Source organism: Eublepharis macularius, chromosome 9 (assembly GCF_028583425.1).
Source record: "Eublepharis macularius isolate TG4126 chromosome 9, MPM_Emac_v1.0, whole genome shotgun sequence".
NCBI lineage: Eukaryota > Metazoa > Chordata > Lepidosauria > Squamata > Eublepharidae > Eublepharis > Eublepharis macularius.
In genome coordinates, this window is record NC_072798.1 from 31,647,657 (window position 1) to 31,769,909 (window position 122,253).

Here is a 122,253-nt window from a genome sequence, read left to right on the forward strand (position 1 = left end):
TGTTTTGGTCATTATGAATTTGTTTATATTATTACAGTACAGTACTTTGAATGTCTGTAAGGCCAAGAGGTAGCATATAACATTTAGAAATAAAAAAGTGAATGAAATAAAAACGATTTTAGGGCCGTTTCATAAATTACTGTAGTCGTGTGGAGTAGAGGTCAGTAAGAAACATTTCTATGCGCTAATTCTGTCCAGGGTCCTTACACGTGAAAGACTATTTCTTTGCTTGTACTAGTGTGGAGACCCTTCACATAACTTGGCTGTCAAAAATGTGATTATAAATATCCTTTTCCTTATTTGTGTTTCCAAGACCTGGGGCATACAGAATGGCTGCTGTCATGTGGAGATCACTTAAAAGTCCTCCCTCCAGTGGCTGTGTATGATTCAACATATGAGAATTGGAGCCAGGAGATCTATTTTGATGAGTCCAATGTTCAGATATGTGAAATTGCATGGAAAATACTTCTACTCCGCACAAGGTATCTGTGAACAGGGGCCTATGTTTGAAGTAATTATACAAGAGTGTACCTAGAATCCCTTCAACATACACACACTTCTAAATGCAATCAGACTCTTCTTGATTATGCATATAAAACCTTACTGTTGGAGACTGAACATTATTAGGAATAATTTATGTAGTACTTTTTTATATGCAAACCATTTTACAATCTTTTCTGTCTTTACAACAACCCCATGAGGGGGTAGAATCGGCAAAGGGTGCAGTAACACTGAGTAAGTGGCTACACTGGGACTTGAACACAACTCTTCTTGGTGCAAAGTGATATACTGGTTGATTTGAAGCCAACTCTGTCCAAAGGTCTGTTTAATTGCAACATTAAAATCAAAATTCCACAAACTCATTAAACTGCTAAAATATAATACCCAAAATCAAAATTATTCCATATCTGTTCAGCTCCTGCCCCTAAAAGCCAGGCTATATAACAACACCCCTCCCCTTTTTGACTTTGTCCCTTTGTTCTTTTGTTTTCTCTCAAACTGGATCCTTAGGGGTAGGGAGCTGTCTATTTTACTTCTGTGAGGCATCGAGTATGTCATCATCATCATTATAATTATTATGATGTGATGTTATCACAGTCTACCAGATGTTTGGCCTGGGATTTTTTGATCTTTCACTGACTTGGATTTTATACAAGAATCTAGGAGTTCTAACCCAACCCCAGCCATGAACTCACCAGCTGGCTTTAAGCAAGCCATATGTTTCAGCTCAGCTCTCTGTCTGTAACTGGGAGATAATAATACTGACCAGTTGCAAGGACTACCAAGATACTATATGGGCAAAGCACTCCGTCAAGCATGTCCATCAGATCTACTTTATCTTATCCACCTGTCAAGTAGGTCTGGTTCACACATGCACAAGGATGAGGTGGTAGTGAGGTGACAGCATCCTAGGGTAGCAAAATTGAGTTATGGGGTGGTCTTTGGGTGGTGGAATGAGTGAATACTTCCCATTTTGTTTATATTTTTTCATAGTTTCTGTTCCCTGCTTAGTTTTGTGGATTTGTTTGTATTATTGGACAGGCTTTATAGACAACATGTATGGTACCTATGCATGCAGCATATATTTGTTTGCTTGCTTGCTTGCTTGTGTATTTATTTTCTTCCTGGAGGGACTCAAAGCAGCTTACAACAGAATATGTACATATATTCCATCCAGTAGCAACTGACACGGTAACCCCAGGAAGGGGCTTTCAATGCAAGTAAGAAACAGAGGTGGTTTGCCTGTGCCTTTCTCTGCAGAGTCTTCCTTGGGGGTCCCCATTCCAAATACTGATGTGTGAGAGGGAGATACGGAGGGAGTAGACTCTCAGTTGGCAGCCCACTGGGGCTGGGGATACCCCCCTCAGACACACCCTGATGCCAGAAGTGAGAAGCAGCTGGGCTGGTTGTTGTCCCACTAGCTCTGATGCCATAGGCAATTGCCTAGGGCTGCTTAGTGGACAGGCTGACCCTTAATTTCAGGGGTCATTTTGGGCACCATGACAGGTGGAAAAGGGTAAATCCATGGGCAGAAACCCTTGCACCTGTGAAAGCATTAAGTCTGGATCCAAGTCACTGGCTGGTTTGGTTGAAGACAGTCAGCAAGCCATGGGCTAAGAGCCTCTTGGCTTGCATTCAAGGGCTCATGCCTTGGCTATGCTAAAACTTTATCGGCTACTTGAAAGAGGAAGGAAATGCAAAGATGATAACATTTTGTAAGATGTTCCTCATCCTCTTTCTTTCCCTGCTAAGATATGTATAATAATAGTTTCTACTCTCTCTCTCTGCTTGCTGTTCTCTTATTTACAGGATGTGTTTAACATTCTAAAATGTGATCCTCCCCCTGCAGTCTGAAGTGGTGTAGTCCATTCTGTCTTCTCAGATGTCTGCCACCTCATGCTGTTGCCAGTAATGCCCTGTGCTCCAGCCACTACTTCTGGTTCTTTGAGAATAGAAGCCACATGGAACATTAAAGAGTTCTTTTCACCTTGATCTCTAGCATAGTCATTTTCCTCCCTGTGATATTAGATATGCTCCTTCTCCTCCTCTTCCCTCTCTCCCTCTTTCTCTTGTGTTGAACTACCTTATTCCTCATTGGAATTTATTATCCAGACCTCATCCCTTCCAAGCTCTTCTCATTTTAATTTCCCTCCTTAACCTCACTCTCAGACTTTGATCTACACCTTTTGGGACTTTTCTCCCCCATATAGAAGCAGCTGTGGTAGCTTAAAATTACAGCAAAATTCTAAAAAGCGTGTTGCAATTTTGCTCTGCACCTTTCTAGATATCTCTGAGGATTTTCATATGCTATGTAAGGTAGTGGGGGGGGGCAGGAATGGGAGTCTAGTTAGCTTGTGTTTTTCTGTCTTCTGGAGAAAATAAGGCAAGAGTGGAGGCAGGGAGAGAGGGAGGCTGTGTGTGTGAGAGCGCGCGCGCAGGGGAGAAGTTTTTTTAAAGCACGTTGGCTCTGTCCATGGTCAAAGTAATTCAGCCGTAATCCTCCTTTCTCTTCCTCTCCTGGAGTTCTATTCATATTCTAATCACAGCTTTTCCTTCTCTAAACCAGCCACTTTATCACAGCCCCAGCTTTGCTCCCTACTTCCCCTTCCAGCGCACAGAGCTGCCTTCAGAAGAAACATACAACTTTCTCCCATATTTTTTTCTCCCTTGTTTTGCCTCTCCCAAGCCTGCAAGGAACCCTACATAAAAGTTACCTTGCAAACCTACAGGTAACTTCACAACTTTCTTCTTTTCTTCATACTTAAATCTTCACTCAAACTTCGAAATTTTTTCAAGGATGGATCAGACATCTTCAAACTTCTCATTTTAAAACTTCCATGTTACCTCTCTTTCTCTCCCCCCCCCATCCTTTGTATCTTTTTGTAAAGAAAGGAGGAAAGAAAAAGACCTATAAAAGAAATGGGGCAGCAGAGGACTCAAAGAACAGCGTGTGTATGTTTTTGCTTGCAGCTTAGTTTCACATGTTACGCAGCAGCAAACTCAGATTTCACATCAAGACACAGTCACAGCCACAGCATGCCTGTGTGAGATATGCCTCGTGAACATGTTTGTCCCATTCATGCTTTACAATTTAGGAATATAGTTAAAAAGCTCAGGTGGACTCCTAGAAATCTAATGTGTGAAAAGTAGAGTCTGGTGAAAAGGGGAGGGGGGGAGAAGGGGGCATGTACCAGTTTCCTTCAAGAGGCACCTTCAGCTCTATGAATGATTCCCCAAGGGGGGGGGGAGAGGAGGAGGAGGTCTAACATGGTCTTTACATGCACCAAATAGTGCCCTAGAGAACTAGATCTAAGCCAATTTTGATCTCAGGCTGTAATGAGCCAAAAGCTGGGTGGGTGGATGGTGGGGGAAGGAGGAGGGACTGAAGGGGGGGGGATTCTGTGGAACTCAGTTAGACAAACGTTCCCTAATGGCAAGTGGGGAGGGGGAGCCGAAGTGTTGGGCTTGCGTAGATCTGAAGCCCCCCTTCCTGGACGAGAGCTTTTCTTATTCAAAATAGTGGCACAATGGGGTTCACATTGAGCCTTGCCACATCCCCATCTGACTAGCAGCCATTCATCAGGCTGGCCGGCCTATCAATGACATTTCTCCCATCAGGGCTCCTATAAAATGACGCTTTTTCCCATGAAACATCCGCAAACATTTTGACGGCTCTGGCGTTGCCCTGCTGGATTTACTGAGGATCTCTCCCTCTCTCTCTTCTCCTCCCCCCTTCCTCTTCTCTTTCTCTATCTCTCCCCCCTTTTCCCCTCTAACCTTCCCCCCAACCTCTTACACACACACAACACACGCTTCCCTTCTCTCCCCCCCCCTTTCTTCAGTCTGCATCTCTGAGCAAGGGGGAACTCTCAAACCTCAGGACTTTTGGGGGCTTCTGCACTGTCCATGGGAACAGCATGCATTGTGGGTTGCTGGAGGAACCTGACATGGATTCCACAGGTCAGTCCAAAGCTTTTTCAGGACAGCAAGAACAGTCAAAGATTTGGGCCAACTCAGAAGGGATCCGAACAAGCCCCCGGGAGGGGGGGGAAGTGTAATTCTCCCATGGTGTGCGGGGATCCCGAGTTCAACTTGTGGAGTGTTTCCTATCTAAGACTCTGGGACTGTGCTGCTGAGAAGGGTTGGCTTATCAGTCCAGCCACTGAAAGCCAGGCAACACGCAGCCCAATCCTATGCATGTCACTCCTGTTGAGCTCAGTGGAAAGTTTAAAAAGTAAGGGTCATGGAGGGGGGGGCAGAGCTGGAGTGTTCTCAAAGTTCAGAAAGTTTTCTCGTGATGACCTTTAGGATGCTGGCGTTCCCCTCGAGGTGTAAACGGGGTGGGGGTCGAGGTGGAAAGAGGTGTGAAGGTCTCTTTGTTGGCACGAGTTTAGGTGTGTGTGTTGCAAGTCAAAGAGTTTATGGTAGGAGAGTGAACAACTTGTGGCTGGGCCGGGCTAGCGGCTTCGAAAGCATGAAAGGTTTGCTTGGGAGTCTTGACTTCTGTCTTACGCCAGTTCCCGTAGGTCAGGGGTGGCTTTTTGGCTTGGCATTTAGCTGCCCCTGGGGAAGAAGTTATTTCACTTTATATATCATTTGGCAACACATAATTCTGGGGTTAGGTCTCCCCTCCGAAACCTCCCAAGTTTCAAGGATGCTACTAGCGGCAGTCAATCAAGCGTTCTTCGCACCCCAGCACCAAACACGCTTACTTGGAAGTCAGGCCCATTCATTTCTATTGGCCTTACTTCGAAGTAAGCATGTTTAGCCCCTCGGCCTTCCTCCCCCCCCCCCCCCCCGCCACGTTATTATCTTGTACTCTTCCCATTCTCTCAGCTCCTTCCCTACCACTGCTTGGATCTCTTTTCACGCCCCAAACAAAACCAGCCCGTGTGAAACTCATCACGTCTGCCCAGTGGCTAATCCGGTGGGCGACGCTCGCACCCGGGCTCCGGGCTCCAATGCTCCGCCGAGCATCCCTCGGGAGCACCTGGGGGGGGGCGTTGAACGAGGGCAGCTGAAGCCTTCGCTGCGCTCAACCTCCGAGGCAGGGCGAGGCGCGAAGTCCCGCAACTGGAAGGCCGAGCGGCTCTTCAGGCTCCGCAGGTGCAGCTTCGCAAAGGAGGAGGGCCGGAGATCGCCCCTCGGCTTAAACCTGGAAGCGCCGCGCGGGGAGGGGGAACTCTGTCCCTCGTTGTCATTTCCTTTAAAATCAAAGGCGTCTCGGGGCTCTTGGCTTGCTTACGCTGGAGCCATCCCACGGAAGTCAACCTCTCCGGGACGCATTCGGAGGCCCTGCGGCTTTTCAAGCAGCAAGGCGGCCTTCAAGCCGGGCCCAGCTTAAATTTTGCAAAAGGAACAGAAAGTTGCCCAACTTTTCTGGCCACGAACCGGCTGCGTCGGCGGCTGGGGCCAAGGGAAGCTTCCTCAGCGCACCGGACAGTGCAGGATCGGGGCCCGAATGACGGTCAGGAAGTCTTAACAAGGCAAAGGCGGCAGCCCGGAGGCTCCCGGGGACTTTGGCCGGGCAAGGCTTGCTTGAATTGGGGGCGACCTTCCGACGTAACCGAGGAAAGGCCCCTCCGGAGCAAGGCGAACGGCCGCGCTCGCCATCGGCGCAGCCGCTCGGAAACGAGTTTTGGGGCTGAAGCGGCTTCTAGAACAAGGGGCAGCCCTTCTCGGTCTAGGCCCGCGACTCGCGTCCGTGCGGCCTTTGTGAGGGTGCCGAGGGGCAGCAGGGGCAGAAGAAGGGCATGTGAGGGAGAAGGAGGCGGGCAGACACTCGTTTGCGGAGTGGATGCAAAACGCGTCCTACCAAGCTCGACAGACAGACGGCCAGGCGCTGAGGCAAACGGACGCCTTTTCTCCCTTCTCGCCGGAGCTTTATAAGAAGCTGGCTGCGACCCCCGTTGCGCTGAGCAACAAACGCCAAGAGACGACGCTGAAACCCGTCCGCTCTTGTGGGGAAGGGGAGCAGGGGGGCTCGCAAAGGCCCTTGAGTGGTTTTGTTATCAATGCACTTTGGGGACAGCGCGCCGATGAGTCTTCTGAGCCCCGCGGCAGCTCTTCCCCGGCACTCGCTGAGAGGGCTCCCCTCGGCGAAGGGCCGCTCCGCTAAGCCGCCTGGCTGCAGCTGCGGCCGGCGGCGGCTGCGATTCAGCCGGGCGCTCCCTTGATCTGAGGATTCCTCCGTCCCAAACCGTGTCAAGCGGCTCCACTTCAAGGGCGACGGGCTAAAAACCCCGCCCGGTTATGATAGACGGCAGCGGGACTGATTAAGATAATATTAATCAGAAACCACTTTCGCCCTGCCAAACAGATGGCAGGGAAAGTGGAGCTTTTGCCTTGCTCCCATTCAGACACCTTCGCCTCCTTTTCAAAGGACTTAATCCAATTAGGCTTTCTTCTGAGTTTCAGTTGTTATGTAAAGACTCCTTTTGCATGTGGAGAGAAATATAGCTTCATCGGGAGGGAAGAAAATGCAGGCTCGTTTTAAGTTTTTCCTTCCCAGGCGCATATATATATTAAACTCCCTTAATGATTAAATCAGCCGGAACGATCATCATAGCATCCTTAATTTAGATCCACTTTGTATAAAATGACGGGAACTGACAAAACAGTTGCAAAGTTCATGTTTTTTTAAACAAAAAAAAAAATCTGAACTTTTTGGGGAGGATTCTTTAATCAAGTTTACCCCAGCCCTCTTAAATAAAGTCTCCCACAAAGTAGTGAGGTATTTTAACAGTTTTTTTTAAAAAAAACTTGAATTTAGTTGAAGCAATGCAACAGGTCCAGCCTTGGAAAGTAGGAAAGTTACAAATCCAGGTAGATCATTGGTTTCTTCTTTAAAAAAAAAAGCCAATATATTCTTTTATCTGGTTTAGATTTTTAATTTAGGAGTAGCTAAGGTTGTTTTTTTTAAGGGTTGCAAATTTAAAACAGGAAAATCATACCTAAAGAGTCTCCCAAGTTAAATATTTGCGGGGGGGGGGATGTGTCAACTAGAAGGGAGGGTCATTTTCTCCTGAGCAGTGGGGAGCTAGGTGTTGAAAAGTGATTGCAATTGGGAAATGGTTGGACTGAGTCTGCCATCCAAACAAAGTGGTCTGGGCCTGCAGTGTTTCTGAAGCCTGTCCAAAAAAGACAGGAAAGTACTCCTGGTAATGTCCTTTGAACGAAATAGATTTGACAACAGGCCTCACAAATACATCCCCCCCCCACACACACACTTATTTTGAATGCTGTTTTCAGCTCTAGAATATGTGAAGTAAAATCAAAGGAAATACTTGTGTTTATGCAGAGGGTGAACATCGCCCCCCCCCCGGGCCAAGTAACTATACCCAGCCCTCCAAATGTGTGAGGACAGAACTTCTAGGGAAACCAGCTTACACGCCAGCACCTGTCTTTTCAAACATTAATCATTGCTATCATTGTAATGGAGACAATGATAAGTGGGGGTGTGGGGGGGGTAACATCTTTATTAGTAGTGGTTGATGGTGGCGATGATCACATGCTGACTTTCTAACTAGGGTAAGATGAAGGCTAAGATGAAGGCGGCTGTGTCCCTTTCAGAAAGCACATCCTTTCAACACCCTTTGTTTTAATTGTATAATGAAAGAAATGGGAAGGAGGTGTGGGGAGGAGGAGGGTTGTTTATGGCTCTAATTAGTGAGCTGGTCCCCCTTTTGGAAAAGAGAGTCATGCTCATTAAAAACAATCTCAGCTGGCTCGGTGGGGACAGGCAGGTACCCTTTCTTTCATCCTGCATCCTCTCAAACCTGGCATAAATTTCACCCAGTCCATTGCCTAACCTTTAACCTGCCAAACGAATGAGGAGCCCAACATTTGTTTATCACCACAGATATTGACCTGTCCTTCCCTGAGGGGATGTATTTTCTTTCACTTAGTGCACACTGAGAAAGATTATATACCTACCATGCTCTATAGAGGTCTTTCTACAATGACTGTAAGAAAGGGCTATGGCAAATGTCCCAGGGACAGAAGTCAGGGATCCCAGCACGATCAGTACTGGCTGTTTAACAGCCCCAGGCATGGCAAAAGCAGCAGGTGACTGGAAGCCATGTACATTTCTTGTAACAGAAGAAGATATTTCTAATAATTTTTATGTGTGTGTTACTTACTTTCTTACTGTAGTTACTTTTCCTACAGTAATTAAGCTCTCCCTTTCTTTTCCTTCCTCATATAAGACTGGCATAGCATTTATTTTGCTTGTCCATAATATATATAGGAGGAAAAATCTGAAATTGCTAAATAGGCAAACATTTGAATTAATAGACAATCATATCATCAACGGAGTTATTCCAATATCCATTTGCCTTCCAAACTCCAGGTTATTAGTTGTAGGAAATACAGTTAGCAGGTCATGTTCACAAACAGTTACATATTAGAGGCATAAATGTTGCATTCTTTGTGTGTGTGCACTTTCTGGTTCCAGATCAGCATGGAATAGATGCAAGTCAGTTTTTCTTTCATGTGAATTAAAACTCATGATGAGGGAAAGCTTGTTGTTAAAGGAGTTGTATCTTGGCACTGATAATAGAACCATGAAGGCTGACGATTGTATCATTAATGGTCCAGGTTCCATCTTGCCACTTTAGGAATTTCATTTCTATCATATAGATTGCATTTTGGTATCGTAGGGTTCATGCATACAGATTTCGAGAAATGGACAAGAACACTTCTATAAAACTGGAGAAAGTTGTTTTGTATGTTCTTGAGTTCAGTCCATTGCTTTTTCACCAGTATGACTGAGAAACGGGGTCATCACCTGTTGTGGGCCTTCTTAAATGGTCTGAATGTTTCCCATTCATTTTGCTGTCTGCAGTGGCGCCAGTAGGACTCCAGACTATGTGCATGGAAGGAAAGAGGGCAGATGCAAACTCTTGGACACTCTCAAATAGGAGGGTATTCTCAAATAGCACTGGTGTGCGGGGGGTATGGTAGTGGGTCTTTAACCTTATTCCATCTATTTTTTCTGCTTCTTTGACAATGTATAGTGCATGCACGTAGAGGAAGAAACAAATAAGATGTAACAAAAGGATCTGGCTTTTTAAGTCATAGGCACCTGTTGCCACTTTTCATACAGTTTCTACACAGAACAGGCAATAATCATTCTGTCCCATGGACAGCTAGAAACAGAGACAGGACATGTGGCCTGATTATATCAGAGACAACTGCCCCATACAGACCCCCCCTCCCATCACTGATGGGGTTTTGAGCCATTCTGTCACACAGAAATAGGTGGTCCACTGTGGTGGTACCCTTCTGGGATGCAGTTCAAGTTGCAGAGGGAATGTCATTTTTTAAAAAAAGCATCCATGCATAAAAAGCTTTCAGCAAGTGGTAAAATCAGCAAATCACGGTGAGAAGTTCAGTACAGAAATTGCACTCATATGAAATTTTGCTATATACCAGATATTTTAAAATCGACGAGCATTAAAATATGACCCTTCCGACCTACAATTGGAAGGGATACCATCCAGATTTCTACCACTTCATCAGTAAAGTACAAATAATTCGCCTTGAGTCTCGGTGGAAAAAACATATTATGAAATGAAGGAAAATATAAAAATAAATAGATCCTTCTAATAGTAACGTGCCTCCCCCATGATCGTGAAAGAAGCAAAACCAGCCACCCACAGAAAAGACAGGGGTAAGGGATTACCAAATATACAGACAAATACTTTGTAAATTAACCAAAAGAGAAAAAAATGTCGTATAAGAACTGAATGTGTTCCAGGAGGCAGAGAATGGTGAAAGCCAGTTAAGGAGGGGATATGTGGTGGGGTGGGGGGAGGAGTTGACATGCACAGACTCCCAAGACCTTAGAGAATCCTGGAAGGAAGGTTGTGGGGATGAGGAATTCCCAAATTGTTGCCTGCTTCAGCAGTTCTTTGCAGGCCCCAGACATGTTACCTGAAACAGCTTTTTAAAAATTTGCTTCCTATGTAATGTACAAAATGGGAGTGTTTATCTCCCTACTGACAAAGCTGGAAAATGGATATATGTTATTCAACTCCACGATAAGGCAGATGCAAAATACATGGCAAAAATAAAAGCGGATGTCACTTGCACATCCTCAGTCATCGCTGGCTTATAATATGTAAAATGGTCCTCTGCAGAGAAGGAATCCATAAAACAGGATCCACGTCTGATCCCTGGTTCAAATTAAGCTCTGCCAGTAGATTTCAGCCAAGACCAGTTCATGTGACTGCCTTCTTTCCTTCAGTTCACTTGACTGCTTTTCATGAGTTACAGAAAGATGATCCACATTTATATGAATATTCTGACATTTTGGAATCTGGGGATGAAGTTTATCAAATTTATACTCCTGATGAATTCATAATCTCGATGTTGGGAAGGTACTTTGAAAAGCTGGAGGATACAGAGCATGTCTAAGTATTTGGTCCAAATCTGGGAGTTTGCCAAGCATATCACTCATGCAGCATGGGAGCAATAAATAATAATGACAACAACAACAACAACAACAACTACTACTACTACTAATAATAATAATAAATAACAACAACAACAACTGTGCTTATATACCATTCTTCTAGACAGATTAGTGCCTCACCCAGATTGGTGAACAAGTTGGTGTTAGCAAAGCTGTATCCCTCCCATACATATTTGCCCAATGACTGAAATATACAACAGAGGCCCTTCTCCATGTACAGTCCCCCACCTTGGAAATTAAGATAGGTGGCTATAATGGAGAAGACATTTTCTGTGGTGGTGCCTTGTCTAGAACTCTCTCCCTGTGGGGATTCATTCAGCACATAAACTCATCCAGCTAGTTTTAGTTGCCAGGCAAACACTTTTTTCTTTTTATACAAGTGTATTCTTTGGTTGATTTTCTTCTTTCATCCAATTAAATCATTAAATAGTGGCTGCTCAGTTTAGACTTTTCAGAGCTGGCTGGCTAACATTGTGAGGTTTTGCTTATTCTGTGGGTGTTTAAAAGAATTGTTTGGTTGCTTCTTGAATGGGATTGATGTTTGTTGCATTTTGTTTCTGTAGTTTTTTAAATGCTTAGTTTATTAAGGAAAAAAGTTACAGGATGATGTATTTTTTTAATGTTTATGTTTTGTAGCTTTGTTATGATTGTTAGAATCCGTCTTGTGACCCTGTATGAGTTAAGAGTTTGTGGAATAGAAACATATTCAATAATACTCTGTTGAGTTTACTTTTTGAATCTTGGATTCTGCATACTCCTCTTCTTGCCTCTCCTGCCTCCCTGAAGTGCTGTTACCATTGCCAGGTGGTTGCAAAGGGCAGTGCTGCTCAACAATCTGTGTTTGAGTTTCGATGTGATGCCAAAGCACAATCAGTAGTAGTTTAGAAAATGGATGACTATCACAGAAGCTTATAAAATTATGCATGAGGTGGAGAAAGTGCAAAGAGAGAAGTTTTCTCCATCTTCCACAGTACTAGAACGCAAAGACACCTGAAGAAGTTAATGAGCAATAGATTCAGGATGGACAAAAGGAGGCACGTCTTTACTCAGTGAGTAATTCATTTGTAGGATTCACCACGAGTGGATGTAGTGATAGCCACAAGCATGGGTGGCTGTAAAAGCAGATTAGACAGTTTCACGGAGGCCAAAAGGCAGCCAGGTATTGACACATGTTGACAGAGGGCCACCTTCCTTTGTTTTTATTTTGGACTGAAGGCAGCAAACTATGTATAAACTACATTGCAAAGGCACAAGTTAATAAAATTAGATTAAAACACACAATGTACCACTTTAAAAACATTTAGATAATACACCCAAGAGTTAAATCAGCAAACTCACAGCCAGATCCCTTGGAAAGGTTCACCCTTCACCAAATGCTCTCTGGAAGAGGATTGCCTTACATGCCTTCCTAAATGGCTTCCTACTTTACATGCCTTTCCCTTCTTGCTACACTATATTTCAATATCCATGGAAAGAGGAGGTCCTCTTTGATCAATAAGAAAGTAAAAGGAATAGGTAAATGGAAAGGCACAGGCCAATGAAATGTTTCCCTCAGAACTGTGTAGATTTCTGCACCCAGCACTTTTAGGGTTGTGTGCAAAGCTAACTATGGGGTAAAATACTACTTATTCTCATCCTTGGTTATTTGTGCAAAGTGCTCTTTCTGTTGAGTTCCCATCACCAAATGCTCCCTCCCTCTATGTTCTAAGTGTGCATGAAGTGAGGGCAGAGAGATGTAGCCTCAGCCGCATGTTCTGCCATTTGAGATATAGGTGTCCTGGCTGGGGTATATTTAGGGCTTAAGTACACTGTGACCAGCTGCAGTCTTAGTCAGTATCCTAAGCTGTTCTGCGGCTGGTGTGTGTGTGTGTGTGTGTGTTTTCCCCATCTATCAAATTCATGGATTTTTATTCCACACTCAGGGAGGATGGCTTGAAAGAGGTGTAAAATTGTACTCTTTAGAAGGACATTTGTATGGATAAAATTGCAAAATTGTGATGTATATTAGGATGGTTTTAATTTGTTTAGTATTTTTACAGCCCCTTGGGTTCCAAGAGAAAGAAAAACAGTTTGATTTGTTTTTAAATAAATAAGATTTATACTTAGCATTTTTGCTGGTGTAAGATGATGTCAGCATGGGGGGATAGTGGTGGTGATGGTAGTGGTCTAAGGAAGCTCTAAGCCTTACTCTTCCCCGATCATAATTCACTTCTGCCCATTTCTGGCCTTTACAGCAATGCAGCTACACCTGATTTATATCTTCAGGGGATCAATGAGGCACTTCACTGATTATCTCCAGATACATATATTCTAGATGTATCTGCATTATACCAATGTGGGCCATATTTACTACTATAATCAGTATATAGACTGGCTTTAGGAGAGCACCCGTAGATACTTAGATATCTAAGGGGGCAGCTTACTCCTCCACTTGGTATATTTTTATTGTTGCTTGAATGACACTAAATATACACTAAACTTTTGCTATGTGCTGCTTTAAAAATATATATATTTATATGTAATAGATGTAGATGAGATGATTGTGTTTTTTAAGGTGTTTTTAATGACGTATATACTTGTATTCTGTAATCCACCCTGAGCCTGCGAAAGCGGGGAGGGCGGAATATAAATACAATAAATTACATTAAATTAAAAATTAACACATTGAAATTTCAAAAGTAAAACAATAAAACAATTAAAATTTAACATGCAAAGTTGTATGTGATACATTTCAGTTTCTTGCAGTAGTAAAGTGTACATTTGGTAAGAAAGTGGCAATGCAATCCTAAACACAGCTACACCCTTCTAAGCCCATGAGTTTAACTGTAACTCTGTTTGCAGTTCCACTGTAAATAATGCATGTAAGCCCCCTTTCCTCTCAGCTGAAAACCTACTTCTGGAAAATCAAAAGACAACTTGTTCACCAGAAGCAACAAGTCAGCGCAGTTGACCTGCTAAAGGGCCAATTTGCACATACACCTGTTAACCTGTACTGTTATTTTCGAATGTGCATGTAGTGAGTGTTGCCTGAGCAAGTGTGTTTTTAAAAAGTCTAACAGTACACATGGAGTTCATGAACCCAATGGATTGTCTTGGAACCCTCCTACACCAGGATTTAAGTGAATCCCAAAATACTGATGATTGAGGAGACAGAGAATAATTTCCCCCTGAGTCTTGTGCATGTCCAGTAGTCAGAATGCTCAGTGCTACTGCACATTCCCTTAGAGACTGAAAAGTTTGCAAGAAAGAGTAGGTCCTAACAGGTTTCCATAGTCACAGCCCTGCTTCTGCAAGTGACATCTCCATGGTGATTGCAGAGAGCTCTGGCGTGTGTGTGTGTGTGTGGAGGGTGTTGTTGGGCAAACAGCTGCTTGTAATTGTGGGAGGGGAGAAAGCAAAATATTATGAGTTTGCAGTTGTGCTTTAAACAGGCCTTGGAAGCAGGGGGCACCAAGAGAGCGTCTGTGAGCTCATAACAAAGGGGCAAAGGAAGGATTGGAAAGAGCCAAATATCCAATGAGGCATGCCTGTTCTCCCCCCTCAGACAATACAGGAGCCCCTGCCGCTAACTGTGAAATAAAACCATCCAGAAGAGAAGAGAAGAAACCCTGCTGAACAGCCCCCAACAAATCATTCTTAATCACTCATTAACAATCCTGTCCAAACAAACTTAGGAGGGACAAGCAACCAGAGCCATCATTGCTCTGGCCACCTCAGAGAGCAATATTCAGTTCAGGCCACGTTATTACTGGTGTCACTCATTCACACCCATGACTTACGTTTTATGGTCCGGTGGTGCTTCTGTTGCAGCATGTATCTCTAAAGGCGTGATGGGTATATTTATCCAGTGTAAAGCTACTGGGAAAAGGCAGCTTTGGTAGGGAGCAAAATAGATAAGCAGTTGTGCTTTAAATTAAGTCATGTTTGTCACCAAAGAGTTGTTGACTCGAATGGCTCCAGTAACTAAACGTGTCTTGGGCTGACTTAAAGATGACCCATTGATTTCAGAGGTGGCATTTCAGATGTTGGTGAGGAACAGGCAAGAGTCACAGAAAAATTTGGAGTTTGTTTCTAGCAAGAAAGATAAACAGCGAGAAATTTGAAACACACACCAAAAAATCCATTATATTGGCTTTACCCATCCCTTTTCCCATCTTTCTCCTTGTTTTATCCCCTCCCTTTCTTGAAGCACTTTTGTAATTAACCCCCAAGATTTTCCTCTCCAGAAAGAAAAATCCAGGAGATGAATACAATAGCAGAATATTCTACAATCACCCCCTAAGTAAGCATAGCTGAAAATCTCTTCCTGAGGACAGGAGGACTACAGAAACTGTAAAGAAATGAACTTCCAAATACAAAGAAGGGAATAAACTATAGTTATGATACCACACACTTCTTTAAAATACCAAAATAACCTGCAAAAAATTTCATTCGCAAATTCAAACCTTTTAGGCAATCTCTTCTTTTGCTCTATCTCATTATCAGAGAGGCACAAGAAAAGCTGAGTGGTAGAGGAATCTGGACCATTGAATTGCCCTTTTTTGAGAATGGCAAGACTTCTTCTGCTGTCTGTTATTTGCAAAGGATGTGAATATTTGGAAAGCCCTTTCTTTACTCTATCCAGTAGTTGTATACGTTTAATTAAATTATACCAGTAACTACTTTGTACACTAATACCCTTTTTTCTATTAGTATCTTATTCATTTATATTCCACCTTTCTCCCCAATGGGGACCCTCTATTTTATCATCACAACAACCCTGTGAGGTAGATTAGGCTGATCGTGTGTGACTGGCCCAGAGTCAACCAGCAAGCTTCCATGGCAGAGTAGGGATTCAAACCTGGGTCTTCCAGATCCTTGTCTAACACGTAACCACCACTACAGCATGCTGGCTTTCACTGGATCTCTCTTGTCTATTTTAACATGTTAATATAATAAGGAAGGCTGCATTCTTCTGGATAGGTACTTGCGGTCTAAACAAGTCTACTCAGAATCCTCTTCAGGTCTATCTAATGGGGCTTACTCCCAAGCGACCGTTCTTAGGTTTGCACTGTCCGTCCTGCATTGCCTTTCATTTTCGTAATAGTTCAAAAGGTGGCTACTCTTGTCACAGAGTGATAAACAGTGCTGTAAGTTAAAGTGTTTTTCATAAAGCTTTCCCCCATGATCTCACTTGCTTACTGGTGAGTTGTAGACTCTTTTACCAATCTATTCATTCTCTTAGCTAGCCCACTATTTCTTGGGTCTTCAAAAATAGCTTTATGCTTAATACCGTTAGTGTGAATAGAGCACAGCATTTCAAGAGAGGTTAGCTGCTTCCCCTTGTCCATGAGAATTTTTTAGGCAACCCTTGGCAAAAACTAAGGAAATTAATTTAATCGCTGTTTCTGTACAGCAAATGAAGTTTCAGCCACCATTACTATAGTAAATTTTTGTCCTGCTAGCTGACATCAAATGGACCTATTATGGACTAGCTTCTCCCATGGACAGAAGGCATAAGGAACTGGTATTAAGGATAACGAAAGGAGATGAATTTGGTTAGACACATTTATTTGTTTAAGTTATTTATAGCCCACCTTTCTCACTGAGAAGGGTAACCTTCACCGGATAAGTGAACAAAACATTCCTGCATGCTTATTGAAACAACAAGGTGATCCTTTCCCAGAGTTCATAAATCATCCATGGTCAGGTCCATGTTTGATTGATTCAAAAAACAGACAACATCATACATACGTCACATACATTTGTAGGGACATTTCCTTTTTTTCAGAATCAAAGGGTTTAGAGCTTGGCTTCTGGAAATTGTATGCTCAATCTCGTTCAAGCTTTTCCGGCTTTCCTGCAACCCAATCAAATTTCACATCTTTCTAGCAGACGGTGCAAGAAGCTAGTAAGTGGCAAATTGAACAAACTTTGAGAAGTATTCACATACTTCTATGAAGGATCAAAGACTGGCTTTGTTTACTGGTGTTAGTGCTTCTTATTTGGTCTAAGTGTAGCAATATGGCTCTAGGTATGTCCTAGGTATGTCACAATCTGAACATTTTTCCTTGTCAATAGCAGTCCATTTTGCCAAACTTTTCCTAGATTTCTTTCTAGAACAGCATCACTTATGCTCATCCTTGCCATACATCAATTTTATTTTGAAAGTATGTAATGCATCTTGTTTCTCCAAATATTGTGTGCACCATTCTCTGGAACACAGATGCTTCAGAAGCCAAACCAAATGGCTTGGGTTTAAGCTGGAATAAAATTTTTGGATAAAAAAAGCAGTGATAAAAGCAGTGTACTTCTGGGATTCTTTTAGTAAAGGAATTTGATCTTTAGCTGAGAATAAATCAAGCTCTCTAACAATCCTTGTTTCTTTAAAGGTGAGTAACATTTCATTGATATTGGGCAAAGAATGCCAGTCCACAGCAATGTTTGAGTAAAAGTCTCTCGTCCATTTATATCTGAATTATTCTGGTTGACTTCTCTTCCTAGACAATGAAAAAAACTCATTCCAAGGAGTCAACAGGTTCAGCTTTGCATAATTTGAGTCCCTCTTCCTTAAGTGGTTGTTTCAGAGCAATAGGTACATTTCCAATTTTATACTGTGTTGCTACGACATTTTTGGTACCCAGACCTTATATCGGAACTCCCTGCTGATCTGTAGAATTCCAGTAAAAACATCTGAAAAATCAGCAACAATTCTGCTTCCATACTTTGCAGAACTAAATGTGTGATATTCAAACAGAGAATCACTGAATCTCAGTTTGAACATGTCATATATAGAACCACCTTTTTGGACAACATATACTTTTCCTTTGAATGTTTTTATGGTTGTGTTGAAAACTTCCAGTAAACTAACCTTTGAAAGCTATGAGACACACAACTTACTCTCTCAGGCAAACTTCTGAAGGATGAAGTGATAGTCATGTAGCATGTGTATAGAGGATGATCAAGTCTTTTTTACAGTGAGCCTGAATCTGTTATCATTATCTTGTGGCTATTAATGCATACCAGGTAGCATGGAGAAGGATATCTAGTGACATAATTTTTAAAGAAACTTTAGAAGTACCTACCCCATAAAGAACTTATTTTAAATGTTCTAGCAGAGGCCAAATTCTTCTGGCATTTCACTAGAAATCCACAATACCATAGCTTTCTACTCAGTATGCTTGAATGTGGAACCATGGATGAAATCAAGCATCGGATACATCAGGTAGAGGGACAAGCAAAGCCAGAGGTTTATCATGTTGTTTGAAGCTTGTTTCTGGTCCCCAGGTCTTCTCAATGGCACATCGTGTTACAGGAATGTACTTAACTTGCAAATACAAAAGTACAAGTTGCGATCAAATCATATAGGCTTGGATCTCAAGGAAAATTTCAGCTAAGAGTGGCAATTGTTGCCATATCCTTCCTCCCTCTACAGACCTCCAGCCCTCCCTCATGCTGGCCCTAGTCAGTCCTTGTCCCTTGTATTTTGTGGGTCATTTTGGGCTGCCGTGAAAGGGGAGAGATGAAGACTTAAAGTGCCATCCAAGCCACAGATCTGCTATGTACTGGTCAACAGACAACTGAGAACAGAAACTGATCTGTTCGGATTAAGTGAAAAACTAAATCATCTAAAGTATGGACAGAAGCATCACATTGAGTTATGTCTTGCAGTACATTAGTGGAGAGACCTGTTGTCCTTCAGGGCTAAGGCAATGCAGAACATATTACTCTTTCTGGAGTAATATGAATAAATTCCTATAGTCAGCACATAGTTACTGAAATGTTACTTCTGTCAACATATTCCAAGTGGAGACGTACTTGGATAAACAAAACTACTTTTAACTATAGAAGATTGGTTTCGTTTCGTGATTTTGTTTGGAGGGAGACCACTGGGCATCTCTTTGATTTCATTCTAAATAATTCCATTTTGCTACTTTTAAACACAGAACACAATTTGGGATTCTATCCTATAAGTCTTTCTTGAAATTAAGGTTCTGATAAAAGCAAAAAAAAAGCTGCCAGTTATTTCTTGGCTATTGTTGCCCCATTACCTGCATATGGTGATTACTGCATGTGATCAGAATATGTGAAACTATTATTAGCACCCATCACTAAAATTTTTTACCTCTTATGTGTCTTGAAACAGTATCTTTAAATGGAAACTAAGCTGGTAAGTTACTAAGGAACAGTCATCCATGGTCACTAATTATATAATGACTAATGATAGCAGTTTGACTGTGTGAGCAGAACTTCCCTTAATTAGCAGTACAGTCTTAAGCAGAATTACATTAGTTCTAAGTCTAAGTCCATTTAATTTAGCTCTCTTACAACTTTGTTTAGGATTGTAACAAGTAACTAACCATGAACATTTTGTCATTAACCTAAGAAAAGCCCTGCTGGATCAGGCCAGTGGTCCATCTAATCCAGCATCCTGTCTCACACAGTGTCAATCAGTTACTCTGGAGGGCCAACAAGAGAGCATAAAGACCAAGGCCTTCCCTCAGTGTTGCATCCTAGTACTAGCATTCAGAGGTTTTCTGCCTCTGAATGTGGAAGTTCCCTTTTGCCACTATGGCTTGTAGCCACTGATGGACCTAACATCCATTAATCTGTCTAATCCCCTTTTAAAACCTTCTGTGTTTGTGGCCATCAGTACATCCTCTAGCAGTAAATTCCATATTTTGATTGCTCATTGAATAAAGAAATATTTCCTTTTGTCCATCTTAAATCTAATGTTCGTCAACTTCATTGGATGCCTCAAAATTCTAGTATTTTGGAAGATGGAAAAAAGTTCTTTATTCTGTGCTTAATTTTATAAACTTCTACCATGCCCCCCGCCACAGTTGTCTTTTTTCTAAACTGAAAAGATTCAAACTCTTCAGCAACCAAAACTGCATATAGTATTTCAACTGAGGCCATACCATAGCTCTACACTGAAGCACTGTAACACCAGCTTTTAAAATGTTCAGTCTCTTTCCTAATAATCCTGCCTTTTCCAATACTGCCACATGCTGAGCTATCCACTATGACCCAAGGGTCCCTTTCCCTCTTAGTTTCAGCAAATTCAGACCCCATCTGTATATAATTTAAGTTGAGGGAGGGTTTCAATGTGGGTCACCTTAATCTTACCTATACTGAACTTCATTTGCTGCACTGGTTCCCATTCACCCAGTCTGAACTGGTCGCCCTGGAATTCTTCTCAGTTGGCCTTGTGTTTCACCATCCTGGATAATTTTGTGTTATCTGTAAACTTTGCCAGTGGCCACTATTGCTCACCACCAATTCCAGATCATTAATGAATAGTACTAACCTCCAAAGCAATCCTTGTGGGACCCCACTGCTGACTTTCCTCCACTGAGAAAACTCATTTTTTCCACTACTTTCTGCTTCTTGTCTTCTAACCAATTTTAATCCATAAAAGGATTTGGAAGAGGAGGTACTTAATGTGCCTATAGGTTAATCTTTGAATTACGTTTGAAATCAGAGTGGTGTAGAACAAAACTTCTGGTTGGAAACATACAACAGTTTTTGAGAGCGCTAAAAGCAATTTATGTGGTCATTTTCCTGGTTTTTTGTCCATGTGTATTATGGCAATTTTACAACACTTTACTACTGTGAGTCAGTGAAGCAGATTGCTTTCAGTTACAGCCAGTTTGTTGTTTTCATATCACAACTTGGGCAGTTTCCCTGGAGAGGTGACATAAAAATTCTCCATATAAATAAATAAAGGGACACAGATGGAGACAGGCTTGAAAAGGATAAACTATCTGTTTTCCATTTTTCAATCTCACTATTCCTCTAAGTAATAATAACAACAACAGGTAGGTTTCAGAGTCTGTTGCTGGGGGACTGCTGCTCCACCCCCTTGGCTTTTTCTATATTCTCTTTCATGCTTTTCAACATCTATGTAAAGCCACTGGGAGAGATCATCTGGAGATCTGCAGCCAATATACATTGCATTTCTAGCCGATCCCAGGGAGGCTGTGGAATCTGTGAACAGGTGCCTGGAGATGGTTTTAGGATGGATGAAAGCTAACAAGCTGAAACTTAATCCTGACAAAATGGAGGTGCTACTAGTGAGGGAAAGTTTGACTCGTGGAAGCTCCTGTTCTGAATGGGGTTGCGCTCCCCCTAAAAGAGCAGGTTTATAGCTTAAGGATGCTGCTAGACCCAGAACTACTGTAAGATAAACAGGTGGCAGCAGCGGTTGGAGTCCTTTCTACCGGCTTCAGCTGGTGAGCCAGCTAAGCCCCTTCCTGGGCAAGAAAGATCTTGCCACTGTGGTGCATGACCTGGTAACATCTAGTTTAGGTTACTGCTATACACTCGTGGGGCTTCCCTTGAAGAGTGTCTGGAAGCTACAGTTGGTACAGAATGCTGTGGCCAGAATGTTGACTTGAGTGGGTCATACAGGCCATATCACTCAAGTCTTGTTCCATCTACAGTGGTTCCCAATTTGCTTCAGGGCTCAATTCAAGGTGCTGGTATTGACCTTTAACCCCTATACATCTTGAGGCCAGCATACCCAAAGGATTGCCTTCTCCCATATGAACCTATCCATCAAGTCTGCTTTGGATGCTGTTGTCATGTGAAGCTGGGTGGCAACCCAAGAAATACTTTTCTCAGTTGTGGTGCCAAAACTTTGGAATTCCTTCCCCAGGGAGATTCACCTGTCTCCCTTTCTCATTGTCTTCTGCCAGTGGGTGAAAATTTTTTTGTTTGGTATACCCCCAGTAACCCTTATGGGCCCTCCTACCTGGTTGCTTTGTTTTATGTGTTTGTATGTCCATATATTTGTATTGAATTGTTTAAATGATGGATAGATGGATAGATAGAAACATTGAGCTGGAACCAACCCTAAGGTCATCTAGTCCACCCCCTGCACAATGCAGGAAATTCACAGCTATCTCCCCCTTCCCAACCTCCACCAGTGACTACTGCTCTATGCCCAGAGGAAGGCAAAAAATCTCCAGGATCCCTGGCCAATCTGACCTTGAGGAAAATGTCTTCCTGACCCCAAAGTAGTGATCAGCATTACCCAGGGCAGGCAAGAATGAGCCCCAATAGTCTAAAACCTGCTCATCCCTTCATGCACTCCCTCTGGTGATCTGTGTACATTCATATTAAATCAGAGAATCGTCATAGCTGTCAGGTGACCATCTAGCCTCTTCTTAAATACCTACAAGGAAGGAGAGCCCACCACCTCCCAAGGAATTCTGTTCTACTGAGGAACTGCTCTGTAAAGAAGTTTTTTAAAAGTTTAGCTAGAATCTATTTTGCTTTAATTTTAACCCATTGTTTTTGGTCCAACACACTGGGGCAACTGAAAACAACTCCGCTCCATTCTCTATGTGACAGCCCAAGAGCAGAGTAAAGCAATTTCATCACTTCACATGATCTGGACACTATACTTTTGTTGATACAGCCTAAAACTACATTTGCCTTTTTAACTACAGCAACACACTGCTGACTCCTGTTCAGAGTATGATCTATTAAGACTCCTAGATCCTTTTCACAACTACTGCCAAGATACATCTCCCCTATCCTATAAGGATGCCTTTGATTTTTCCTACCTAAATGCAGAACTTTACATTTAACTATGTTGAAATTCATTTTCTTAGTTTTAGCCCGGTTTTCCAGCCTGTCATGATCACCTTGAATCTTGCTTCTGTCTTCTACTGTGTTTGCAATCTTGTTTTAAATATTTTAATCTTTTGATGCTTGCTGCCTTGGAAGACCCTGTTTGGCACAGAAATGTTTTAAATGAATAAATACACAATCACAAGCATGGAGATGTTTTCCAGCAGATTATAGTTACATTTTACAATATTGTTGATTCATTGTTAGAAGCTCATAACTGGAATATTTTCACATTTAGGTTTTATAACAACAACATTTGATTTATATACCATCCTTCAGGAGAACTTAATGCCCACTCAGAGTGATTTACAAAGTATGCTATTATTATCTTCACAACAATCACCCTATGAGGTGGGTGGGGCTGAGAGAGCTTCTAGAAGCTGTGATTGACCCAAGGTCATCCAGCTGGCTTCAAGCGGAGGAGTGGGGAATCAAACCCTATTCTCCAGATTAGAGTCCTGCTGCTCTTAACCACTACACGAAACTGCCTCTCAAAAGATCAAAGGCTACTATAGGAATGTTCTTAGGGAACATGCTCTGGCCAGTTGTCCAGCTACAGGTGGAGTAAATAGATCAGGGATTTTTTTCTTCCTCATCTATAATGCCAGAACTCAGGGTTTCCTTATGAATCTGGCAGGCAGCAGTTTGAGATACAGAAAAAAAGAACTTCACAGATGGTGGAACCTGTGGAACTCATTGTAACTTGATATGGTGATGGCCACCAGTGTAGACTGTCTCTCAAAAGGGGTTGAGGGGGTTGGGGCAGATGCATGGAGAATAGGTCTGTTTCTAACCATGACAGTCAAATTGGATTTCCTGGTCTCGATGTGGAATGCCTCTAAGTTGCAAGATGCCAGGGAATAGGGGAAGGCTGTTATCTGTGAGCCCTGCTTGTGGAGTTCACTGTGGCATCTAACTGGCCACTCTTGACCATGGGATGCTGGAGTAGATGGACACTGGTCTGGCATAAAATGGCTCCTCTCACATTCTCATGGTGCTGGGAATTTACATGCGCCCACAGAAAAAGATGCCCCGAAGAGAAAAAAAGGGCGAAAGGCACTTTTCTTTCATCAAGCTTGCAGACACAAGCGGAGTGGGGGATGCAAGGCAAGGTCTACTTAACAGATAAACTGTCTTCGCCTAAGAATATATTTTGAAGCAGAACACCAGAAGGGCCTTGCTGGATCAGACCAGTGGTCCAGTTTGTCCAGCATCCCAATCCAAGGGATTGTTACAGTGAATGTCTAAAATGCTGGTATTTTTATGTGAATGTTGACAATCACATTTAGATTACTTTCAGCATTTTCTAGAATATCTGAATTTTATGCAGTCACATTTATCTGGGACTGTCTCCATTCTCATTTGTTGAATGTCAGCATTCACCAAATTACAGACATTTGCTGGGCCAGTTTGGCTGAAAAAATGGACCTGTGTTTGGTGAGAAGTGAGGACCGAACATACCTCATCTTACTGTGCAACCCCTCCCCACAGCCAATAGACATCCACTGGTGGTATAACATCCAATTTACCCCAACTGAGTCTGTATATACTCCATTCACAAGGTTGAGATCCTAGACTGTAGTATTTCAAACCTTTCAAACAAGACTAGAGTTGCCAGGTCCCCTTATCTTCCTGGTGGGAAGGGGGGAGTCCTGGCACTCACTTTAATCTTCTTTGCATGTATGCTTTTCACTTGGCCAATTTGGGCCCCCAATAGTCTCAATTTGGCCTCTTTGGGCCCCTGTGCAAAGCATGTAAGTGCGCCCAGGGCAGCGTGATGACATCACTCCTGAGAGTGATGTCATTGCACTATCCTGGGAGCATGCCCCAGATGCCTGTTTCCCCACCCAGGGCCAGTGCGTCCATTGAGGCAGAGCTGGCAGCTGCCTTGAGTGCAGCTCTCTGAAAGAGACACTGTGGCCCATGCTGGCTCCCGACAACCCCCGGCCCAACTTGGCACCAGCACTGTGGGCCGCGCAGCACAGAGACAAACAGGCCTGTTGCTTCATGCGCTTGTGCCCCCGGTCCAACCCAGCGGCAGTGCCACAGGACACACAGCACAGAAGCAACCAGGCTGTGCTTGTTGCTTTGTGCGCTTGCGCCCCCCCCCCCCAGCCCAACCTGGTGGCAGCACTGCAGAACGCACAGCATAGAAGCAACCAGGCTATGCCTGTTGCTTTGTGTGCTTGTGCCCCCCTAGTCCGAGCCTGACCCGGCACCAGCACAGTAGCACTGCGGGCTGGGTGGCATGGAAGAAACCAGGCTGTGCCTGTGGCTTCATGTGCTTGCCCCCCCCACCAGGCCCAACCTGGCACCAGTGCAGGAGTACCACAGGATGCGCAATGCAGAAGTAACCAGGCTGTGCCTGTTGCTTCGTGCACTTGTGCCATCTTGCGCTGCCTTGCAGTTCCCTGCCTTGCAGTTCTTCGCCCAGGATTGAAATATTGTGGTGCGTGCTGCTCACCCAACTAATACATTTTGGAGTCTAGTGTGAAATGTGGTTGCACAAGTCAGTGGCAGGTATTAGCTAATGCCCATGGCATTACTCAAGACTCAAGAGTGATTCTCCTCACTACACCATTCTGTTGACTTTTGGAAAAGTATGTTTTTAACAATAATGTTGTCACTTTAGGTGGTGTGGTGGGGTCTGGGGAATGCTACCTTCAATCCCATGAGATATCCTTCAATTTCATAAACCATTCTTGGTTTTTGTAGTCCTCATTATGTTCAGCCCTGGCTAGTAAAACAGTCTGATTTTTAAAACTACCATGGTGGTCTCCCATTCAAGTACTTGCCGGGGTTGGCCCTGCTTAGCTTCTGAGATCAAGCTAGCCTGGACTATCCAGGTCAGAGTGCATTCTATGTTGTTTGTTGGCATCCAGGGCAACTCATTAATCATTATGTACAAGGCAATGCTGGACTAGATGCACCAGTGGTCAGATCAAGCAGGGCTGGATTAAATTAAAAGTGTAAGAAGTTTCAAGTTTTGTGATTTTCATTTTCCCTACATTTCTTCATTTTTTAAAATTGGTTAGCTGGTGCGGGGGGGGGGGGGGGGGCGCAAGTAAGTATCTCGCCTCAAGCGCCAGAAACCCTGGCACTAGCCCTGCCCCCACCGCCTCCCTCAGGTGAATGGTGGCAGCAGGTGTAGAGGGTGGGGGCGGGGGAAACAGCAACCCAGACCCTATGAATGTTGCATTTAGTCCCATTTGCATGTGATGTCACAGTGAGGATGCCATAGAAGCAGGAATGGAATGTTGGGTTAACAGGACGATTAGGCACACTCCTCCCTGCTCACCAGTGCCAATTTCTGAGTTTACCACTATGTTTTCTGGGAGCTGCCCCCTTCTATTTTCAGAATTTGTTTTCATTTTTCAATAAGCATATAATCTCAGACACCAGAACTGTGTCTTTATTATGCTACTACAATTGTCTGTATAGTGGTTTTTCCCCCTTTGCAAAATAAGGGTCGAATCCACATTCACCCATTACCCGCATGTTTATTGGATATCTTCCGTTTGCCTCCAATCCGTGATTTTTTCCTCTTTGTTCACATTCCTGCTTCCAATCCATCTTTCTCGAGCGTCCCTCTGGTCACACGGCCGCTCGAAAACCGCTTTTTTGGGCGGGACCTTTTTTTCCCGCCCATTTTTTAAAATTTTTTGAGCGCACTTTTCCGTTATTTCAATCTTGCCTTATAAAGAAACATCATTGAAGATAATTTCCCCCACTGACAGCACTGATGGCTCTCTCCCGTTTCTTTTTTGGAAATTTGGAAGCATGTGGGAAGCTTTCGTGGGCATTTCCTATGCAGGACAGTTCAGTGCCTGAATTTTACTGAAGTTTCACTTCCTTGGAGTGTCATTATTTCGATATTTCGTAATTTCGATATTACAGTAATATAAAATAAAAAAAATAAAAAACAGTTAAAAAGGAAGTTTCGCGAGTCCGTTCTGAGGATGGTTTCACCCCAAAATGATTTTTCAAACTACCGGATTTGATTCAGAAAAAGCATAATCAATAAATCCAATGCTATGAAGTCAAAAACAGTCTTTTGCAGACTACGGAGCACTTGCAAGTTGAATCAGCCAATAGGAACTCTCGGAACGGCCGGAGAGACAGGAAGGGGGGTGGTTTTTAAAAAAAACGCGTAAATTGCGCATTGGCCCGTTCACAGCCACCGTGAAACTCCTGTTGAAAACCTGTGACCACATATTCGGGAGAAATGCGAATGAAATGCATCTGTTTAATGAGGTAATGTGACCGGCACTCGGGATTGCGTTGGGAATGCGGGGAACATGTGACTTAGAATGAGTAATGTGGATTTGACCAAGTTGTCATTTGGCCTAAAGTGCACCTGCACACATTTTTGTGCTACATTTCACAAAAGGGCACGTGTGTCTTCCTTTAACCAAATTTGCTCCCTTAACAACATGTCTATGCATGAATGGCATACTTAGGGAATGCCCTTACAGCGCAATCCTATGAAGAGTTACTCCAGTCTAAGCCCATTGACTTCAATGGGCTTAGACTGGAGTAACTCTTCATAGGATTGCATTGTTAATCTCTGTCCTGCATCACAATCCATAAACTATGTTTTTAAAAGAGGGGAACAGGAGTTCCATAAATGTTTTGGCTGACAGTGTATGCCCCAGCTTTGCAAACTCTGTCTCAGCATTTCAATCCTCAGAACTAATGCAGACAATACATTCTCATAATCTTTTCTCATAATCTTTTTTTTAAATGGTGTTGGTTAAAGGCAGCAAAGTGCTTTTAGTGCTGGGTGGCATCTGGGAAGCTGCATTTTAATCACATGGGTGGCACAGCCCACTCACCTCTTTCTCTCTGTGTGTGTCTTTGTTGGATCATTTCCACTTTGAGCTCAGTAAACAGACTGTCTATTGAACAACCAGTATTCAGCAGCAAGCAGTATTCAATACTAGATTCTTGTTTCGTTGAGTCTAAAGGAAACAGAGTAAGAAGACTCCTTTCTTTTTATGTTTTCTAAGCTGTCTTTCCATTTTCCTCCGAGGGATCTGAGCACATTTTGAGAGACACTAGCACAAGCCTTTTCAAAGGAGGGGATGAGGGGGAAAAGAGATTTTACAACAGGAGTTGCATCAATTAAAAAAAAACACCTTAACATTCAGATGACCAAACAGAATCCAAGTTTTTCCTCACAAAAAGATGTGTTGGAGCAAGAGAGTGCAAATGTAAGAACATCATCCTAACTGAATCAGAAGGATTTAAGCACTTTTCATGTACTTAGTTGTATCCCACCCCCCATAAGACTTTTAGAAATGGCGTCCATGAGTCATTCATGTGTAAGCAGCTCACTATGCAGGGAGGGGCCATGGCTTAATGACAGATGCACCTGCTTTACATGCACAAGTCTCCAGTTCAATCCCTGGCATCTCCAGTTAAAAGGCTTCCTGAAATCCTGGAATCAGAGTAAATAAGACAGTCAGAGTGAATAAGACTGAACTTGATAGATTAATGACCTGGCACAGCTTTGTGTGGATGGGCTACAACAGCAGTTTTCCTCACGTCTGAAAATTCTGACTGGAATGTTTTGTTGGTTGCATTGTACGAACAAAAATTCATGGTGAGAGGATGTGTCAAGGTGCTACAAGCAAGCTACTTGCTGTGTGGATACAATTTCAAGCAGCCTAAACAGCATTGCTTTTCCAGTGGACATTTGGCAGACCCACCTTTCTCTGGCTTGCCTCACATGTCTGTGCTCTGGATATCACAGACCTGAACTCTGGATCTACTTCTCTACAAGTATTCTTTTTGACTATTTACTATAGAGACATATGTGATTTTTTTTCCAGCAAAAGTACTGAGAATAAGGTTGTATGCTATACTGCCCTGTTAAAACCCATAGCCTCTCAAAATCTTTTACCCCATCTAGCTAAAAACCTGATTACTTCCTTCCAAAATGTATTAAAATACATGCTCATATTCTCTCTTGCATCTGTCTCTCTGGTCCAAATCTAAAGTATTTGACAAGATGACATTTTGAGGACATTCCAGTTTTATTTTCATGTTGCGCATGGGTTGCGTGAATTCCTCAGTTACAGAGTAGAAATGCAGCTGTTAATACCACAAGAAGAATTCAACATCCCGAGAAACTCAGCAAGTTTCCAGATTTCAGGCTCCGTTAAAAATTCAGCAATCAGAGATAAGACAACAGGATTTTCTCTAGTGGCCACATAGCTCTTTGCCTCCACAGCTACAAGTAGCAAATTATGCAAATAGGCAAACACTATTTTTAAAATGGCTATGCCACCTATATCAGGACATGACATTCAAGGCAATTTAAAAGTTCATTAAAAACCAAGTGAGCATTAAAGTGCAACATTTTTTAAAAAAAAAATTCCAGTAGGCCGAATCCAAAATTCCACCTATGGTGCCTAGTACCCAACAGCAGCAGATCAGGAAAAACCCAATGTGGTATATTGGTTAGACTATCAGCCCACAGAAACCATGGTACAATCCACTAGGTGACACTGGGCCTATCTCAGCGTAACTTTCCTTACGTGGCTGTTGTGAGGATAAAATGGGGGAGAATCATGTATGCTACCCTGAGCTTCTTGGAAGACGGGTGGAATAAAATGGTAATAGATAAGTTTACCATATCAGCCCAGAACAAAGGAAGAGAAAAATGTGTTTTATTATTCAGGCTATGAAATTCCAGCAGAATGTTGCTTCAGAATTTTAATTTCTTATTGTGCAGAGCTTACATAGCGCTGACTTCAGCCTATTCTGGCTTGTTTGAATGATGCCTCATAGTACTGAGGGACCCATTGACTTTGTTGTCAGAATCAAGAATTCATGTGTTTAGATTAAGGAAACTCCCCAGGAACCTCTCGTGATGCGCTTTGCCTTGTTTACTGATTAATTTATCCAGCTCAGTCATCTGAGCATTTAGGACTGTTCCTCTTCCCTTAACAGAGTTGATATCTTTCGTCCTGTGCCTTTAACAATTTTGATGGGATGCCTCATGATGTAATGCTGCAGTGTACAGGAGGAGGCAGCAGGTGGCCATTAAACCTGTAACCTAGGCAACTATGGTTATAATTAGCGGGTGTAGGGGGAGTGGAGACTGAGTGTGCTGGCTGAGGGACAGGCAAGAATTGGCCTAAGAGCTGGGAAGAATGTTTGCTTCCTAAATGAAACAGAGACTTCCCATGTGAAGTTGCCACCCAATGGAAAGCATTTCTCTAAAGCCTCTGCACGGATGTTGTAATATACAAAGCAGGCCTCTTCCAAAGAGTTGCTGAAAGCTGCAGGTGCTACGATGCTGTGACTTGGAGAAACTGTATTTTTCAGGTTTCCTTTTTGACTAAATCTTTATGGTTGTACAGGAACCTTGTCCTGCTCTGGATACAACAGCATGTAATATCCTGATGGGGACAGGTATTAGGGAAACCTACTCACTAAACTATGTGATGAGGGGGGAAAGTTGTGTAATCTTGAATCAGCCTATGAAGTGGCAAAGATCAAACTCTTTTCAAAATCTAGATGAACATTTGATGGTCCATGATGACTTCTGAGGAGAATCTCATTTTCTCATTCCTTCTCTCCCTTTTGCTTTTCCTCTTTGGCTCCCCCTGGCAGTGCCTGCAGACTTTTCTCTTTGGGATAACAACACTGACTTTGTTCAATGCTCTGGGTAGGGCACTAATCTGTCTAAAAGAACAGTATAAAAGCACAATTATTATTATTAAGGTATTACTGGACCCAAGTCATGCTTAAATATACACTCCAGGCTTTCCCTCTTGGATTACCAGGAAATGATTCTTGTCTCAGCTTCTCTTTGATCTCTGGACCAGGAACTATTCTTACACTTCCCACCTCCACTTCAACATTCCCTTCTTCCTGTCTCCCTCCCTTCCCATACTGACACTAAGTTCACTAAGATCTGCCAGGCATATGGTTGAGGCCGGTCCAATAATCATCTAGAAGCCTCCCGACCAGCCTCCGAGGGGGGGGGGCATGTGATCATCTGGCCCCCCATATGAGTTACAGCTTAACTGAAAGGCCTGTTCCCCCTCTTTTTTGCCCATCCCTTTGTGTGTTATTGGCAGGGATGGCGTGTAAGGTTGTTTTCTGGGGGCGGTGTTAACAGGAATTCTGTGGTTTTATTGAAGTTTTAATGTAAATTATGTTTTACTGTTGTAACCCGCCCTAAGTCTGCTTCCAGGGAGGTTAGGATAGAAGATTAATGAATAAATAATAAATCTCTCAGTGTATTCTGTTGAGATTTTGGTGCTGTTTTTCTCCTAAAGAAAAGATTACTTTTATGGTTTTATGGTGTTTTAAGCTTACATTTTTTTTAACATTTCATATTTTCCTGCAAATTCTGGGTATCCCAAAGGCTTGAAGAAAAACACATCCTATCTGTGTAGATGGGCCATTGTTTAGAATTAGGTATAATGATAGAGAGGTAAATCTGTGTAGCTTTCTGAAGAGGCGCAGTCCAGAATAGGTTTGGCAACTGCAAGTTGGAGGTTTGAGGGTGGACCCTGGGGAGAGTTTGGGGAAGGGTTAGGGTATAGAGTCCATAGAGGTATGCCATAGAGTCCACCTTAATCCAGAACCAGGTTTACCCTTCATCCACTGCTGTTTGTGTGAACTAGGTCAGACAGCTGGTGAAAAAGCAATAGTATTTTGAAGATCTGAGCTTCATTTCTACAGCACAAAAGAAGTGAATTCTCTTTCATTGTCTCTCTTCCATTCAGAGAAGTCTTCTTTGCAAGATACAAGAAATTCTTTGTGCTGCTTTTAATGTGTAAAGGAGGGGAATGCAAACAATAAGCTGCTGAACTCATGCAAGATGTCTAGCATTGGCAGCACAAGGCTGGCAAGTGGCAGGAGACTCACTATGGTGGGGGGGAAACCTTGCTGGTGATGTAATGACTTTGCTAGTGACACGCTATCATCACTTCTGTTTGTGTTGGAAGTGACATCAGCACACTGGGATGATGCTGATCCCCCCCCTTTCTCCCCCTCTATTTTTTCCCTTCCTAGCATTGCCAGTTCTGGGTTGGGAAGTTCCTGGACAGTTAGGGGTGGAGCCCTGGAGAGGGTTATATCTAGGAAAGGGAGGGACCTCAGCGGGGTATAATACCGTACATGAACTCTCCAAAGCAGTCATTTTCTCCAGGAGAACTAATATCTGTAGTCTGGAGATCAGTTGTGATTCTGGGAGATCTTCAGACTCCACCAGGAGGTTGGCAACCCCACTCCCTCCATGCAACTGTGCTGTGATGAAAAGGGCCTGCTGGAGGTAGGGAATCCCTTGATCTCAATGGGAACTTGGCAAGCCCAATGCTTTCTATTTTGCTGTTTCTTGTCATATCAGTTCAGCATCGTGTCTTCTGTGCAGTCCCACATAGGAACTGCGCATGCACAGGCCAGCAGTGGACGTATCAAAGCTGCAAAAGGCGTGAGATGCTTGCCTGGCCTTTTCGCGTGCTTTTTGAGTGGGCACAGCTATAAAAGGCAGGGTGAGCAGATCCCTCCCTTAGTTCTTCTTTAGCCGCCGCTGAAGAAGGACATGCTTCAAGCTCCTCCTGGAATCGAAGCAAGAAGAAAGAAAGCGAGAAGAAGAAGATGACTTTGAAGGCACTCTTCAAGAAGTGCCTTAAGCATGGATGCAAGATGGCCCAATCTAATGGGCACAAGAAATGCCTCATGTGCCTAGGCTGAAGGAAGAACATTAAATCTGACCAGAGAAAAAGCTCTACGTAAATTGGGAGCCAAGAAAAATAAAAGCGAGATATTGCTGCGGCATTAACTTTGGCTGCATTAAGATCCCAGTAGCATTAGATTGGAAATAGACACCCAGGTATTTAAAGTGCTTAACTTGTTCAAGTCTATTACCATTGACAATCCAGTTATACAGTTTCCGGGAGTTGGGAAGAACCAATACCTTAGATTTTTCATAGTTCAACTCCAGTCTGTTGGTCACACAGTATTCAAGGCAATGGTTCAATAAACGATTCAATCCAACACGGGAAGAAGACAGAAGAACTGCATCATCTGCATATAATAACAAAGGGATAGAAACGGAGCCAAGTCTAGGACTGTGACCATCAACCAGTGACAAAAAAGGGGCAAGATCATTTTTAAAAAGATTAAACAAATGGGGGGGGGCTAAAATGCACCCCTGCTTAACCCCCTTCTTAAGAAAGATCCTGAGTGAGAGTCTCCCAAAGGGAGAACACCTGACCTGGCAAGACATTGATGAATAAAGTCTTTCAATGAGAGATAATAACCTCTTATCTAGTGACATCCCCTTGAGCTTTGCCCAGAGAAGTTCTCTTGAGACAGAGGCCCTTTTCGCACTTACGGTTTAAACCGCCATTTATGAGCATTCGCCCCGATCGCAGTGGCTTTGGCATTGCACCTGTTCATTTCACACTGTCCACTGCAATTTCGATTTGGTGTCTGTGCTTCATTTCAAAACCTCAGTGCAATTTTGGGCTTTTGGGGCCTTGCAATTCACGTCACACTTTTTTTAAAAAAATTGAGCATGCGTAGTAACGTTGCAATGTTGGAACCCTTCCCCCCTTTTTGTTGATTGGGCTGTCCCCTGCCCACCGGAGAGGCAATTGGTGGCAGAGTTCTGGAGGAAAACATATACCACTCTCATTTTTTTAAATCAAGCCAGGAAAGGGTTAAAATGCTGCCGATTAATCTCCTCCCAGGAAGCAGAGGCTTGTTTCCAAAGGGCTGTGCAAAATGCTTGGGTTTTTCCCCCCTCTTTGGCAAAGTCTGAAACATGCCTGGGAGGGAGGGAAAAGCAGCCGTTTAATCCTTTCCTGGCTTTTAAAGCCAGGAAGAAAGTGCAGGAACATTACAACGTTGCAACCCATTCTTGTCTTTAAAAAAAAAAGAATGTGTGTGCATACCCTAAGGGAGGAAGGAGAAAGCAGCTATTTAACACTTTCCTTGATTTTAAAGCTAGCAGGGAATTAGCAGCAAGCTTAGGAATCATTCCTGGCTTTTGAAAAAAAATAAAACAGCATGCATACCAGGAGGAAGGAAACCAACGAAGAAGCAGCCTTATGACCCTCATCTCGCTTTACTAAAAAAAATGGTGGACAAGGAGTTCAGAGAGCTGAGGAGGGTGGGAGTGGTTAATTCTGCACAAACCAATCAGCTCCCAGGGAAAAGGAGAGGGGGGAGAAGAGAAGCAAAAAGGAGGCAAAAGTGTTCACATTAGCAAAATGCGGGCCAGCTGCCAGTCGGCAGTGAACTTAAAAAAACATCGGGGTATGTCCGCAGGGGGAAAAATCGGGGATACAGCGGACAAAAAGCGAGACTGCGTCCCATGACTGCTTTTAAGTGTGAAAACCTTGTAAACATGGGATGTGGAACAGGTACAAACGCGCTCTAAAAAACGAGTGCGAAATGTACCAGAGTCAAAAGCTCTCTTAAGGTCTAGAAAGGCAATGTACTCGTGTATTTATTAATCAAATGAGCGAGGACTAAACAATTATCCAAAGCTGACTTCCCCTGACAAAACCCCACCTGTTCTGGACCTAATATTTTGCTAGATGACATCCAAGTGCTGAGCTTAATTTGCAAGAATTTGGCGTATAGTTTCCCAATAACAGATAGAAGGCTGATTGGTCTGAAGTTAGAGGGGTTAAGATTACAACCCTTTTTATAAATGGGAACAATTATCGCATTGGTCCAGGCATCTGGCCAGTCTTATTTACCATAGTGAAGAGAGACGCAAGCAGAGGGGCCCACCACTCTGGAGCCCACCTGCAGTTCCGAGAACTCTGTCACCAACTCCTAGACACCCATCGGCTTTGGTTCCTGCAGTTTTAGAGAGTGAGATTCCAGACCTCATGGATCTAGGAGTAGCATCCCCACTACCACCTTCTCCAGTGCGACCTGCACAGAAGGAAGTGGCTTCTTTGGTTCCAGCTGACACTGAGAGTTGTCTAGAGGTGGTTAGAAATCACAGATGCCCATGGGTTCCATACTCTTATGAGTCTCCTTACCGTTACTATGCCTACGGCATGGAAGGATCTCCGGGTCTCTATCCTCCGCCTCGTTACTACCTGCACGTAGGGTTGCCATGTCCAGATTGGGAAATTCCTGGAGATTTTTTGGGGGGTGGAGCCTGGAAAGAATGGAGTTTGGAGAGAGGAGGGTCCTCGATGGGGTATAATGCCATAGAATCTACTCTCCAAAGCAGCCATTTTCTCCAGGGGAGCTGATCTCTGTGGCCTGGAGATCACTTGTAATTCTGGGAGATCTCCAGCCACCACCTGGAGGATGGCAACTACCTCCATAATGACTACTATCCTCCGGAGCCTCATCCTTCAGTTGCGAAGACGAAGCCACCCTCGTTTCCTCCAACAGTTCCTGAAGACACCAAGTCTGCGGAGCTAACACTTCATCCACCAACGCATCCCAATTCCAGTTCCAACTCTGGTTCTGTCTTGGCATCCGAGCCATCCCTTCCTGAGTGTATCTGTCAGACTATGGATGACAGGCTATGGCAAATAGACCCCTGTACCATTACAGCAAGAATCCAGGCTCTTGGTTAAAAGGTTTTATTCAGGAATCAGATCATTTTCACAGATATGTCCATAGGATTACTCAGAAGCAAGGTAAGCAACTAAGCAGCAAGAACAGGTTGACAGGAATGGCAACATGTGGAAAAACCATTCCTCTTAAAGAACACAATTACTCCTTTCCCCCCCTCCCATCAGCAAACATAACTTTGGTGCGAACCCGTCCTGAGAACTCCTCACATATTTTAACTATCAAGTCTAGACACTGAGAAAGCGGGAGATTAAAGTTGAAACACAGTAATTCATGGGAGCGAGCAGTGTACAAGGTCAGAAGCACTGAGAGCTCCCAAAGACGTTAGATAAGGCACCTGCAGCTTCAGTAAGCCTGTGAAAGCAAACTAGTTATGGCATTGGCAATATGGCATCAAAGTACAGCATTAAACACTGGTTCAGAATAACAGATCAGCCTCAAACAATGACATGGATGGGGCACAGACATGACAGTATCACAGAGGACTCTGCTGTATCTCCCACTGAAGACTTTTGCCTCTTCTCTGAACAACTAGTCAGAATGGCAAGGTCGTTGGAAATTGAAGTAACTTGTTCAGCTCTGACTTCATCAGATCCAGTCTTCAAGGTTCTCCACTCCGAGGAAACAGGCCCAGTGGCGCGTTCCCGATTATGTAGGGAGTGATAGATGTCACAAAAAAGGTTTGGTCAACTCCGCTGGTGATCTCAAAGAAGTTAGATAACCTATATAAAACAAGCAAGATGGGGCTGGGTTCCTGTTCAATCACCCTCCTGCTAATTCCATCATTACAGAAATCCTACAAATCAAAGGTCTTCCATGGGGTGGAACACTGAATGATCAAGGCTGCAATCCTATGCACTTACCTGGGAGTAAATTCCGTTAATCAATGCGACTTTATTCCAAATACACATGCATACATTTAGATTGTTAGTGCTGCAGACCTGGTTGTACTTATCTGGGGGTAAATCCCATTAACATCAGTGAACAATCATGCATAGGATTGGGCTGTTAGCTTGTGATCTTATGCAAGATGTCTTGAGGGTAAGACTCTTGGAATTCCGAAGGACTTACTTCCTACTGAAATATATACAATCCTAATATAATTTCAGAAGCATTTTACAAGCTTGATGATTTCTATAATGCTTTGGGAATGGAAGCCATCATAGGACTAATTTAAGATGATTTTTCAATTTTAAATAGATTTGCAAGGAGAGTAAAATTTTAATAATAATAATAACAACATTCGATTTATATACCGCCCTTCAGGACAACTTAATGCCCACTCAGAGTGGTTTACAAAGTATGCTATTATTATCCCCACAACAAAACACCCTGTGAGGTGGGTGGGGCTGAGAGAGCTCCAGAAAGAGAGCTCCAGAGAGCCGTGACTAGCCCAAGGTCACCCAGCTGGCTTCAAGTGGAGGAGTGGAGAATCAAACCCGGCTCTCCAGATTAGAGTCCTGCGCTCTTAACCACTACATCAAACATGTTTTATTTCAAGAATCTAGAGGATGACCTCTAGAAGCACTAACAGCTATGCTTATCGAATCCATACTACCACCATACTCCTTTGACAGTGACTGAAAGTCTATAGAACAATGATGATTGGGATTTCTGCCTGTTTTCTTGGCAGTCATCCAGTTTACATTTATATTGTTTGGAAGACAGCATATTTAATGATGGTCGGTATGCCTCACGTAATATATTAATTAATATAGGATATAATGATAGCCTCCCATATGGATAGCATTTTTAAAAGGTTAGACAAATTCATGCAGAATTGTTTGTCAATCGTTTTTAGCCATGATGACTAAATGGAATGCCTATATACAGAGGGAGTATATATCTCTGAGTACTGGATTCTGGTGACAAACAAGGGAACCACATCTCATCAATATCTTCTTGTTACCTCCTGGGGGAAAATGCACGTGTGGCTTTCATACAGTTACCTCCCTGATCTTGGTCTTTGGGATCCTAAGTCTGTGTATACACAAGAATGTACTTGGGCTGGTATTTAGGGAAAATATGAAATATATAAGAACTGGAGGGGGGGGTGTTCTCTTGAGCAGAAAGAGTGCCAAGGGAGGGAGAGTAAGCAAGACAACTGGAAGTGAGGACATGAGGAAACTGGGATGACAGACATAACAGCTGGTGTTATTGTCCTACAAGTACCAGTCCTTAGTTTTGGTGTGGATGTGGGGAGATCCCATGTTGTCACAAGACATGCTGGACTGGATGGACCACTTGTCTGATCCAGCAGGCTCTACTTGTGTTAAGCCCTCGTTAGAACTGGCCATTACATCATGTAAAAGGTGATATATAAATGATTAAATACATACATAATCATAGACACATTATTCTTGCTTATACACTTTGTTCCAAGTCTGATTAATAAATGTGAAGGGGGAAAAGAATTCATGTATCTCAACAGCCTATCCTGTGGGTAGTTTGGTTTGCTTTACACTGGGTTGCTGGCCTGTTATGAGTTATATTTGATCACTAGAGTGTAAAAAGTTCCATTTTCAGATCATAGTTATCAGTGTGTCATGTATCTGATGACTTCAGGCTTTCTGGTTAGTACTGAATATTTTTAACCATGTTGAAATACTCTTTATTATATCTCATTTGAACTGAGAGAAGTACAAATATTCCATGTTTTAGTCTTTTCTAGTAATTATGGTGTCATAGCCTGCATTCATACACCATGATCATTCCATGGTTTGTCCATAACAAGAACAAGACTGGAAGGCTTGAAACTTGCACACTGCTTTTCCCCTTTCCCTCAAATACTCTGTCAAGACTGTATTGAAATTAAATTTGTTTTAACGTCTGAATCAGGTGCCTTAACAAATGGCAGTTTGTTTCTTACCTACAAGCCAGAATTCTTGCCTGGCTTATATGCAAGCAACAAGCCCCAAGTTGTTAAAGCACTAGATTCAGCCGTCATAACAAATAGCAGTTTGTAATGAATGAAGAAGTCTTCAGTCCCTGCTAGGGCATGTGAGGTCAGGAGGGAAGCAGGAGGGAGCATCAAACTTGAGTTTGTCCTGCTGTGTGCTGTGTGTCAGCATTTATGTATCCAAAGAATGTGATACTTCTATGAATGTGTCAATCAGTTCCAAGTGATTTTTTATGTATTCAGTGCTGAAAGGAAACACACACACGCCCAGAAAGTTTTTTCTTTTCTTTTCTCTTCTCTCTCTCTTTTTTTTTTTTGAGAAAAAGCTTGGCTAATATTTATCCAAACCAGAAAACGGAATTTTCACATACACAAACTGGCATAGCAATTCTGTAGGTTTCTGCTGATTCTTACTAACCCATCTTCTTTTCATTGTGATGACCTTCACAACAATGTTGCGATGCTTGTAACTATTACTACTACTTTATGGAGGAGAAACTGAAGCTAAGAACAAGTAACTTTCCCAAGATTATTATTATTAACTTCATTAATACTTCTCTCACTGACACTCAAGATGTATTTAAAAATACACTGTGATGAGCTAGAAGTGTGGGGGCTGTCCTTCTTGACCACTTTAGGAGCAGAGGCAGGACTTGATCCCAGGTTATCTTAACTTTAGATTTGTGATTAACATTATTGCTAAGGTAGAAATATTTCTTAATTTTTTTAAAAAAATCTTTGTTTTTCTATAGAGAGTTGGATTGAAAGATGTCTCAGTGAAAGTGAAAACAAGCGTTATTCCAGTCACACTTCTCTGGGAAACGTTTCTAATGACGAAAGTAAGTATATGCCATTTTCATTTTCAATGGAGATTCATAAACTTTTGTGCTTCTGGAAAGTACTACCTTAGTCCAGCCTAATAAAAGGTATTACACTGCAGTTGTATTTTAATAATAGACTGACATGCTTACTTAAGTTTCCTATTTGTTGCAAAATAAAGTGGCCATTAAAGAATTAAATGTGATAGCATACATTAGAGGCTAGATCCTGGCTCCACCCTTGATTTTCCATTCTTCATAATTTCTTTTTGTGAGATAGTAAAAGAATGCCTTTTCTTTGGAGCAGTATTCACAAGGCAGTGTGCGCTGTTTTGAGACCTATACGTTCGGTGTACAATATAGAGGACAAAGAAGTTTCTTAGTGAGATCATGGTGTTAAGCCCTTGCGTGCAGTTAGGATGACAGTGGAGGAAGTATGTGGTTTTTACTTGTTAAGAAGAGCCACTATCCATGACTGGAAATACACAGGATATCTTTAAGGCTGTTGCATTTTATAATTACTGTAGATAATTATGCTTTAAGTATAGCAGCAAGCTTAGAGGTATTGGAATATAATTGTTTCCCCCACACACAGGACCTACATGAAAGCTCAGTGAAAAACCAAGAAGTTTCAAAAGTATTTACTTTATGGTAACAATAGAATTCAAAGCGGAATGCTTTCTGATCATGATCCAAACCTGCAGACATCCTGGCAATGACTTTAGTGTACTTGTTCAAATTTTATTTTATTTTGATTTATTTATACCCCACTTTTCTCCCCAACCAGGACCTAAGGCAGCTTACATAATACTTCTCTCCTCCATTTTATCCCTACAACAGCCCTGTGAGTAGGTTACGCTGAGAGAGTATGTGACTGGCTCAGGGTCACCCAGGAAGCTTCCATGGCAGAGTGAGGATTCCAACCTGGTTCTCCCAGATCCTAGTCCAACACTCTAACCACTACACAATGCTTGCTGTCTATAATTTAAAATTATTTATCAGCAGTGTGTACTTATATGTAAAATCAACATTCTTTGAAACAGAAGCAACGCCGGTGTCTATGATCAGGGTGTTCTCAGTGGTGGGGCCTTCCTTGTGGAATTTTCTTCCTAGGAAAGCCTGTTTGGCCTATTTTTAGTAAGCATCTTTCTAATCAGCTATTCCTTTAGGACTATGGAAATGATGAAAAGAAGACCTGGCTGGCTTTGTATTCATTTTAGTGTTGATTTAAGATTATCATTATGCTGCTTTATTGTTTGCTTTTACTGTAATTATGAGCAATATGGTTGGATGAAAGATAGGATATAAATGTAAAAACAAACTCTGTGTGATAGTGTGGGCAAGTTTGCCATGATGTTTCGTTGGTCTTTTTGAGGGTGGCAAATCCTTGCTTTTTATGTATCCCCAAGGCTGAGAGGGGCTGCTAGGAGAATCCGCAACATTTTCTTGTGAGTCCCAACTTGCCATTATATCTAAAAGTAAAGTGGGTGGTTCCCATTAGGATTACAAAAGCAGCAAGAACAGTCCATCCAGTAAAAAGCAGGGGCATTTACCTATTCATGGAAATCCCCAGGTATACAGAAAAATATGGTTTTGTAAATGAGCCTCACATAATACTCCCCTACACCAGCCAATAAGGAAAGAAATGTTCCAGAATGGATGGAATATTAAGATCAACTGAGCATCAGGTAAAGATTAAAAGAGAAGACGAGAAACCAGCCTACTTAACAATACAATTTTATTTATTTATTTACTCCCTCCCTCACTCACTTACTTATATATTTTATACCCCACTTTTCTCCACAATGGGGACCCAAATTAACTTACAACATTCTCATCTTCTTCATTTTATCCTCACAACCCTGTGAGGTAGGTTAGGCTGTTTGTGACTGGTCCAAGCACATCCAACAAGCTTACATAGCAGAGTGAGGATTCAAATCCATGATCCTAGTCTGACATTCTCTTTTTTTTTTTTGAATTTTTTTTTATTTTTCAATATCTAAGACAGAAACCTACAGAAAAAAAAAACTACAAAAGTACAAGGGAAGGGGAAAGGGAAAAGAAGAAAGAAAAAGGGAAGGGGGGCTGGGAAAGGGGGGGAGGTAACATACAAACAATAAACACTACACTACAATGTTTTCCCTTCATACTGCCATAGTTAAAAAATTTAAACCTTCATAAAGTAATGATGGAGTGGTTGACCTTACAAAATACAAATTACAGCCCAAATTAAATTTTCTTCCCCCCCTAGGCCTCGGACGCAGTTCTCTCTGAGCAGCTGCAGCCACTGCACTCGTTGCCTCCCCCCTCCCTTCAGGCTTCAGATCTTCTTCTTTTTGCTTGGTGTCTTGCCCAAATTCTTGATTTTTGTCCACAAAATCCCTTAGCTGATCTTCTGAATTTATCTTGTAAGCTTGATCTTTATAATTGAACCAAATTCCTTCCGGAAATAGCCATTTATACTTTATCCCTCGTTCCCTCAGGAGAGCTGCGAGCTTTTTATATTTAAATCTTCTTTTCCGAACTAGAAATGGAACGTCCTTCAGTATCTGGACTTTGTTTCCCAGAAAGTCCAAATCCGCATTATATGAATTAAATAGGATAGTGTCCCGTACCCTCCTAGGTGAAAACTCAATAAAAATCTCGCGAGGCAGCTGCCGCTTCATTGCATATTTTGAAGAAGCCCGACGGACTTCCAAAATGGTGCTTTTTACCTCTTCCTTAGTTGCCCTCGCGGGTGTCGCCAATAATTCCGAGGCAAGCTCCCTTGAATCCTTGTTTTCCTCCTCTTTAACATTCTGGAGACGCAAAATAGTCTGTGTTCGTTCCACTTGCAGCCCGATCAGCTGGTTTTCCACCAGCTTTAGCTCCTTGTTCGTTGCTCTCACGAGTGACGCATTTTCCCGAGCAGACTTCTCTGCCCCCCCCGCTACTTCCTTAATGGCTTTCACATCGCTCTCAATTAAGCCCACCCTTTGATCTGTTTCATTCAGCTTGTCAACAAAGGGTTTTATGGCTTCGATGACCGACCTTTTCACCAAATCCTCGAGCGACTCCCCTTTTCCCTGCAGGGCAGCCGAGATTGACTTGCCCAAAACGGGACTCTGCTTTTTCGCTGCCATTTTGGGGGGGGGGACCGCCAACCTTCTGAAACTCAGCGAGGGGGAAGAAATCCGAGTCTTCTTAACTTCAGATCCCACCACTCCTTCGCATACGCTTGTAATAACAGAAGGGATTCGCTTACTTACAGGCTTCCGCCTAGTCCTGTTCTTTGCCGTTTTCCGTGGCCTGGCAGCACGCAAGGTGCCGCGCACGTCTGCCGGCCTCCATGGGGACAAACGGGCAATTTACCCCCTGCATCGATTTGCCAGAGGGCTCTTCCCACAGCGTCCCGGACCCTGACTCCCTCCCTGGGAGTCCTGGGGGCTAATCTTTGCAGATCAGCCGCCCGGTCAGGCTGCTCGGGCGCTTCCTCTCGGACCTGCAAAGAGGAGCATCCGACATGGCCGAGAAAACGAAACCGAATCCCCTAGTCTGACATTCTCACTAGTATACCACACTAGCTCCCGAGGCTGGTTTGCCCAAAGCTGTGATGACTTGGGCGCCACTGTGTTGGCAGCCTAGCGCCTGATGGGGGTGTCCTGAAGGCGGCTTTTCTCAGCTACAATCGAGACACTGCTGCACTTAGTGTCCTAACGCCTGACACAGGAATCCAGAGAAACTCTAGATTGGCTGCCGGCTTCAGGTCCACGACCGGGGGGGTATATGTCACCCTCGCACCCTCTCGTCCATCTCCACACCCTGCATGCCTCATGCCCTTGCTCCAATTCCCTTCCATACTCTGCATCCTTCTCTTCCTCCTCCACCTCCACTTTCTCTCACTCTTGCTCTCTCGACTATGCACTCTCCTCCTCTCACTCTCCGCTTCTCAACTTCCCATCCCACTTTTCTCTTCTCTTGCCTTTTTATGGGGCCTCTGGGGAGGGACACCCACCCGAGCCTCCCATCCTTCCCCTATCCACGCGGCAACCTGTTCTCTCGGGCTTGACAGGTGGCTGCCTTGGCTCCTGGGCCTCCTCCTGGGTTTGGCTGTTCTCTCTCACCTTGCCTGCACTCCTATCATCCCATTGGAGAGTAGGGCTGGCTGGCTTCCACCTGCCCCTCCTGACCCGCTGCAACTTAGATGTCTCTTCCCTTCCCCTGGCTACTGGGAGGGGTGGGTCTCTGGAGCCAGAGGCTGCTCCTGAGAGGTGTGCCAGCTGCTGGGTGGTCTCTTTGGCAGCAGGCCAGCCATGGCGTTGCCCTCTTCCGCCACCCCTCTACCTTCCACAGTGGCAGCCTCATTCTGTTCCTCCGCCCAGTGAGTCTCCGTGACGCTGTCAGGGGCAGATGAGCAACTGGCTCCCGACCATCTCCTGCCTCCTCTTCCTGGCAATTCTGGGGCTTGAGCCTCGGACCCCAGACAGAAGTGACATCTCATTCCACAGATAAAAATTAGAATATTGGAAGGCTATTTGCACTCTGTTAAAACTCAGAGACTCACCTAAAACCACCCGTACAGGTAGACAACAGGTTACAGTTGAAATTTTTCTAGCTAGTATCTGTGTGGGTGCGGAGAATAGACTTTCATATATGATGGGTCAGCAGTAGTCCAAAGAAGGTTGGCTTCTGGATTTATGAGCAAGGAATTCCTAGAAATGTTCTAGCCAGTGAATTTTCGGGGAGTGGGGGTTGAGTCTGATGGTGCTTAAAGAAGGAAGTATGTTTCTTTGGGAGAGGAGAAAAAAAGAAAGGGAGGATGCATGGTTTTGGAATGGGAAAAGCAATGGGTTAGGGAAAAGAAGATTTATTTATTTGCATATGTTATTTATACACTGCCTTTCTCACTGAAATTCAAGGCAGATTACACAGTGTAAATCAATACGATCAATGGCTGGGACATTCATTAAGCAATATAATAAAGTATGGATTGCAAGAAATTTGAAAACAAGCAGAAATCTTACACAGAGCTGAAACAATGCTGAAACAAAAAATAAGCAATTTAACATGACATATTAGGAATGGCTTGGAAAAGGAGATAAGTGGTTTCATAAATCCTAAGAACACTTTCCTGGGAGTAAGCCTCATTAGACCTACTTAGGATGGTTCTGTAAGTCCCAGGAAGTTTAGAGAATTCTGGAGGGTGAGATTTGTAGCATGGAATGAGATTTCCAAATTGTCCATTCCCCACCCTCGTTTTTGGCAGCAATCCTAAAGATCAGTTCTCATAAGCATGAACATCACAAACAACCCTATATAGTAGAAAAGAACAAGAATCCAGTAGCACCTAAAGACTAACAAAATTTGTGATAGAGTCTGAGCTTTTGTGAGCCACAGCTCACTTGTTCAGATGACATTTCTAGCCAGAAGCCAGTGCTGGAAGAGATGGAGCAGGAGCAATAACACTGGCCCTGCCCCTACTCATAACCAAACACATTCTCCCCTCTCCCCCACCCTGTCCTGATCATGGTGGCAGAGCCTGTGTGTGTAGTTTGTATGATTGTGGGGCCCCATGATGATGTTTAAGCAACTGTTCATAGGTGAGGGCAGAACTCACTCGATGCGCTGGTTGCTGCCTACATCTGTCATCTATCCAGGGCTCACCTGATTTCTTATCAATTAACAATGCATTGCTAAATGTATGTATTGAGATGTATGTATTAAGGAGATACGAAAGTATATGAAAGTTATTTTTTTTGTTGGTTGGTTGGTTGGTGATGGCTCATTCACATGTGGAAGTTGCCACAAGGAACCAAGTGAGGCATATATGAGAATTCTGAAGTAGTGCCAGTGAAGTCTCTCATGTTACTAACCAGAATATCATCTTCCATTGCTTGTTGTGTTTTGTCCTTTTGGTCCCTCTACACATTTTTGCTGTTTATTTAGAGTGGCTTTCAGTTAAGCCATATGAGCATCCTACATCTCAAACGAATGCTGAACTACTTGAGAATCACTGCCCAGGTGTTTTTGGCTTGTTGAGCGGGTGCTACTGCTTGGCCTCTGATATTATTGGTTTAGCTTGCCTACTTTTTAGTTTGTCATCTAGATATCTAAGTGGGTTGCTGAGTTTATATGACATTCAATTTGAACTCTTTTGAATATCTTTGCTTTTTGGTCTTCTACTTTGGTTGTTGTGTAGCCACAAGCAATATATGGCCACTGATTTAGCCATCTGGATTGCTTGGATAATGTCAATGTGTCTGAGGCAGACTGATAAATTTTACCTCATGTTAGTTAAGCTGATGTCAACTCACTATCCTTTGTGAAATCATTGGCTCATCAGTCCTAGGTAGGCTAAGCTAATTTGAAGGCACTGGCCTGTGTGAAGAATTTTAGCTAGATAACTCCAGTTTAATAAAAATTAATGACAAAGCCTCAGGCAACTGAAACTACATGTCTCTCTTCAATGGCAGTGAATTGGTATACTTCAGAAGCAGGTAATATCACCATTGTTGCCCAGTTTTCAAGTCTACTTTTGTTGTGTTGAAGAGGACTGACTTTGCTTTGCAGATCAGATTAGATAATCAGGTTTAATAGCGCTTGCTCTGACATGGAAGCCTAACTTACTTCACCAGGTTGTTGTGAGGATAAGATGGAGGAGAGGAAAATTATGTGTCATTTTGGGTCCCTGTAGGGGAGAATGATGGATATAAATGAAAGAAAGAAATAACCTCTAGAAGAGGAAAGGCTGCATTACTAAAAAAAAAAAGACTTCAGTTTCTGACCCAACCCAATATTAGAGAGGGCGTGCCTCATCCTTAGCCCTTCTGGCAAGGGGTTGAACCCATCTAGGCACATCTGCCTCCTTCTACCTCTCTTCAATCCTGCCAGGTTTCCCCTGTATATTTCTTCTGTAACACCATATCACACATTATTCTCCCAAATAACAAGAAGATACTCCTTTTAAAAACCCAGATCTGGATGATGACTCCATCCACTGAACTCTATTGATGTGTAGGCCTCTCTTTCTTAATGGCTTGCACAACAAACATAGCACCACTGCTCGCTTGGTGATATTGCACAGCCCATGGTTTGTCATTAAATAAATTATATGCTGATTTACAGTTCCTCTGTTTGTACTTTGTATATTCACAGAACTTATCCTGGGAAGTTTGAGAATTTTATTCATCAAATTATTCCTTCATCCCCTTGTCAGTGCCAAGGAGATCTAGCTGCAAGCATTGTCCCTTTATGTTGTTTTTTTTCCTCAACAGATGAAGAAAAAGAGAATAACAGAGCATCCAAGCCACATTCCACTCCAGCTACTCTGCAATGGTAAGATTCCCCTTTTTTTAAAAAAAGAAAACAATGTAATCCTTTAAAATGATCAAGCTACCCATGTGTGGACTGAAAGCAGCAAAAATAACTGAGAAATATGAGAATTGTTTTAGTAGTGCCAGAGTGCTTTGGATCACTGAACTATATTAATGCCCTATAATCAGTTGGTGAGTATAATCTATAAATGAAGGAAAATGCAGAATGTCTGGGAGCACTATTCTGCTTCTGAGACTATGGTTTTGGCTTAGTTTTTAAAACAAATTACTAGTATTTATGGCAATTCCTGCTAAAATCACAGAAACCAAGCTTTGGATGAACATAAGCTCTTGCTTCTTCCCATTACTAGAAAAACCAGTACTAAAAGTGCAGAAATATATTGAATAAAAGAAACTTTGCTGAATAGTGAAATCCTAAGCAGAGTTATACTAGAGTAACTCTGCTTAGGACTTCACTGATAAATGCTGAATAAAAGAAATTCCATGCTGCTAACTCCAAGAGGGGTTCAGAGAGTGAATAAGCTTCAAGCCACCTTCTATTTTACTAAGCTATATTTCATACACATAAATGCAAGAGCCTTTAAATCAGGGCCATACTCACAGAGTGTTTCCATATAATTATTTAATTGTGCAAGGAATATTGCACCAATGTTAAGTTTTTAGGGAATCCACATATCTTTCATCACTTAAAATATTATATTTTCCTAGCTGTCAAATCAGAGTTTGGTTTGGTTGGTTAAACTTGATTTTCCTTTCCAGCTAGTGTGTCCAATTCCCTGTTTCAACGCTGGAGAAGGAGACCTGTTCCATCTTTCTCACATTTGCATGGGCTTGTAGATTGTGAGCCAAAAAGTCACAGCTAATTAGATCACGTATTTGCTCCCAAAAGAAAACAAGCAAATACTGGCAGCAATATTCATTTAAACACTTTTCCAGCATCCTCATTCATAGAGGTTAGTAAATCCCTAAGCCCTTGGGATACTGAGCTCTGTGGGAATGCCAGCATATTTGCCATCATATCTCAGACCTTTGATATATGAAAGAGCCATATATTAGCCAATCCATTTCCCTTGCCAATGCAACTGCTTTCTGATCTTTATTCTGTGTTTCCTGTGTATATATTTGTCACACGTAGCCTCCCCCCCACCTCTGATACAGCTTTTTGCACAAGAATTCGCAGCTTTCATTCGACATTATTGCAGATAATAGCTTTGAGGATAATAGTCAACCATTTTGTTTATCCCTGGCTGCTCCATTCCATTTCATTCCATTCCATTCAGGCAGACATAAAGTGATCTGCTGATCACATATACCATAAAATTATTTTTACTGAAATTAGAAACACTATGAGAACTCCTGTGCTTAAATAGGAACTTCTTTCTTTCTTTCTTTCTTTCTTTCTTTCTTTCTTTCTTTCTTTCTTTCTTTCTTTCTTTCTTTCTTTCTTTCTTTCTTTCTTCCTTCCTTCCTTCCTTCCTTCCTTCCTTCCTTCCTTCCTTCCTTCCTTCCTTCCTTCCTTCCTTCCTTCCTTCCTTCCTTCCTTCCTTCATGTCTGTTTAATGGTCCACCTTTCTCATTGAGTATTTTTTATTTATTTAGAGTCCATTTTTCTCAGTGAGACCCAAGGCAGATTACAAGTCAAGTCAATATAATAACAGTGCAATTACAGTGCAAGTCAATATAACAGCTAGAACATCCAATGAACAAGAATATGATCAACAGCTTGGTTGTTCAATGAACACATACAATAGGTTATGAGTTGCAGAAATCTAAAAACAAGCATAAATCCGAGAACAAAGATGACATTTCTGAAACGAAGCATAAGTAATTAAACATGATATCTTTAATGACGCAGAAACTACCCGTAAGAACATATCTACATCCTCAGGCAGTACCCAGTAGAAAAGTCTATAACCCTGTTTCTTACAGCAAAGCCCTATCATCTTAAGCATTGTCCTGCATGAAGTCAGATTTGGAACTAGATTGATTTTTCTGTCTTCTGATATTTTTGAGGTGTCAGGTATATAAACACATTTTTTTCCATGAACAGGATGTGTTTTGTTTCAACAAATACATTTCAGCTAATATATTCTGAAAGAACATTTGTTGTTCTGATACGATCAATATTCTGATATGATCAGTGTCCGTCTTAAACACTTCTTGCCAACTAAATCATAAAAAAGTTACTAGTGCTATAGTTTCCATTTTATCATATGTAAGTATTCTAATGATTTTAGAATATGCAATACGCATAAGCAGGTCAATGTGAGAGGAATGAAGAAACAATTTTTATTGGACATGTTTCTCTTGTGGCAAACAGATAAAAGCATTGAAGCTTAAACAGACCCTGTTGTTAGTGTCAGGTCATGATTCAACCAATCAGAGGGAGGCAAAAGGGTAGGCAAGGAGCAGAGCCTCCCTCTGATTGGTTGAATCATGGTCATGGCTCCTTCCCGACAAACCCAGTTCTTCTGACCAGTTCTGCAGACTTGAGTCTTGTAAGTAGAATAGGAAGGTAAAGATTTTCCACCAGCACTGGTGCCACTGTGCTGATATTTTTTGTGGCCCTGGGAAGAAGATAGGAATATAGCCTAGTGCTTAAGCAAGGGATTAAAGAGCTTCTTTGTACTGTGTTATCTGCCCAGTCTTATGGGAGAGGACTAAACTTTTATCAGCTTTAGTGGAACCAACAGCTCCCATATGAAGGAACTATGTGCTTCTTGCCCCTGCCATGATGCTTAATCCCCTTTTTGTTTTACTGATTCTTGGAAGACTTGTCAAAATCGGGAAAGAACTGGATTTGGGACACACAGAGAAACCAGATTATACTATATAAATAACATGGTCACTGTGTGCAAGTAGTCTTGCATACCCATCACCTTTTGAAATTGACTGCAACTGAACTGAAGTAGACAATATATGAATCTGCCACATGCAGACATTCTGAAGGGAAAATGTCTTCCTTTTAAATCTAAGGCTTGGTCTAGGCATGCAGCCGACTGAAGTGGTAATGAGATGGCAGAGTGCTGAGGTAGTAGAATGGACAGCACCACTTCAGACTATAGGTGATGGGTTACATTTTTTTCAGGGTTACACGAATAATTTCCTGTAAACTAGCAGAGCAAACAAAAAGCTGAGTCAGAACCTTTCCTTCTGATATGCAAATTTTTATTTTCCTTAAAATAAAGAGCACTATTTTTTTAATTTTCCTCACCTACAATCTGAAGTGGTACAGCCCATTCTGCCATCTCATTCTGTTGCTTATTTAGATTGGGCTGAAGTCTAGGCTGCCTAACTTGTGATCAAGTAAGCCTCTCATCAGCTGTAGTGCATTGTCGCCTACCAAGTGATAATCTTTCTATTATTTCCTTTGCAGTTTTATGTTGGCAACAAATACAGGAGCTTTTCATCAAGGCTCTTGTGGGCCCTCATGCCAGGCTATAGAAGGATGCATTTGATTGGGGGGGGGGTGACACAAGAGATACAGCTCTGACTTTGACAGAGAAATTAGTAGAAAATGAACTGCTATTATTTCCAATGTGTTTAAAAAAATCTTCAATATTGAAAATATTACAAGACATTCAGCAATATTGCAAGTCACATTGAAGATTTTATTGTTATATACTGAAGTTCACATTGCTTTATGAGGGCATTCTTTTAAAACTATCTCCATCTGATAGTGGTGGTAGTCTGAGCTCATTATTTTACACACAGTACGGTAGGCTAGAGCTGAATTCAAAATATGATTTTTTTTAAAAAGGCAAGAAAATGAAAGACATTGTGCAAGATGGGATTTCTGATCATTAAAAAAGTTCAGATATAATGGAATATTGTTCAGAGTCAGACTAATGACTCTGTGTGAAAGAGAAGAAAAGCAGAGAAAAATTCATCAGATATGATGAAGAGATATAATTAACAGCCTTTCTTTCTATCCTGTCTTGTTCAGGGAAACTGACATGCCAATTAGCAGCTATAGCATACAAGCAAAGTCTGGTCTTTGAAAAGAGGTTTTGTTGAGATCCATGAGTTTGAGGAAAGATGCTGCAGTAATATTCCTTTACAAAGAAAGGGAAAATAGATGTTGCCCTAACAAACTGATTCTATTCATCTCATCAAATATCTTATTAAAATACTTTACAGATATAAACAACATCATAAATTGTATAGTAAGGAAAATACCTAACAAGGTGGAAAAAATATATAAACATGGTCCTCCAAGATACCTTCGTGCCTACTGGGTAGGAATAAACAGCAATAAGCAGAATATGTTTTCAGGCATCAGCTCAATAAAGTTATTTTGAGCAACTGTTCTGAGCAAATTTTATATATTATATAAAATATTTGTTAGCTGCCTTTCTATCTTTTATGTTTGCTTACAGCAAACATAAAAATACATAAAAACCTCAATCACTATATAAAATTTTAATAAATAGTAAAATTAATTGAATGCAGCTCTAAATAAAAGTGTCTTCAGCTGCTTCTTAAAGATCAAGAGTGAGAAGGCCAGGAGCACGTCCCTGGAGATATTGATCCATAATTGTGGGGTTGCTATTGAAAAGGCCCTCTCTTGTGTACCCACCAACTGAACACAGGGCCTCTCCCTGTGATCCTAACTCCTATCTAGGAATGTATGGGAGAAGCTGGTCCTTCATATTCTCTGGTCCCAAGCCATGTAGGGGTTTAAAGGTGAGAACCGACACCTTGAATTGGGCTCAGGAGCAGATTGGCAGATCAGAGCCCTTAAATAATGAACCGATAATGTAAGACACGTGAAAATTATACAGGCATGTGATTGCAAGATGGCACATGGAATGTACTATCCTAGCACTGACAGAAACATGTAGATGATGTGTATGAAATATGTACATAGATAATGTGGTTACATTTTAAGAAAAAGATAAAATTGAGACATGATAGGTAGTCATTAATTTTTACAGATCTGGACACTGTATCTAGGACAGCCAACACATATGTAGTTTCCTTTATTTGGTTATCATTTTCAAGGTTGGAGGAGAACTATGAGATTGCAGAAGGAGTTTGCATCCCTCGAAGTGCCCTTTACATGCACTATTTGGACTTCTGTGAGAAAAATGACACACAACCTGTTAATGCTGCCAGCTTTGGAAAGGTGAGTATGAAACCAGTAACGTCTTGCTATGAAACTTCATTCAATTGCATTTGGGGGGATTTGAAAGATAATGACACTGGCAATAGCATCTCCTTCACAAAACATTGGTTGCAATCTGAAGAAGCTACATTTGTGCACTTAGGGAAAAAACTGTGAAGGAAATTCTTTTTGCACTTTTACTGGGAGGCAGTCTCTTGACTGGACAATTACAGGCTTCAGTTTCCGAAAGTATTGGGAGAAGGAAGGGAGGAGACAAAAAACATCTGGATGGATTTGTTTAAGAGTTAGTGATATAATTCAACTTTAATGTCAATGGAGTGCCATAGAGAGGGTAGGTCCTTTATTCCAATAGAAAAGAGCAAGAGTTCAGTAGCACCTATAAGACTAACAAAATTTGTGGTAGAGTACGAGCTTTCATGAGTCATAACTCACAAAAGTTGACAATAAGGAAGTTGAAATTGTTCAAGATTTTCTATTCCTTGGCTCAGGAATATCCAAGGAATAGAAAGGGAGACTGCAATGAAGAAATCAGAAGAAGACTGAGACCTGGAAGAGCAGCTGTGAGGGAGCTAGATAAGATTCTTAAAGATGTCTCTCTGGGAACCAAGATCAAGATAATCCAAACTATGGTATTCCCCCATTACTATGTATGGATGTGAAAGTTGGACAGTGAAGAAAGCTGACAAGAAGAAAACTGATTCCTTTAAAATGTGGTGCTGGAGGAGAGTTTTGCAGATACCAAAATGGCCAAAAAAACCCCCAAATAAGTGGGTACTACATCAAATCAAGTCTGAATTCTCCCTAAAAGCTAAAATGACAAAACTAAGGCTATCGTACTTTGATCACATCATGAGAAGAAAAGATTCTCTGAAAAAGTCAATGATGCTAGGAAAAGTGGAAGGCAGTATGAAAAGATGGAGACCTAAAACGAGATGGCATGCCTCAATAAAAGAAACTACGTCCTCCAGTTTGCAGAATCTGAGCAAGTCTGTTGATGATAGGACCTTTTGGAGGTCTTTTCTTCATAGGATCGCCATAGGTCAGAGGCGACTTGACTGCACATAACACAGTCTACAGTATTTTGTTGTCACTATTTTGTTCTCACAGCATTTATTGTTGCTTCTTTTATCATGTTACCCCCAGTGATGGGTGAGGTATATAAAGAATCAAACAGTATAGTACAATTTTCTCTTTTCCTGAACATAATTGCCATTTATTTATCTCTTATATCCTGCTCTTTCACCAAGAAGCTTATATTAAACTTCCTTTTGAAAATTTATAGGTTTTTCTATAGTTGAGAGGAAGCTTGAAAGGGAAATTTTCTTTAAAATATCAAGGGGTTAATTATAAAAATATAAAGTGCTAAAGGCTTAGTTAAGACCAACCAGCACCCACCAGAAATAGAAATAGAATATAGAAAATAGACAATAGAAAATAGAAGCAGAAAATTGCTTTTGGGTTTCATTTCAGAGAATAATTTGGGTGGAATAATGGGGAAGTAGAACGTTCACTAATCATAGATATATGGGCAGAAATTGGTGCCTCTTATAAAGGGATGAAGAAAGAATAGACAAAAATTGTCTTCATAAGGGAGAGAATACGCGAAAAAACACTGCCTGGATGAATGCTGACTGAAGCAGGGATATGCCGCAGGAAGTGGCAGCTTTACTGTCCGTCCTAGGGTGTCATTCCCTGGCAGTTAGATCCCCAGATCCCTCACAGCAAGCAAGCAGGTGCATTGGTTGAAGAAACTTTATTTAGAGATCTATTCAGTTCAGGTATGCACTCATAGGTAGAAGTTGGCAGAAGTAATTAGTCAAACAATAGGACTACTGAGGGGGACGTTCTCCCACCCCTTTGCATTCAGGCACAAAACCCCAAAAGTTACATGGGAACAAAGTAGTTTAGTCTAGACAAAGTACAGAGTAGAATCATTCCCTCCTGTGAAAAGATACATTTCAGTACACAGCTGCAGCTTTGGCCCAAGGCCACTCAGAAGCGAAAGTGCATATTTCTTAGAGATAATAAAGAGGCCACTTGCTCCTCTAGAAATTAGTATTAGCAATCTAGACACCTTCAGATGACTTATATAAAATGCATAAGATACAGTATCGAACTTTGGCATTATATCAGTATGAGTTTAAGATATAGTGTAAGATGCACAACACGATGGCATGGATGCTTATATCACTCTCAGTATAAAATGCAGAATACCATAATGGCATGGATGCTTGCAGAACACGATAATGGCATATAACACAACAATGGCATGGATACTGGCATACATGACACCTACAGAAAAAGGAAGTTGCGTGGACTGAAAAAAAATGTTGATAATCTGACATCTCTACCAACTGCATATGGTAACTGAATCATCCACACGTGTGGTTTATATCTCTTTGGTTGTAATAAAGGAACAATTCTTACTCCCATATGAACCTACCTGACCAGTTGGATCATCTTTGGAGGCCCTGCTTTGGGTGCCCTGCCATCTGAGGCTACATAGGTGGCAAGAAAGGGCCTTCTTGGTCATTGTGCCAAAACTTTGGAACTCCCTTCCCCAGGGAGATTGTCTCCCTCTGTTGTTGTCTTCTGCCTGTGAGTGAAGACTTTTTTGTTTGGTTTGATGTTGCCTCACTAACTGTTATTGGCCCTCAGCCCTGATTGTTAGGTGTGTTTATGTGTTCTACTAACCTGTTTAAATATTTTATATATGCTCTTATTTTAAATAGTGTTTTCATGTTGAAATGTTTTGATGTTCACCACCTTGGGGACCCTATTGGGGTGGAAAGGCTGCATAGAATTTTTTTAAAAAAATAAAATTTGAACTGATTTACAGAACCAACCATTTCTGAAGCAGTTGCTGCCTGTTTCTGCCAAGGTTCTTGCATTACCAACAAAGGATGGCAGCCCCAGGCACCTCTCCCTGCTGCTCACCTGGCTAGCAGATGGGAAACAGAGGAGAAATGGAGGGAGGCAGTCTAGGATGTAGGTCAGGGACACACCAGAATCTTTTCAGTAAAACTTGGCCACAAAATACTATATTTGGTGCCAAGTTTTAATGAATCACTCCTGGTATGACACATCATTTTCAGGTTATACCAGCAATATTATTGGCTAGAGATGCACGCTTTGTGACCTCACACATGTAAGTACCTTTGCCCTCAGGCCCCCCCCCCACTGTTTTTAGATTGGGAGGACCTGGCAACCCTATTGGAAACAGCTGCATGCCAGGCAGAAATTGAATGGCTGTGGCTTTCTATCACTACACCTATATGCTAGGAAAAGCTCCTCTTGTGGAATTTTTTTCATGCAGCTGTTACTTAAAGGGGAACTTTTCCGCCTGCTCAGCTATCTTCTACAAAATGCATTAAGAGGACTCATAATTATTGTTCTCAACACAGATGAAAGGCTAATTAAGGCTGCAAAATGTACTTACTTTTATGTAAGTTTTATTGAAATTGTTGTTAATTATGTTAGGATAGAAGCACTCACTCATCAAAAATATAGAGATGCTTTTGTTCCAGAAGTTTTATATATGACAGACTGTGCCCCTTCAGAATCTTTGTCACTGCTTTCTCTCTCTCCCAGTGTATTTTCTGTTTCCCAAGGCATTGCTGGGTTATGCTATTAGTTTGGGGCCTTATTATGATTTTGTGTTGTTTATTAGGTCTTCACAGGCAAGAGTGCTACAGGAGAAAAGTCATTATTGTTATGTTCTTCATAAACTAGTCTCAAACACTTTTCTTATTTTTGTCTATGAAGATCTCAACAGCTTTATTACTGTTTACTACATATAATGTATAGTCTTTAGTAGACTTGCCATTTGTTCATTATTCCAAGGCACTGTTCTTTGTTTAGTATCATTAGAAATACTCATGGAAAATAAGCTGTGGACCATAAAGCAACTTTATTACGTTACAATGATGTTACATTCTGACATGTGATTTACCATATGTGAGACCATTTCCATACTACCTTAAAAAAGCGGCAGGCTCCTGAAACGCTAGTGGCTTATTCGCGCGATGTTTTCTTTAAAACAGATGTGGGGCATTTTTTCAGCTCATATCGCCCGAAGAAGCTGCCAGTGTTCCAGGAGCCTGCCGCAATTTTAAGGCAGTGAGGAAACCGCCAGCTCTTTATTTTGGAACTATCCAAGTATCACATTGGCAACCATAGATTTTAAACCTAAATATATTCCTGGCTAACACTTGGAAATATCCACATCGACCAGACCAAAGGTTGTTACAATATAAGGGGGAAACCCTATACCCTTCTCTTCTTTCTCATAGACATTCTGTTTTTAGACATGTTCGTGGCTGCAACTGCAACCTGCTCTGTGCCACACAGGGAGTAAGTCAAAGATGTGAAGGAAAATCCCCTTGCAGTTCTTTTCTGCATGGAACATTTCTGGCTACTATTACAAATCCTTCCTTTTCCAGTTCTACATTGTTTTAAGTGTCTGCAAACTGACCCATGTTTTGCTTGGCTCAGCCCTATACTGGGGTGCTGGCTGTTACTATGGGTTATACTTCTTTATGTCACAGTTTTTATTGTAAATGTCTAGCTTTCAGGCTTTTCTAGTAATCTGTGTCTTGAGCTACAAGTGTACCAAATTTCATTTTTCTAGTTGTGAAGGTTCCCTAACAATTCCAGTACTTCCAAGAGTTAGTCAATTAGGTTCAAGCATTTTAATACAGATGAAGATCCTAAACTGCCATGAGGAAAAAGGGGCACAATTTGAAGCTGAGATCAAATTGAACTGAATTGGCCAGCTGTGGAAGCTAAAGGAGAAAAATGCTTTGCTTGTAAAAAGAGCAAGTGCTCTTGGCAAACCACTGAAGACAAACATGAGACCCCCCATGATGTTATTGTTATATACCTACATTTGAGGCAAAGAATCACCTTCAAATCAGTTTTCCATTGTGTAAAACACAGAGGGAGCTTTTTCTTGTCCAATTGCTCCAGTTTTTAACTGCTAGCAGAAAAAAAAGCCTTTCTGTGTATTTATTTGGAATAATCTACAACTTTAAGAAGGTTACGTTTTTTTAAAAGAGCTAGAAGAACTTTTAGTTTCCAACAAATAGTATATGTCATTTACATATTGTATATATATTTACTTATATATCATATGTAATTTACATATGTAATTCTTCCTTATTCTGTTTTTTTGCAACATATAGTTTGTAAGGCAACAGTTTATGTAATACTAACTAAATGAAGTTCCATTCAAGCCAATTGTGGGTGCCAGACATTCTAAATCAGAATTTTGATCATACATTGCAGGGTGTGCGTGGAATCCCTGTTCCATTTGCTGCTTTGGAGGCTATCATGCAAAAACATCAGCAATAGCTCTAAAAGTCTAACTCTAGAGGCTCCCTGTTTGTGTGTTACTAGTAACGGGTAGAGGTACCTTGTGGACTTTGGGGATTTTTCTGGAACTACTCCTTTGTTGAAGCAGGCCCAGTTTTGTCAAGCCAATTGCAAGGATGTTGCTTTTTTCAAACTATAAAATTTCGTTCTCCAGCTCACAATTTCTTTTTAAAAAATTATTACATAGTATTACAAAATATAGGGTTGGATCCAGCCAACTTGCTTCTTCAATCTTAGCTAATTTCCCCCATCACACAGTGCTTTTGTCCATCTGGGTCCCATGATGCCCAGCATAGACTTCCTTGTGATCAAAGGAGATCTCTTCACCCCATTTCACCAGTATAAAAGGTGTCTGGATCCAATCTATAAATACTAAATACTATATACAGAAAAACAAATATACAAACATACAATACAATAGGTCCTGTTTATTCATTTGCTAGACAGTTCCTTTTCTGGGCAACAAAACAGTGTCCACCAAGTTACATCTAAATACCTTATGTTTTTAGAGAGCTGCAAGTCTGTTAATTCTATTATTTTCATGGTATCCCACGTTTTTTTTAAAAAAATATTTCTTGCTAGGCAGGGACTGAGATTTCCAGTAGTATGAAAATACTATTCTAGCTACAGCCAACAAGTGTAATATCAGTTGGTGATGTAGTACTTGAATCATCATCACTACTTAAGTTAATTAAAAAATCTAGTTTAAGAATATCCTGACTTCCATATCTCCAATATTGTCTGTTTGTTTATAGTCTGTCTTTCTCACTGAGATCCAAGGTGGATTACACAGTGACAGCGCAATGCAATATAATAACAGTGTTTTCTGCACCATTTTCCAAAAGGCTTGTGCTTGACAGCAAGTCCACGAGCACATTTTAATTATGAGCATTATACAGAACATAGACGAGTGAGCAGCATGGACATCCCATTACCAGATAGTGCCAGCATTGTCATTAACGATAAGCAGGGCTTTTTTTCTGGGGAAAGAGGTGGTGGAACTCGGTGGGTTGCCCTCAGAGAAAATGGTCACGTGGCTGGTGGCCCTGCCCCCTGATCTCCGGACAGAGGGGAGTTTAGATTGCCCTCCGCTCCGCTCTGCCTGGAGATCAGGGGGTGGGGCCACCAGCCATGTGACCTTTTTCAAGAGGTTCTGGAACTCTGTTCCCCCTGAAAAAAAGCCCTGACGATAAGTAACATAACTCCCATCTTCTGTCCATAACATTTTTATAGCTTGTTCCTTTATTTAGACAAGTGGTCTCTGGTTGTGCTACAGAAGTTCTTTTTAAAAAAACTAAGTCACAAATTTGAGCACAATATATACTTAACCCAATTAATGTATGAAATTTGTTGCAAGTCAATATGATGTGATGATTCCGCTGGCTTAGATGGCTTTAAAGGCGGATTAGACAGATTCATGGAGGAAAAGTGTATCAGTGACTATTGGCCATACTTGATTTTCCAGGTACAGGTGATGGGTACAACAGATAAGGGTTATTGCCTTCATGCCCTATTTGTGAACATCTTAGAGGTATCTGGCTAGTTTCTTTTGCAGGGATGGTGGTGGAATATGCTGGACTAGATGCATCTGTGGTCTGATCCAGCAAGGCTTTCACTGTTATAATTAAACCTTCACAGCAATGCCCTGCCATTGTGTGAACTTTCTACCTCTTTCTTTGAAAAATGTTTTTTAGTTCTTTAGAATGCTGTTCTCTGGTACACATATGGCTATTTTTCTACAGCAACAGGTTATTTTCCTATTTATTATATGAGAACAGGCTATGCTATTACTGGGGCAGGGTTTTGACTAGCAGAAGTGTAGCATGTTAAAAGGGATCCAAGCCTTTTCATCATCTGGAAAGGCCTTAGCAGTACAGTCCAGGGCACACAGATAGGTTTTACCTATTCCATTGTTTCAAATGGGTCTAAACATCTTTTTAAAAATTGTTCTTTTTCTCATTGTTATGGAAGCAAGTCAGAGTAAACAAGGATGTTTTATTTTGTGATAGAATCTGTAAAAAAAAGACAACCAGAAAAATGCCTTTTTTCCCACAGCCCCCAGGAGCCCCCCATCCCTGTCTGTGCAAGCTAAAAGAGAGGGGTGGAATTAATGTGTAATTAAAGGGAATTTGGAAGACTCACATGTTGCGGAATGTTAGATCAGTAGCTGGAACAGCATGTGGTGTTCTTTAGGTAGGCTTCATTGAGTCAGTACAAAAAAAAGAGGAGAAAGAGGGGCTGCTGGCCTGTCTGCTCATTTATCAAATACCTTGGCTGAACTTTCACAAAAGTGTTTTTTTGTTTGCTGGTTTCTCATTGGTCCAGAAATTAAAGAAGAATGGATTGTGAAATCCAAACTTTAGGTGTTTCAGATAATATAAAAGTTAGTTTCTGCAGAGCAAAAAAAAGGGGGGGAGGGGAGGGGGAAAATATAGCAACATAAAGTGGAAATTGTATGTAGATTGTCATTTTTTGCGTGACACCTCTGTTCTAAATGCAGTGCTTGGGATTGGTGCCATTTATGACAGAAACAAACAGCAGATGCAAAATATGCTTTTAATAAGCTGCACAAAGCTATGAACTGAAGCAATAATTCTTCCAGGGGAAATGGATTTAAGATAGATGTACTTGTACTTGAATTTTAGCTTTTTTCCTGAGAAAAACTGTCCCATTTAAAACATGGTAAGGAATTTATCTTGGCACATTTTCTTAAAATAATCTGTTGCATTCTTTCTCACTGTAGTTTGTGTGACTGTCTTTTCATCTGTAGTCTAGTCATCTATGATACAATTTAAACGGGATTATATTCCTGAAAGTTAATTTTTTTAGTAAATTGTGTACTTTCTTCTAAATTATGTTTCCCCCCTTCTCCCTTATCTTCAGAAAAGTTGGCTTTCATGCAGGTATGGGAAATTTTTAAATGTAGGAAACAGAGTAGTGACATTCTTTTTTTTAAAAAAGGCACCTACTTTGTAACAAGTTTTGTGCAATCCACCCTCTACTTGATCTGCATATCATGGAAATTAAACTGTGGGTGGCTGGTGGATGTTTTGCCCTTCTTTTGCAGTATTTTGGAAAAATCTAAAACATTTGTGCTACTTCTGAAACATCTTGCTATATAATCATGCAAGTCTGAAACAGCTAATTTCCACTTTTTTATTGTAGCAATTTATCATTCTTTCCAACCTTTTTCTGCATCTATTTGGCACTGTGAAATTTTTAAAAATATAGAATTTCAGTTCCTCGAGATTCTGAAGATGCTTTTCAGCCAGGGATGTTTCCTAATGTGGAGCTGCTGGATCCGCATCCCTGTCTCCCACAAGCCCTCAGGGACAGTATGCCGGTCCCTATGCTCTCACTGCTCACTGGGTGCTATAGTGGTTAACTGGATGGGTGGTGAAATAACTATATACTGAGGGCTAAACCAGCTACCACAGGACCTCATCTATGCTTGGGGAGTATCTCTTTTAAGTACTTCCCTTGTAGTACAGCAAGAGCCCTAGAACCTCTGTTGCCACATCCCGCTACCCTCCAGAAAAAACACCAAATCCCATCCCCTCTCAGCAGCACTCAGTGACAGCAGCTAAAGTCCTTCCAGCAAACCACCATGCAAGCTACCTCCACCGTACACAGTGGTTTAAATATGTTTGCACTGTGTAATACTATAACAGAACTGTGATACCTGTTACTTTATTTCCTCCTGTTCCTTAATAATGTTGGCTGGAATTCAAAGGCTCTGAGTTCATGGAAGAATCTTCTACTCACCACCAAGTGTTTTCATTTTTCACTATAATGATACATGGAGCTGTGGATCTGCATGAACTTTCCAAGTGCTTTGTCACTTTTTTTCTAAAGACACCTGATGAACTTCTGGTTTGGTATTAAAGTACCAAAATTCAAAGTGGGACAGGAGCCACAGGTAGCACTGCTGCTTCTCCTTGCACTCCTGTCCTAGCAGTGAGGTAGATGTGCCCACACACATTGTTACCACAATGAAAGCAAGAGGCAGTTGCAGATATATAACTGGAACTGGGGATTTAATGTGCTCCAGTCATGGAGTGTACAATTACGGAATAAGAGCCTAAGATTGCAAATTTACTGATCCATATTTTAAAAAGAATACTTTTCCAAGCTTTGTCCCAAATCATCTATTGTAAATATAAGTTATTATAAGAAAACTTTATCTTTAGCTTGGTGACATGTTTAATGTCATTTTTCAGATAATACGGCAACAGTTTCCACAGTTAACAACAAGAAGACTTGGAACCAGAGGCCAGTCAAAGTAAGCAATAATGTGTGTTTCATAATCGCAAAAAGGCTAAGTATGATACAGAATATTCTTTGAGGGACTTACTGTAAAATGGTTATTTGAAAGTGCCTCGGTGTGCAGAAAAAACCCAAGCAATTTCAAATGTATTGGCTGAATAGAGGGTATAATCTTTCTTGTTACAGGACACTGTTTCTGCATTATAGTGACAGTATAAACCAGATGCCCATGGAGGATTGGCCCCCATACCTTGCATTAAAAAAAGTGTTCATAAAGGATGCACCAAAATTCTTTCTTCTTCACCATGCTCTTTGTTGCACTTGGTTAAAAGAATGTCAGTTCTTCCCTACAATTCTCCAGGAAAAGGTGGCTATTCTTATAACATGGGAGCAGGGTCATGTTGCTATTTACCAACCTGGACAACATACACGTGTCTTTCAGTTGATCTCAGGAGAAGAGGCAGCTGCAGTTTTTTTCTACCTTCCTCCTTCATTGGTCCTCTCCCTCTCCTACCTGCAGTGTGGCATGTGTGGAGCATGCTGGCTGGTAACAGCAGGCAAGGAAAAGGCAACATAGAGAAGGACTAATGGGGCTGGTGGGAAAAGATGCAGCTCCCTCTTCTCTTATTATATTGAATAATTTCAAGCTATGTACACATTCTCCAGATAGGTTTAAATACTGGTACCTTCACACCACTGAAAATTGTTATGTTGATCCAGTCATTAGTTGATATTTACCAAAATATTTTAGGTGGGTAGCCAGGTTGGTCTGCAGTAGAACAGCAGGATTTGAGTCCAGTGGCACCATAGAGATCAACAAGATTTTCAGGGTCTAAGCTTTTGAGAGTCAGAGCTTCTTCTTTTACCCTCTTGTTCTCAAAAGCTTGCACCATGAAATTCTTGTTGGTCTCTAAAGTACCACTGGACTTAAATCCTGTATATCAAATGTGCATGAGTTGTTTTTCCTCTTCCCTTAGTATGATGGGACTTGATGCTTTTTTGCTGCCCCAACCTTCAAACAGGCAGGGAAGCAGGAAAACAGCGTTCTTTCAGTTTATTTTACAGCCTAGAAGAACACTGGTTTGCTTCTTCTCTACTGGTGATTCCTGATAGTATAATGGTTAGAAAGTTGGGCGAGGATTGGGGAAATTCAAGTTCAAATCCCTGCTCAGCAATGAAGTACTGAGTGAATTTTGGCCATTCATTCTAACTGCATCCAGATGGTTGTTTTGCTCTACCTTAAGTTCCAAACCAGAGCAGTGTTTTTCTAGAGGATCCACACAATTCTGTCCATCAGTTGCCTACTTTCAGAGATTTCCCGTTTTACTATGATCTTTCCTGATCCCATCCAATTCCATCCCACCTTCCATGCCACTAAAAGGCTTTTTGTTGGCTTTTAAAGAAATAACTGGCCATTTCTGTACAATTATAGTGTGATAATCCAACAGCAATAGAGAAACGATTGATTCCAACAAGCTATCTAATGGTGCAGAGATGAGGTGGGATGACAGGAATGAAGAAATGACCAAGGAAAGTACAGGGAATAGCCCTGTAATGACACCACTGTGAATATATCTGCATTTGCAGCTGCAGTGACTCCATACTGGAGAATTGTTGCTGTGTGGATGCAGCCTTTCTCTCTCTCAGGGTTGCTGCGAAGATAAAATGATGGAGAGGAGACTCATGAGTGCTCCCTGGGCACAGAGTAAAAGAAGTTGACAGTACACCAGCTTTCCTTTGCTCTGACCTGCTCCTGGGTCTTTAACACATGCATAAATAAAGTGGGTCAGGAAAAGCTTGACCTGCTTAAATGTTGTATGTCAGGGTCATTTTACACAAAGGCAAAGTTGTGTTTACTGTCACATATATACTCAACGGCAAGCTGCAGCCAGTTACAGCACCCTGATGGTGTCCCCAGGGCTTTTTTGTGATGGTACTTACTTGTACCTTTTTTCAGGTCTCTCTGAAGTCCAGAAGGGGAAATTGGTAGAAATGAGCACAACCTTGTATATAATTACTGAGAGTACCTGTATTGCTTATGAGTTTATGGCATCTGCTTCTTGTCCTGACAGTTACAAAGGCTTAAGAGCACTTAAGTTTTCTTAAGAGGGAGCAACACTTTTTATTGATTTGCCTCTTTCTGTTGCAGGCCATTGTAAGCTACCAATACCACTCCCTCCAGTTTTGTTCCTGAGGGTCAGTGGACCCTCAAGAGCAGCAAAGGGGGCAAATTGGGGGGTATGCAGTGGAAGGGAATGAGATTGTTGTCTATTCATTTTGATTGTATTATCTTGCTCTTACTGCATTGTTTTCTACTTCTGTGATTCCATTTTTTGCACTATTTGTCATGTAATGTTTAATACTATGTTCTTGCCTTGTTTCTAATTTTTGTAATCCTACTCCTATTTCCTTGTTTATTGATGTCTCATGCTATTTGATTGCATTGTTGTACACTGTGTAATATGCCTTGAGTCTAAGTGAATGAATGAATGAATGAATGAATGGATGAATGAATGAATGAATGAATGAGGAATCAGCAGAAAGTACTGCCTTAAGAAAATGTAAGTGCCCTTAAGTCTTAGGAATGTGTAGTTGGATACAAGCCTTTACATTTACAAGGGAGGCCCTCAGGCTACTTTTAGAGGTAAAGGAGGTGGTAACCCTATTTGTTAATGCAATGCCATAGGGTAGTGTCTGAGACACTAGTAATTGCAGCTCTTCTATATGACTGACTGACTGACTGACTGATTGATTAGGCTTCTATCTCACCCTCCCTGCGAAAAGGGTCAGGGCAGGTTACAGGAATAAAAACATGTAATTTACAATAAAATCACAGCATTTCCATAAAAACCACCCCCAGACAGCAACCCTACAACCTACCTCTGCCAGTCATACACAAGGGATGGGAAGAAGGTGGGGGAACAAGTCAATCAGTTTGCATTGTAACTCACATAGAGGTCAGATGATCAGATGGCCCCCTTAACAAGAGGCTGGCTGGGAGGCTTTCTGGATGACTACTAGGCCGGCCTCAACCATATGCCTGACGGAACACCTCAGTCTTGCAGGCCCACCAAAAGGATAGAAGATCTTGGTGAGCCCATGTATCCACCGATGGAGAGTTCCACCATGTTGGAGCAGGACCGAAAAGGCCCTGGCTCTGGTCGAGGCCAACCTAGCCTCCCTGGGGCCTGGGACCACTAGTAGATGTTTATCAGCTGATCTTGGCACTCTCAGGGGCACGTATGGCGAGAGGCGTTCCTGTAGTATACCAGTCCCTGTCTGCTAAGGGCTTTAAAGGTCAAAACCAAAACCTTGAATCTTATCCAGAACTCCACAGGGAAGCAGGGTAGCTGCTGTAGGATGGGAGTAATATGCGCCCTGTACATAACACTAGTAAGGGCATGTGCAGCAGCGTTCTGGACCCACTGTAATTTCTGGATCAGACCCAAGGGAAGCCCTGCATAGAGCAAGTTACAGTAGTCCAATCTGGAAGTGACCATTGCATGGATCACGGTTGTTAGGTCATGGGTTGAAAAATAGGGGGCAAGTTGCCTGGCGTACCGAAGGTGGAAAAAAACAGACCAGGCCACTGACGCAACCTAGGCCTCCATTGACAAGGAGGCATCCAGCATCACCCCCAGACTCCTGACCGCTGAAGCAGGTACAAATGGTGCCCCATCAAAGGTCAGGAGCCAGATCCCCAAATCAAATGGCCCACAATCCCAGTACAGGACCTCCGTCTTCATGGGATTCAGCTTCAATTGACTCTGCTTCACCCAACCAGACACAGCCTCCAAGGCTTGAGCTTGGACATCTGGGGCAGAGCCGGACCAGCTGTCCATCAGCTGATACAACTGGGTGTCATCCACATACTTGTGACAACCTAGTCTGAAACTTCATGCCAGCTGGGCGGGGGGGTGCATATAAAGATCGAACAGCAATCTGCTACAGAATCAGTGCGATCTTGAATAGATTTACATCTTTCCAAGCCCACTGACTTCAGTGGGCTTAGAAGGGTATATTTCTATTTAGTTCTAGGACTGCATTGAACGTTTACTGAATGTGACGGCCCCTACCCTGTGGAATGGCCTGCCTGAGGTCAGGAGAGCCCCCACACTCCTGGCTTTCTGCAAACAATGCAAAACCGAATTATTCAAAAAGGCTTTTTTCTCAGATAGGAAGGTGGTATTGTAGGGAAGGGGTCTCAGAAGTTTCGCTAATGAGTTAGGAACCATAGACTTCACTATGTTACCTTGCATAGTATCTGTTTCTTTAAATATGTACTCCTATATACTACCTGTGCTTCATGTTGTCTAATGTCAGTCCTAGAATTATGTTCTGTTTCAGCAATTCTTCAACTCTTTAATACTAAATACTTTAATACTAAATCTTTGTAAACTTGTATTTATTTACCCTATGATGTTTATGGAAATGTCCTTGACGCTGTATAGAAATGCCTGCCCTTGTCCTTGCCACTGATTGTACTAATCTCACACTATGTAATTCGCCTTGAGTCTCAACGAGAAAGGCAGACTATAAATGACATAAAATAAAATAAATAAATACTAAGGACAGTTGGTACAACCTGGTTCATGCCTTTGCTTATTTTGAATATCTGGATAGGCATTTCTTCAGACAACAGGGAAAAATACTGGGCTCTGCTCCTTTTGGAAGCCCTGGGCTGCTACTTTAGCTGGATAGGGCTGTGAGAAGCTGGAACGTAATATATATTCTGTTGTTGAATTTGCACTCATGCATTAACTTGTACATTGGTGCAAAGTCTGTTTTGTTAGCAATTTTCCTTTTTTATCATAGAGACTGAATAAGTGCCTTCTATTTAAAAAATGTTTGCTTCAACATTTCAGGTACCATTACTATGGCATTGCAGTAAAAGAAAGCTCTCAGTATTATGACGTGATGTATTCTAAGAAAGGAGCAGCCTGGGTCAATGAAACAGGAAAAAAAGAAGTAACCAAACAGACAGTGGCGTATTCACCACGCTCCAAACTGGGGACACTGCTGCCAGAGTTTCCAAATGTCAAAGATCTAAATCTGCCAGCCAGCTTGCCAGAGGAGAAGGTGACTCCAGTGAAATATTCATTGGCTTGCTTGCTTTTTAGGGGCTTTTTTCCTGTTGATGAAAGGTTGACCTAGCATATAAAAAAAAATCACTGCTTGAGAATACGGACTTTAATAATGCTTTTGCTTTGTTTGTGAGCAATTTAAGCTATAATTCTAAGGACAGTTACTAGGGAGTCCCACTGAGCTCGGTGGGACATGCTTTTGAATAAATATGGTTAGGATTGCACATATACCTAGCTCAAAGCACTACAAAAAAAATATTTTCTTCTGAAGTAAGGTATCTGTCATGTAATCTGTATGTAAGAGATGTTTTCTTCCTCATAGGTGACTCTGGAAAACAAATTTATATATGGTCCTCAGGTTCATAGAATTAACATTTAGCAGATACCAAGTAATTGTTTCTATGTAGAGCAGGGGAAAGAGCCCCATCATTACTGAGATATTTTTGATGTAAGAATAAAGTAGAAGATGGTATTGTTTTAAATATATATTTAAAAACTTCTTTTTCTCTGCTAGGTTTCTACATTTATTATGATGTACAGAACTCACTGTCAGAGGATACTTGATACGGTAATAAGAGCCAACTTTGATGAGGTTTGTATAGAAACCAAGGAATAGTACACAGCAAACAGTTCTCATGTTCAATTGTGATATTCTTTAACATGGCACGGAAGTTTCTGACACTGATTGAGTTAGATGATGATGTGGAATGTTCAATTGCTGTGACCTTGCTAGAAGTAAACAGGTATGAGGCTGGCCTGTGATTGGATGGGAGACCTTAGAACCCTATCTATACTGCATTGAATTCTGTGGTTGAAGAAAGACACGATATAAATGTATTGTTCCTACAGACAGGGCCAGCGCGTCCATAGAGGCAGGTCCGATAGCCGCCTCAAGTGCTAAGGCGCAAGAGGGGGCGCCGGGGGCGGGGGCCCATGCTGTGGAGCTGGCGGCGGCAGCACTGGAGGACTGGGAAGCCACCTGTGCACTGCCCCAGCTGCCTGCCGTGCCTGGCCCGCAGCTGCTGCAGCCTCCCAGCCCTCCCAGTCAGCTGCCCCTTGCTGCCACCGCCAGCACATACTCCTGGCCAGGCGCAGCAGCTGTGGGCCAGGCGCAGCAGGCAGCCGGGGTGGTGCATGGAGCAACTGAGCGGGACGGCTGGGAGGACGCACGCATGCCATCCCAGCTGCCTGCCGCGTGACATCATCACGCAGTCCAGGTGAGTGCATGCGGGGGGGGGGGGCAGCAACAGCACTGAAGCTGCCCTGGCCTCAGGCACCAGAAAACCTGGCACCGGGCCTGCCTACAGAGAAGAGGGGCTGTTTGCTATTGGCATGAATGAAGTAGGCAGGTTGGAAACCTAAAGAAATAGGTGGATTCTAGACAGGAGGCAACTTCCTTTTTTAATAAAAGAGCCAAATGATGTAATATCTACTTTTTTCCCCTTCTACATTTTATTGTACAGATGCTTTGGCTTTGTTCAAATATAACCACGGTTTAATCCTGGTTGAAAGAGAAGAGAATAAACAGCAGTTTGTGGTTCAAACATAACCACAAAATTTGCTTTTCCACAATAGGGGAATTCATTCATTATCAAGCTATTTGTGGAGGGAGCATGCAAATTCAAAAATCACTCTGTCCCATTCTTGTAATAATAAACTAGGGATTGCTATTATGTTTGAATCTTGCCTTTGTCCCATATATATGCTAAAGCAACTATTTCTAACAGATTAAGCAATATATAATAAGCCACACTTGTAACACTTCTGGAACACTGTGAATAGTTTTGTGCACTCCCCCCCCTCCCCTAGTTGATTGGTGAGGGATTGAGTCCTGATTTCCAAAGCCTACTATAGTCTATAGGTCTTCAGCTAATGGATTTGGACTCTCAGTTGGGTTGCAGAGCCCTACCTGCTAGGCCATGGATCCTTATAAAGCGATCATATATATTTTTGCTGCATTTGTAAGGACCTGTGTGAGCATCATGTCCTTTGCCTGTCTTTGTACACATGCTGATAGGAGCATTAGGATGTGAGGTAAGCTCACTCAGCAGTGTAGAGAATTCCTTTTCAGCGCTGGCAGATTCAGAGTCCTCTTCTCTCCACAAAAGTGCTCTCTCTCTCTCTCTCTCTCTCTCTCTCCCCTGTCTGTCTCAGCCTTGTCCATGCACTACCCACCTCTGTCAGTTGGTTCTTCAAAGATTTGTGCAAAAGTGCTCTCTTTTTGTCCACCTCCATCGACACCAGTTAGTCCTCCCGTGCTCTGGATGCACTTGTGAAGCCTGCTCTTCCCACTGACAAATTGATAACTCTGCCTCGTCTTCTTCCTGTCATGTGTCTGTGATGTCACAAGTTCTTGTCATGTGCTTGCTGCTCTATCAGTCCCTGGAGGTTTGTCATGTGTCCAGGATCGGGAAAGATTACATACCACTGTTTTAGCCGCAGTAGATCCTGACTTATTCAGAACCTCACCCCAGGTTGTTGGTTTTTAAAATTTGGAATAAGAGCCTTCTCTTTCTCTGTCAGCCTTGCCCATCAATGAAAGACAGGTTTGTCAAGGCTAGGTTTTTCCTGCTTCAGGTTCAGAACCTCAGAAATTACAGGGAAATTGAATCAGAGGTAAGGAGAATAAGTCCACAGCGGACAGAATCTACATGGAAGGGGATAGCCTAAGACCTCCCCCACATCCTCTGGATTTGTAGCCACGATTCTATGCCCTGACTTTGACTACCCATTCCATTTACTCATTATTTCTTTCTGCCCTTCTAGGTTCAAAGTTTTCTTCTGCACTTTTGGCAAGGGATGCCACCCCACATGCTTCCTGTACTGGGTTCTTCCACAGTAGTAAATATAGTTGGAGTTTGCGATTCAATATTGTATAAAGCTATTTCTGGGGTCCTGATGCCCACAGTATTGCAGGCATTGCCTGACAGGTGAGGATGTTCTATTATGTTGATGTGCATGTATGTTTGTATTTGAGAAACATAATATGCTCTTTACATCCTCCTTAAATACAGATATTTTTGCATGAAAGAAAATTACGATTCATGGATGTCATTAGGAAGGTTATCCAGTGTCACCATCAAAATGGTCTGAAAAGAAAGCTCTAGGTCAAGTTCAAAAGGAAAGTAAAGGGTAGTAGGGGGACAAGACTTGTTCAATGGATGTCAATAACAAAGGAAAGCATAATTGGAGGTTGTATGGTCAAAAGGGTTGTAGCTTATAAATGTGTGTTATGTGCTGTCAAGTTGCTTCCGACTTATGGTGAATATATGAATTATGGTGAACATATGAATTAATGGCCTCTAAAACATCCTATCACTGACAGCCTTGGTCAGGTCTTGCAAACTGAAGACCCTGGCTTCCTTTGTTGAGTAAATCTTTCTCAGATTTACTCAGATTTACTCAGATTTCCTCTTTTCCTACTGCCTTCAACAACTTTTTCTAGCATAATGGTCTTTTCCAGTGAGTCTTGTCATCTCATGATATGGCCAGAGTATGATAGCCTCAGTTTAATCATTTTAGCTTTGCAGTGTTTATTGAATGTATTGACTTAAACTATGTAATCTACCTAGAGTATCAATGAAAAAAGTGGCCCATGAATAATGTTAGTTAAATAAATAAATAATGATCTAGAACCTACTTATTTGTCTTTTTGGCAGTCCATGCATGGATTGCACCCGCTTAAACTACAATGCTTGCGAATTTAAAGCCATAAATATGTAATGTAGATAGCCAGTATGTTACATCTATGTTCTGTGCTCTGTGCAATCCCTAGAAGATTACTGGCATTAAATAGTGGAATTGGTGGGAGTAATGGTACATATCTACACCAGTGGTGCTGCAAACAGACTTTAGCCTAGAATTATCACTTTCTTAAACTATTTTATTTCCTATCTTTCCTTAGTTTTTAAAGATATGCATGTGCTCAGTTCAAATATACAGATGCCTTGTCTGTGTTTTAGTGTACACATTTTGGATTTTAAGCATAACATTACATGTACCTATTTATAGTACGATTACACATATGATTTACATATTCAAGAAGAATGACGTGCTTGAATCCTAAGGTAGTAAAGAAGACAATACCACTACAAAGTACTGATGGGAATACAAAACACCTTACAAGGAAAAAACCCTACCATGTCAGAGAGAAAAGTTCTATTCCTGTTGTAGTAGTAAATGGGTATAAGTCATTCTACTGCCTCATTGAGGTGTGTATAGACCAGGCCTGTAGGCTAAGGGTGGGGGAGAAAGGGAGCCATTTACTTGACCTTAAAGGAGTGCTTTCCCTTTCAGTTTGACGCAGGTGATCCGCAAGTTTGCCAAACAGCTAGATGAGTGGCTAAAAGTAGCTCTCCATGACTTGCCAGAAAACCTACGAAACATCAAGTTTGAGCGTAAGTTTTCCTTTTGACAAGAAAGGATTATGTTACTGGATAAGTTTAGAAAATATTTATCTACAGATCAATCAGTGTTGTTCTCTCTTCTGTTCACCTAGATTCATTTGTCAGTCATCATGACGCCCCCTGCTTCAATATGAGTGTCCATGTAGCACTGGGCATAGCATTGACATTAGCCAAGTTGTAATTAATAGATAACTCTTTTGACCAAGCTAAAAAATTCTGTTTGTTGATGGCTAGCTACTGCAAATGATTAAAGAATTTTGTAGACTGATTGAATACAGCTTGAAGTATTAGCTCAGAAAATGTTTCTGAGTTAAAAATGGAGGCGATCAAATTACCCTGTCTCTCCAGGAAAGGGCACTACACCCTTTCAGGCATGCTTTGTAGATGCCTGCTGTGAACATCGCCTATTGATAAAGCCTGCTTTATTTCATGGCTCTCAATTCTTCTCCTTTCATAAGTGCTAAATTCCACATAATTTTTTTTCCCAACTGAGAGAAGAAACGAGGAGGGGAAACTCATTTGAGAGAAGGATTAAGCATTGATTAGCATGAAAAATTAAAAGCATTTTTTTGTTGAAGGGACTCAAAATATAAATCAATCAATAATACTTCTGTAATTTCATAATTTATTCAGATGTTATAGAGGCAGCAATCCTTCTTTCAAAATAAATTAGTTTACTATTAACTTTAATAGTGCCCAAAGAGAATTATTTAGGTGCTTTTCTCTTCGGGAACTTGCAATAGCAAGTTAACATAAGGAATTTAATAGATATTAACACAAGGAATTTTTAAAAGTCATTTTGACCTATTCATCTACAAATCAGTGTAGTATGATGGGAATGACTATACAGGGGTGGGCAATTGTTTTGGCTTGGGGGCCACTTTGTGGGAGCGGAGGTTAGCAGAGGGCCGCACCTTTTTAAATGATTTCATTCATTAGTTAACTTTGTATTTCAGAAAAGGTATAAATTGCATTTTCTGACTGTCTTGGCGGGCCACAAAAAACTCTGTAGCGGGCCGCATGTGGCCCGCGGGCAGCAATTTGCCCACCCCTGGACTATGACATTTTTCAAATAGTTATATCAAATATGGGTATAGATATATCTGTATGGTCATATTCATCAGCAAATGTTGTTTAGAAGAAAAATGTAAAAGAGTAATAATTTAACAATATATATTAGAGCTTGAACTGAGAAATCTCACAGTATGGTAGCAGAGTGTACTAGTACTAAGTAAATGCATATTAGCAGATGGAGTGGATTTTGTTGTTTTCAAGGCTTCTGTAATAAACTATTAAAGAGTCCAGTAGCACCTTTAAGACTAACCAACTTTATTGTAGCATAAGCTTTCGAGAACCACAGTTCTTTTCGTCATGCATCTGACGAAGAGAACTGTGGTTCTCGAAAGCTTATGCTACAATAAAGTTGGTTAGTCTTAAAGGTGCTACTGAACTCTTTACTATTTTGCAACTACAGACTAACACAGCTAACTCCTCTGGATCTAATAAAATATGTATCTTTTGTAGTATCTATGGTTTCTCTAACCAACTATGGCTGCAATCTAAGGACATTTTCCTGGTGTAAGTGCTATTGAATATTGGGACTAACTTCCTAGTAGATCTTCTTAGGATTGCACTCTATGTACTTACTCTAGCAGTACAGTTTTAAACAGAATTATACCCTATTAAGCTGGTTGGCTTCAGTGGACTTAGAAATGTATAACTATGTTTAGGATTGCACTGTATCACAGCTGATTGTGCTTGCTTGAATGGACATCTAATAATCTAATAGTTAGATTATTTGTGCATTATAGTCACTCGCCCCCATATAAGGAAACTTAGTCATGCTTAAGTCCCACTGAAATCAACAGGACAGGATGGTCACAACCAGCTTAACTTGTGTTCTTTTCAGTGGGACATTGTCCCTGGCCATGAGAAAATTAGTCAAGCTAATGTAATTTCCAAAATAGGCTCCTCTGTCAAAATGCGTCCTCCACCCTGTGCATACACACATGTCCTCAAGTACTCAAATAAGTACATGGTCATACAATTAACGTTATAAAATTCAATTGAAAAAGCATGTCCTAATAAATTGGTTTTTGAAGCCTGGACTTTCAATATCAATGTTATGTATGACAAATATATTCATTACCAAAAGAGAAATATTATACATTTTGTTGTTTGGTGGTACCAAAACAATCACTTTGGCTTACTGTACAAATATCTCCTTCACTGGCAGTATCCAGAAGATTTTCACAAATTCTTCGGAGGCAGACATCATTAAATCATCTTTGCCAGGTATGTTTTACACAGTTGTCTATCTATAATTTATGATTTTATTTCTTCCCCTTTGCATCTGTACAAGTATATTTATTTTGATTGCACATCAACATCTTTGTGTGCGATTCCTAAGACAAACCAATGTCCTTGGATGGGTTGTGTGTGTTGATTTAAAAAGGCACTCAGAGCCAGAATAGTTTGGCTTTCAAGACACTGTTCCCTCCTGGCCCTGAAGTGGGAAAAGTCCATGGAATTTTCTGTGAAAACTGTGGCCTTTCTTCACTCTTTGGTTGCAGATCTCAGCAAGATGAAACATAAAACTTGGTCTATCCATGTAGCAGAATGAGGTGATCGAATATTGGTGGCAGAATACATTTCTTTTTTTTAACATGTTGCCTCATGTAAAAAAAAATCTCCCTGCAAGTAAAACAGAATGTCAGGGGGAGGTTCTAACCCAGCCAAATTACAAGACTTTTGTGTAGGGGAAAAGTAAAAAAAAATCAAATTGAGTCTCCACCTGCAGTCTTTAGCGGGACTGTCTGTTCTGCCACCTCAGAATTGACCTGTTCATCCATATTACAGGAATATTACAGCTATCAAGGATGTGTAGGTTTTTTCCCCCTGCTCACATCACCCCACAGATCTTAGAACAGCATCCTTACTCAGCTGCCCAATATTGGACTACTTGAGACAAACTGTACAGAGTATCCTTTCTCTTAAGCATATCAAGGACAATGCCTCTTCCCCAGTCACTCAGTATTGGTGGTGGTGAACTTATCCTGAGGATTAGTTTGGGCAGCTGTGATCTCTCTAGGTTTACATCTTGGGAGATTATAACTATTGTTAATGGATAATGTCAGGAGAGAACTGCTCAGGAATAGATGGTTGGTCACATGGGAGGGGATCATGATTCTATACCTCCACATTTGTATGAAAATATTTATTGAAGTATGCATGCAATATCAGTGCTTACTCTGAGACCCTTAAAGCTCATGTCTGTGATTAACTAAGGCCCTGACAAGTTTTCTTTGGTCCTAGGAGCATGCCCAAAATTTTAGGAGCCAGACTTTCTTTCAGCCTTCAGTTTCATATTTTAAGGACTATATTTTCTAATTATTGCTACCACAAAATCTAATCCTATCCTCTTTGTAGTTTCATGTTATTTTATGAAGCTGTGATAAGTGCTGAAGTATGTAAATGTAGGGCTAATCCTGGCTGTCTTCACCGCTACAAAAAGCTAATTTCTAAATCTGGCTTAACTTCTTCCCGGTTTCTCATAACTCCATTATTGCTTCAAAAAGCTCCATTTAATTGAATATCAGAGCCAGTACACTGAATGGTGCAAAGTTATTCATTTTGCTTCATTTATATCCCGTCTTTCTCCCTAATGGGGACCCAAAGTGGTTTACACCCTGTGAGACAGGTTAGGCTAAGAGTATATGACTAGCCCAAGGTCACTCAGCAAGCTTCCCCAGCAGAGCAGTGAACTGAACCTGGGTCTCCCAGATCCTGGTCCATCACCCAAGCTTATATATAAAAAAGCAATGACAAGACCTTCATGCACATTTTTTATGTCATACAACAAAATATTCTGATGCAAAATGTTATATAAACTCTGGGTTGGATCCAGCCAGCTTTCATGCTCAGTCATGGCCAATTCCCTTCCTTATTGCAGCCCCTATTCCACATGGCTTTTGTTCATGCAGGTCTCATGATCCCAACCATAGCCTTTTTTGGTGATCAAAGGGTACCCTTTCCTCCTTCTTCACCAGTGGAAAAACTGATTGGATCCAACCCTTTGTACTACCACTGAGAGCTACTGAGAAATGCTACGTTGTTGAAAATACTAGGTATGGTCAATTTATCAACGTTCTTGTTCATGGCAGTGTCTGTTTAAAAAGCACCTTGGAAAGGATAATACTCACATTGGTATCTTATCAGACTCTTCCACTTCCCACTTACAATAGTCATTGCCTTGCCTTCCTATGTCAGTCACCTTGTGTGTGTTTGTACGCCATCAAGTTGCAGCTGACTTACATCTTAGATGTCTGAAATAAACTGACTGCACAATTAGCAGGGATATTTTTTATTTCTGTGTTCTGTTCAAAACCTAGCACACTGCAAATGCTAAACCTCTAACAATGCAATCCTAAACAGAGTTACTCCTGTCTAAGCCCACTGGAATCAATGGGCTTATACGGGATAACTCTGTTTAGGATTGCTGTGTAAGGAGTGGTAGTAACATCAGATCAACATTTGCATGTATAGGGGCCCTGTTCAGCCACACTTAAATCTTCTCAGCATTCCTTACCTGCTATGTAAAACAGGTTCAGTGCAGAGCTAAGCAGTGGTAGAGGTGATATCACTGAAGCAGATAAACCATTGTAGGGCTACTCTGCACCATTCTTTGCTGAGGTAATAAAGATCTCATGTGATTACTTCCTATTTTGAGCAAATAACACCCCTCGCCCTTTCTGGTCAAGAATAGAGCATAGAGGAAGAAGTCTGAAGCCCCTTCTCTCTCTATGCCACAGTTGTAACCCAAATTGGGGCCCCAGGCACTTGGAAAATGAGTTCCCCCACTCCTGACACCTGACTTTCAGCATCAGCATCTTGTTAGTGCAACCCTAACCCTACATCTTATAAATTAAAGTGCAATTCTGGTGCTAAGCCTTATTACAAATTAAACTCTGCCTCAGTTTTATATACTGGGTATGTAATCTGAGATGCCTCTTTACATGAAATTCAAGAAGTAAATTAACTTTATCATTTCAAAAAAGCAAGAATGGATCAACTGTTAGTGTACCTGGAAAAGAAGTAAGCATTCAGACTGGCCTCTTCATGCACGGATTGAGGGGAGGTAACTCAGACTGATGCAGACATAAGAAAAAGCACTTTTTTCCAAAAATTTCTGTAGAACAAATACAGAGAGGGTCTGTAATTTGGGGCAACTGATGAGTAGAGTTACATTTAGGAATGCCAGTGACCCTTGATTCTTCCAGAATAGAGCCAACCAGGAATCAACTTAATGAGACTCGTCAAGGAAGCCTAAAGAGAGAGAAAATCTATCTTTAAGATAATATATCAGAAGCTAATGAGTAATTTGGATTGGATTATAGGCATCTAGAACTGTCATCCACAGTGCAGACATTACATTCCAAATGCTGGAAGACTGGAGGAACGTGGACCTTAACAGCATTACCAAACAAACGCTGTACACCATGGAAGACTCTCGGGAGGATCACAGAAAACTCATAATACAATGTAAGAATATAAAACCAACAAGTATGAGAGAGGAAGCTCATTAGAAATGAGTATGTACTAAAGTAGTTGCTTTGACCTCAGCAGGATTCCACGCCAAATCCTAATCTATCAATTAAAAGTTGAAATATTTTGCATGACCTGCCGTGTGCAAATCTGTGAGGAACAGGATCTGCTAACCTCTTTCTTCCTGGCCTTGTCACCTCAAGATCTCCCTCCCCACCCATCTACTGTCCCATCTACAGGGGAAAAGTTGCATGGAAAAGCCAATTACATATAATAACTTACATACAGTTTTCTCAAGCATTCTTTAGCATTTCTGTCTTCTATAATGTTGTAAAATAGACATTAGCTTGAACAAGAAAATGCAGTCACAGAATGAGAGAGGCTCAGATACACTTATAAGTGTTTCATGTAAAATGACCTAAGGTCAGTTTTTTCACCATACCGTCATGGGAAGTTTTCCCCAAGCACCGTGACAATAAATATCTTTGCCATAATCTATCTCTACTGGCAATTTTGAAACATCATATGTGCAAAATTAGTTGCACCAGACTGTGGATGGCAATGTGCATTTTAATATGCATCCTGTTAAATTGAATAAATAAAATAAAAATAAAAAAGACAATATAGTGTAGATAGGTAGCAGCCACACTTAAATGTGCATGGAGATACATATCAAAATGTGTATCAGACCTTCACCCATGGTTCTTGATTGGCATGCAGTGATGGGCATGCAGAAACTTATTTGTGCCTACAAAAATCTTTAATTAGGCAAGAAATTGTATGTCACTTTAAAATGCCAATTCCGTGAAAAATCAGGAGTTAAAAACTTTTTTTTAATGAACAAGCTAGTTTCCAACATTATTTAGTCTGGGTTAATGAACACCCATTGCTTTGACAAAGCTAGCATAGGCTCCACTGCTGTCCATTGTAGAAATAATGGTTTTCAGAAATCTCTTAAAAATTGTTTTTACATAAAATGGCAAGCAGCTTCTGGGACAAAGATTATTGCCCTAACACAACTGAAACAGTACTGAAAGGTGTATAATCAGCATTAGAGGTGAGCATGAACCAAAAAATGATGGTTTGTTCAGTTCATGGTTCATTGTGGTTCACGAACCATGAACTTTCATGAACTTGCCCGGTTTACGAACCAGTTCGTTTGGTTTGTGAAAACATCACTTCTGGGACAGCAGAAGGTCTGCAAAGAGCCCATTCCCTCCCGTTGCCTAGGAAACTGATTGATCGGCAGCAGGCTGTCTGCAGTGACGAACCAAAATACAAACCAAACGAATTGGGCTAAAACTCATCATAGTTCATAAGAATTGAGCTCCCACAAAGCACCAGTTCACGAACCATGAACCGGCTCAGTTTGTGATGAACTTTGGTTCGTAATTCGGTTCATGCCCACCTCTAATCAGCATATATCCTGTCTGGAAAGTCAAGTTTGGCAAATTCACAGCAAGTAGAATAAACTACACAAATAACCCACATTATAAAACAGTGTTCAGTTAGTTGGTTTAATGTCGAAGTCTGTTTAGTTTTTTAGACTGCTCCAGTGATATTTTTAAATATACTAAGCAGGATCTCTTCATGGCTGAAGCATGCCTACAATAAACTATGTTCAGTGATCTTCAATATATGCTCTTGCTTAAGAATATAATAATAACTTGCAGGACCAAACTAAGGTGCAATAATCTTAGAGTGTCATCTCAGGCAGAGTTACAACCTTCCAAGCCCATTGAAGTCAAAGAGCTTAGGAGTATGTGACTCTACCTAGAAGGGCACTGTAAGTGACCAGCAGACATCAGGTGATCCTTCAGGAAATGGCTCTCATAAGTATTTTATTAAAAAATATATGTGCTAGCAACTGCTATGGAATGTATTTATAGAGTTTGGGGGGTTTTCCTGATACAAAAGTCATCAGTGATTCTTATCCATTCTAGATCTAAATAGCATCTTTCATGCATTTGAAAATCAATTTCACAGACGACCTTTTAATCAAAATGGTCAAAGCCTAGCTTCAAAGAATGACCATCGTAGCTGTGTCTGATTTACTTATAGGCAGGCATTGCTGAAAACGGAGCCAGAAGTTGGATACTATATATTGTTCATTGAAATCTATTTTAGAAACCTGTGGATATCAATGGGTTGATAGAGAAAGAAAGGGGGAGCCACACACAGCAGATTTGCTTTTTCATTATTTAACAAAGCAAGTGTTAATATAGTTAAACAACTTGCATGAAATAGTTTGGAAAATGAGTAAAACACTAAGAATTGACTTTTTTTTCTTTTGCATTAACTAGAGTCTCCGTTCATTAATAATTTGTTTTATTGGAATTTTGTTGCTAGTATACCAGGAGTTTGATCATCTTCTGGAAGAGCAATCACCTATTGAATCGTATGTGGAATGGCTGGATTCCATGGTGGATAGATGTGTTGTAAAGGTCAGTAAAGCAAAGCTAGACCATGGGCAGTGAAGCTTCAAGTATGAAGTTCGTTGTTCAGAGCTTGGTTAATTCCATTTTTAAAAATGGAGTTGAGGACAGTGTGTTAAAACTCATCCTAGATTTGAAGTCTTCTCTCAGAGGAGCTGAGAGGAGGGGGGGGGGTTGATTGAACAGCAACAGTACTGTATCCCGTCCCTGAAGTCCCAATTTCCTTATACCCTGCAAGTGTTCTCACATAAACATAACTTTTACAGCTCTGTGACATTAAAATGAGGATCATTTAATAAAAATCTTATTTATTCAACTGCTGGTTTTGCTAAGAAAAATATAATCTTATAATTAAAAAAGGGAAACATTTTTTAAAAAAATAAATTGCTATGAAACTGCAGTGGCTGCCGCCGGTGTTTTCTGGTGTTTATGCACAGTTTGGCTGGACGGGCAGATGGCAGTGGGGTGCTTTTGACAGCCCTGCCAGAAGTAAACACAGCTGGGCTAGAAGTGGTGCACCATCTGCATAGCGCTGACCTGCCTGTTGCATCTGAAGAAATAGGCTCTAATCCACAAAATTGTATTAGTCTTTAAGGTGCCACAAGGCCCCTGTTTATTTTCGCTGCTGCAGACTCAAATGGCTACTCATCTGGAATTATTATCCTTTCTTTTTTTTACTATTTGTATAATAGTAACAAAATTAATTGAATCTCATTTTCCAATGAAGATGGAAAAGTAGGTTTTTTCTGTGCAGATTTAAGTATGACAGGGATACATCTTTATTACATTTGTTTCTTTTTATTGGCAGGTGGCTGCTAAGAGACAAGGCTCTTTGAAAAAAGTAGCACAGCAGTTTCTCTTGATGTGGTCTTGTTTTGGCACAAGAGTTATTCGCGATATGACTTTGCACAGTGCCCCTAGCTTTGGTACTTACTTTTTATTCTAGATATTTTAGGAGGAAGCATATAGCTCCATAACAGAGGCCATGTTCATAGAAGACAATAAAAATGATGTGGTGGTTTTAAAAAGATCTAGGAAAGGGGTGGTCAAGAGATTAGAGCACTGATGACCATGGCTAAACTGTCACATGGAAGTCCACCATTTGACCTATCATTCAGCTGTACCCTTCAGACATGTCTTGCAGTGTTGCTATCAGGGTGCCCATTGCGTGATAAATATGAAAGCCCCAAATTGTGGAAATTTCCATTTAGCCAGCAAGAAATAGGAGAGAACAAAAATGACAAGATATGTGAATGCGACTACCCAATGTTGCCATTGGTTTCCCTGCCATGTTTACCTAGTATCAGGCTGTGAGAAGAGGCTAAAAGTTAGCATTTGCAGACAGCTATGAGAGGAAGGAGACATATTGCTAGAAATGAGGAATGGGCAATTTCCAATGGCGGGAGCCAGTTGTTATACATCTTGTACCTCAGGAAGGAGAGGAAGCAAGAATTTTTTAGGGAGAAATTAGAGCTATTGACCCTGGGGAAAGAGGAAGGATAGAAGAAAGTTGGGACTTGGTTTATCAACGCCCTACTTACCTTCAGATTGGCCTTCCAAATTTGGGAGACTCGTTTCAAAGCCAGATGAACAATAGATGCTTAATGGCTGTAGGCAAGCCAACAGTGCAGTCCTAATGCCCATTGACTTTGTTATGACCATTGACTTTATTGGATTTAAAGAGTGTTTAGGATTGCACTATAAGTATCTCTCAGTTTCAGTTCACTTTCTGGTAAAAGGAAATTAATAATTAACTAGTTTGGGTCATTAGGAGTGCAAATGACTTTGCGCTTAAAACAATGTAGAAATGTTGAATAATTTAGACACAGTGAGAACATAAGATCAGACTGCAACATACTGTCTATGTGCTGGTTCTGTTCAATGCGTATATGGCTCTAGATTCTCTGTAAAAGGGGTTTTGCAGAAAGAAATGAAAACAGATTTAAGGAGCATCTAGATGCTTTCCATACAGTGTCAGACTTTTGTAGTTTCCATGTTGCTGCTGCAGCTGCCATTATAGCACAGCAGCAACAGAGCTTCCATGTGGCAAGGTTCCCAGCAGATTCTGTGCATCAGTTCCCTGGCAGCAGCCCTGCCCACTCCCTGCACCACTAGCGCATTTTCAGGTTTTTTAAACAACAGCCATTGAAGCAGTAGATGTGTCATTAAAATGTTATAATAACTGTATATCAGGTTCTCTGAATTAAGTCTATAGCCCTTTTCATTGTGGAAATGTAAGTATCATTGCAGTGAAAGTGCCTAGAGACTTGAAGTTGAGCACTGAGAGCATTTTAGAAATGGAAAATAAGCATACCATTAAAATGTTATAACAACTGGCAATTGAAAAATTAGAAAGTCCCCGAGTGGTGGGGGGAAATTGCCACTGTAGGACAGGGGAAATGACTGCTGTGTGGGCAAGACCAGGAAAATCCAAACTTTCTGGCCCACATGGCAGCCAGCCAGGCTATCTTTCCCAAAAGTTCCCAAAAGCTAAGCACATTTGAGAAAGATCAGAGAAAAACTGGGAGAAACCCAGGAGGTGCATAAATGCATCAGAATGCTGTGAGAAAGCGGGAAATAAAACCTGTTTCCGAACACAATTGAACTCGGGATAAATAACCCATGTGGAAAAGGTCGTAGGCAGCAACTGTTTAGAATCTGTTATATTGATATAGTCACTACTTCTAACATTGGATGCAATGGCCCAAAAATCCAAATGGTGTTGCCAAATGAAGCCAGTAAAGAGAATAGGAAGACCAAAAAGGTCGCATTAGTGGTGGAAGCTGACCTTGCATCATCCCGAGATGTTATCCTGGACAGGTGCTGAGAGCCAAACTACACATTACTTATGACATGAGAAGGGTTGGGGGTTCCCTTACATGACTCTGCCCTTTTTGCAGACAGACATGATGTCAGGGTACTAATGTTCCCAAGCCAGCTGGGCAAGCCTCACAGTAGGGCAAATAGGGCCAACTTGTGGCCATTTTGTTTCAGGAAAGTGACAAAGACGGGAACCCCTTCCCCTGTGGTGCACTGCTGAGCCAAATTGAGCCCTGGGGCACTTGGGAATGTTAGTTCCCTACATGTCTGTGATGGACACTCCCTGGGAGACTTTGGGTCAGTCACTTTCCTTCACCCTAACCTACATCACAGGCAGCATGTTGTGAGGATAAAATGGAGGAAGGGAAAAAAGTGTTGAAAGACATTTTGGGTCCCCATTGAGGAGAAAAACAGAGTAGACATCTCTAAAAATAAATAAATAAATGCAATCATATTTCATTGATTTTTTTCTTATATTATTTTATACCAGGCTCTTTTCATCTTATTCACCTGATGTTTGATGATTATGTATTATACCTGTTAGAATCACTTCATTGTCATGAGCGAGCCAATGAGCTGATGAGGGCAATGAAAGGAGAAGGAGGAACAGGTAGGCTTCTTCTGTTGCAACTGTTTTATAATTAACCACAAATATAAACTAGCTTGTCCATTTTATAAATATACATATATAAACACATACCCTAATAGCCCCATTAGCTCTTGAATGGGTATGCAAAGGAGGGAGACTGAGATGAACTAATATTCTTCAGTTGCACGTTCAAAATCTCAGGGCTAAACTAGAGGAAATGATGGAAAATCTAATGCTGGATTATCCCGGTGCTTTTTAGAATGCTAGCGACATTTGCCCCTGATTTAGACTGGGACTGTGTCTATGTTTGTGAGGGGGTAATCTTTCCTTCCCTTTTACCCCCTGCTTGTCCTGCACTCAATATGAATCCATTCACTACCAGTGCTTTACATGATAAAAAGGAGACATCTGGGAACAGAAACATGGAGCTGTGCTAGGGCTGTATCTACACTGCAGGCAAAAATACTCTTCTGCTATAGAAGCAGCAGCAAGAAGCAGGGCAGAAATGGGCAAGAGATTTGAGATGTATGCACATTCTCATTCTGCTCACTGCCACTTTTGTGCCTTCTCCCCCTTTTAATTGTTGCATCTGCACTTTTGGCAATTTACATTAAATGCATTAAATGCAATTTCATTGCTAGAGCCAGGAAATTTCCCTTGTCCCTTTCCTTACCAAGCTGCACTGTAGTCCTTGAGTGGCTACAGGTGGAGTATCCATCTGAACACTCTATTTGCAGCCATCCCACAGTCTGAGGAGGGGTCGTGGCTCAGTGGTAGAGCATTTACATGGCATGCAGAAGGTCCTAGGTTCAATTTCCAACATCTTCATTTAAAGAATCTGGCAGTAGGTGACGTGAGAGACCTCTACCTGAAATTCTGAAAAGCTGCTGTCAGTCTGAGTAGACAATGGACTGACAGTCTGATTCAGTATAGGGCAACTTTATATGGATGCATCTGTATGGTCTGAGAACCAAAACAGATGAGGCGCCTGATATGTGGAAGACACATGTTGGTTTCCCACAAGGTTCCACAGGAAGTTCCACTATTCCCGTGGAACCTTGTGGGGAAATGATGCATGTCCTCCATGTGTCAGGTGTCTCGTCTGTTTTGGCTTTGACCCAGAGAAAATTAGGTTTTTATTTTCTCAGGCATAAAGCAAAAAATTATGGGAAACAAATGAGCCATGCCCAGATTGGGCCCAACATCATCTGGATGCTCTTGTTTACTTTGGGGGCTTCCTGTCATCCATGTGGGAGAAAAATCCCCATATGGAAGTAGCCTCATTTTGCCCAAAAGGAGGGAGTGCAAGTTGGAGATTGTAGGAAGTTGCTGTTTTGCTGTTAATACTATTTAACATTTGTTTAGTTTTGGCACTATGCTAAAGAATAAGAGCCAAAACACACGTTAAGAAAAACCTAGGTTCAGCACGTGTTCTCTTACCTCAAGGTTTGCTGGGATCTGTAGCTTAAAGTTTAGCATTTACAGAGCATTTAGCACTTACAGAGCAGCAAAAAGGGAAAGGGAAATACAGGCGCCTGTATTTTAAGCTTTAAGCTTCCAGGACGCCTTTAAGCTTCCAGGACGCTTACAGATCCTTTAAGCTTCCAGGACTTTAAGCTTCCAGGACCCCTACAGATCTTTAAGCTTCCAGGACGCCTACTTTAAGCTTCCAGGACTCCTACAGATCCCGGCAAACCTTGAGGTAAGAGAACACGTGCTGAACCTAGGTTTTTCCTAACGTGTGTTTTGGCTCTAATATAACCTGTTTTCTGCCCACATATTTTTGAACTTAGATAAGACAAATGTGGCATTTGTCTTGCTTCTGATGACCTCAGTAAGGAGGGGAGGAAATTCTATTGTTATAATTTCCTTCTTCTTGGCTGGCAACTTGCTACTACACAGTAGCATGCTATGTAGCACACTTTCTTTTTTAAAAAAAACACCTTCAGGTGCTACTGTGCTGTGTTTAGGCACTGCATATCACTCCCCTCCCCCTGCTTCATGATTGTGGGTTTTAGATTGGAAATGTCAAGAGCCAGTTAGCCATCACATATATGTGATGCCAAGAGCCAGTTTGGTGTAGTGGTTAAGAGCGTGGGACTTCTAATCTGCAGAACTGGGTTTGATTCCCCACTCTCCTACTTGAAGCCAGCTGGATGACCTTGAGTCAAGTCACAGCTTCCAGGAGCTCTCTCAGGCCTACCCACCTCACAAGGTGTTTTGTTGCAGAGATAATAATAACATACTTTGTAAACCGCTCTGAGTGGGCGTTAAGTTGTCCTGAAGGATGGTATATAAATAGAATGTTGTTGTTGTTGTTATTATTATATGTGTGATGAAATTACTATTAATCCAGATGAATGTATCAAAACAGCAAAAACATCATTATTACAGAATTCTGATCAACATCCATTCTCAAAGCTCCCATAGCCCTAAGGGTCTAACATACCCTTTCTGTAGCAATTGCACACGTATTGGTACTTGCCGGTTCTTTTCAGTGTCCTTATTTGTCTTCCGAAGATGCACATCTGTGTTCACAAACAAGTCCATATAGAAGAACATTCTTTCTGGTTAAAAATTACATCTGATTCTTCATGGGATGAGTAAAATCACTGGATCAGCTCTGGTCCTAAGCAGTGGAGCAAAATGGATAGAGGCCTGCCCTATCCTTGCTTAAGACAACAGTCCTGCTGCACCCTACTAAATATCTATCTAGCCGAGCATCCTGTGTCTCACAATGGTCAGCCCGATGCTTCCAAGAAGATCAGAAGCCAGGCATGACCACAGGAGCCTTGTTTTCCTAAACTTTTCAGATTTGCATAGCAATAACGAGACTGATTATTTTTGTTCCTTTTACATTACTGATACTTCCTCCCATTTCAACAGATGTCAATTTCTAACAGCTGTAAGAGTGTGATTATCTTGTAGTTTAGCTTTCAATTACAATATTAATCCATTTTCACAATAACCACAGTGCTTAATTATGAAAATCTTCTGATATTTTTAATCTCCACCTTGAAATTTTATATTTGCAGTTAAATGATAACTAGGCCAGAAGGATGCCCCTTGATTTACAGATTCCAGAGTCAGTGGTTTGTTTCCATCAGTGTAAGAAGGGCAAAGCACTGCAGGGCAGTTTCTCTTGATGGTTCCTTTGCTTCAAGGCATCTGCAATGCATTTAATGTAAAACAATGGCTAAACAAAAGAAGGCACTAAAATGTCTAAACAGGGGGTTATTGGCTCCAAGGTGGGCTTCTGACTTTTCCTGTGACTGCCATATAAAGACTTCTATCCTCTCATCAGGCGAGGTCAGAGGCCAATTAAATCTAGATTACTTTCAAGTGTGTCTACAAAAACTGCTAGGATTGCCAACTGCAGCCCAAGACAGTCCTTGAGATTTAGGGCAGTGCCTGTGGAGGTGGGAATTTGAGGATGGATTTCACCTAGAATCTTATGATATACCATAGAGTCTGCCTGCTGAAACTGCCATTTTCTATAGGGTAACTGATCTATGTAGTCTGGAGATCAGTTGTAATTCTGAGAGAACTCCTGGCCCCACCTGGAGGTTGGCAGTCCTGATGACAGCTCTACCAGAGTAGAGAGGAAGATCACAATTCCTCTGCCTCAGGTGTTGGGATCCATGGGAGTATTAGTGCCTAAAATGACAGGTGCTGGGGCTCAAACTCAATGCTATCTATTCTGGTGGCCCTGAATCCTAAATGCAAGAAGAATGGCTTTGCTTATGCAGTGATGAGGCACACTGCAAATGCTCAGAGCCTCTTTGCTTCACAAATTCCAGGGGCTGACCTTGGGACAAATTAAAGTCTGCTTGTAGAGTTATCATTTATCATAGCAATGTTTCCCTTTGGAGGGAAGGGGGGAGAAAAGCCAGCATGTTGTTTTAGCATCTGTTTTTCTTCTCTTTGCAGTAGAAGTAAGAGAAGAGATAATACTGACAGAACCTGTTCCTCCAACTCCCTCCCCAGTGCCTTTCTCTCCAGCTAAATCTGCCACCTCAGTGGATATGCCATCAGCACCTTCGCCTGTAAGCAATCAGTCCCCAGAGTATGTTGGCATAGCAACTACAACAGGTTGGTAAGGCTAACGAGGACTGGCTATTTATATACTTTTCAAAGAATAATTGTCAGCTAAACCAGAAAATAGGGTTATGGGTGCTTAGTTTATGGTGATCCAGAAAAGGGATCTTTTGATTGCACTAGTTCAGAACAGCAGTATGCAGGGCAAGGAACAGTATAGAAGAGGAGTGGCAGTTAGGATGGATCATTTGTACCAGATTTGACAACCACCATCCAATCTGAAACAAGAATACAGTGGAGTATATCCTGGAGTTATTGCAGCTGAGGCAATTTTCTCTTGAGTAACCTACATTTTGTTTTGCTGCAATTTAGTCTCTGGATCTAACACAAGTGGTGCCCCTCTCCCCAACTCTGGCAAAAGTTAATAGGCAATGAAGACTGAAATCCTAAGAGCACATTTATGGTAGTAAGCCCCATTCAATAACATGAAAAGTCCTGAGTAACATGTTCATGGACTTAGTGAAATCTAGTTTTAGTGAAAAAGCTGAGCTTATCCAGAAATGCATATGTGTGTCTGAAAGATATTCTGAGAATGTCTGATAATTTTAATTTCCATTGCAAAAATAAATATGCAGTTGGCTTCCATTTCAGATAAAGTCATTCCTGTACTGCTCACAATAAATGGAAATGTATTAAGAATTTTCAAATGTATCAAATGCTACAGACAACTGAAAGTGACTTGTGCAGAGTATCGGCTCCTTTTTTCTGACAATAGTGCTGTGACTTCAGTGGCTGCTGTGACATATAGAATCTGCCTCCCAACCCTTTGGGGCAATCCTGCATGTCCCGGCATAGTGGTATACTTGCACAACGAGGGCATCTTCCTGGCGCGATTTCTGACGTCATCGTGCCTCGAGAGCGGCATCGTGATGCGATGATGTCAGAAATCATGCCAGGAAGACACCCTCGTTCTGCCAGTATAGTGGGACGTTCAGAATTGCCCTCTGTAAAAAACTGCTATGATGGTAGAAGGAAGAAAATACTAATTTTTTTTAGTACATTAATTTAGTACATTTAGTACATTCGACAGTACATTAATTTTTTTTAGTTCTAATATTTATGGTTCATCTTCGTTCTTCTGTGCCTCCACACATGGGGACTGCGCAGGCGCAGGCCAGCCGCCGGAGAATTTTCTAGAGCTTCCATGGCTCCGAAGGGGCCGTTTGTCGCGCGCCTCAGTGACCGTTTTCCCGCCCAAACGGTCACGTGATCCTCCAGCGACCAACGGCCCCTTCCCTCAGTTCTCTTCTTGCCGCCGCTTGGAGAGAACGTGAGCTTCGTTGCTCTGTGCTTTTTTGTGCTTCGTGCTTTATTCTGACTGATTGCTTGGCTTTTGACTTCGGACTTCGTGACCTCGACTATTCTTCGGATCTCGTTTTGGACTTTGTTGTGGACTCGGTAATTTGACTCGGACTGTTTTTGACCTTCCTTTCGCGTGCCCCTGAAGATGGCCTCAAAGGCTCTCTTCAAGCATTGCCTCCAATGCCACACGAAAATGGCCAAGACCGATGGCCATGAACTGTGCCTGTTTTGTTTGGGGGAGACCCATAACGTGTCGGCCTGTAAGATTTGCCAGGGCTTCACCAGCAAGGCCCGGCAGGAGCGCAAGGCCCGACTGAACTCCTCCCTGTGGCAGAAGGTCATGTCCGGAGGCGCTCCGTTGCCCTCCCCCAAGGCCGGCCCTAGCCCCTCTGCCGAACGGCATTCAAGAGCTGGCTCAGTGGCCTCCGCGAGGTCGGGATCGAAACCGCGTCCCCCGAGTACCTCGGCGTCGAGAGCGGCCTCTCCAGCGCAGGGACCGGTGCGGCCGCCCCGTAGCGCGTCATCTACCAGGTCGGATCCGAGACCTACGTCGGAACCGAGGATCCTGGTACCGAGTCCCCGGTCGGAACCGACGTCCGGATCGGTTCCGATGAAGCCTAAGAGGTCGAAGCCGAGGTCCCCTTCGAAGGCGAGGAGCGCGTCGGTTCCGAGGTCTTCTTCGGAACCGGCGAAGAAGAAGAAGAAGACCAAGCATCATCGGTCGCCGCGTCCCGCTCCTCAGGAGGAGGTCATCGTGCTTCCTCACACGCCTTCCCCTCATCTGGGCTTCCCTGAGCCAGAAGGCATCTCCGTGCCGGTGCCGGATCCGATGGCCTTCGAGACGGTACCCGCAGAATTCTCGTCGGGGCCGGAGCCGAGCCCGCACCGTCGGAGCCGACCATCGCCTGCCCTTCGGTCGCCGAGGCTGGAACCGAGCCCGTCTCCTCGTCGGAGCCGTCCGTCACCTGTCCGTCCGTCTCCACCTCCGGTCGGTCGTGAGCGGCATGGTTCCGGGGACAGTGTCCGATCAGTCCGGTCCACTGCGTCCCGGCATCGACAGGCTTCCTACCTCCCCTCGCCATACCGTTGCCAATGGGAGGGGGCACCTGCGGGCTTCTCTGTGTCGGAACCGAGGCCTTCGACATCGAGGTCGGCGTGGGCTCCCCCTCCACTCCGGGCTCAGGAATCCGAGCTCGGTTCCGATGAGGAGGAAGTGGGGAGTTTTGGCTACCAGTCGGAGTCCTGGTCCGAACCATCGCCAGCTGAGGAGCTAGTGCCATCTGCGGACTCGCCATTCGAGGACCTCCGCATCTACGCCGACCAGATGGCAAGGATGGCCAAGGCTCTCGAGATGGATATCTCTTCAGCAGTCCCCCAGACCAAGGACAAGCTCCTCAAGCGTATCTATGGGGATAATCCGGCGTCCGTTGGCTTCCCCATGCTCGAGGGTATTGAGGAGATTGTGGAGAAGGTGTGGCAGGTGCCCTGTGATCAACCTCCAACATCCAAGCGCATCGAGCAGCTTTACAAGATCAAGCAGGGCACCTGGCCGGCGTTGGTGAAGCACCCTCCACCTTCCTCCTTAGTCACGGAGGAATTCAACCCCCGACGGTCGGGTCACTCCTCGGTGCCTGCCGATAAGGAGGGCAAGAAGCTGGATGCCATGGGCAGGCGCCAGTACATTGTCTCTTCACTGGGTCTGAGGATTGCCAACTACCAGACCATCATGGCAGGGTACCAATTGTACCTCTGGGAGAAGTTGGCATCCTACACTCGAGACCTCCCACCTGAGCAGAAGGCTGTCGTCTCCCTGTTGCAGACAGAGGCTGTCCGGCTGTCTAAACAGCAAATGAATGCTGGGAGCCACGCTGCCGACACTGCTGCTCGGGGAATGGCTTCGGCGGTGGTCCTCAGGCGCCACTCTTGGTTGCGGTCGACGGCCCTGTCCCAAGAGGTGCGTTCCAGGGTGGAGAGCATGCCCTTTGAAGGGGACTCGCTGTTCTCCAAGTCCACCGACGAGACCCTGAAGAAGAAAAAGGAGGACAGGCAGACGGCGCGGTCTTTGGGTCTGGCTCCAGCGGACAAGCCCTCCTCCAGGTCACGGTACGCTCCCCGGTCCGGCCCTTACCATTACCAGGGCAGATACCAACAACAGCGGCCGGGCTACCAACAGTATCCTGCCTACCAGCAGCGGCCTTACCCTCCCGCACAACAGCAGGGGAGGCGTCGGCCCTTCAAGCCTCGTCCGGCACAGCAACCGGCCCAGCAGAAAGATCAGCAGGGCGCCGGGAGGCAGTACTGACGGGTCGCGCCAGCCGTATCCCCGAACTTTTCGGACAGACTGAGTCCACTCCTCTCTGAGTGGGAGTCAATAACATCTGACTCATGGGTCTTAACGATTGTTGAACTGGGATACGGGCTGGAGTTTGTTGAGCTGCCTAGATGCAGTTCACCCCTGACAGCTGTCAATAACACTATGGCCGAGCTGGATGCGGAGATCGTGTCGCTCTTGGCCAAGGGTGCTGTGGAAGAATTGCCCTATGAGGACTCTGTAAGAGGTTTCTTCTCTAGGTTCTTCCTGGTCCCTAAGAAGGATGGGGGCTTACGTCCCATCTTAGATCTGAGGGGCCTTAATGCCTTCCTCAAGGTGACCAAATTCAAAATGGTAACGTTGGCGGCTGTGATCGCCTTGCTGAAACAGGGAGATTGGTTTGCGGTTCTTGACTTAAAAGACACATACTTTCACGTGGGCATACGGAAGGAGCACAGGAAATACCTGAGCTTTGTTTACCGGCAAAGGGTTTTCCGGTATAAGGTGCTCCCCTTTGGCCTGTCCACTGCACCACGAGTGTTCACGAAATGTGTGGCCCCTGTGGTTTCCTTCCTGCGGGAAGAAGGCTGTACCATCTTTCCGTACCTCGATGACTGGCTCATCGTGGCTGAGTCGGAGTCTAGGCTGGTGCAGGACATTGGCTTGGTACTTAGCACTTGCCAACGCCTGGGGCTCCTGGTGAACTTGGAGAAATCCAAGCTGGTGCCCAACTGCAAAGTGTCCTACATTGGTGCACTGTTAGACTCTGTGGAGGGTAAGGCTCTGCTTCCCTTGGAGAGGGCTCGGTCCCTAAAGGGTCTGGTGTCCATGTTTAAAAGGAACCGATTCCAGTCTGTGCGCACTATCCAGTGCTTACTAGGGCATATGGCAGCGGCCACCTCTGTGGTGCCTTTCGCTAGGCTGCGTATGCGCCCTCTCCAGAACTGGTTTGTGCGGAGGTACGATGCTCTGCTGCACCCTCCGTCCCTCAAATTCTCTATCCCGAGGGTCATCCTCTCCTCCTTGGACTGGTGGCTGTCTGATGACAACTTGTTTAGAGGGACCCCTTTTGGGTATCAGCACCATGACATCACGGTTACCACTGATGCCTCTCTGTTGGGATGGGGGGCTTACTGTGGTGATGTGTCTGTGCAGGATGTCTGGTCTGAGAGGGAAAAGACCCTCCATATCAATGTGCTTGAACTAAGGGCCATTCGTTTCGCACTTGTGTCTCTTACAGCACTGCTGAGAAATCGTCAGGTGTTGGTGCAGACGGACAACACGACTGCCATGTACTACGTGAATCAGCAGGGGGGCACAGTGTCCATGGCCCTGTGCCGGGAAGCCACACTCACTTGGCAGTGGGCTATCAAGAACGGCGTGTCGCTCCGTGCTATACACGTGGCTGGGTCAGACAATGCCCGGGCAGATGCCCTCAGCAGGGTCCCTTTACTGGACCACGAGTGGGAACTGAACGTAGAGTGCGTTGGGCCGATCTTCCAGATGTGGGGTCATCCAGTGATAGACGTGTTCGCCACTGCGGCGACCACCAAGGCCCACACGTTCTGTTCCAGGGCAGGGAGCGACCCCCTCTCTATTGGGGATGCCTTCCAGTTTACGTGGACGCAGGGCTTGCACTACATGTTTCCTCCGTTCCCCTTGATTCCCAGGGTCCTGTGCAAGATAGAGGAGGACGGGACGGACTGCATCCTAGTGGCCCCCTTCTGGCCACGGCAGGTTTGGTTCCCGAAGCTCCTGCGGATGTCCCAACGGACGTATGTGAGTCTGCCCCCTCGGCAAGACCTTCTCCTAAACGGGAGCCTAGTCCACCACGATCCCAGGAAGCTGCACCTAACGGCTTGGCGGATCGTTCCTCCCCGATAGGCTTTACTGACGAGGTACAGAGGGTCCTCCTGAATGCTCGTCGGCCATCCACTAGGCGCGCTTATGCGGCCAAGTGGCGCAGGTTTGAGCTCTGGGCACTTGCCAGAGGAGTGGTGCCTGACAGCAGTCCCTTGGGGGTTGTGTTCGAGTATTTGTGCCACTTGCGTGGCCTGGGCTTGAAGGTTTCCTCCCTCAAGGTCCACCTGGCAGCGATATCAGCTGCTCACACCCGAGTTGAGGGTGCTACGGTGTTTTCTCACCCACAATCCCGCCAGTTCCTTAAGGGCATGTACAATCTTTACCCACCTGTGTCGGCGCCAGTGCCTCAGTGGTCACTGTCCTTGGTGCTCTCACGTCTCATGTTGCCTCCATTTGAACCAATGGCTACCTGCCCCTTGGATATGCTATCCTACAAGGTGGCGTTCTTGGTGGCCGTCACATCGGCCAGAAGGGTCAGTGAGCTGTCTGCGCTGCGGTCTGACCCTCCCTTTCTTGTGTTTCATCCCAACAAGGTGGTCCTGCGTCCCTGCCTCGGGTTCCTGCCCAAGGTGGTGTCCGCCTTCCACCTCTCGCAGGATATCTCACTGCCTGCATTCTTTCCTCAACCTTCCTCTAAGGGGGAAAAGGCCCTTCATTCCCTAGACTTGAAGAGGGCCCTAGCCTATTACCTTGGATAGGACAAAGGAATTCCGCACCTGTCCTCACCTGTTTGTATGTTTTGGGGCCAAGGACAAGGGTAACAGGGCTTCCTCACAGACCCTGTCTAGGTGGATTGTGACGGCCATTAGCAAGGCCTATTCCCTGGCAGGGGTGGCTTGCCCGCTTCATGTCAGAGCCCACTCCACGCGGTCCCAAGCATCCTCTTCGGCACTCCTCAGGGGGGTGCCCCTGGTTAACATTTGTAAAGCAGCCACATGGTCCTCTGCAGACACCTTTGTCAGGCATTACGCCGTTGATGTCAATGCGGAGCAGGATGTATCTGTGGCCAAGGCTGTCTTACACTCCCTTTTTTCCTGAGGGAGTTTTGGAATGACTTTCTTGGCGTACCTGCTGGGTACCCTTGAGTGAAAGTGTGTATATATGTACCTTGGGGTGTATATATATGTAAATATTGAGTATTTTTTTTTAAAAAAAAATTTTTTTATTGGGTTAGAACATTAATATTTTTACATTACATTACATTCAATTTTCCCCTAATTTTTCGTTTCTAACCCCCTCCCTTTCCCCCCCTTTTGTTGACTTCCAACAGCTTTCCCACCCTCTGTCCCTTTTCCCTTACTTCTATTAATTTCCTCTGTCTAAAACAAATATATATTCTCCATTATATTAAGCAGTACATCTTTAACTCTTTTACTTACTATACATCCAAACTATACTTCTTTAGATAAACAATTTATCCCATTTTCCAGTTTTGAATATTTCTATATGTCATAAACCATAAAAATTTCCCACATTTAAATCAAACAATTTGATTTGTTCTCTATATATTAATCATTTCTTCTTTTTATAGTATTTCTATATAACTCATCACATAGTCAGTCGTTTTAACTCTTCTATACATTCAGTTTGGTGCATATAAGTCTTATCAAGTAAAAAAAAAATATTGTTAATTACTCAATCCTCATGTTTAAACCGTTAATTATTCTCTATCAATATTCTATCAATTAACCTTTACATATCTATATATATCTCAATCAATTAATTAATCTAACTGCTTATAAATTCACATTTCTCTTCCTCCCCCGGTAGAGTCACCCCTCTCTTTTATACTTTTATTGTACTTCAGTAGTTCTCAAACTGCCACAGTTTTCCTCCCACCTCCCACTTCTTCTCCAGATATTGTTTCAGCTTCTCCCAGTCTGTGTTAAACTGCCCTGAGTCCAGATCTCTCAATTTTCTTGTCATCTTGTCCATTTCAGCCATATACAGCAATTTGTAGATCCAATCTTCAATAGTTGGCACTTCTTGTACTTTCCATTTCTGCGCATACAAAAGTCTAGCTGCTGCAGTCATATAAAATATCAACGTCCTATGATGGGCTGGGATTCCCTCCATTCCCAAGTTTAGCAGCAGGAGTTCTGGGTTCTTATTTATTTGAAACTGTAAAATTTCACTCATTTCTCTTATTATTTCCCCCCAGAACTGCCTAGCTACCTCACACGACCACCACATATGATAGAGGGAGCCCTCATGCTTCCTACATTTCCAGCATTTATTAGAAGTGTTCAAGTTCCCTAGCGCAATCTTCTTTGGTGTCATGTACCAACGATAGATCATTTTGAAAATGTTCTCTTTAATATTAATACATGTCGTTGTCTTCATTGTGTAAATATTGAGTATTTATGTGTCCTTACACAGTTTTTTACATAGATGTATATATGCATATCTATTTATTGTTGTTCTTGTTTGTTCAATAAAATTGTGTTGGACTTCACCCCCGCCTTCCTTATTGTGTGAAGCTTGGTACACTCCCATGTGTGGAGGCACAGAAGAACGAAGATGAAAACAGGGTTAACATACCTGTAACTTATGTTCATCGAGTTCTTCTTTGCTGACACACAACCCTCCCTCCTACCCCGCTGTGAACTCCAATGCACAATACTGTGATGGCTGTAACGGAAATTGGTGTTTTTAAGGTGTTATGGCTGTAGTGTGTTGGTCAAGCGGCGGCAAGGGAGAACTGAGGGAAGGGGCCGTTGGTCGCTGGAGGATCACGTGACCGTTTGGGCGGGAAAACGGTCGCTGAGGCGCGCGACAAACGGCCCCTTCGGAGCCATGGAAGCTCTAGAAAATTCTCCGGCGGCTGGCCTGCGCCTGCGCAGTCCCCATGTGTGTCAGCACAGAAGAACTCGATGAACATAAGTTACAGGTATGTTAACCCTGTTTTTTTAATGCTGTAACCACTTCAGACCTTGTTTGAGGGAGTGGAGGTATAAAAATCAAACAAATAAATAAGTGCAAGGAGGTGTCATTAGAGGCCAAGAGTAAGATAATTCATACCATGGTATTCCTCGTTACTATGTATGGATGTAAAAGTTGGACAGTGAAGAAAGCTGACAGGAAGAAAATTGATTCATTTGAAATGTGGTACTGGAGAAGAGCTTTACAGATACTGTGGACTACCAAAAAGACAAACAAGTGGGTTCTAGATTAAATCAAGCCTGAATTCTCCATAGAAGCTAAAATGACTACAACTGAAGCTATCATACTTTGTCACATCATGAGAAGACAAGACTCACTAGAAAAGACAATAATACTAAGAAAAATTGAAGGCAGTAGAAAAATAGAAATACCCAACATGAGAGGGATATTCCTTTATTTACTCAATAAAAGGAGCCACAGCATTCAATCTGCAAGACTTGAGCAAGGCTAATGATAGGCCATTGATTCATAGGGTCACATAAGTCAGAAGTGACTTGATGGCATATAACACACATGATGGTAGAAAGTGTATCTGTTGAATTTCTGCTTGGTATTAAATTAAATTTGTTGATTTAAAAATGCACTTTTCAATTTACTTAAGCATGCAAGGTGGCTTGCATAAATCTAAAAGATCCATACAGAAATCTAGCTGGTATGCAGTTCTAATGTTGAGTGGAAATTATTAATTATAGGAAGAAGTATCTGCTTCCAGACAATCAAGAGCAGTTGTACAAGAATTTCAGTTTATGCAGGATGTAAACCACAATGGGGATGATGTTAAGAAAAACAAATCAGTCTAATCACTCAAAAGAGTTCCATGGCTCATTGGCACACAAGAAACACGGCAATATTTGTGATCTGAGAACATGTTCTGTTTTCCATAAAACATTAGGGTCTACAAAAGGGTTGCCAGCCCTGGGTTAGGAAATTCCTGGAGATCTGGGGATAGAGCCTGGTGAGGACAGTGTTTGGGGAGGGGTCTCAGCAGGGTATAATGCTATAGATTACTTGGAAATAGATGTGGGAATAACTGTGTTCTAAACATAAATATAGTTGAGTTGTTAGTGCCAGATTGACTTCCATCTCCAGTTTACATGTGCTTTAGTTTTAGGGTTGCCAGATCCAGGCTGGGAAATTCCTGGAGATTTGGGGGGGGGGTGGAGCCTGGAAAGTGCAGTGTTTGGAGAGGGGAGGGGCCTCAGAATGGTATAATGCCATAGAGTCCACCCTCCAAAGCAGCCATTTTCTCCAGGGGAACTGATCTCTGTCACCTGGAGATCAGTTGTAATTCCGGGAGATCTCCAGCTACCACCTGGAGGCTGGCAACCCTATTTAGTTTTCACAAGTGCATAGTTTATTTTTAGCCTGTTTTTCTCACTGAGACTCAAGGTAGATTACAGAGTACAGAATGAGGGGGGAGAAATGTAATTATACAGTATAGAATGTCAGAGTAACAATTCATTAGGACTAGGAAAACTAGGAATGGCCCTGACATTTCAGTTCTGAAGTCCTGAGAATGAGACCCATAACTTGAGTCCAAGGGCCAAAGCCTGAGAACTGGCAATTGTCAGGATTGCTCTTCAAGTACTGATTTGGTTTTGCACTATAAATACTAAAATCATCAATTTAATGGCTAGAACAAACAATCATAGTTCTGAAGCTCAAAAAGAAATATTTTGGTTTGAATGAAGTTAGAATCATGTGGTCTACTTTACATCCCTCTCATCTGATGTGCTTAAGCTCTTTTTTAAAAAGTTCTTTAAAAACTAACTGGGTGGTACTCTCAAGGAAGGCAAATAAGGCATAATACTACTTTCCATTTACAACAAGGAGAGAAAAGTAGAAGGAACTTAATTAATGTATTTATTTTAAAAAATCTTCCTCTTCAGGAACCTGCTTGAGGTGGCTTACACAATAAACATATCAAAAAACACTAAAAGATATTCATTAAAGTCCAGCATTAAAAACCTAGCCTAGGATACAAACATAGACCATAAAAACAGACCAGTGATAGCAGTGAGTTTCCAGACTGAAACAGTATTAAAATATTAACCATTAAAACCTGGTGCCTAAAAGAGAACGAGGTAGGTGCCAGGTGAACCTCGAGGGGAAGGGTATTCCATAAGTGAGGTGTCACTACTGAAAAAGCCCTGTCTCTGTTTCCCACCTGCCTCATCTCTGCAGCTGGGGACACAGAGCCAAACTACAAGTGACGCCTTACACAGGTTGGACACTTGGCAGCTTCCCTCAAGTTTTGATGGGAAATGTAGGCGCCCTGGTTTTACAGCTTGGCTCTCCATTACAGCTGCAAGACCAGGATGCCTACATTTCCCATCAAAACTTGAGGGAAGCCAACTAGTGTCCAACCTGTGTAAGATGTCACTTGTAGTTTGGCTCACAGAGAGCAGGGCTCTTGTGAGGCAGATCTTAACTATATGGGAGGAAGCAGTCTTTCAAGAACCTTGTCCCCAAGCAAAAACAAATGGGCAGCCAGTGCAGATCTTTTAGCACTAAGTGATACAATACCTGTATTCCACCCCCGCTCCATTTTGGATGAGTTCAAGTTTCTGGACTGTTTTCTTCTTTGAAGCCATCACTCTGCCTTAGTGTGGAGATAAAAGGCCACAACAAAGCAAAGGTGGCAACTAGGGTTGCCAGCTCCAAGTTGGATAATTCCTGGAGATCTGGGGGGTGAAACCCAGAGAAAGTGGGTTTTGGGGAGGGAAAGGATCTTGGCATGGCATAATTCCATAGAGTTCACCCCCCCCAAAAGTAGCCATTTTCTCCAGATGAACTGATCTCTGTGGCCTGGAGACCAGTTGTAATTCCAGGAGATATGCAGCCACTACCTGGAGGCTGGCAACCCTAGTGGCAACATTTGAAAGAAGAAAAACTATTTGGAAGGAAACAATACATAGCCAAGAAACATGTCTTGATTTATTGAATCCTGTTTCGGCTGATAAAAACTGTTTTCTGAGCAGAAGACTCTTAAAATTTTATTGGCTAGGATTGACCAAAGACTCACTGTACAAGTAGCTAAATTTCTGTCCTCTGTTTTGAAAATATGGGCTGCGATAATGTCTTGTGTATAATTTTCGCAGATGACCTCTAACTCTTCCATTGTCTTTTTTTTTTTTTTTTGAAAAATTTTTATTGGGTTAGAATCCATTATTTCCACATTTACATTCAATTTTCCCCAATTTTTTCATCTCTAACCCCCTCCCTTTCCCCCCCCCCTTTTTGTTGACTTCCAACAGCTTTCCAACCCTTTGTCCCCTTTCCCTTACTTTTATTAGCTTCCTCTATCTAAAACAAATATATATTCTCCATTATTCTAAGCAGTACATCCTTAACTATTTTTAACATTATATGCCCAAACTGTAAGCCTTTGTTTCCATCTTAGATAAACAATTTATCCCAATTTTTCAATTTCAGGTATTTCTATATATCATAAACCATATAGATCATACATTTGTTTATATCAAACAATTTGACTTATTCTCTATATATATTACTCATTCTATCTTTTTATAATAGTTCTATATATCTCTCCTCACGTAGTCAATCAATTTGACCCATCTATATCTTCAGACATTCAGTTTGGTACAAAACTTGTCAGAAAAAAAAGAAAATATTGTTAGTTAATCGCTCCTTATATTTAGTCCTTATAATTAATTATTTTCTCTATGTTCTGTTTGTTAACCTATATATATCTATATATATGTCAATCTATTAATCTGACTGCTTATTAATTCACATTTATCTCTTCTCCCCCCGGTAAAGTCTCCCCCCTCTACTTCAATACTTCAGTAGTTCTCAAACTGCCACAGTTTTCCTCCCACCTCCCATTTCTTCTCCAGGTATTGTTTCAGCTTCTCCCAGTCTGTGTTGAACTGCCCTGAGTCCAGATCTCTCAATTTTCTTGTCATCTTGTCCATTTCAGCCATATACAGCAATTTGTAAGTCCAATCTTTAATAGTTGGCACTTCTTGTACTTTCCATTTTTGCGCATACAAAAGTCTAGCTGCTGCTGTCATATAAAATATCAACGTCCTGTGTTGGGCTGGAATTCCCTCCATTCCCAAGTTCAGTAGCAGGAGTTCTGGGTTCTTATTAATTTGAAATTGTAAAATTTCACTCATTTCTCTTATTATTTCCCCCCAGTACTGCCTGGCTACCTCACACGACCACCACATATGATAGAGGGAGCCCTCATGCTTCTTACATTTCCAGCATTTATTAGAAGTATTCAAATTCCCTAGCGCAATCTTCTTTGGTGTCATGTACCAACGATAGATCATTTTATAAATGTTCTCTTTGATATTAATACATGTCGTTGTCTTCATTGTAGTTTTCCACAAGTATTCCCATGCCTCCATTGTTATTTCTTTATTAAAGTTTATAGCCCATTTCACCATTTGTGTTTTAACTATCTCATCCTCGGTATACCACTTCAACAGTACTTGGTATACCTTGGATATTCTTTTCTTGTCTTCTTTAAAAAGGGTCTGCTCTAGTTCCGAATTCTCTATTCGTATACCTCCCTTTACAGAGTCCGAATTATATAAGTCTCTGATCTGTCTATACTGGAACCAATCGTAGTTAGGTGATAGTTCCTCTTGTGTCTTTATTCTAAGTTTGGATGCTTCAGTTTTAGTTATTTCTTTATACGTTAAACATTGTTGTTCATTATCAACAGCTCTCGGGTCTATCACCTCATATGGAACCACCCACAAAGGGGTTCCTTCTTGTAGATAAATTCTGTACTTCTTCCAGATTATGTATAGACTTCTCCGAACAAAGTGATGCAGGAACATCGAGTTGACCTTTACTTTGTCATGCCATAAATATGCGTGCCATCCAAATATTTTTTTATATCCCTCTAGGGCTAATAGTTTCTTGTTCTTTAATGTCATCCATTCTTTCAACCAAACTAGGCAGATTGCATCATGATAAAGTCTCAGATTGGGCAGTTGCATTCCGCCTCTTTCCTTTGCATCTTGTAAAACTTTCACTTTCACTCGAGGCTTCTTGCCTGCCCAAACAAAATCTGATATTTTCCTCTGCCATTTTTCAAATTGTTTGGAGTCTCTGATGATTGGTATTGTCTGTAGCAAAAACATTACTCTTGGTAACACATTCATCTTAACTGCTGCAATCCTGCCCAACCATGACAAATTCAATCTATTCCATTTAATCAAGTCTCTCTCTATCTGAGTCCATAGTTTTTCATAATTGTTTTTGAATAGATCTATGTTCTTTGCAGTTAATTCGACTCCCAAATATTTCACTTTACTTGTTACTTCACAATCCGTTGTTTCCATTAACAATTGTTGTTTCTGCTTAGTCATATTTTTGCATAATATCTTTGACTTCTTTTTGTTAATGAAGAAACCTGCCAAGTCTCCAAACTCCTTGATCTAACTCTTCCATTGTCTGATGTACTAGGATGAATGATATATGTAATTTTAGGTAATTGATTAATGTTGTTCTGCTTCTGTATGGTTTTTGGGCCATAATACTGACTGACTGACCAGCCAAGAAGCCATGGGGGGAAAGAGTGACTTACCAAAATAAAACAAGGTTAATTGTATATTGTTTTTTATCTCATTGCTTGAAACTTATATTTTGTGTCCTCGCAGTTATTGCTGCTTTCTATATTCCTCGATAGTCTGAGGAGATAAGGCAGGATATAAATATTTTAAATAAGCACAGATCCCAAATTCAACAGGGAGAAAAGTTGCTGGGGGAGGAAGAGGAGTTACAACAAAGAAGTGGTGGCTGGGCAAAGGACTAAGTTCTACCTTCATCTTACTTCTCCAAATGGCTCCCTCCCAAATCTGTTTTTCTCAGAAAAAAATAGCCATTGGTGTGTAATGCACACGAAGGCAAGCATTAGTCTATCTGCCATCTCTCAGCCTGCCCTCTTTAACTACAGTCTGGAGATCAGAATGCTGACCTTCTAGGATTATCGTAATGCTGTTAAGCAGTGCTATAGATCAGTGGTGGAATACTGCTAAGTTTGATTCCTGATATTTACAGTTAGAAGGAACTAGCATTACAAGATGGGGAAAGTCTTCTGCCTGAGGTTATGGAGAACTACCACCCTCTCAAACTAGACAGTACTAAGGTAGATGGACCAATGATCTTTCGCTGTTTAAGACATCACATGCTTGCAAGTACTGCTGAAATAATTTATATGATGTGATTTAAGAGCTCTGAAACATCATATAAATGCTTGGGATCTTTATTATTAGTAATAATTATTCAAGTAAGTACAAAACAATGGTATTCCCTGAGTACCAATAAAACTCTTAGATAAGAGTCTTAGATAATTCCCAAGAAGGTGCTGTTTCCTTGTTTCAGGTTGCATTGAAACATCACTTGCTTGTCATCAGCATTAACTATATAAGTTAACTATTAAGCTTGGTTCATTCTTCTTTCTGCATAGTTCCAGTGGTCAAACACAAAAAAGCAATTAAATCATTGTGCTTGACACCACAGCGCACTCCATAAAGGCAAACCATCAATAAATTACTCTGGTGTAAAACATCTGGCAAGGCCCAGCCTCCTTTTCCTTTAAACCTTTCTGTTAAACTGCTGCATTTTGAAAAACGATAATCAGGCCTTAATTCTTTTTAAATTACAAAGGCTAGATTAATGATTGCCCAAATGAAATCAATACTATAACAAAAGTAATGGCTAGAGGGCTGGCTATCCGGTACTGTCTTAGGGCATGATTACTCATTTGTGAGCAGCACTGCACTTTGCAACCCTCAAGGCTCTTTGCTGAAATCTTAAGATTTGCCAGTTGGTAACTAAAAGATTTGGTGCCTCTTTACCAGTATGTTGCCTTGTTGGCGGATGAAAAATATGGTAAAGAGTATGTTCCACAATGTGATCCTAGATACCAGCTTGGAAGTAAATTCCATTGAAAATCAACAAAAATAAATGAAAATTAATAAGTTCCATGGAAAATCAATAAGACTTGTTTCTTAGAAAATGGAGCTAGGGTTAGCATGCCAATAATCTTAAAAAATTGTTGCCCATTACACTCTTCAATGTAAAGTGACATCTATTAGCTTGCTAATATGCACCAATACTTGCGCTCATATTTGCAGAATATTTGCATCAAGTAACATCACTGTAGCAATGCAATGCACTAGCATGTATAGTTCCTGATAGTGCCCATGCTAAACATTATCTGGTGGCTCAACAATTCTGAGAACTGGACTGAGAACTGTACATCTGCTGCAAAATTGCCATTTTTGATGTTTAACTCTCAAAATACAACATCTACAGTCCTTTTCCCCACTATGTTTCTCACATGGGTTTCTAAGTCTTAACATAAGGCAATTGGGAGGAGTTGCAGTCTACTTTTAAAGTAAGTTGTTTTGTACTACATTTAATTCTCAGCTCCCAAACTGTAACACTGATAGTGAGGCAGGTATGAGCCTTCAGAAATATCACTGGCTACAGCTGTTATATTATTCCTGCCAGTGGGAAAGGGCTGATGTCTGATCCAGCTTGGTAATGTGCAATAGCAGAATTTCTCTGGTGTTTCTTTAGCTAGATGGAGAATTATATGCACAAATTACTGCTGAGAATGATTTCTCCAACCTGGATAGCTAGAGTTGTGCTTTGAAAATAAGCAGGAGTTCTACCAACCTGGGAGCTATGATCATGTACTTGTCCACTGGGACTGAAGGATATGGGGAAATAGGCACAATGAATAGTTTCTAGTATACCAATCAACTGAAGTTTACAGTTTAGCAGAGGTTTTAAAAAATCCTCTACACTCAGGATATCCCCTTTTATATAATGTTCTGCTATTTTTCATTGCTGCTTCTAAGACAAAAGTGATTGCATCTGATGCTGCCATTCAAATTTCAGATATGACTCAGCCACAAAAACCATCCTCAATATTATACTTCAGCTCTGTAGCATGTGATATATAAAGAAAAGCAAGAATGCTTCTGAGCATAAACAGAGTGTCTCTCTCTGATGTACGACAATCTACAGCCCCCTCCCCATTCCATTAGGATAAGAGTTTGAGGGACACTGGAAGGGATTTCTACATAGGGTCTGAGCCTTAACACTAATCTTTTTGGAAATTAAGTAGCGAGTCCATGATGACTCCCCTTTAATACAGAATAATAATAATAATAATAATTACTATAAAGATACAAATGCATAACTTATTACTGTTGGCTTTTTACTCTGTTTTCCAAAAGTTGTGAAGTCTACACAATTGTTTCTTTTTATGGAATACTTGAAAGCGAATTGCATCTCTCAATTTCATTCAGGGGCTATGCAGTCTTATACTTGGTCTCTCACATATACGGTGACGACAGCGGCTGGATCACCTGCTGAAAACTCGCAACAACTACCTTGCATGAGGAGTCCACATGTTCCCCCTTCATCTGTTACACACAGAATACCTGTTTATCCACACAGAGAAGAACATGGGTAGGTCCTTTTCGGACATGTAGCTGCCTTTTTGGTTAGCTTAATCATAGACTAATTTAATAGTGGTGCCTGAAATTCAAGATGCCAGTACCATTCAACAGTACCATTCAAAGATGCCAGTACTAGAGATGGGCACGATCCGCATTACGATAGAAAAAAACCCACGATAATGGCAATCACACAATAGTGAACCGGCGGATCGTGATCATCCACGGCCAACGATCCAGCGATTGGGAGGGGCCTGGATCGGGGCGATCGGGCTCAGATCGGGGATCCAGACACTCAGGTGCCAGCAATCTATTCCCCTCGCAACGGAGCCAGGGGGATGCCTGAGCTCTGTTTGCCCTCCTTCTGTCGCCCTGGAAGCCTAGCTTTCCTTGATCAGCAGGGCTTCCTTCCAACCACGGAGCAGCAAAGCAGTCACAAGTTGGGAGAAGACACCCAGGGGAGGGAGGGGGAAGGGGGTGTTCTGTAGCCATGGGCACTCCAATCTCATCCCTGCAAACCCTGATAGGCAGTTCTGACAGCCAAACACAGACCTCCTGTGTTGCTGAATGGGAGCCATGCCATGGGCTCCCAGGCTGGGTTTCACTTTCTGCGAGCAGTGGAGTGGGACAGAGCTCTTGCTTGCTACTTGCTAGCCTTTGGGGAGAGAGAGAGAGACTGAGAGAGTCGGCCGCCACCCACCACCCACCTTCCCACTGGGAATAGCAGCGCGCCCCGCTTTGGCCTCCACAATCCACGATCCACGGCTCGGGAATGGGAGATGATCGGTGCGGATCGTTAATTTGGGTTCGTCGCCGGCACCGATCCACGATCAGCTGGATCGTTTATTTTTTTTGGATCATGCCCATTTCTAGCCAGTACCATTCAACAAATTCAATGGATGCCAGTACCATTCAACAGCTACTTGTTTGATGCAAAGGGTGAAGTATTGTTTTCAACTGAAAATTGGTATAAGTGTAACAGATGCCATGTTTGCCCAACCTCTGAATAAAGCTGATAAGCAATCATACGCATCCACACACAAGATCTCATACATAGATTCTGAATTTTTGATTCATGCAACATTCCTGTTTGCCAGAGTTTCAAAACAGTCAGAAATAACTTGGAGTATTATGAATATTTAGCTCTATAAAGATGGATTTCTCTCTTTTTTTAAAAAAAAAGTATAATGCACATCACAAAGTGATGAATAGGAATGGTGCTGACTGAGGAAATTATGTGGGTGTGTACCAGGATATATTCCAAATGGCAGATTTTGAACACCATTAAAGACAGTAGAATGAGACAACAGGAACCTTTGCTATTCCTTCTATAAACCATATGGTGGGGGGGGGCAGGGCCGGCGCTTTCATTGAGGCCAGGCCAGCAGCCGCCTCGACCACTAAGGCGCTGGAGGGGGCACCGGGGGCACGTGCCATGGAGCTCAATTGCCCCATGCTGCTGCCGCTGCCACCAACACACAACTGCGGGCCAGGCATGGCAGGCGGCTGGGGTGGCGCGCGGAGCAACTGAGCTGGGAGGATGCACACATGCTGCCCTGGCCGCCTGGCTCACAGCTGCTGTGCCCGGCCAGGAGTGCGTGTTGGCGGCAGCAGCACGGGGCAACTGAGTGGGCAGCCTCCTAGCCCTCACGCTCAGTTGCCTTGTGCTGCTGCTGCCGCCGGTGGTGGCACACAGCTGCGGGCCAGGCATGGCAGGTGGCTGGGGCAGTGCATGGAGCAACAGATGGAGGGCTGGGAGGATGCACGCTCGCCATCCCAGCAGCATGCCCTGCGTGTGACATCACACGCAGTGACATCATCACACAGTCTGGGTGCGCATGGGAGAACAGCAGCCCTGAAGCTGCCTCAGGTGTCAGAAACACTGGCACCGTCCCTGGGGGGCGGAACAATACCCTAAGCTGGTTAGTCATGAAGGTGCTCTGTCTTCAAAGGAGAAAAAGTGAAAGATGGTTAAGAGAAATGGGAAAAAACAAAAACAAAACCAGCATCATATTCTTATGTAAAGTGCAAGAATCTCAGCAGAATAGTATTAATTAAGAGACTGTTTTTATGAATGCTAAGTATCTTCTATGACTTTTTAGGTATAGCGGAAGCTACAACTATGGTAGTTATGGAAACCAACACCCCCATCCAATACAGAGTCAATATCCCTCTTTACAACATGACACAACTATTTCTGGACCTCTTCATTATACAGCTTACCACAGAAGCTCTTCACAGGTTAGTTTCATGTGATGATTTCTCCTGTTACTCAATAGGTTAAATAAAACCTCCTCCATTCAGTTTGCTTTCCCCCAAGCATAAAAGTTTACCAATACATCCCTTTGTCTTAAAGGTGAGATGGAAAGGGAATCTTTCTGTGGAGAAAAAAGATCCCTGTGAAGGAAATGTCATTCCCAGTGATTTCAGTGGGACTTGCAAAGGAGTAACAGTAAAGGCAGTCCACTGTGCAAGCACTGAGTCATTACTGACCCATGGGGGGATGTCGCATTATGACATTTTCTTGGCAGACTTTTTATAGGGTGGTTTGCCATTGCCTTGCCCAGAGTGGTAAGCTGCAGTACTGCAGCCCAAGCTCTGCTCACGACGTGAGTTCAATCCTGGCAGAAGTCAGGTTCAGGTAGCCGTCTCAAAGTTGACTCAGCCTTCCATCCTTCCGAGGTCGGTGAAATGAGTCCCCAGTTTCCTGGGGGTAAAGTGTAGATGACTGGGGAAGGCAATAGCAAACCACCCCATAACAAAAGTCTGCCAAGAAAACATTGTGAGGTGACATCCCCCCATGGGTCAGTAATGACTCGGTGCTTGCACAGGGGACTATCTTTACCTTTTACCTGCAAAGGAGTACATGCCCTTTTGGAGATGTGTATATTCCCTATCTGTAGTTCAAGGGACCTCTCTCTTTATTTGTGCATGGTCTGCTATATTTGGTGGGATTGCCACCTTTTTACTGGCCCTGCTCCTGTGCCTTTATCAGTAGTCTGACACACAAAAGTTTAACAGTATATGTGGAGATAAAAGCTTTACTTGCTAAATATCTGTATGTCATAATGCTGGTAAAACCAATGGAATAGGGCTGGGTGGCAATCCTAATACCGAGAAAAAAAGATGTAGTGAAGCTAAATATACAGTAACTTAAGCCATACACATCTCAAGCCATGTTGATAAAAAGAGCCAATCAGTCAACATTTTAGGTAAGTACGTATAATTATCGTCTTAACAGACATGCACATAATCCTACGTCACTGTGAAATCACCAGCAGAATTTCCATTGATTTTGATGTATTTGGATTGCAGCCCATGCTTTTAAGGGGCACTTAAATATTTTTTATAGCTTCAATGAATATTAAGAGGGATTTTATAAGGGGTAGCATGTGTGTGGAGAGTGGTGGTGGTGGTGGAATTACAGATTGCAAATAAATATTTATATACAATCATCAGTTAAAGTCTGTACTAGGTATACCCTGATTTTACAGTAAAATTTTCAGTAAAGCTAATTTGCGGTTTTTCTTACATTAGCTGATGCTTGTTAAAGTACCATGAACTTGAGAATTTAAAATATAGAAGTTGAGGTACATAATAGATGGCTGTGGCACACTTTCTAAAGTGTGAGCAAAAGCAGTATAAAGTTAGAGCTGCATTCATAAGGAAAATATTTTGCTGTTTTAACAGAGACACCTTTCACCTCTTTGCATAATCAGTCAGCAAGCTGAAGGACAAGAATAAAGAGATTATTCTTCAGCCTGACTCTGAGGAAACTCGAGCTTCATTGGTTGTGGGGAGACACTTAAAATAGTATTTTCTAAAATAATAACGGAAAGAAACTGAGCTAATTTTAATTTTTCGGAGAAAGAGCCTCAACAATAATCGGCTTAAAGTCACCCTAACTTAAAGGGGTTAGTGTTTCTTGTCAAGTTTCAACAGCAGTGGTGGTGGCAAGTGTGAGTTGACCCAGAAAATGGTAATTTCCTGTCAAGGGCTCTCCAACAAATGTCGCCTTTATATCTGGCAAAGATCACTAGGCCCCAGTGTTTTGAGATCAGCGTGCTTAAGCACTCTTCATTAAACCGGATGCAAAGTGTGAAAGGTGATTCAGGCAGCTTGGGCAGGCATCCGCGCAGATGGCGAAGCTTTGGACACTCCAACAAGGCTGAATAGATGCTTCATTGGTAGAGTTAATAGTCAGGCAGGGGCCAATGCGGACTTTAAAAATATTGTCTCTCAATGGTCTCTTCACTGGAAGGAAAAAGAAGTCACTGACTCATTTGCAATTAGCTGACCTATCGTTACAAATCTTTCCATGTTGGGGAATCAGCCATAACAGATTTTATTGTGAAAATAGTAGATATTTGGGAGTCCATATTATTTTCAAGCAATTATTCTTTTTTATATTCATGACACATTCATAAACACAGCTGCATCTGGGGGTATTTGGCCACACAAAGAAGCAACACACTGTATCCCTGTCCCCTTGTTTTTGCAGTCATTTATTAGCCTTTCCTTTCTGGTTAGGCATGCTCACATTGGAATGTTAATGAAAAGTGGAAAGGCAAATCTGCACTCCATTGCAGCTCATTAAGAAGCCTGTTCTTCTGTGTGCCAAATGGCACTGTCAAGGCAAAGGAAGGAAGGTGGTCCATGACTAGGCCAGGCCTTCGTAGTCTTAGTTGGCCTTCATCTTCAACCTCTGTATCAGACTTCCTGCATGACTTGATGTGGTTGCAGAGCTGTAAATGCAAGAATTAGAATCATTCTTGTAGTACTTCCAGTCTTCATAATCCAAATCTATAGTGGCCTTCAATTTGTGTTAGTACATGCTGGACCATATGGCTGATTGTAACTAACAACGGACCAGTGCCTTAAGATGCTATCTCAACATACATTGAAGGAAGATACACACATGTCCAGGATAAGCCATCATAATGCTATGAAGTGTCTTCTGACACTATGAATGCTGGGAAGAGTAACAGAGTTCCTTAACATGCCTCTATTATTCTCTGTTGTCACTGTTAATCCTATTGTTCACATAAGGGGAACTGCATTGGCTTAAATAATAGTAAATCAGAGTTAACTTGGTTATGGATTATGCTGAATAATGTATAAATGAAAATATCAATGCTATTTCAAGGAGTCAGATCATAACTTATTTCGTTTAGATTCAACTTCGTTTTGCCTATGACTGGTTTTGCTACAAGTCAGTGTTTCAAAAAAACAGTTTAGCATGCATCTGGAAAATGGGAAAATATGTAAGAAATAGGGCAGAAATGAATAGGTGAAAGAAACAGAGCAAGAGCGTGGCATATTAGAGGCTAGTCCCAGAATCTGTTTCTAATGCCAGGATTTGAAACATGAAGCTAATTATAAAGAACAGTGACCCTGAGCATGTGCAAAGAGTCTTTACCACACTACTTCATAACTCCCCCTCCTTTTTTTAAATGGATACTATTCAGGCTTTCATAGGACTCTTTGACAAGCTTGGGGGGTGCAAACAGAAATATGTACTTGAAAGGGGGGAAATTGCTGTTAAGGTTTATTTCTCACTGGTATGAAAAACTAGGAACTGTTCTTGCTCAAGTGAATGCCAAGCTAGAAAAGATGCTGTGAGATTTGTGAATAGACCTCCTATGTGTTTTTATAGGTAAATTAGGGGCGGAGGGTTTCTCCTTGTGCTGTTTCCCAACCTCAAAGTGGCCCAGAGCTTGGGGGGCGGGGGACACAATCTGAGATCAGTATAATGGCACAGGAGGAACAAGTGTTAAGTTCTTCTTCATTACAGCCCCCATCTGAATCAGGGACCCAATACTCGATGTTTACTAATAAAATATATATTTAGATGGGCCATCATGAATTTCTCCACAACCCCAAACTGTACACATTCAGTATAGAGACTTTATGAAAACAGCTAGAGATTTTTAAATAATGATTCAAATCAGTAGTAAATGAGTAATAAATAATGTGCGTGGTTCAGGTTTTGCTCCCTAAACTAACATCCACTGCTTCCCTGAATATTCAAGTACTATAAGAAAACAAGAAATTAACTCCATAGCTTTTATCATAAAGCTAATGTAGGCTACTGCCTAGAATTATGGACATGGGCTCAAATCGTACACTGTGCTGGCAGTAACACCATTTGAATAAATTGGGACTTGCTTCTCAGTAGACCTGCTTAAAACTTAAACAATTATTACCTATGAACAGCCTCCATCTTTTGAATAAAGAAGGAAATCTCATCTCCCATCTGCCAGTCAGAGTGGGTCCTGCCTACTATTTATTATTTTATTTACATTATTTATAGTCAGCCGTTCTTGCTAGGACTCAAGGCAGATTACATACAGTAAGACAATACAATCAACAGAATGGGACATCCAAGAAACAATGCAGTAGGAACTGTATTGCAGAAATCTGGAACCAACCAGAAATCTAAAAAAAACCTGAAGCAAAGCATAAGTATTAACATGGCACATTAAACAAAGCAAAAACTATATAGCAGGATCCTTCTTACAGCATTGGACAGTATAAAAATATACACAGTAGTATAGAGAATAGTTTCTACTCTTTACATAAGTATATTTCAGAACCGTTTTGTTACAGTACAGTCCTGTTATCTGTGTAGAAAAGCCCTCTTGAATAATTCAGTTTTGCATAGTTTGCAGAAAGCCAGGAGAGGGAGAGACTTCCTGATCTCATCAGGTAGACTATTCTATAAGGTGGGGGCCACAATGGAGAAAGTACATGTACGGGCTGTTAATTTTACCCATTTGCAGGTTGGCATCTGCAGAAGGCCCTGCTCAGATAAGCAAAGCAGTCATGGTGGAGCGTATGAGGAAAGGTGGTCCCATAGATATGAGGGACTCAGACCATGAAGGGCTTTGTATGTAACAACGCCATCTTAAATTGAGCCTGGTAACTGATGGATGGCCAGTGGGGTGACTACAGAATGGGAGAGTAATATGCATACTCTGTCTAGTTCCCGATAATAGCCAAGCTGCTACATATTGCACCCACTGGAGTCTCCAAGTTGATTTTGTTGGGAGACCAATATAAAGTGCATTACAGTAGTCTTTTCTTGATATCAATGTGGAGTGGATCCAGAGGCCATATTGGCTGTATCAAGGTAGGGGGCCATCATCCAGACTAAACTGAATTGAAATAATGTTTTGTGTAGCTGTATTAACTGCTTTTGCAGTAGTAATGCTGGATCTAGTAAAATCTTAACTGAGTCAGCAAGGGTCAGCTGAACCCACTAAAAGTAAGAAGGACAATGTCCTTTAAGATCTCCATTTCCCCAATCAACATTACCTTTGTCTTTTCAGAGTTTAGTTTCAGTTTGTTCACTCTTAGGGTCTCACCAGTCACCACACGAGACAAAATACACTCGAATTACATGGTTATTCCAAGTGTATTCTGTAATTTGAGTGTATTTGAGTGTAATTCAAATGCACACATGCTTAGCAGAGGGCCAATTTGGGGCCCAAATGGGCCGAACTGGGCTTGTTTGAGGCCCAAATCAGCCTGTTGCGAAGTGCACACATGCTCCTGCACCTACGTAATGACATCACCGGAACTGATGTCATTGGGCAGGAACAGGACCACGTGTGCAAATGATGGGGGCACAAGAAAAGTAAGCGCCAAGTCCCCAGCCTCCTGCTAGAATGATAAAGGGACCTGGCAACCCTAGCTAAAGCCAATAGGGCTGTCTCTGTCCCATAACCTGGCTAGAATGAGAAGAGTTCAGAAGAGATTAATTATCCAAACCAAGACCTGCTCCACTATTGATCTCTCAATCACTTTGCCTAGAAAGGGCAGATTAAAGACTGGACGATAATTGGCTACATCATTTTTTTAGGAAGTTCTTTTTAAGTAGTGATGTTTGAATGGCCAAGGGAAGATGCCTTGGGTTAGTAGCTGATTTATAATAAATATTAAGGGCTTGTTGATGTGATTCTTACATGATTTCACAGCCAGAATGGGCAGAATCCAGTGCACAAATAGTGACCGCAGATTCCAGGATCCTGTCAACATCCATCCTGGAAACTAGGTCAAAATTGTCTATAAATAGAACAAATGGTGCATTACGCATTTCTTCTGGTGGACCTCTGGCACAACCAGTATCCAGATCAAAGCGAATTCTCAATAGTTTTATCAGCAAAAATCTTTGAAAAGGATCAGAACTAATTGTCTGTTCCCGAGAGAATAAAGACTCAGATTTTGGAGTCAGCAGATGCTACCTTGAACAACTAGGATGGTTGTGAACTAGGTGTAGCTGAATTAATAGCAGCAGAGAAATAGCATTTCTTTGCTGCCATCACCTCTACTTCATAGGTCCTCTAGCGGCCTCTATAACATGATTTGTTGCATTCAACACAAGTTCTCCACCAGAATTGTTCTAGACTTCTTCGGCCTTCTTCAGGGGCCTCCTATGGCACTTATTTGGGATACCCTTATGGAGCAGAACAGTTAGTTAAGAAGCAGAAGTCTTTCATGAGGACACTACTTGGATTTTCCAACGTGGGTTCTAAAACATCTTGGAATGCAGAGAAAATTAATGGAATACTAACTGTACAGTTGGGTCAGAGTCCACTCCACCATCCCCCCAAAACAAACACTAAATAACTATAAAGTGATTGTTTTACGAAGTGTAGACTGTGTCATAGTAATTCAACTGAATTATTCTACTGATATTATGAAACTGCCCTTGGATTTTTATTTTATTCTGTTGTCTTTTTGATACTAAATGAACATCTTTTTTCCTTTCTGCTGTATTGTTTAATTTTATTATTAGAGGGTTTTTTTAATTTTATGTCACCTTAAGCCTTAAGGCACACATTTTAACAAATGGTCTAATTCTGATAGACTTTGAGAATCCATGTTTTAGTTTTGACACTATAAAATACAATTTAATTTTCCTTAATGTGTGCCCCTCTATGCACATCGTTAACATTTTCACAATGTGATTTCATTTTCTAGTATCCCTTCAATAGCTCATCATCGCGGATGGAGCCCTGTTTGATGAGCAGCACCCCAAGACTGCATCCAACCCCAGTAACTCCTCGCTGGGCAGAAGTACCTTCAGCGAATGCTTGTTACTCAAGTCCACCCATGCACTCCACAAGATATGGAAATTCTGGCGATATGTACACACCTTTGACCACACGGAGGAATTCTGAATATGAGCACATGCAACACTTTCCTGGCTTTGCCTACATCAATGGGGAAGCCACCACAGGATGGGCAAAATGAAAATGATCAGTTGTATTATCAACCATATATATTTAATAAAGACACAAAACTTTTATGCCTGGATATATAGAGATGAATGGAACTTTTAAATAGGCATTCGTTATGGCCAAGATGATGGAAAAGATCCTGGACAAGTGACTTAATAAGCATCATTATACACCAGTGCGATGGTTCTGCAAACCAAGCAAGATTTAACTGCTGCTATAAAGCATTATTATATAGGCCAAAGTGTGCCTTTTTGTTTTTTGTTTCCTCAAGATGTCATGAACTTGGCCTAAATTAGTTGCCTTCTCACTAATCATTATTGCTATCATATTTGAACAGATTTTCCCAGTCATTACATGGCAGGCAATCCAGGCAGCTGCAGTGTCAATGCAGTGAGTAATGATTTGCCTGCACTGCAAGCACTTTGGCTCCTCACAGAACCATAGAGAAGAGGCACAAAGGACCTGAAAATGATCCAGTAGCACTCTGTCAAGAAGCTATCCTCCACTCATTACTGCGCATCAAAGCACACAACCACAGAGATTAGTTTCTTCACCCAGTTTTTAGTGTTTATTCTCTGTGATTCCAGAACCACACAATGTAACTCAAAAATTATTATGGAGTTTAGAATTCAGCATCCAGAAAACTTGCACTTCCATTTTAAAAATGATTTCTAGCCCTCACAGCTATGAAGGTAGACCTAGAAGTGTGTGGGGCATGATGGTGAAGTCTCAAAGGCAGGGAAGAAGATTTCCCATGGCTAGAGAACAGGGATTCATCTGCTTGCATAATATTTTGTCATTCTGTACAACTAGCAGCTAATATAGTGTACTGTTGGCTAGGACTGTGAATTGGGAAGACCTTGGACAAAATATCAGTTCAGCTATGCATTCACTAAGAAGAAGTAAAAGTAAAGAAAAGTAGACCAGTCTTTCTATAAAGTGAGGGAGATTCTGTTCCAAGAGAAAAATAACTGAGGTGAAGCAGTTTGAGTAATGATCAACACAAGTAGCAAGTATTCATGCAATACAACACATCATCAACTTGGAATGTGGTAAAATGTATATTTAAACCAGTTCTTGGGACCAAACTAGATGTTCAGGTTTTTCAAGTGTTGGGTCCAGGTTCCATCCTCATACCCAACTTGGATTCCCTGCAGCTGCACATCAGCTGCCCCTTCACTTCTATTTCTGTGTGGGGAAACAGCTTGGAAGAGAAGGCAGGAACCCTTCCTCTCCTACAGCAGCGATCAGAGCCCAGTCGAGCGCTCCTTTATTTTTTAAAATGCAAATACATGAACTGGATCTGGGGGACCTGGACCCAACACTTTAAAAATATGAACATCTAATTCGGCAATTAGGCAAGCCGCTAATCTTAGGCATCAAATCCCCATTTGTAATAAATAAATATTGGTGATACTTACTATAACTTATAAGGACTGCTGGTAATGTTAACTGCTCGAACACTCCATTATATAAATGCTAAGTATTATTAATCTTCAAAACAAGTTCTGCAAATTAAGCTACATGTAAATATTCTTAATTTGCACAATGGATCCAGATTGCAGAATTCTGTTTTTTTGGCACAGAATTTTGATATTTTTAATACAGAGGACACACAGCTCTATGGAGCACCCTGAACAGAGATGGTAACCAGGGGGTCTTTGCACATTCAAAAACTGAAACAATCCAAGCAGAGTCAAGACATATACTTCAAGAAAATCAATCCATTACATTGCTAATTAATGTGGTATGATCCAGTCAAGTACCTACCTGCTCATTCAGCAGAGACCAGGTTTTTTGAAGTAGCAAGAAGGTAGCAGACTTAATTCCCTTCCTCTTTCTTTTGATTTGGTCACATAGTATCCCAGTTTCAGTATGTTTTTATTTCATTCAAAACCCTTAAAGGGTCTTTAAAGAAATGTGCAGAGGGAAGGAATCTAGTCTGTATTTTTGACTAAAGGCAAATGAATCAACACAGTTCTCACTTACATTCTTTAACTATCAGGGCCAGCGCATCCATTGAGGCGGAGCCAGCAGCCGCCTCGAGCGCAGCTCTCTGAAGGTGGTGCTGTGGCCCATGCCGACCCCCTGACAACCCCCCCCCGGCCCAACCCAGCACCAGCGCCACGGGCCACACAGCGCAGAAGCAACCAGGCTGTGCCTGTTGCTTTGTGCGCTTGCGCCCCTGGCCCAACCCAGGAGCAGCGCCGTGGGACACGCAGCACAGAAGCAGTCAGGCTGTGCCTATTGCTTCGTGCGTTTGGTGGGTCAATCAGGCTGCGCCTATTGTTTCGTGGGCTTGGTGGGTATTGGACATTGGGAAGGTCAGTTTGTGGTTCAAGTTTTGTGATTTTCATTTTTCCTACATTTCTTGTTTTTTAAAATTGGTTACCGGGGGGAAGGGGGGAGAGTAGGTATCTCACCTCAGGCATCAGAAACCCTGGCACTGGCCCCTGTTAACTATCCCAGCAGCTCCTTCAAGATGTTTTGCTAGGTTATCAGCTCTCATCATCTTCTCTTTTGAGGCATGTGATCATATTATATAGTTTACATGTAACTTCGTATCACCGTGCACCTTTCTGTTGATAAGTGTTCCCTTTCCCAAGGGAAGACATGTAGCATTTAATGACACACTGCCTTGTTGGCTGTGTTCTGTTATTTGTTTCTGTACAACTGTATGGTTATTAAAGTTAATGTCTATGATAACAAATAATACAATCCAGTTTGCTCTACTCAGGTAGAGCACTGTATGTGATGTTGCACACTGGAGCCTGCAAAGCAGCTACAGTGCACTGCTTGGGCATGCCATATCATTCAGGCTGTGGCTTCTGAGGTGATGTCCTTCCACATCTCTTCAAGGAACATCCAACGGCTTAGCCTCCACCAGGTCCCCATGTATGGCTGTATTACTTTTCCTGGGAATAGTCTGTATTTCAGAAACCTGAAGAAGTACAAGCCATTGGATGTTTCCAGAGAGGTGCAGATGGGACCTTTATTAGAAGGAACAGCCTAATCCTGTTGGCCTAGCTAGGCTGCAGCACAGCAACTGGCCCCCTACAGCAGGGAAGGCAAGGGTCATGCAGGTTACATGTGTGGGTAGCTCCTTACCCTTCTCTATTGGAAAAAAGTTGTATTCATTATTGATAAACTATCCTTGTTAAGTCTAGAGCTAAAAGGACTATACAAAAGTTACAATGCAAAAAAACATACAATAGCTTGGTATGAAAAATGCTCAACTGGTTCTTTGGCAGGATAATTCTGTTCACATAAAATTGAAAGCTGTGCCTTTGGACCTATTCTGTGTTATGTATGTGTGGGAAGAAATGTATTGTATTTTTCAGAGACCTTTTCAGTGGTATTTTTGGTCAGATGAATAGTTCTTTGTGAATTTTTTTGTAGAAAACTATTAACATAGGGTGGGGTTTTGGTTATTGTTGTTTGGCTTCTGTATTATAAAAAGCACCAAGCAATTATGGTGGACTTATTACCCTATGGGTAAGAAATAATCACATGGTAATATGACATCAGGCATTTTATTAATTGTTCTGTAAATAAAATATTTGATAGCACTCAACAGTGGCGATAAGCATGTTTATGGCTAAAAAGGAAATGTGTTATTTGTACAGTTACCCAAGATATATGAAGGACTTTCTCACTTAAATAAAAAAATTGAAATCAATAAACTTAATTGATCTGGAATCATAAGCAGATACTATACCTGCTGAGTTTTGAAGTGCAGTGCGATTCCTGAACTGCAGTCTAAAACTTGCTAGTAAGCTGTGAGAAAATGTTTAAAGTTGCCTGTGTGCGCCAAGTTTCCACCCCAAAAGGAGGCTACCTGCTGTGTTTCTGCATGATTTACTGCTCTGGCTTTGTTTTCTTTCACACAGCCTCAGCTGGGAGCAGGTAATTTACTGCATAGCTGCATTAGATTTACCTTCTCCCAGAGGCGGTATGTCCAGATCAAGCGCTCAGGCAAAAACAGAGCATGGGCTGCTGTCCCAAAAGTGGTTAATTCCTGCCCACCCCCACATTTCATAAACTGGACACCCAGTTCAGTTTTTAATTCAGAAAAAAATATGCTTCCACTATCATCAGAAGCTTGGGAAACACTGATGTAGGCCATTTCTACACAGGTTATTTCTCTCAGGTTCAGTGCTATTGGGAAGCAGGTTTTTTATGCACCTAATGGGGTTTTGTCGGCTCTTCCCTGACCTTTCTCAAATCTGCTTTGCTGCAATGTTTTGGGAAAGATTGTAGAAAACTCTAGATGCTAACATATGGATGGGACAGTTCTTTTTCCAGTCCCAACATGAGATAGCCATTGTCCCTACAGCAGCCATTTCCACCGTTTTTTTAAGTCAGCAACTGAATATCAGTTTCTTGATATAATTTTATAGCATCACAAGTTACAGGCTCTCTGAATTTCCAGCTTTTATTGTTTAAAAAAGTAAGTCTCTAAGCACTTTTTGTTGTGGCTATACAAAGGGAAAGACATTTCCACAACAAAAGGGGCTGAAGACTTAAAAAAATCTAAGATGAGAATTCAAAGAATTTGTTCTATACGTTATTATGTTCTATCAAAATTTCATTGCTGATTTTTTTTTAAAATGAAAATACCCTGGTGGTGTGCGGAGGAGAGGATGGCTGCTGCCAGGGGACCAACAAGGAAATATGCCATGTGGAAACACCATAGCTGCTGTGCTATATTGTTCCTACATGGAAAACATCATAGTACCTAACTGAAAGAAAAACTGTGATCCTTTGTTTAAACCCAGATCTGCCTGAGTCATATATAAAGCAGGGAGAGGTAAAGGTATGAAGTTGACTGCCAAAGAAGGGGAGAGGGGAATTCTTAAAAAGAATTGATTTAAGAGGGACAATTGAGATTAGAGGTGGTAGGAAGATTACCTATCTGGTATATCTCCATTCCACATTACCCCCACTCCAATACTTTTTACCCCACAGGCTCAAACCATGTATTTGGTAAAACAAAGCACATAAGAAAGCCAGCTTTAATATTTTGGATGTTCATTTCTGGATCTCGTAAGTATAGAAAAATATGGTTGCAGAGACTGCCGACATTCATGGTGAAATACATAAAGGAACACGTGAAACTGTCTTATAATGAATCATTATTGGTCCAAAAAGTTCTGTATTGTCTACTCAGACTGGCAGTGGCTTTCTAGGTTCTCAGGTAGGGATCTTTAAAATCACCTCCTTCTTAATTTTTTTAACTGGAGATTCCAGGGATTGAATCTGAGACTGTCTGCATGCAAAGCAGATGCTCTATTTTTATTTATTTATTTTTATTTATTTACATCATTTATAGTCCGCCTTTCTCACTGAGACTCTAGGCGGATTACACAGTACGAGGTTAATACAATCAGTATCAAGTAAGTACATTTCAATACAATACCATAAGGTAAACATATACAAGTTTAAAGACATAGTTTAGCAAGGAACCAAGACATAGTAGAGATATTAAAGCAAAACAATCAATTCTAGGACTAACATTAGACAGCATGGAGCAATGGTTGTACATAGGAGTACATATTTAAAGCAGCAGATAATATATGAAGCAAAAATGGTGATGAAGTCTATGATCCCCAACTTGTTAGTGAAGCACCTGAGACCCCATCCCTACAATGCAGCCCTCCCATTTGAGTAAAAAGCTTTTTTGAATAGTTCGGTTTTGCATCGTTTAGGGAAAGCCAGGAGAGTAGGGGCTCTTCTGACTTCCTCAGGCAGGTCATTCCACAGGATAGGGGCCACCACAGAGAAAGCCCGTGTACGGGCTACTGTTGACTTCACCTGTGTGCAGCCTGGTACCTGCAGGAGACCCTGTTCAGATCAGCAAAGCTGCCATGGAGGAACATAGGGAGGGAGGCGGTCCCGTAGGTATGCCGGACTAAAGCCATGAAGAATTTGTATGTAATAACTAATACTTTGAACTGAGCATGGTAAACGATGGGTAGCCAGTGGAGCGACTGTAGGATGGGAGTGATGTTCATGCTCCTGCTCGCTCCTGATAACAATTGAGCTGCAGCATTTTGCACTAATTGGAGCTTCCTAGTTAACTTAGATGGGAGGCCAGTGTATAGAGCATTACAATAGTCAAGCCTTGATGTTACCATAGCATGGATCCATAGCATGTTCTACCAGTGAGCACTGAGCAATTGCCCCTCCCCAAAGCAGAGATTAAAAACTAGATAATTAATGTTTCCGTGGGAAGTCTGGGGGTGGGGCTTGTCTTAGGTACTATCTCAGATGACTCTAGTCCCCACTGATCCCCCTCAAGTGGCCTCAAGTAGAGAGAGGATCACCTTGGTCCTCCTCTCCCACTTTGGGCTGTGGTTACAGAGAGAAGCCAGTCTAAGATATCCTTGGCCTCCAGCTGTGAGAGGTTATTCAACATCCAGCAGCCCAGACAATCTCCATCCACCCAACCTCTGGCTAGATGTTGCCACTCAACCATCTTGACATCATCTGGCCCTGTCTTGTCTGCCCTGCCAGTCATCCTCCAGCACCCCTCCCAGCATCTTTGGGCCACAAGGGCCCCTCAAGCTATATAAGAAGGTCAGCCCTCTGACCACCACCACTAGCTGGGAGCAGAGCCCTGCTGATCTGCTGTGCAGCTGCAGTAAACCCAGAGGCAGGCAGGGAGCCCAGTTCTAGGTAGCTTTGCAGTTTTCAATTTACATGGATGGTCTGTCCCCATTTTCTGCCTCCCCCCTTTCCCTGGTCATAATTTTTGAAGGTTTGTTACTGAATGTATTTGTTGGCATATTTCAGTTAATTTCAAAAGAAACAAATACTAAACTTATCATGAATGGCAGCAATAACTTTCTATGATGTAATATAATGAACATTCACTTAAATGCAATTTAAATCTCAGCCAGAAATGAAAAACAAGACTTTCAAAAATCTAGTTAATATATATAATTCCTTCCTGTCACACGCATAACCTCATCTTCTGTATTTATGTCAAAGCCCCCCTAGTCTCCACAAAACTTACTAACAAGCAAGCATAAACAGAACCATATTTCAAGTGTTCCACTATGTTCAAATGGACATACTCATAACTAAAGTCCATATGATTGCAGCCTTAGAAGTTTTCGTATCTCCCCAGCTAACTCCTGTAAAATTGTTATCTGTCTTTCTCTCTGGTATAGTTGTATATGACAATTGTGTTAAGAGTGTGATTCCATATATGTAAGGAGAGATTTACACAAAAGACTGCAATTCTGAAGGATTTTCATTACCTTCCTGAGAAAAAAGAGAGAGAGAGAGAGAGAGAGAGAGACTCAGCAGGGGCAGAGCAATGAGAACTACATTCATTCAAATGAATCCAATTTTTGTCAGGCTACCTCTAGCTTCTAGGGTCACTATCCTTTGACAAAAATGGCCTCTGACCTTCTTCGATCCAGCAATTCTGTTCTGATTGACCCCAAAAGCCATGAAATTCTGAAGCAGGCACTGTTTTAAGAGGTTTAGATAAAGCTAGCTAATACGGGGAAAGCTCATGGTATGTACATCTGAAAAGGGTTGTCAGATCTTTAAGCAGAGATGCAATTTATTCTGCTCCTTTCTATCATTCAAGCTTCAGTCTTTAATTTTTTCTTGATACCTAAGGTGTGAACTAAATGCATCACTGAAGAATGCTTATCAGCCCACTCAGCAACTTATTAAATAGATTTAAGAAAGACCAACCCATTTGAAACCACTGCACTGTGGGTCAGGTTTTAAAGCATCGCCAGGTTCCCTCACACACAAACACACATGGTTTTATTTATATTACAAATATAGGTTTGTAAACTAAGCATTTTGGTTGTTCCAAAATAATGTTCCAGCCCTCGCTTCAGTGGCAGTTTCCCAGCATTGTGACCTCAAGGTGTGTTCAGTCATGCAGTCAAACATCAGACAGAGAAATGAATAAGCTCATCAGGCTTACTAAGTGAACTGAGCCCCTCCCGGAAAATGGAAGCAGTTGCTGTTGAATGAGCAAGTGCCTTCTTGGGGACTCCCATCAGGGCCAGACCTCCTTTGAAATGAAGTCTAAGCTTCAAAACCTCCGGCCTTCAGAAATCAGATTTAAACTCTTTGTACATTCAAAAAGCACCTTTTCATTTGTTCTTGTATTTCTTTTGGAGGTATTGTTATATACAACAGGACGGTCAAACTGTAGCTCTTGAATCAAGTCAACTTTAAATAGTTCAGATAGTTCCAAGCTATTCAAGAAACTGAAAAGCAGGATTTTAAAGAACAGATAGGACATGGGGGAAAGAAGGACAAGTGAAGGCAATGGTGGATGTATGTATCATGGCTCTTGGTATATGACATTTTTGTTACATACCTGTCCCCTCCTTCAACTTGGGGGACTGTTGCCTCTTTCAATCCCTTATGGGTGCTTAGGCAGAGCCATTTCTAACACTTAAGGCCTATGGAGGGGATGATTAACAGTTACATCAGATTTTCTTATAGATCAAAGCCATTACTTATTTTATCCTCACTGGCTAGAATGAACAATTATCCAGAGAGGGAAAGCTTTTACTTACATGCCACCTTTCTTTGTCAACTAAAAAATTTGAGGTGAGTACCACAGAAGGCACAAAATATGAATGATTTACAGTAAACCAAAGCTGCCAAAGGGGCCTCCCTGCCTCTATCCATGCCTGGATACTAGTGTGGTCTTACTGGTTATGATTTGAAATAATTCAATTATAATTAAGATACTTATTAATAAAAAGTGTTAGCACATCAGTTGAAGTAGGTGGTCTAATTAAATGTTTTAGCATTTTAAGCACAGGGACTCCTTGAAGAAACAGTAGCATTCTTAAAGATGATAATCAAAAGATAAACACATTCATCAAGTCTAATTCCAAATCAAAATAATGTATACAACTCTTGTAGACTTGTTATTCTTAGGTTCCCCATACCTTACTTCTAGATTCTACCAGCTTATGTCTTTCAGGAAAAGGATAGTTTAGCCTTACTTTCAGGGAGAAACCATTCCAAATTACTGCAGTGGTTGCCATAAACACATAAGCAATTTATCTCAAGGTATAACACCTGGCATTCCACATGGGTAAGCTAAGCTATGCCCTGACCTGGATAGCTCAGGCGAGTCCAGTCTCATCAGATCTTAGAAGTTAAACAGTCGGCCCTGATTAGTACTTGGATGGTAGACGGTTGCTATGCAGAGGCAGTCAAATGGCAAACCACTTCTGAATGTCTCTTGCTTTGAAATCCCGAGGGAGCCACCAAAAGTCAGCTGCAACTTGGCAGCAAAAAAAAAAAATTAGGTTATAAGGCAAGTGTCAGAGCGCCCTTTCCCAGGAAGATTGCTGTGTAAGCAATTATACTGTAGGGGAACTAATGTGTCCTACGAATACATATAATGTAGCTGTATTACAGGAATTTTCACTACAGCCTAGATAGCCACCATTTTGGCCTTGCCTACCTGCTAATCCCTATTGCTTTCTCCTTAGGAAACGTTGATGGTTCACTGAAGAAAAGTATGTCTTTACACAGAGTTCGGAATCCAAAGAAGCCATAGAATTACTCTTCCTGCAGCAGATGCAATTCTTTTCATCAGATACCTTCCAAACCATCCCCCAACAATTCTCTTTTTTGTTTTTTGAGGAACTCCTGCAAATTAGATCCATCTGAGGGTATTATGCTTTACCATCAAAGGTCTTGAACAACAGAAGAGTGGAAAGCACAGTAAGACTTCACTTTCTAGTCTCACAAATGGTTCAGATTAAACTAGCACGTGAGTGAGCCATATATCTTCATCAAGAAACAACTGTTAGGTGGAGTGCTCAGATGATGTGTACATTAGACATGCATGTGTCTAATGCATGAATAAAGCTGCTTCCTTGGAACCAAATTCACTCTGGAAATGCCACCTCTGACTACTCTTCTAAAAGGTTAGTTTTCAGGTGGGCAGCTGTGTTGGTCTGCAGTTGCAGATCAAGATTCAAGTCCAGTAGTACCTTAAAGACCAACTAGACTTTCTGGGTATGAGCTTTCCAGAATAAAAGCTCTCTTAGTCCAGAAAATCTTGTTGGTTTTTAAGGAGCTACGCGACTTGCTTCTCTTCTAAAGAAGGTGCATGTTTAGAGTTTAACGCTAGTTGGGGTTGCCAGCTTCAGACTGAGAAATTCCTGGCGATTGGGGGTGCA

General features: G+C 42.0%; 1 protein-coding gene across 1 annotated transcript; it reads left to right on the forward strand.

The window, feature by feature from the left end:
• The first annotated feature begins 38,829 nt into the window (after positions 1 to 38,829).
• Positions 38,830 to 112,079, forward strand: RFX4 (regulatory factor X4). The gene is made up of 17 exons (XM_054988943.1): positions 38,830 to 38,911; positions 46,144 to 46,204; positions 51,208 to 51,331; positions 60,925 to 60,986; positions 65,836 to 66,049; positions 66,569 to 66,646; positions 68,821 to 68,984; positions 70,351 to 70,451; positions 72,697 to 72,755; positions 75,857 to 76,001; positions 78,354 to 78,448; positions 79,248 to 79,365; positions 81,750 to 81,869; positions 85,779 to 85,940; positions 102,672 to 102,834; positions 104,924 to 105,062; positions 111,807 to 112,079. Exons 3-17 carry the CDS (start codon positions 51,266 to 51,268, stop codon positions 112,077 to 112,079), a joined length of 1,959 nt encoding a protein of 652 aa, XP_054844918.1. The 5' UTR covers positions 38,830 to 38,911; positions 46,144 to 46,204; positions 51,208 to 51,265.
• The last annotated feature ends 10,174 nt before the right edge of the window (positions 112,080 to 122,253 follow it).

Coding starts and splice junctions, on each gene's coding strand:
- RFX4 (XM_054988943.1), top strand. CDS start 51,266: ATGCACTATTTGGACTTCTGTGAGAAAAATGACACACAACCTGTTAAT. Junction 66,647..68,820: donor TAAGAGCCAACTTTGATGAG/GTTTGTATAGAA, acceptor CTGCCCTTCTAG/GTTCAAAGTTTTCTTCTGCA. Junction 102,835..104,923: donor CCACACAGAGAAGAACATGG/GTAGGTCCTTTT, acceptor ATGACTTTTTAG/GTATAGCGGAAGCTACAACT.